This window comes from Acanthochromis polyacanthus, chromosome 18 (assembly GCF_021347895.1).
Source record: "Acanthochromis polyacanthus isolate Apoly-LR-REF ecotype Palm Island chromosome 18, KAUST_Apoly_ChrSc, whole genome shotgun sequence".
Lineage (NCBI taxonomy): Eukaryota > Metazoa > Chordata > Actinopteri > Pomacentridae > Acanthochromis > Acanthochromis polyacanthus.
This window is the reverse complement of record NC_067130.1, coordinates 3,822,542-3,966,720: the sequence shown is the minus strand read 5'-3', so window position 1 is coordinate 3,966,720 and position 144,179 is coordinate 3,822,542. Positions and strand designations below refer to the sequence as shown.

General features: G+C 39.6%; 1 protein-coding gene across 2 annotated transcripts; it reads left to right on the top strand.

Annotated features, from left to right (window-relative positions):
* Positions 1-76,331: 76,331 nt before the first annotated feature.
* On the top strand, positions 76,332-140,614 carry sfswap (splicing factor SWAP). Of its 2 annotated transcripts, none has more exons than XM_022208628.2 (19): positions 76,332-76,707; positions 78,351-78,514; positions 81,114-81,245; positions 83,627-83,703; positions 89,721-89,946; positions 90,170-90,270; positions 92,323-92,461; positions 97,495-97,744; positions 98,124-98,276; positions 98,456-98,549; positions 106,358-106,418; positions 107,210-107,313; positions 107,410-107,539; positions 113,236-113,432; positions 119,949-120,328; positions 121,333-121,476; positions 122,883-123,023; positions 127,157-127,229; positions 139,869-140,614. In XM_022208628.2, exons 1-19 carry the CDS (start codon positions 76,511-76,513, stop codon positions 139,932-139,934), a joined length of 2,829 nt encoding a protein of 942 aa, XP_022064320.2. In that variant the 5' UTR covers positions 76,332-76,510; the 3' UTR covers positions 139,935-140,614. The 2 variants fall into 2 exon arrangements, with proteins under 2 accessions (XP_022064320.2, XP_022064321.2); XM_022208629.2 differs by having other exon boundaries at positions 76,564-77,884.
* Positions 140,615-144,179: the final 3,565 nt, after the last annotated feature.

Genomic DNA, 144,179 nt, shown 5'->3' with positions numbered 1-144,179 from the left:
AGATTAATTGGTCATGTGGATATAAATGTGAGTGTGATTGTTTGTCTATATGTAGCCCTGTGAAGCCTGCTTTCTCTCAAAGTCAGCTGGGATAGACTCCAGTCCCCTTACGACCCTAATGAGGATTAAGTGGCGTATAGAGAATAGATGAAGCTTCATTTTAAGCTCAGATTTGGTTAAATTTCCTGATGAAACGGCAAAGTACTGATAAGTGGTTTGGAGATTGTCAAAACAAGTTGAAAATCGTGTGATTCTTTCCGTTTTCAAAGTGCTTGGCTGTGATAAACGGTGAAATTTTGGCGACTTTTTAAAGACAACATGCCTTTCAAACCAGCTGGTGGGTTTTGGGATTCAGACTTAACCTAATGTTCCACAGTGATTTAAGACTAGGATAGGCCAGTCTTGGCCGTTGCACTTTTTTGCTAAATTCGCTGAATATCTCTTCATGTTAGCCGTCTATTCTGGGTGTGTGCTTGCTGAACACACACAGTTCTGGCTCTGTAGATGGGAAAACGACGATCAGATTGAGCCACAGTGAGTCCTGTACATGTTTAACAAAAAACAAAAAAACGCGACTCTAATGAGGATTCAGCGGCCTATTGATAATGGATGGAGGGAATTATCAGTAAAATACAATCGCATGGCATTCAGTCACCGATTTAAGTCACAAATTTTAGAAATTTTAAATTAGATTTATTTTTAATTGTTGTTTTATTTACACATAATTCTTATTTCATTGTATTTTAACATATTCTCATTGGACCTCTGTCAAGTAGCGCTCTCTGCAGGTTCCAAATGGGCTTTCTTCAAATGCAGTGCAACCGTTAGACATGGTGGGGTGGAAATGTTCAATTATCATCATTCCAAACCCGTTACACATGTTTAGGCTCTTCCTCTGGTTGTGTAACAGCCAGGGTTAATTATTTGCTGGTAATAAGATTCTGCTGCATTACATTTTTCTGGGTTCTAAATCTAAGTGATGAGAGCACCAGCTTATTAATTATTAATGCAACAAACAGCAAATAATCAATGCAATAAAAGAAAACAGCAATGTTACTGTGAACAGCAACAGGCAACTTAGCGTTTGTGAGCTTCAGCTAAATAAAACTTTGCACCATTTACGTCTCTCTGGTACTGAATCATCGGAACAACAAAAAGAAAAGTAATTTCCACACCAAGATGGGACTTTAATACAATTTAGAGGATACAGGCCTACAGTTGAAGCAATTTCAGAAGTCTTTCCGTTGAAATTGCGTAGCTTGCGGGGAAACTTCAGTTTAAATGGGATGAATGGACCTTTTTCTCCTGCATTTCTGGGCTCTGTCCTTTTGCAGATTTCCTTTCAGGGTGAAGATTTTCAGAAACTCCATTTGCCTTTTCAGCCACATTCGTATGGAGATGATTTCTATTTTTAATAGTCTTGTCCAGCTTCTTGCTCAACCGTTCTCTGCTTTTTCCCCTCTTAGGCTCCTTCAATGTCCTCTTCAGGCTCTTTGAAATGACATCTGTAAGTTTCTTTCTAATGCTTTATGGTGAGCAACTGGCAATAAATAATGTCTGAATGGACAATATGTTGCTCTTATACCAAGCTAGCATGTTCTTAGAGGTAGCTGCAGTTTTCAGGTGTGTGTGATGAAGAGCTTTCTTCCAGGAGGTAGAAGGTGAAAAGGACGGGCAGCAGTCTCACTTTTTGAAGCTATTTTCTAGGAAAATCTTCCATAATGTTGCTTTCAATTTAAAACTATTAATCAGTTATGTCACCATCCAAACAGTGATTTTTCAGGGTGATGAAGTGGATCATTTGAAGCCAAATTTACATCTAGAATTCAGGTCTCTGTATGGACACTGCAGGCATAGCTCTGGTAGGAACGTCAAAGCGTTTCAGAAGCCTGCTGAACTGAATTTATCTATGTTACAACTTTGCAAGCTTGGCTGTATTCATACGACCCGACTCAGTCTTGGAGGCAGCGCTGACTGGATAATGAAGCTGCATTAAGGTGATCCGGATCACCTCAGTTTCCTGGTTTCCCTCTCGTAGGCTAAGAAGGCAGCAAAGCAGATCTCATGTCACTCTCAAAGACTGCATCGCCACACAGCTAACAAGCACCGGGCACCAGAGACCACTGGCTTGTCGGACATTTTTTCACCTCCAGGGTCGCGGACATATGAACTTTAAATAACCTTTAAACTATTGTTTGATTGGAGGTCATGGGCCTTTGGGCAGGTAGCCTCTAATTGGCTCATTTTCTCCCTTCCTCGTTGTGACATTTCGGGTCCTCACATGTCCGTCACCGGGCTTCCCTGCTGACTTTAGCCGTCTCTGCCGACTACAGAGGAACAGCACCCGCTGAGAGAAAGCATTTGGATCTTCTGAAAATAAATCACATCATTAAGTTTCGGATGTACTTCTTGCTGATTATTAAATTATTTACATTGCAGCGGATTTGTTTTCTTGCTTTTGCTGTGTGGAAAATGAGTTTATGGACAAGGACAATCTAACACGGAAAGGCCACAGACTGTTCTCATGCCTTATTTACAAAAAAAAAAAAAAAAGGGAGATATGAGGATGGTGGAAAAAAAGTTGCAAAGCTGAGAGAAAAGAATTCGTGACAAATGAGTCATAGCACCTAACAGTTAGAGAAGTGGAAACCCACACATCAAGTGAATGCAGGATTCATCCATGACTGTAATTAATGGGAGAATAAACAGTGTGTTTGACAGGATATCCACCCACATCTGGCTGATTAACGTGGGCTGGGAAGGGAAAATGTTCCCTGCTCATAATGCTTACAGGTTCTGTATATGTAGTCACATTTTTGCAAAACTCTTACCGACTAAAATACAGCCGAATTGTCGTCAGACTTCGTAATCCAGGGACTGAAAGCCACCCATCCTTCCTAGCATGTGTTCGAGACTACCATTTGTCAGTGGCCACGTGCCATATCTTGTTGTCCAATTGTGTACCTGGCAGGCGGCAACAGGGACTTGCTCTGCCAAGAGGCGGCATTTGGCCAGGCACATCCTTAACTGAGAGCAATAATACAGCCCATATGGTGGTGGAAAGCACGAGCGCCATTGATGGCTGAAGAAGCCATCTCACTTTGGTCTGGATATATCACTTGGCTCTGATCAAACCGGATCTCTGTGTGTACGGTTGTTTTTTTTTTTGTTTTTTTTAAAAACCCATCGGAGAAGGCAACAAAGCTCATTCATTGGCCCGAAGCAATCTAGCAAGAAGGACAGAGAGGACATGAAAGAAGCTTTTTGCTCTACACTCCACTTCTATTGTGGGATACTGTCAAACGGCACTCATATCTCATGCTGTCCTCTCTGTGAGTCATTTTTATTTATTTTTTGCCATTGCTTTAACTTCCTTTATTTTTATTTATTTCTTTTTGTAGGGAAAATAACAGCATTGGACACAGACTGTATAAACTTCTGACCAATTATCTGCCTGTACCAGCAGCGTTTATCGCCTGTCCAATTAGTGGCCAACAACAGAACAGAAATGCAGAAGGATTCAACCATGAGGAGTAATGAGAGAGAAAAATGGTCACGACAACAGAATAATTCAATTCTTACTGCTTACTTTCAGCTATTTAAGGTAGTCAGGACTGTTGTGATTGTCACAGTGAAAAGTCTTCTCAGTCTGATTTTGCATTTTTCTTTAAACCAGGAGAGTCAAAATCATTCTAGTTCAGGTTCCACATTCAGCCCAGTTTGATCTAAAGTGGACCGGACCAGTAAAATCACAGCATAATAACCTGTAAATAACCACAACTCCACATATTTCCTTTGCTTTAGTGCATTAAAGTACATTCTGAAAATGTTTTCATTTAAGGAGCTTTCTTTCCACAAAACATTATGAACAACCCGAAATTTATGAAGAAAAAGAAGTTCAATTTCAACAACATTCATCCTCAGTTTATCATTTCCACATTACAACTTCCGGATTATAGTGTGTCTACAAAGGCACGAAGCATTTAGTCACAGCTATCTGAAGCTGAATAACATAGCATTTTACTTTGTTTATTAAAACAACAAAGTATTACAAAAATGATACAGAAACAACAAAACAGAGGAACAAAAATGACAAAAAAAATGAGACAAAAATTACAAAATGACAAAAGAATGTACAAACAAGACAAAAAAAATGACAAAACCAGGAAATGACAAAAATGATACACAAAACAATGAATAAAGCAAAACACAAAATGACAGAAATGAGACAGAAGGACAAAAATGTGATGCAGACGATAAGTCAGACAAAAAAAAAGACTAAAAACAACAAATACAAGACAAAATATTACAAAAATGACACACAAACAACAAAAACGAGAAACAAAATGACATTAAACACGAAACAAAACAAAAAAGTGACAAAAAAATGAGACAAAAAAAGTTGCAAAAAATTTTCAAACAAGATTAAAAAAAAATGACAAAACCATGAAACAAATTGACAAAAACATGACAAGAAGCAAAAGCCTAACAAAAAATGACCCAAAACAAGACAAAATATTACAAACAAAAACACGACAAACGTCAGACAAAAAACAAAAACAAGACAAAATATTACAAAAATGAGAAAAAAATGACAAGAATAATGAGAAATCTAGTATTTTACTTTATGATCAAAACAGCTTGTCATGGTCTAGAAATTATTTCAAATTTATAGTTTTACAAATTCCCGTTAATGTCTTCTCCGTAACTTTTACTCTTTACAAAATCATCCGGCAGACCGGGTTAGACCCTCCGGCGGGCCCGTTTGTTTGACAACCCTGGTTTAAACCCCCAAATGAACCCTTACTGCTGCATGAAGTAAAGTATGTTGAGAACAGGAACGTCCACTTAGCTGCAGCACCACACACAGATTTTGAACCACAAATCCTTCATTGTATTAATGCTGCCGATTCGCCCAGAAGCTTTGTCCAAGTCTTAACAAAAGCACAGTCGGCAGCAACACAGCATAGAAATTAACTGAAGAGGTTGGCAGATCCTCCTACACATGCTCCGAATTATGTTAAGTTCTCAACAATTTCCCTCTCATTTCTGTGTCCCAGCCTCTTGTCCATTCTCTCTGATACTCTCTGACATGTTGCTCTATCAGCACTTTTTGATTACTTTTGATCTGAAAAAACTTCATTTTACCTTCGCGGCTGTGACAGGTGTTACTTTTCCCAGCTTCACACCACTGCCAGAACTCTCAGGGGAAATTCATCTGCAGTAAATTCCCAGATTTTGATACGGTTCAGTCTTGTTGCTGAACTCAGCAGGAACCTTGTCAGACTTAATGATATTTGTTAAAACTGATGGAACCGGTAACTCAGAACAGGACAAAACAAAGACCGAGAAACTCTGATCTGTATTGCAGCTTCCTGCACCCATGGCTCTAGTGCTTTTCACTCAAGGTCGTGTTCACTCACAACTACACTTGATCTCCACATTAAACTATATTCTAAATTACAGAGTCTTTACTCTGGTCTAAACATGCCAAATCATCAGTAATGCAGCAGAAAGGCTGCCCAGGATATGTGTATGTGCCTTTTAATGTTTGCATTAAACTAAATCAGAGATGCAATACAACATTTTTTGTTGTCAAAACTGAAACACGCATGGAAATAATACAACAGGATAAACTGTGATTTATGTGACTGATTTTATTTCTGTCTGCAACAAGTTCAGCTGCTGCTGGTTACTTTTGTTTGTGTGTTATTCAACATTACTGACGCTCAGGAAACCTGTAAACATTTTACTGATTTAATGTACTTGTGCCACACACTTTAAATCCGTTAACAATTGTATCAACACAAATTAAAATCTGGTTGCAATTATGCTTCCCTGTAAATGGGATTGCTGTTGCAATTTTGTTGTGCAATAATACGGTTTTGAGGAGCGGCTTGCAGATAAAAATTATGCTTCTCCAGATGCTTTATGAGCCATTTTATTTTCTTTTTTCCTGTGTAATAGAAGGCGGATTTTTGAAGTCCATGGGATACATGTTGCATACATTTTTATTAAAAGTAAAAAAAATAAAAAATAATGTCCATTATGATCATGTCTTTACAAATCCCATAATTATTTATTATGGAAACAATCACTTTTTTTTTTAAATGACTGGATATCACTAAAATGTCAACTAAATAACCGTCTTAACTTAATACCAACCACCTTCTAATGAGCTAAACAATAATAAAATGAGTATTCAGAAATGGTTTGGATTGTGTTCTTTTTGTTAAGTTGAGATAATCATGACATATTTCTTTTTCGGCCAGCATATCACATTTTATATGGAAAATAGCAAATTGTATGACTTTCAACTAATTATAAAAACTCCTCTCCAGTAAGTGTGTTAATTCCAGATCACATGACCTGCTCCACATGATGTCATTTCCTCCTGAAGAAAAGACTGGAAGACTCCAAGGCTTTGAGTTATTTAAGCCAAATACTTTAAAAACAAGCATCCGATTTTCAAGTTTTTTTTTGACAGTATCCAAAGTACTTATCTGTACTGAGCCATTTCAAACAATTTAACCAAATCTAAGCTTAAAATGAAGCTCCACACAGGGAGAACATGGAAACTCCATGGCTGTGTCCGAAATCGCATACTGACATACTACTAATGTGACGTCAAAATAAGTATGTAGTGCGTTCACATTAGATAGTACGAAAAGACTGAGTACGCGAGAAATACCCAGATGTATACTATATCCGGAAAATTTTTAAGTACGCGCGGTGACCACACTAGTCATACTCAACCGCCCCATAATGCTAATCCACCGAAATGCAAGCCTCCGCGGGATATGTGGCTGGACCGGGGCGATTTTTATTTTATGTTATGTGGTTAAGTAGTCATCCTAATCACCCCACAGATTTGAGAAATAGGCATTTTCTGACCAACGTTTTAAATTTGTCAGACGCCTCACAACGTGCTACTGAATGCTAGCAGCTAGTTGCAGCAGCTCGCTTTGCATACAGAACAAGTAGCAGCTACCTCCAGTAGCCTGCAGCTACAATTGAAACGATTCGCATAATCTGGCTAATAACTGCATGAGGAGTGCCAGCTTGAAACTGCCATATTAATTATGCGACTGTTTGTTAGCATAAAATCGACCTGAAGCCGGCATTCAGCCGAGATATTTGATAGCCGTACTTTCGGTTTTTGTCGTCGGAGGTTTGAAATGCATTATGGGAAACGTAGTAGTATACTACAGTGTGAACGGTCGGCATTCTAATCATACTTATAGTACGTAGTATACAGTATATACTCATTGAGTGTGTAGTACGTTAGTATGCCATTTCGGACACAGCCCATGAAAGATGCCGAGAAGGCCAGGACGCGAACCAGGGGATCTTCTAACTGCAAGCCGACCAATGCCAACCAAGTCACTGTGCAGTCCCTTAAAATGAAGGCATTTCATCTAACTCACTTTATTTTAAAAGTCTTGTTTTAAACTTTTACAAAACCTTTTGCTCTGACCAGTGACGCAGCTCCAAGCAAAGGTCTTGTTAAAACATTTCAGGGACTTTTTGAACTGTGCAGAGCAGAAAAGAGACAAAAATGAAACCAAATCAAAAATGTACCATTTTTCCCTGCGGACGCCTGGAAAAATCTTCAACATGCTCAATCCAGGCTTTTTAGAATTTTTGTTAAAAAGGAAATAAAAGAATATCAATTTTATTGGCACGATAAATGCACAAAAGACTTGTTGAGGTTTCTCTGCTTCTCATTGTGGTCATGATGTTTCCATAGAGAGCAGGACTTTATGCTGAGGTAAAAAGTGAGTAAAAATATCACCAAAAATGGAATCAGCCAGAAACCGCTTCCAGTTCAGGGTTGAGCGGTTCTTTTAAACTTTTACCGAATGCCAAAGCGAGATAGAAAATCACATATGCAGCATGTTAATCTTTTAAATGTAAGATACTTTTTAATACTTCAACAAAGTGATGTGTCCACAAGCACTTGAACCAAAATTTGAATTGTAGATTTTTTTTTTTCAAATTGTTACTTTTGTCAGTTTCTCTTCCCACGCTAATGATTACAAAATGCAATTTCCACCAACAACAGCTCTGAGACTGAAGACCTGCAGGCCAGTGCTACTTGGACCTCTCAAATGGTTCTTTTAAATATGCAATCAGGCAACTATCCAAGCCTGATTAATAACCAGCAATTACTGTATACAGAGCGGAGACTGTAGCTCATAATTTTAGACATAGAAAGCTGAGATAAATGCTAGAATAAGATGACCACGACACTGGAAGAAACAAAGGCCTGATTACCTTATTGAATCTAGAAACGCAATCAAGTAAAATTACATTTGCTTCATGAGTGAGTTAAAGAACATTGCATGCTCATATATAAATAAAAAAAGTCTTCCTGCTTTTGAGCAAAAAAATTAACACAAGAAAGTTGAGAAAATGTAAATGGGTCAATATATAATTGCAGAATTTCTGTATCATAGTTGACATTTTTGCTGTTTTCAGGCCTAAAACCAACATGGCCGCCTATAACCAAACACCACATGACATTTTATCGAAAGATTCTTCTAAATATTATATATACAACTGAGTACAATTGAAATAGAAAGTTATTTCTAAAGATATTGTTGTAAACCTGTTGACTACTTTATATTAAATAAGTCAGAAAGCCTTGGAGTCTTCCAGTCTTTTCTTCAAGAGGAAATGACATCATGTGGAGCAGGTCATGTGATCTGGAATTAGCACACTTCCTGGACAGGTGCTTTTATAATGGGGAACTTAGTGGAAAGGGATTTCTCGGAAGCAGATACAATTTGTTATTTTCCATATAAAATTTGATAAATTCCCAAAAAAATATCTGTCATGATTACCTCAACTTAACAAAAAGAACACAAAACCATGTTTGAATCAGCTCATTTTATTATCGTTTAGCTAATTAGAAGGTGGTTTTTATTAAATTCAGACGGTTATTTAGCTGACGTTTTAGTGATATTCAATCATAATTTTTTTAATAAATGATTGTTCCCATAATACATAATTATGGAATTTGCAAAGACATGATCAAAATGAACATAAAAAACTTTGTATTTTACTTTTAATAAAAATGTTTGAAAGATCTATCCCACGGACTTCAAAAGTCCCTCAATTATAGATTGACCCTTCACACTGCTGACATACAGACCTGTCACAGTGTGTTAATTTTGCCATGGGAAGATGGAAAAGAGCCATAATTTCATTTCCTACAGCACTCAAAGTGAAAAAATATAGAAAGAATTCACCGCTTGCTTCTGTCTTTCTTTCACATTTCATTAACAACTTCAGCTGCATAATGAGTTGTTGCTCCCATGAATGTCTTATAACTCACATAACTTCTATCTTTTCATCCTTGGCTGCTCTGAATACATTCCATTTTTAATGCTTTGGGAACGTATGGAAGTCGTGTGTCAACATGTCAACCGGATTAAATTGAAAGTCAGAGAGTGCAGCTGATAGAATAAGTAGCTGCTAAAGAGTTGCTCCAACGCAGTGTTTAAAATTCAGCGGCGCATACTGCAAATTAATTCAGCAATTTGAAGAACAGAACAAGGCCAAACATGATCCAAAAATTCCATTAACTTTTGGAGTGAGGCTTTAAACTGGATCTGTATAGAATCCAAAAGTCCCGAAGTAATGACAACACTTGAGAGGAGAATTGCTCAGATGGTGAAAGTAAAAGGTGAGTTATTACATTATTTCTGAGAAAGGGAAGCTGGCGATGAAGAGCACATGACATCCCCCTCAGACGGCACAGAAACCTTTAGGGAACCTTTTAGAAATCCATTTTTTAGGGCCTGTATTCACAATGATGCACTGATATTTAGAGCACCTTAAAGCGTCCTTCTGCGTGTGAGGGATGACGTGGCATTTACTACCAGAGCAGAAAGACAAACTTCAAATTAAAGCAGACGAATGGTTACTGTTTGGAGTAATTGTCACATTAGTCTTTTCCATTTACAGTGCATGAACCGATTAGAGGACTGTCTTGCTAAACAAACAGAGGAGAAATGATTATGCAGGCAGCTTGAAAAGGCAGGGAAGGGTCTCAAGTGCTTCACTCAGACGTGGAGAGAGAGAGAGCACTCGTCCGTTTCACTCGCGTATGAGCATTGATCTTTTCGTTAAATATTGATTCAGCTCAAAATGAGCAGTTATCTTCAGCTTTGCTCAGAAAGAAAAAGTCGGTAACATGAAGTGCTCAAACGCTCGCGCCGTCATGGGGGATGGTCGGTCACATGGGGGCTGCTGCAGGAATTTTTATCAGTAACCCAAAGGTGACAACAGTGAGGCAACCTGCCAGCTGCCTCTTTTCTATTTTCAACCACACTCTTGAAAACGTCCCGATAACAGGGCTGCTGGGAGTATATCAGCGGTGCGATCCGGTGAATTCACGAGGGAAAAAGGACATAAAATACAAATAAAAGCTCCAGAGTGAAGTGGAGATGACAGACAAGGGTGTATGAAAGGGAGGTGCACTGAGGTCCTTAACGTTGTTCCCACAGAAATATGACTGAGGCGGATTCTTTTAGTGCCAAATTTTAGTGCCACAGAGCTCTGATCCCACCGGGAATTATGTCAGGAGCTCTCACATGTCCTCTGCAGAAAGCGATACAAGAGTTTTCAGTTTTATGGGACTTGGACAGAAGAGAAAGCAGTTATTTGGGTCAAAATATTACTGAGGGACTTTTGATGTCCATGGGATATATCGTGCATACATTTTTATCAAAAGTACAAAAAAAAGTTTATGTTCATTATGATCGTGTCTTTACAAATTCCAGAATTATTTAATATGGAAACAATCACTTAATAAAAAATGACTGGATATCACTAAAATGTCAACTAAATAACCGTCCAAATTTAATAAAAACCACCTTCTAATTGGCTAAACAATAATAAAATGAGTAGATTCAAAAATTGTTTTGATTGTGTTCCCCATTACAAAAACACCAGGAAGTGTGTTAATTCCAGATCACATGACCTGCTCCACATGATGTCATTTCCTCCTGAAGAAAAGATTGGAAGACCCCAAGGCTTTCTGACTTATTTAATATAAAGCAGTCAACAGGTTTACTACAATATCTTTATAAATAACTTTCAATTTCAATCTTACTTAATTGTGTATATAATATTTCTGGAAAAATGCCATGTGGTGTTTGGTTAGAATAAAAGAAATGCTGGTTTTAGTCCTGAAAACAGCAAAAATGTCAACTACCATATGTTAAAAAAAAATCCCAAATTTATATAATGACCCTGAATATTAATTAAAGGGAAAAAAAAGAGCATTGTTTGTATCCTGCAGATTGATTTGTGAGGGCTTCTGCTGCATCTCTGACTATTTTAAGAAGGTATTGTGTTTCATTTCTTCAGTCTCTTCAGTAATATAGATCATGTGAATAATTTGGCTGTGTACTGCACATTATAAACCTTCATGCATCGTGTAATGGAGTCGCTTTCAAGTACTTTGGTCTTTTCACATTTCATTTATCGTGCACGTTTGGCAAAACTTCAGAAGGACTCAAAGCTCAGAGTTATTTATTTAGTTGCTAATGGAGAGTAGAGAAAGTGAAGGAGCTGCAGTAACTTTCTTGCCAGTTTTAACTGAATGTCTATTGTGCTTATTATTACCACCATTAAGAAATTCTTATAATGAAGTCACTTTTTTGTCATCTGGACATTTTCCCAAAGCCAAAACGCTATCGTAGGCGTTTTATTACCGAAACAGAACCGACCGAATCTTCACATCACAGTAAAGGCAGTGAGCTAAAGTGGACAAAAAGGCAAATTCAGGCAATCGGGTAAAATGTCAGTAAGTTTGTTGAATATTTATCATTCATGCTTGGCAACACCTCCATCAACAACATACTGTAAAACTGAATGGGTGGAAGAAGCAGGATGTATAAAGGATAATGTGCGTTTCAGGCCAAGAGGCAGCAGCCTGCCAAACTCCGATCACCGTCTCCTTTTCTCTTGAGGGTCAATTCAAAGCTTTCCCCTTTGGATGTGGACTTTTTTTTTTTTTCCATTTTTCAATTTATTTATTTTTGGTTCAGATTGGCTGCCCACCTGCCAGCCCTATGGAGACGTGCCCTGGAGCGAGCGCTGACACCGTTCCCAGGTGTCTTGGCTGAGCGGTGAGCTCACTGGAGAGTAGAGCACCATTTTCTTTCTCTGTGCCAGCTGGTTTGCTGCTCACAGGTTATGGAGAAAACCTCTTTTTTTCTAATCTGTCACAGTCCAAATCATGGCGGTTCAACATAGATTGGAATCATTTTTCTTTTATTTCGCATTCTCCAAACAATTTATGCAGAATATCCGTAACGGCGCCTCAGAAAATGTTTGCAAATTTAATGCAAATTCTTAAATATTGAATTTGATGTCTCAGAGAATCAAAACTAGTGATGGAATATTTATTTTGAGATATATTTTTCATGTGGCATTCTTTTCTTTTTCAGGTGAGCCTCCCCTCTGCTGATTTTTGACAGAGTACATTTGAGAATTAGTGTTTAAAAAGGAAAAATCAGTAATTTTTTAGTTGCTCGTTGCATCACAATGCTAGTCAGTCGCTTTGTTTTGGCAGAAATGTTCTACAGTTTGATCACTGAAAGAATAATTCAAGATCCTTGAATTTAATCAAACATACAGAATAGAAACAAGCAGACAGCGATGCCGTCGAATCCCCTGGAAATGAATCAGTCTGCATCTACTTTGGTTAATGTTTTCATCAAGCTTTGAAGAATAGGATTTGAATAAAATCAAACATTGTTAACCTAAACTTACTTGTTCTAGAATAAGTTCTCTTGACTTAGTTTATTCAGTTTCAGATGGACTGTATTGACTACACAGAAACTCTGAAGTTTTAAACAATCCAACCTAAAACTAACTTATTCACATACGGCTCATATATTAAATCAAATTCCCACAGTGGAGTATTATGGTTTTGAAACAGCTAATGAACTCCTTTGCTCCACTGGTGAGTCACTGAATCTTTCTAGTAGGAGTAATGTTTGCCATATTTAACGCAAAGATATAAGACTGATATTGATAACTGCATCTTTCTCATATGAAGACAGTGAATGAATCTATTTTCTACACGATTATGCTAGCATCTCTTGTAACGACAAAAGGGAAAACCTCAAATGAAATGTCATTAAATGCAATAAAATGGGGAAAAATAGGGGTTGATGCAGTACAAAATATCTAGGACAGGAGTGTCAAACCCATTTTAGGTTCCACATTCAGCCCAATTTCATCTCAAGTGACCAGTAAAATCACAGCATAATAATCTAAAAATAACAACTCAATTTTTCATTTGTTTTAGTGCAAAAAGTCCATTCTGAAAATAATCACATTTCAGGAATTCTTTTTACAAAACTTTATGAACAACAGGAATTTTCTGAAGAAAAATAAGTTTGATTTCAGCAACATTCAGCCTCAGTTTATCATTTCCACATTACAACTTCCAGATCACAGAGTGTCTACAAAGACACAAAACTTTTAGTCGCAGGTATCTGGAATTGAACAATATAGTGTTTTATTTTATGATCAAAGTGACAAAAGTCAGACAAAAACAACATCAAATGTTACAAAAATGAGATTCAAAATGACAAAAATAAGACACAACAAGAAACAATGCAAAAAAAAAAAAAGAGAAACATTTTGACCAAAAAAAGGAACATGACAAAAAAAATAGACAAAAAAAAAACACAAAACGACAAGTGAGGAACAAAACGGCAAAATAAGAGACAAGACAAAAGTCTGTCAAAAAGGACAAAAAACAAGACACAAATTGACAAAAGAACAAGGAGCAATCTAGTATTTTACTTTATGATCAAAGCCACTTGTCTTGGTGGGAACTATTTTAAATTAATAGTTTTACAAATTTAAAATTTGCAGTCTTCTCTGTAATTTTAACACTTTGCAAAGTCGTCCTGCCAGCCGGACTGGACCCTCTGGCAGGCCGATTTTGGCCCGTGGGCCTCATGTTTGACACCTGATCTAGGAGGTTACATGAGGAAAAGAAATGGCAAAGAGGTGTAGTGGAGAGCATGCTACGGTGCTTATTAAAATCCCTAATGTGCAATACAGATAAGTGACAAATTAAAGTGATCACTTTTATCCCATCCTGAAACAGTTCTGTCTTAATAGTCTATTCCAGGATGACAACACCTCCATCTATGGCACACGAGGGAAGACTAAATGCTTTAAAAGATCATCATATAATCATACGCTGTGGCTTTTGCAGTCACCAGATCTGATTTTGAACACCTATGGGAGATTCTGTTCAACGCTGCTCTCTGTCACCTTCAACAAAACACCAAATGAGGAAATATGTTTTGGTAGAATCCGTCCCTCCAGAAGATTTCCACAGACTTGGAGGATAATTTCCAAGGTACGGTGAACACAGCCAACACCTTCCGAAGATACTTTGTTGTTGTTGTTTTTTTCTCTTTAATGTGTCACCTGTCTGCATTTACAGATATTATAATTTGGCACATTTATGCAAATGTTGGTACCGGATTTCCTCACAAATCACCTGACTGATTGTCTGATGGTTGATTTCCTGCATAAGGCATGAACAGAGCTAGTTAACATGCTAAGTGCACTGTTAGTGATGAGTAAACTTGGTCATGCGTTTTGTTTTTCCTTCCTAATCATCCAGTAGACTGCACCTGCAGCTGTTGGAGTATGTCTTTAAACACAACACAGATGTCATAATCCTCCAGTGATCCTCCACCAATGAGGAACATATGGAGAAAGTAGCAGAATCATGAAATATTGAATAACTAAAAGCATTTTTCTTCAATTTTTCTTGTATGATTCCATCTAGTAGTGGTAATCCATGGTGTTACCGCATCTGGTTAGGTCAACTTAACTGTCTGGTGACAGCCATAGAAGTTGAAAACCACTGAAAGTCCAATTTATTCATGACATAATTGGTTCTCGATTATATAATACACTGATCATGTCAGAATTTTTCGCTTGGTTAGGTTGAGATTCAGAGTCTTAAAATCAATGCTAACTTTAAGAGTCAGAACGCTTCATTGCTCCTTTTGGCGAGATGTTATTTTGTATTAAAGTGCACCTTTGCTCAATTCAGTGCCTTTAGGCCAGAGGTTTTTCTATACGTGGAGAGGTAGAAGGGCGAATCTAACAAACCTGACAACGCTTGTGGAGTCTCACCCCAGGAATTATTTAAAACCTGGACTAGCACATTGTTCATACACAGGTACAAGTTTGTCAACCAAAACAAGACAGATGTGGTCCAAAAGAAAAGACAGTTAATTTATTGGATAATCAGCTGAATGCGGGAAAGCTTAAAGTGCTCACAGAGAGAGTACAGTTCAAAATGCACACGAGTTAGTTCAAGTCTATGAAAATGCACTAGAAGATTACAACAAATTCTGTTGAACACCGCAAGTCTTTTTTCAAGAACACTTCCCACACAATAAAAACATAGCAAAGGGCAGGGAGAAGAGGGCAGAAGTCAGAAGTAGGGAGGCAGCTAATCACTTAAGAGTGTTCCAAGAGTGCACCAACTTACTCAAGGCAATTAGCAACCGCTGCAAACAGGCGTACAATATTATACCCAAGTGCTCTCAGCACTACAACCTGTGAACAGAACCAAAATAGAGTAACCAATCTCCAACCAGCTCTACCAGAGGAGGTTAGCCAGAACTACTGCTCAGACACAAACATACTCAAAAAATACAGTTGGATCAATACACAAACACAAGACAAAGGCTGACGAATCAACACCAAGGCCCCACCAAGGCAAAACAGCAGTCAAACAAAAATAACAAAAAAAAAAACTCACATTGCACATTAATAACAAAGTTGAAACAAGTTTATAACATGCAATAACCATCTACCTCAGATATCACACCCTTCTTACTGCTTCCTAAAATAACTCACACCTTGATATAACGGTGTATCGGCCATGCAGGCTTGAGGAGGATCGGCAGCATCCACATTACCCAAAAGCAGACAAACTTTTGTGTTGCAATACAATGAGGCAGACATGAGATGACCAAACAAATGCACCTTAGTCACACAATGTTCAAAACAGCCAGCAACATTTAAGCAATCCTGACTAGATCACTTACCTCAGACCCACAGAGAGGAGTCCATGTGGCAACCAGGAAGCAGAGACAAAAAGTCAGCCATGTTGCCACAAGTGCTTTAAATAAATTTAATGGGAGGAGTCGACCCATTTCTGTGGGGTGAGTTCAACAGCCATCAGGAAAGATCGAACTCACCTGAGCACGTGTTCCTACTGCATGTAGTACAAGCCTTACATACCTCGAATCCTATTTCACTAATTGCAATTTTCCTCATTTCCTTCCCAACTGGTATTTACTGAAATGAGACATCCCAGCCTCAGAGAGTCACTTTAAAGCATCCTCCACTGTTTTATTGTAACCTACCACTGTGTTTTATGATCTCTGTCAGATGAGCAGAACACTGTTCATGATAGTTACTGGTGATATTTTAACCTATAATTCAAGAGCCATTGTTGTCATAGTCATGGCACACAAAATAATACGATATGAATGGTGAGTGATTTTATATTGAATGTCATACAGAAGTAGGAACATTTGTGTTCAGGTGAATATAGTATTTCCTGATGGCTGTTGAACACACCACCAGGTGGACTCCTCCCATGACCAAGCCCCTAGTTGAGGCTATTTAAAGCACCTGTGGCATTATGGCCGCCTTTTGTCTCTGCTTCCTGGCTGCCACATGGCCTCCATCTGTTACTCTGAGGTGGGTGATGGAGTCAGGGGTGTTGGAAGTTTGTTGACTGTTTTGGAGATTGCATTTACTCATATACACATAAGGATTAAGCTGCATTTGTTTGACAATCTCCTGTTTGCCTCATGATGATCTGTTTGGCTCAGCTTTGTGATGCTAAGGTGTTCTGCTTCTTTGTTATGTGGATGCTGCCGATCACCATCATGTTTGTTTAGCCACAACACCTTTAGGTTAAAATATGGTTTAAACAAGTGCTTAAAAAGGGGTAAGGCCAGTTGAGGTAAACTGTTATTGCATGACACAAACCTCTTATTGATGTGGAATGTGCTGTATTTGCATTTTAAGCTTTTATCGGCTGCTATTTAACCATGCCTGATGGGTACGTCGGCGGGGTTATTGCATTCGGTGCGGTATCTGGCTGGTTAAGTATGTATGTATGTACGTATGTATGTATGTGGCTATGTCCGGTCCGATATCTCTGCAACTGCTGAAGTCAGGATAATCAAACTTGGCACTGAAGATCAGTCTAAGGTCCCCTGCTCAGTTGTGGAATTACAGGTCAGCAGATCAAGTAGGAAGGGATATATGTAGGATGATCAAAATTGATACATATTGCAGCATTTGTATAGGGAGGACAGGGTTTTCGCCAGTAGAGGGCGTGGTTCTGCCCTCTACTGAGGGCTCGTCTGGTTTGCCTTGGTTTTGTCCAAGTCTTGCCTTATCTTTGCTGTGTTTGCACTCGTTCTGTATTTCAGATTGAGCCAACTATTTCCTTGGCAATTATTCCTATATTTGTGTGCATTTATTCCTATATTCGGAGCAGAACTGTAATTTTCCCTGGCTGGTGGTGGAGGTTAGACCTTCTAGATTGATTTTTACTTCACAGGCTGTCGTGGTATCTCATCTTCCACCAGTTTGTAGTGGTTGGTAACTTGTGGCACTCCTGGACACTGTTAAGTATTTGGCTACCTCCCAACTGCTGTTTTCTGTCTATTTTCCCCTTCCTTTGTTAATTTTATTGTCCTGGAATTGAATTGTGAAACAGAATTTTTATAGAATGAATTTATTCTTTCTCTTTGTTTTCAGCTATTCTATTTGCCGGCACTTTCAGGCATGCAGCATTCAATTAATTATTCAGTGAATGCACTTTCTTTAGATTTTCTCTGCCTTATTTCTGTTAATGGACTTGTATGACCAAGGTTGTAGTCCAGATTTAATATAATACTTCCTGGGGTGAGAATCCTCAGGTGGTGTTGTTGGGTTTGCTAGATCCTGGAACAGTTCGACCCAGCTATATATACACAATATACACAGTTGTCAGTCCTGCTGGAGACATGGTTTGTATATGCCAGCTTTGTGTTGCAGCTGCAGAAAAGTCTTCATCAACAACACAGTGACGGTACAGCTGTATATCCATGCTCATAGCTCCTCCAGCAAAACTTCTGAAGTCTCCTGCATTTTAGAAAATGAGACGTTCTTTGTTATGATGTACCCAGATCGATTTCTAAGTCACGAGCCAGTGGGTACAGGAGGCTGAACTTAATGAAATAGGATGAGCCTTCGGTCTGGTGTGACCAGCTGCTTTCGGTGACGAATGTTCGATCTATTCAAGTGTTTAGTTTTTGGACAGACATATAGCTCTCCTGTAACCAACATTACTCAGTCAGTTTACTGTTTGCATGCCTCATATTTACTTGTACTGCCACCAGTTTAGCATTTACTCTAGCATTATCCCAGCACCATGGTTCTGGGTTGGAAGCTGCTGGTTGTTTGGTGCCTTTCTATGAAATTTGCGTCATTTCCTTGGTTTTCTCCAGAGGCTGCTTCCCACAGTCTAAAACATGAATGGTAGGTTAATTAGTGGTTCTAAAATGGCCATAATGTGAGCAGAATGCTTGCCTGTCTCTTTGTTATGGTCCTGTTATGTCCTGGGAGTTGCCCGCCTCTCGGTTTGGATAATGAATGGATGCAATGATGTTTTGGCTTGATTTATACCTGGACGGAGCCTGAGTCTGCTGACTGTCGATGTTATAAAAGAAAATGAGTTTTACAACATGCTGCTGCTACATAATTGCCACACTACACTGTGCTATAACAGATTTTTACTTTTTAATATTCTAATTCTTCCTGTCCTTTAAATAGTAAACAGATAATGGATGTTACAAGGGGGAGCTGGAGAACGCAGGCACAGAGAGAGACAGGCAAACTGGTGAAATCAGGAAAGGGGTTTTATTTAAGCAGAAAACTAAACAATACATAAAGGGAGAACTGAACTGGGGGAAATCTACTAAACCAAGCTACTACTGACAAACACTATGGACTCAAACGGAAGATCACAGAACTAAACTGAATGGCAGAACAAAGCTAAGGACGGAAAAGTCCTGCTCAAATAGTGAGCAGAGTTTCTGAAGGAGAGCAAATTGATGATCTGGCGGAGACTGAGTGACTGAGCAGGGTTTAAATATTGAGGAGAGCTTGTGGGCAGGTGAGCTGAGTTCAGTGACTACTGCAGCTGACAGTCTTTGGGGTAATCAGCAGGCAGAGTGCAGGTAGAGAGAGAGAGGTGACAGACAGGGAAGCAAAAAGGCAGGACAAAACCGAAACAGATCAGGAAACAAGAAAGGAAGGGCAGGGGGCAGAGCAAGATCCTAACAATGGATCACTGTGTAGTAGTTATTTTCTAAAATATATTCACAGAAGTTACATTTGTTGAAAATGCTGACACACTAAATATCTCATGTGCTTAAAACTTTAATAAGAAGTGTTCTACATAAATCATGGTATATTTAAAAAATTCTTCCAGCTGCTGGAGTGTGGGCAATAAGGCTAAGCGCTGCATACATCTCTTCTTAAATGATCTATTAAAGCTCTTTCGATTATATTCACAAGGTAGCACTACTCATTTTAATACAACTTACTGGTCTTGGTGGAAATAAAACCATGTCTCTCAAGGAACTCGTTTCTGCCCTCTGCCTGTGCATCCTGCAATATATAGGCGTCACATCTGACAGATCATTGGGAAATTAATTCACGCTAAAAATAAAGTTCAAAGATGCCCGACTACCAACCTCCTCGCTGCTTCCCTGCTGCTCGCTTTACGCTCATTTTTATGGGTACTGGAAGTCTCATGTGGATTGACATTTTTAAATATCGACAGCGAGGATAAGAAACTTAAGCTATCTTCCTTGGGAATCTGTAAATACACTTTCTTTTTTTCTTTACTTCAGTCACGTCAGATACAATTATTATGGTTTAGCTGTGCTGAGAAACTATGCCAAAATTCCAGCTGAGGATTTGTAATTTTCATGAGGCTTCAGTCGCTGACATTTTCTATGACTATCATGGGGTTGTCTTGCAGGTCTTTCAGTCTTATTGCACATCTGAAAAATGTTTATTTGCTGCAGCAGACCTTGTTCTTTGTACTCGTAAAAATCGACACCTCCTTCCTTTTTCCTCTTTTATCTCCATCGCGTTCCTCCTCCCTCTTTCTCTCGAGGCATCCTTGATGATTTCCACAGCTCCTCCTCTCCAGCGACTACTGAAGTCTTTGCTGCTAAGTAAATTATGGGGAGTCTGCTTAGCATGGGAGTCAGGATTTTTGGCTCGCTTTAAGACCCGGTGCACATAATTCATCAAAATTAACATCAGTTACAAGTCTGCAGCAGCATAAGCACTCTTTAATTGTTTGCTCTTCTCCACTGTCATACTCGCATGCAATCACAGTTTGTCCTTATTTCACCAATTCTGGAACAAAGATGACAAGACACGGAGGACTTTGCTCAAGTAACACAAGATTATAGGATTTCTCTCATAAAATGTCAGATCAGGACAGATGTCGGGCAACTTCTGTGTTTACTCTCCAACTAAAACCTGCAGATTCCTTCATACTGAGTATCTGCTCAGCTTGCTTTGAGCTGTGAAGAAGAGACTTTACTCTGCATTAGGAGTATTATGCGTCTGTATGCTGCAGACGGATGCAGTTTATTTTTACCTGATCATAACTTTCCCGTCTGTTGGGTAGATCTGTAATGTTGATGTAACTTTTAGGTCTGTCAGTCTTCCTCCCTCCTCACACCATTAACATTTTCATTAGGCGCGTGGATACAGTAGGCTCACAGTGCATCTGTCACGCTGATGCAACCTCTTCTGAGTCGATTTCTCCACACGCGCATCCATTTTAAGCAACAGCCAAGAAAACTCCCAATTTCACGACGGCTTAAATATTCATGCATCAGGCAGCTTCTCGCTTTAATCATCGCAGGTAATGGAATATTCCAAAAATGATTTGACATTATGTTGTTTTCAATTTATACTGCCAGCCAAATGTATGGCGTAAGGTATGATGCAAGAAATGAAAATGAGAAACATGCGAAACGTGCTCCTGCAGGGCAAAGGCTTTGAAAAGGACTGCATTCAAAAACTTTCATTAGCTCCAGCAGTAAATATTGTTTCAGTGTATTATGGAGATTGTTTTTTTGTTTTAGAGGTGCTTGTATGCATGTATTTTATGATTTATTTTTCATAAAAATGATGTCCATACTCCATGATTTCTTGTATGTTGGAATTATTTGTAGAATTACATTTGATGTCAGAAATAACACCTATAAAATCGGAGGTGGAATCAGAAACTATTTTCTCTCTTTTTTTTGTCATGTTGAGAATTTGTGAGTGCACCAATCTGGTCCAGATTAAAACATCTCTTAATACTACTGGATTGATTGCTAAGGTGTTTCACACACATTCGCGCTGTCCTCAGGATTGAGTGTAATAACTCTGAACCCATAACTCTTCTAGTGTCATAAATGTCTACAAAACCTGCAGCTTTCACATCCACAACCACATTTGTCTTCATGCTAATTGGCAAAACAAAGCTAGCATCTTAAAATAAGATTATAAGGATGGCAAAGAGAGTACATTAAGACAAAGGAACTATCCATGTATCTATTTCATGAGGCAAATGGAGAGGACGAGTGCATCCAAAATTTTCAAAGTCGCACACATCGTCTAACTTTAACAACATTTTGCTGCTAGATCTACATCAGACTTGTTGCTTGAGCCAGTATCTGTGTGACTGATTGGACCCTGACATGTTTGCAATGTTATTGTGCAAGTGCTGGTTTGATCAAAGCATTTTAGAATCCAACTAATATGAACTTTTTAGGGCTGATACTGTTAATTGGTAATTAAGGAGACTGATAAAACAAATAGAACCAATATGAGTATATTTGCAGTAAAAAGGAAAATCTAATATACTAACTTCAACTATAAGACAAAACTTTATTGAAACAGCATTTTTATGTTTATATAGGTTTAATTAAAGAGAGCTTTTCAACATTGATCTGTTAGTGTTAAGGTGTTACCAGTCAGGTAGCACTGTGCATTTGGCTTAGTTTGCCAACATAAAATGACAACAGATGGGGAAAGGCGGCTCCATCAGTGCCAGAACAGAGCTTTTTTTTAAAAGCAGTGTCAGGGATTGGTTCTATATGATCAATAATCAACAACATTCAGTTAACTCACAGCCTCACAGAGCCACTACTGTGACTTTTTGACTCCTTTATCTCATAACTTTACCATGTAACATGTTGCATCATTCCGTCACCTTGAGGTAAGTCTGGAGGGTTCACGTCATCTGTTGAAAACAGCAAAAACTATTCTAAATACAAACCACAATGAGAATTATTAGAGCACTCACTGCAGCACATTCTGTCCTCAGCCTTGTTGACTGCGGGTGGAGTCGTTTTAGCCCACATGTGATTCAAAGATCAAACACAAAGGAAGGACTCTTATTTGTGCCACTGAAAGGGACATGAGAAAGGCAATGAAAAGGGAAGTGTTGTTGTTCACCTTCCAAGGTGAAGAATCAATACTCGCCTCCGTGCAATGAGCAAAATGAGAGGCCATAAAATGAAAGAAAATATTTGGTCAACAAAGAAATAAACGTGTCCAATAGATTATGCAGTAACAGAGATGGTGATGAAGCGCCCATTCATTACTGACTCATCAGGAACGTTGGTCACTTGCCCTTGTCGAGTATAATAGTTGTCTTTCTCTGTGATAAATTGCCTCTTTCTGAATCAGCTGCAAAACCAATGAAAAATAGGATTTTCAAAGTGACTCAGAGTAGAAGTCAAGCAAAGGTAAAGTGGGTTTTTTTTCTTCAGTTTTCCTCCCCAACCGGTTGCCCTGTATGGCCAATAGTCTAAATCAGAAACCATGTAAACATGTAGTCCCTGGTTGTTCGACCACATGTCATCCTCCCTCCCTGTCTGTCCTCATGTTTTCTGTCACTCTCCACTGCACAGAGGCGCTTTGAGCTGAATGCTAAAATCAGCACGCAAACATGTTCACACAATGCCAGTAGGCTGATGAAAGAGCATCTTTATCATCAAAGCTTTGCATAGTGGGGTGACAAAACACAAGGAGGATTAAGTTAGAAACCAAACCAAAACATGAGAAGTTAAGAAATCTCAAAAATAAATACAGTTCATCTTTAACGCAACATGAATGTCTGTACCACGAAGCATGACAATCCACCCATCAGAGTTTTTGAAACATCAGAAAAAAAAAGTCAACTCTTGGATGAGTACGAGAATTGACTTCAGGAAAAGTAAATAAAGAAGTCAGAAGATCATGAACATAATTGTCCATTGAGTAGTTGACGTTTCAAAAAGTAAGAGAAAACTCTGGCTTGCTGATTCTGCAGGAGGAATAGTCGTGGAAGCACCAAAATCATTGGGATTCATCCTCTGGGGATCAAAAATATCCACACTCAATGTGATGACAACAAAGTATAGACAGTAGAAAGTTGATTCGACACTGCAAAATGTTACGAAAAAAGCAGCATTTCTCTTTTATTTCCAAATGTACTTGCTTATCTATATTTTGCGGTCTTGGAGAAAACAGGAAATGGAGCATATCAAAGATGGCATGACGCATGTAAATGTTATGAAAATGTGATGTGCTTCTTAGATCTTAGGCCACCCAGACAAACTGGTGATGAGGAAATTACGCTAACTACATTAGGAGAATGGAACCACATTAAGTCAGCAATACGGTACTTGGAAACATTGAACACAGTTTGAGTGTGAAATGTTTATGTACTTAAAACTTGTGTTCTCATCTCAGCATCCACTGGATTTATACTGGACCAGCAGGCGGCCTCAATGTGGTCTCTCATCCTGTCTCATTTCACAGCTTTCTAATTCCACATACAGTTAAGATGCTCTGGTAAAGTGCTGCTGTTATAAACCTCCTTTATTATGTAGCCCTGGAAGCAAACGTGGATCCTCTGTAGACTGCACAGAAGGGAATCTTCTGAAGGCTAGAAGCAGGATTTCCTGTCATGATCTCTGTGAACTACTTTCATTTAATGACATTTTACCACTTATAGAGAAGTTCACTTTCCTAAAAGACATCAGCCCAATAGTGGCTGAAAGTGAGTGGCCATCAGATGTTTTCTAGTGTGACATGATGGCCGCCAACTGTTACACACTGAGGTAAAGACAAGGGCAGCAGACATGCTTTATCTCTTTGATTGCACCAGTAGTCACTAAAAAAAGTCTCTGTTCTCTCTTGTCTTGCAATCACAAGAGCTAAAAATGTGACTCGTCTCATCTGGTCCATCAGGGGCCTTAAAAGGGACAGATGCAGTTCTTCATAAGTTTTTATAACCAGACAGCTGGTCACTCATAAGAGCCATGACGAGTTGAGTACTGTTGCTCCAGCCGGCTTTGTCAGCAATTCGAATTAATTAAATGTACATAAACACAGCAGCAAGCTGCTCAAAGACATTTACTGTGCAAGCAAAATTACAACTTCATTTAGCAAAAACATACCATGAAAAACGGAGCTTTATATGCAGTGTTATTTGGCCCAACAAACTGACTTTCATAGCTATTGATCAGAGATCTATGAGGACTATAATGTTCTTGCACTTGTTACAGTATCCAGGCTGTAAAGTGAGAAGGGAAGATATCCAATAATTATCTCTTTTTAGCAAGTTGCCCATTTTCTTTGAATTATTTTACTTGTTCCAAGAATTTGGCTTGAGGTAAATGAGAGACTACATTGGGGGGGGGGGGGGGGAACACACAGTCCTAAATGATTTCCATCCAGAAAGACTGCCTTTCATTTGTCCTTCCTACCTCCTCAGGTCGGGAGAAATATGCACAACGCTGCATCCATGATGGATACAGGCAATTTACCCCAATCCTGACCTCAATTGGCATGCCTAAGTTGTTTCATAATGCACACAGGCTGAATGTGCCTTTTCCCTTTATGTGAAAAAATGATTGGAAGGACAAATAATGTAATCTTTCTCCTTATGGCTAAGGTGGATGAATAACAGGCTAAGTTAATATGAACAGAGGGCTTTTAGTGTGAAGTCTGACTAGAGGCAGTAAGAACATGCAATCACCTGATGCAAACAGCCGTAAAGGTCAATGAAGGCCATTGACATTCATATCAGATTTCATAACATTCTGACAAGTAGCCCCAAGAACTTTAATAGAAGGAAACGGGGCTTTTCTTTTAGATCTTTCAAGATGTGTCATCTCTTGTAATTTTTTTCAGTTAGAGCTTTTTCAACTCTAAAATGGCTAACAGCACATTAAAAACCAATGACTCACACACCTCGAGTTATGAATGGTTGAGGAACTGCCAGGTAAGGAATGACTCAAGATTTGATGGGAAACTTGAGACTGCATTATGAGTACCTGATAACTGGTGGCTCCTCCCTTTAGACATGACTTAAGACATGGTCCCAAGTGAATAACGTTGATCATCTTGTTACAATACAGTGCTCGGCTCAGAAACTCTACATGTTCCACCTCCCTACAAGGGTACTCCAAAAGTTCTTGGCCTTACCTGGAAATGAGAAGCGTAACTCTTATACTATAACTGTAGACTATAAAGCCTGATAGAACTCTCCACAATAACTCAGTTGTTTGTCATCAGGTCTTTCCAGGTGATGCTGCTTGCGAATCACTAGGTGAGAGGGAAACCAAAAAAATTCACAAGAAAGAAGTCAGACCTGGACACTGATGTCAATGGTTTCCGATCAGTGTTGGACAGTCACACGTCGATCATTCGTGGTGAATGGAGTCTACTTGACTGTCTGTGGTTTCTTATTTTGGGCATCCCTAACATGTCATGTTAAGCTCAGTTCTTTTATCTTTTATTTCTTGTTTTATTTTGACATTGCCCTCCTTTTCAGGTGTCTTTATACTTCCAGGTCTTGATCAGCTTTCCCACCATGTGTGACCTACCCCGCCCTAATGTGCTTCACGTTTGTGTGATTTACTTCCTTGCCCCAGTGTTTAAATGCTCACCTTTTCCCTCATGTTCTTTTCCATTTCGTCTTAAGCACGTTATCTTCTTGATAATCTATCTTTTTTTTTAAATTTACTTTTGTTTTGTCTGAATTGTGAGCTGCAGTTTAGGGAATTAGCCTGGTTTAAACTTCACTTTTTTGGTAATTTTGTTTCCGTTGTCGGTGTCATTTTGGGTCCTTTACTCATCGTTACACCCTGACAGATCTTCAATGCTCTCCCAGCCCTACTTCATGTCAGAAACCCATTTCTTTACTGTTGTATAGCAAGTGAAGTCCTCACCAAGTATGCTGACCATGTCCTTATGGATTTCCTTGATGATCATTCCCTTTCTATGCAGATCACAGCTCTGGCTTCTTGTCAGTTTTTGTGGTTTTTCACTAATCTACTGATTTTCAAAGGACGTCACCTGCAAAGAAATGACAACAACCATTTAAGCTTGTGTGGACGATGATTTAAGGCTTTATAGCATACAGTTGTGCCCCAAAATTGGAGTTATGCCCCTTGATTCAGGTAAAGTCAAGCCCCTATTGAGGTATCCTTCAAGTATCAGATCACTCACACCCCTTCATTGCAACAGCCCGACCCCAGCTGGATATCACACACTGTTTAAACTTGAGGAACAACTTGAGGAACACACCCAAGATCCGGAGACATTCTGTGTCAATGCCCCGATGGGTCACAGTTGATTTGGCAGCTAAGCGGTGACCTATGCAATATTAGCAAAGTGTTTTTAATGTTGTGGTGGTTCCATGTGTAGTTGAATTAGTGTGGTATCCAACATCAACATCCTGACCCTCTGATTCAAATAATGACACAGCATTTATAGTATGTGACTGGGCTCTACAACATGGAAAAACTTGACTCAAACAGACATGTGACCAGAATTTATTTCCTAATGTATAGCTCACAGAGATGGCCAGATAATATATACATTATATATGCCTTATACAAGTAAAATATATTATCTGACAATGTCTTTACATACAGACTCTTAACCATCATCCAGAAGTGGTGGCTGGCTCCTCTGGTGGTTGGGTAAGGCTTAGTTAACCACGCCCGATAGGTACGTTGGCGGGGTTATTGCATTCAGTGCGGTATCTGGCTGGGTATGTATGTATGTACACACGTGGACAAAATTGTTGGTACCCCTCAGTTAAAGAAGGAAAAACCCACAATTCTCACTGAAATCACTTGAAACTCACAAAAGTAACAATAAATAAAAATTTATTGAAAATTAAATAATCAAAATCAGCCATCACTTTTGAATTGTTGATTAACATAATTATTTAAAAAAACAAACTAATGAAATAGGGCTGGACAAAAATGATGGTACCCATAACTTAATATTTTGTTGCACAACCTTTTGAGGCAATCACTGCAATTAAACCATTTCTGTATTTGTCAATGAGCGTTCTGCAGCTGTCAACAGGTATTTTGGCCCACTCCTCATGAGTAAACAGCTCCAGTTGTCTCAGGTTTGATGGGTGTCTTCTCCAAATGGCATGTTTCAGCTCCTTCCACATATGTTCAATGGGATTCAGATCTGGGCTCATAGAAGGCCACTTTAGAATAGTCCAACGCTTTTCTCTCAGCCATTCTTGGGTGTTTTTGGCTGTGTGTTTTGGATCGTTGTCCTGTTGGAAGACCCATGACCTGCGACTGAGACCAAGCTTTCTGACACTAGGCAGCACATTTCTCTCCAGAATGCCTTGATAGTCTTCAGATTTCATCGTACCTTGCACACTTTCAAGACACCCTGTGCCAGATGCAGCAAAGCAGCCCCAAAACATTACTGAGCCTCCTCCATGTTTCACCGTAGGGACAGTGTTCTTTTCTTCGTATGCTTGGTTTTTGAGTCTATGAACATAGAGTTGATGTGCCTTACCAAAAAGCTCCAGTTTGGTCTCATCTGTCCAAAGGACATTCTCCCAGAAGCTTTGTGGCTTGTCAACATGCATTTTTGCAAATTCCAGTCTGGCTTTTTTATGAGTTTTTTTCAGCAGTGGTGTCCTCCTTGGTCGTCTCCCATGAAGTCCACTTTGGCTCAAACAACGACGAATGGTGCGATCTGACACTGATGTACCTTGGCCTTGGAGTTCACCTTTAATTTCTTTGGAGGTTGCTCTGGGCTCTTTGGATACAGTTCCAACGATCCGTCTCTTCAATTTGTCATCAATTTTCCTCTTGCGGCCACGTCCAGGGAGGTTGGCTACTGTCCCGTGGGTCTTGAACTTCTGAATAATATGAGCCACTGTTGTCACAGGAACTTCAAGCTGTTTAGAGATGGTCTTATAGCCTTTACCTTTAAGATGTTTGTCTATCATTTTTTTTCGGATGTCCTGGGACAATTCTCTCCTTCGCTTTCTGTTGTCCATGTTCAGTGTGGTACACACCTTTTCACCAAACAGCAGGGTGACTACTTGTCTCCCTTTAAATAGGCAGACTGACTGATTATGAGTTTGGAAACACCTGTGATGTCAATTAAATGACACACCTGAGTTAATCATGTCACTCTGGTCAAATAGTTTTCAATCTTTTATAGAGGTACCATCATTTTTGTCCAGGCCTGTTTCATTAGTTTGTTTTTTTAAATAATTATGTTAATCAACAATTCAAAAGCAATGGCTGTTTTTGATTATTTAATTTTCAATAAATTTTTATTTATTGTTACTTTTGTGAGTTTCAAGTGATTTCAGTGAGAATTGTGGGTTTTTCCTTCTTTAACTGAGGGGTACCAACAATTTTGTCCACGTGTGTATGTGATATGTCCGGTCCGATATCTCTGCAACCGCTGAAGTCAGGATAATCAAACTTGGCACTGAAGATCAGTCTAAGGTCCCCTGCTCAGTTGTGGAGTTACAGGTCAGCAGATCAAGTAGGGAGGGAGATACGTAGGATGATCAAAATTGATACATATTGCATCAGTTGTATAGGGAGGACAGGGTTTTCTCCAGCAGAGGGTGTGGTTCTGCCCTCTACTGAGGGCTCATCTAGTTTACATTTGGATCACGGTTTATACCTTCAACACACACATCATACAAACATGACATTTTCCTTTGTGATCTTCCTTTTTTGAAAGGTGAAACGATCCCATGAATCATATCGTATTCCCCTGGAGCCTTTTTTGCCACCTTTGATTTCCCTCAGGGATCTTTACCTCTTTCTGCCAGTCAATCAGTCGGCCTCCCCCGTCTGTCTGGTTTGTATTCTCTTGCAGCCTCAGTGAATATCCCACAGGCAGACTGCTGGAGTTTAGGAGTTCTTGTGCAGTAATAGCCTATTACAAGTCATTTCTCTCACACGGTGTCACTAGTTCCCAACTTGGCCTGCCACTCAGTCACTCCGTGAATGAACCTGCATAATCAACAGAAGTTTGCCAATTCTACAGTGAGACGCTGAGTCCCAGACAAGTACAGCACGCAAACAAAAACCACACACACCACCTGTTCTGGCGAATTTATGACTTCCGTTTTTATGATCTGTCTCGGGGCCTCTTCAGCCTTGTCAGGAAAACCAAAAGAAATCATTATTCTTAGCCAAACAACTCATACATTCTAACATTTTCTAATAGTCCCTATGAAATTACTACTTTTGACGTGAGCTCTGCAATAATGCCAGGTACCTTTACAGCATTGCTTCGGGCGTAATAGTAAAAGATGAGAAGGAATATGAATGAAAAGCTCTTTTACATTTAGGTTATTATTAATTATTCAGCTGTTTTCCACTATGCGAATAGAAAAAGCAATATAATCAAGGCCCACACAGATGGTTTTACGGAAACCCCATCTCAGCCAGATTTTTTATTTACTCCTGTGCTCTCTGTCTTCCCACCCACTCGTTCTCCCTTTTATTTACTTCTTTATATTTATTCCCTTTGTTTCCTGTCTCACTGTGTGTCCCCGCCCACCCTCCGCCCCCACAATGCACTTTCCATGTAATTGAACTCTCATCAGAAGTGAGTTTAGTTCATTGTTAATAAGTAATTCACGCGCTTAAAATGGGTGACATCTTCCTCTGGTTTCAGTTATATATGCACTGCTGCTCTCCTTTGGGGATTAAAGGCAAACCGAAAAAAAGCAACTATTTAAAAAGTTGTTTACAATCCGACAAATCAAGCAAAACCCTTTAAAATACATTCAGCAGAGCCTTCAGGCTACCATAGGTAACACGCTTCCTTAGCTCATTAAAGATTTACCGGTTGCTGCGTGGTCAAATAACAAATAGTTCCGATAGAGAATAAAAGCATCGCAGATCAATGGAACAGAAAATGTCAGCACCCTTTTTCGAATTGGCATCAGAGCAAAAAAACCAAAAACACTATCACATCACATAAATGAGCAGCACAAAACCCATTATGAAAACAAACAGAAAATCAGAGTTACAGAATAAAATTTGACTCGGCAGAAGTCATTGCATCTGGATTTAATTTCCTTCTCAGTCCTCCCATTATCCCTCTCCCTCTCATGATGCCTGTTATTAAATAGACCAGCCTGCCATTATGCAATCATATCAGTGAAGGTACATTTCAAGGCTTTATTAAACTTCTCTCCATACTCATTGCTCCAGTGCATTTTCTACACAAATTGAAATCTGCTGTAGTGCAATATGATTAAATTAGGAGGAATAATTCCCAGCATTTTTTAATGACAGTTAAACTGCATGGACAGTGATGATTATTCTAAGGATATTTGTTGACACATTTCACACTGCTTCTACTTCCAGTAATTCCATTGATGAATTTACAACCTTTTTGTCTCGTGTTGTGACATATAATGAAAACCCAAGCACGCCTTTCCAATAATGACAACAACACTTGGACTGACATAGATGAAGGGGTAAACTGTAAACTTTATTGCCTACAACTTTGTGGCATCATTAATTTTAATCATTACAGCCAACAACAGAATGTATGTCAGTGCAACAATATTTTTATTGTATTAACAAAGTAATAATTTTATTTTAATAGTCACTCAGTAGACATTTTGACTTGACATAGATAGAATGGATTAACAATTTCTCATTTACATTAAATTACTCACAAAGCCATGGCAGTGAACCATTATGCACAGTAATGTAAGATGCCTATAAAATGTATTCACTCCTTTGGAAGTTTTCTCATTGTAGTACCTTTTAGCATTGAACTGTAGTCATTATAATTGGCATTTTTCACAAGGATTTACAAAAAAAAAAGATCAAGTCTTTCATGTCAAAGTGAAAACATATTCCTACAAAGCATCTCCATATCATGATACTGCCACCGCCATGCTTCACTGTGAAGCGTGTTTATGTGATAATGTGCAGCATTTGGTGTTCAACACACATAGCATCTAGTCTGATGGCCGGAAAGCTCAATTTTGGTCTCCTCAGACCAAAGAACTTCCCTCCAGTTGTCTTTGAAATCTCCCACATGCCTCCTGGCAAACTGTAGTTAGGATTTTTTTTGCCATCTCAGCTGCTGAGTCTCCTTCAGAGGAGTCATGGGTGACTTGGTGGCCTCCCTCACGAGTTTCTTTCTTGCACATCACTCAGTTTTAGAGGAACGTATGCCATATTCCTTCCATTTTTTTTTAATGTAATTCAATCAGTATGCAGTGACTTGAAAGTGTTCATGTATCCATCCCTTGATCTATGCTTTTTTACAGGCATACAGGTCACACTTAAACCGTCCTCATGTCACTAATTGTATGATTTCTAGCACCTGTACAGTATTGAATAATTTCAGTCACTTTAATAAAGGTGAATATTTACCCAAGTGTTATTCTAATTTTGCATGTTACATTTTTAATTATTTGGCATTACCTTGTAGAAATCAGTTTTCACTTTGGCATGAAAGAGTCTTTTATTTGGTAATTCTTCTCCACAAAGGTGAATTAAACTGACCATTTATTGAACATTGATTTATTGTTGAAAAGCAAACTTCCAAAGGTACTGTAGAAGTTTCTTTAAGTGGAAAGAAGCCATCCTTAACAAACCTGAGCTTTCCCTGCATTGGCATGTCAAAATCTACGACACAAAAGGTCTGACACCAGAGGCAGCAAAGCATTATTTGCACATTAACCGCAAAACTAAACCTAATTTACTCATAGGCATTTGACTACATGAGTATTTTTGCATTCTGTGTCATCCCACGCATTTGTATCAGCTGTATGAATATTTCCATCAGCTATGTGTGTTTCATAAGACAGAGTCACATAATTTAGGAAAAAAGGAAGTTTTTCTCTGAAGTTAAGTAATTTTCAACTTGGACCAGCCTATGCCTGAATTTGCATTTATTAGCACCCACTCACATCATTCCACTTCCTTCTGTAGACTGTTTTGCCCTGCGCCTAATATTTGCTCAGTGTTTAGGCTGCCTCAAGTGTCTCTTCTGAAACCGCCACTGAGGGCTCCAAAGCTGGAAAGTTTCAAATTGCACACAGTGGCTTTACAATATTAGTAACATTTTATTAAGGGCAAGCACAGAGCCAAGCACAAATCAGTCCTTTTGTCACTTTTGCTGCTGTGAGTTAGTCTTCACTAGCTTTGTTGTTCAGAACAGCACAGCAGATCATTTTTGACCATTAGTGAGCTTTACAGTGGCATTCATAATCCTGTTCTTCTGTGGTCCACATTTTCTACCATATACAGTGTCTGTTTTGCTTTAATGCTATACCAGCTTGACATTTTTGCCAGTGTTTGAATAAAATCCAGCATGACAAAAGGGCACAGGTCAAACTTAATGATACAATGCTGACAATGAAATAGCAATTAAGAGCCTAGTTTTTGCGGTCTTAAATAGAAATCTAAGGCAGACTCCTGCTTGTCCCTTTTATTGCAAAAGAAAAATTACCCTGAATGCTAAATGCAAACAGTCACAGTGTTAAAGGTCAAGTGAATTATGTTAACATTATGCACAATTGTATCCAAAGTATCGTAATGCGCTATTGTAAGAATGTCTTTTGCTTTCATTTAGTGTGAGCTAAAATTGTCTGTGCTTGTAGAACTTCCAATAAAACGTATTTTAACTGTAATTTCCATAGTGGAATAGTAGGTAAATGTTCCTCTTCTAGTATAACTACTGCATATCTCCAGCGAGCTCTGCAGCTCTGATCACACTGCTGATAAACTACAGTCTACTGTTCAAAACAAATCAATAACCCATCTTCAATTCTTTACAATTAAGAAGGGTATTTTGGAGATGAAGGGATGAAGATGGAAGGATGACAAAGTGGCTACAAAGTTTGGTCGATACATCTAACTGGCATACCATTACACTAATGTTGTTTATCAAGGAAAGAAAAATATTAATGATCCACTTGAGGGACCACAGCTGGGTACTCAAAAAGCTGAGCAATGCTTTTTAATCTACATGTCAGCCTGATAAAGACTGGACCTGAAAAACATCGTTGGTTGGGACCAAAAATGGGCACCAAGAGCAACAACTGATCATTTTATCTTCTGCAGTGTCTCATTGGAGCCTAGTCTCACTTCAAACTTGTCATATACTGAAGCTTTGCCAGCATCCATTGGTTTAACATTTAAGAGCACTGTGTAGCCTTTAGCATCATTTTTCAGTTTGTAGAGTAGTCTGATAGACCGATGGAGATCTGTAAACTTTACTAATAGATGCCATCAAACTGTAATCAAATATTCTCTGCCGGTTTTGTCACTGTCATACCTTTTCACGTAATGAGAAGTTCTCCATGTATCAGACTGTTAATGTTGTGAAAGAGTGTATTTTAACCCAACCCATGATCTTCCAAGACACCTGACCAAGTAGTTTTGGTGCCGAACTTAAACAGTGAGTGAAAATGAATCTCAAGTCTCAAGATAAAATTAGTCTTCTGGGTGGAAGTCCTTCAGACCATCTAACCACCTCATGAGGCCATTTTAAAATAGGAAAAACTCATATACATGTTTTGACATTATATACTGATGTTGATGGGATCTACGTCAACGGACAAATTGTGCATTTTTTTTGAATGCCAGCAGTTTTGGACACTTTCTGTCATCCAAACAAAAAGACTGGCCTGTCAGACTTTGTCTTCATCCTATGTTCCAGAGTGTGAGCATGACATTAACCAATATCAGCCAAGAGCGCTCTTCTGTAAACAACTTTTTACATAACAAGAAAGGCTAAAACAGGGGTACCCAAAATAATGGTGGCTAAGACTCGTGACTGTCTTTGTATCCAGAAGTGGTAAAGCCCAACACAGACATAAGGATAACACAAAAAACACAAAACACTAACAACCATAACATCATTCTATGGTAATTTAAGAAATGACAGCAGTAGAATACATCCGTCAAAGTAATCCCCATGTATGCACTGCAGCACTGAATGAATAGACTTACAGCTATGGCTAAAATAACCTACATCTAATTGTTTCTGACCACATCATCACAAGTGTCCCAAACATTACTTTGCTAACCACTGTGTTAAACTATAGGAAAACAAACCTGTCTTCTTTCTGCAACCCACAAATGGTTCCTTGTCTATTTTTTAGGCTTTTCCAGATGTAGTCGGCATTAAACATCCCACAATGGACAATATAACTTGCTTACGCTCTTGTTTCAGTCTCTGTCACCCTCTTATCAACGGCAATAAGGCAGGCTGTGAAAGACGACAAGCCATGATTGGTCGGATGTAATCTGTTTTGTCTCTCAGCACAAACAGAATTAATGGTTCACCCAGTCTGACACAGCAGCCATTTTATTAGATAACAGTATTGTACAGTCTGCACCTGGTTCAAAACAACCTGACTGAGGTTGACTGATCCATCATCAGTGGGATAGACAATAGCATCGGGCTTTCACTCATATATTCTCATTTACACTTCTCAGTCTCCGTCCGTTTGCTCTTTATCTCTCTCTCTATTCAGAGATCTCCACAATGCTGTGAGTGCAGCCTCTAATCTTTTCATCTCCTCTTCTTCACTGGTGGAACAATGTGTCCTGACAGCCGACAAGACTCCGTCCTCCCAGGGGCATAAACATCTGCGACTGGTAACCTGATTAAGAGGTTCAAGATAGCATCTCATGTGAGGATTGAAAGAGAGGGCGAGGGAAAGAGATGGCAGTGATAAAAAGAAAAGATAACCAGAATGATAAATGACCCACAGCATTTGTGTGGTTCATAAGTCCTTGAGAACACCAGTTTGACATTTTGTTCTTGGGACACTTGCATAAACGTACACGTGTTTGCCTTGACAAACACGCCGAAGGCTGTTAGACATGTGCAGAACACAGCACATTTGCTGTCAAAGTTTGTTTCCAAGAACTTTAACTCAAATGAATGCACATATTTAAAACTTTACTTCAACTTTTTTTTTCTTTGCACTTTCTAAGCTGACACAATATTACTCTCAAGGTCTCGGAGCTGCATCAAAAATGCTTGCACAGTGAATTTTTTCTTTGCAAGATGAGATGGCATGAAATTGGTATCAGACAAGGTTTCTTAGCTACTACATAACTTTTAGGTCTGAGCACCTCATCTTCATCCATTGTCTGTCTTCCCTACATGCTCCTGTATTGATTAAGCACAATCCCTGCCACCCTGCTCTTCACCCCTTTGCTGTTACAGGCTTTTTTGTGTGTGGGTTTTCTGTTTATTAGTAAAAGCTTCAGGCAATAGCGACCTTCATATAACATGGAGGCTGTTTTCCCAGTTAGAATGAAAGATAAATCCTCTTCATTTCAGAGTTATGAAGTCTGGTTGGTGTGATATTTTCCTTTCTTAAAAGACAACTCTAAGCTCTGATACATATCTGTTAATATACATAACAGATGCTTTCAGTCTTCTTTCTATCCCGTAAACACATTTTTGCATTCATTACATGTCCTCAGTGTCATTTGATTATAATACTAAAGCTGTTCTTGTCATTAGATCCATGTATCCTCAGTAAGAATCTCTCCCAGCTCAAGGGGCTTGATGACTGATCCACTGCTCCTTCAACTGGAGTCATCTGATTTGTAATTGAAACAAGACTATGTAAAAGTCTAGAAGTGACAAATTTAGAATTAATTTTTAATTGGTCTGTAGCCCCTGCTGTGGCTCAGAGCTTTTAGCTTCAAAGAAATACCCCCATTCTGACACCCAACCCATATAAAGTGAAAAAGACAAGAAAGCTACACCCCACGAAAAAGTGAAATAAGACGGGAATGCTATCAATGGTTGGAGGGGAAATAAAGGATTTTAAATGAGATTTCTTTAAAGCAATTCTCTAAGCTGACAGACTTCATGAAGAAATCATTACACGAAGAGCAGAAAGCTTCTCTTAGATGCCTTTGTTTCTCGACCTCACATCATATCGAGCTCCTTCGTGTATCAGTTGCACTCATACATACGTGCCTATTATATTGACCTGTCAGCGGTGTGAAAAGGGCTCATGCTGTCAAAAGGTCTCACAGCAACAGCTCAAACAGCTGCCTGAGCAAGCACTGTAACTGCTGACACTGATGCCGTAGGGTCCATCAGCAATCATAACTATGATAGTACCCTGGGACAGTCTCATAAATCTATATTAGCGTTCTAGCAACAGGATGTTATTTGTTAGTTTTCAGATACAATAGAAGCTGGTGTCTCGTAATAAGCATTTCTAAATTGCAATAACCCCTGATATCCTCTTTCTTTGCTGCATGGATTTACACTTACAAATGATAGCATCCCTTCCACACTTATACCGATGACACCCAGCTTTACCTGTAAGTACTATTACTTCTAATGCATTAGTCATGCATAAGAACTTTGAAGCACACACTTGAATTGTGAATATCCCAAACCTAATGCAGCTTAATGATGTCGAAACGCAGCACATTTTGCAGTCACCACATAGAGGCTTCCGAAAGCTGCAGAAGATGTTACTGATTTCCTTGGTAGCCTCGTCAATGAATTAAATCCCTTTACTAAAGCCTGCTCATATTTCTTTTACGGTATGCAAGAAAAGCCTATTAGCCAGGACTGTGAAGGAGTTATTCATGCCTTCATTCTCTTTGGACAACACGTCCCCAGATCTCTGCGTTGGTCTCTTGGCAACAAGGCCAACAACTACTTCAAAGTACAACAGACGGACTTCAGTATAAAACAAGGAAAACGGATCATATCGATCCTGTTTTTGACTCAATGGTTTAGATTTTTCAGGTGTTTTAGAACTTTTTATAGCCCTATACCCTGCTCAGGAGTGCTCACAATGCTAAGGCTGCGATGGGACTTTATGGAACAGTCTTCTGGAAAAGGGCTACATCTGAAGCAATATCTAAATAAAGTTTTAGCCTAAATCTCACTTTCATTCCAAAGCTTTGATCATATTTAAAGCTCTGTAAACTTTACAATATCAAAATCATTTGAACTTTTCAAAAAGTTCTATATTATTCTTCTGGCTATAATTTATCATCTGTTTTTGTTCCAGCTCCTTTATTTTTCCCCCTGTAACAGTTCTAATCTAATCCTACTTATGAAAGCAGCAGAACCAAAGTTACCATGATTAGAGGCAACCTGTTTGTTAATGGCATCAAGTGTAATTCCTTGGTTATCACAATTAAGGCATACCTTGGGAATTAACTGTTGCTTCATGTCCTTCTATTGAAAAATAAGCAGGAAGGCTGTGCCAGACTTTTGCTGGCACAGAATACCACCATGAGTTACACATTCCAAGATCGGTCCTCTGAAGCGGTGCATCATGATTTTACACTTCAGTGGTGGAAGGGATTTTAACAAACTACCGTTTGCTTGATGGTAGGCCCGATAGTTATGTGCCAGCCAAAGGTAATTTACAAATTAGCCTAAGCTAATTATCTCCTTGTGTGTGCAGGTGATCTCCACAGCTTTTTCTTGGGCCAAACCTATGATTTTTCGCCATTGTTTTTGCTTCAGCTTTTTGTTCTGTTTTGCAGTTAAGCGGTGCCTTGTCCATGTCCAAGTCTTCTTGTAAGCAACCAGATCCCATGATGGGAATAATGAGGCTTCTTGAAGTGAGTCTGCAGACAGTAAAAACCTACTGGGAGGGTTCAGGGTACAAGGGTTCTGTTTCCCTGCATGCCATCATGTTAGCTCCTCATTAGCTGTTGTTGGGCACAGTGTGGTGGTTTGACCATACTGTAGCAAAGAATCAGCAGTAGAGTATTACCATGCTAGCTCAAGTGCTTCAATGCACCCTTTGCTAAAACCATGTAAGATGTATTTCACAGATGGTCACTTTGGTCTTTATATGTGCCACTACTTATTAAACAAAAACATGTGACCATCTTCTTTGGTGTAACGTTACAAGAATCCATGCAAAAAGATCCTAAAAGCTACAGACAACGATTAGACATATGCATTGGACACTGATCCATAAATCCAGTTGCAGGATTGTTTTGCCAAGGCAACAAACAATAAACAAGTTTTAATGAAACTTCTTACAAGATGGTCTAAAACACTGTGGTTTTAGAGTCATCCATTAATAACCAATGACTTGTTGTAGTCACCAGTTTGAAAAGGATTCTGGTCACCTTCCACCTTGGCAACTTCTTTCATCTTCATCTTCTGCCCTTCGTCCAATTTATGTTTTGCGTGTTCATTCTCAGTGTTCAATATTACTACTTCAGGCAACATCTTGTGTCACACTTTTCCAGTAAAATCTTCATTTTAAGCTTTGAGAATTAGCATTCACTATCATACTGAAGTTAGAGATTTCAAAACAAAAAGTTCCTGCTAGATGATCCACCATAGACAGCAATGCCCTGGTTTGACTGTCCAAATGCTGCATTTGTGAACCTTCCATGAAAAAACATAGCGCTCATACTCAATTAAGTGAAGCCACAATGTGGGGTGCCATTGCAGGAGGCTACAGCAAAGCAGCAAAATGTTTGAAACAAGCACATCTCTGGTGGATTATTTCATGTGGATGCAGCATTTCTCGTAGTTACCTCACAATCAAGATGAAAGACAAAATAGCTGCCAATGTGATAATAGTTGTATAGTGTTTTGGCATTTAATGAGCCTCCAGCAGCATTGTTATCTGAATCCCTTCTAATGACACAATCTTGTAGGCTAAAGTGCACTTTAAACCTCATACTGTCACCTACATTTCCCAACAGCCACTTACAGAGGCACTGTGACCAACCCCAAGGAGTTACAACACAGCGACAAGGACATGATCCTTTCCCTGCCTCCCTTCCTGTCATCACTGCCAAAAATGTTTGATGCAGCTGCCACACGCCTTCACTTTATGCTCCATTTGCTAGCTGTCCATAAGTAAAACTGTCGGTGTGGAGCGATGTGCATTCATTGCAGGTGTGAATGCATGCCAGTGTAAACAATATGCAGATATGTTTATCGTAACATGCAGTTAGCTGAACAAAATACTGCAGACAGTTGACAGATAGGAGGCTTGAAATGTCACTTTACCAGACACACACACAGGCTACATCATGATATCAGTGTGGATTCTTGTGCACTGTTCCTTCCATCCATTTAAAGTGATTGCATGAATGCACATTATTTTAGGTTTGGTGTATAATTGCAGCAATGATGCTTTTTGAGATTATATTTTTTTTAGAGATCCTTTCACTCATTGCTGTTTTATTCCTCCATGTTGCCAATCCTCTTGGTTGTAAATATGTTTTTGGGTTGTCCATTTGTTGGAGTGTGTATCCATTTATCTTGAACATGATATTATTTGAGCTCCTTGAGGCAATTTCTTCAAAATTGGCAAAAACATTCACTTCAAGGTTGAACTGATTAGATGCTAGTGGCCAAAAGTCAAAATTCACGGTCGTCTTGACCTCACAAAACATTGCAAATACTGGAAACAAAACTTCATGTCAAACTGTGAGGCAGTAATTCTTTTCCTTTATTTCTTTCTATGTGAGAACCCAAAGCGTATACAATGTGAGGAGTCTGTTTTTTCAAAGATTGCACCTTGGCAACTCTTTTTCTGAACACCTTTGTTGTGTTTTTCAGTTCTTTGAAATTTGCCGTGCTGTGTTTTAAATGATGAATGTTTTGAAACCTCATTTTATTCTGAACGTGTGACAGTTACCTGGAATCTGGATGCATGGAAATTGGGAGCTCCAGCAGCACGTTGATGATGGAATCTATGATGCATCCCTGTCTTACTTTGTGTTTTGCAAACATCCAATCAAACACAGAAAACCACCAAAGCAAGAGTTTGAAAACCATGAAAGCATTGAAACAGCACACATAGAAACAAGACATCATCGATAATATGAATGTATTCTGGGTTAATTTATGAAAAGATATTATAATCTATGCTTATTGGACTGGGTAAGGATGACCACACAATATTTGATATAATTTTCCTCCTTCATCTTGTATTCCAATACAATAAAGCCACTTGTCAGTATTAAATTCAAAACCAGGAAGCAAACCAAGCAAGTCAATTCTTCATATTCTTCGTATCAATTCTAAGCAGGTCTTGCGTCAAACAAACTAAATCCAATATATTCAGAATGTGCATGCTAAATAAATTTGATTTATTGTTGCTCATTTACACTATTGCCTTGCACTGCAATGCACAAAGAAAACAATGGAGTTGCTCAAATCATGCTCGACCGTGTGTTCAGTTGTATTGTTTTTGTCGTCTTTTTCTTCCTTTTGTCATTTATTACCTAACTGAATTACTGAATTTTAGCTATAAAATCACAAAAGGAGCAGGAAAAATGAGTCCGTTGCCTGCTTGTGCTGTAGAAGGGCTTTGACAATTCTAAATGAATGAAAAAAAATCACATAAGCGCCATCTATGTCAACATTTCTTGGTGTCTGGAGGCCCATTATTTTGTTGTGTTTCTGGACACGTCCATTGCAATCGCTTTCATTTTCCATGTGTTTTGTACTTTATTTCTGGCAGTATGACAGGCTACTTTCAGAGAGATTACAGGGTTCGTCAAACAGCAGCGACTTGGACAACACTGGAGATAAACTAGCATGAGCAAACATGCCACTTTAAGTTGCACGCAGGTTTCTTCATGGTGTTTTAAGTCTCACTGTTAAACTAGAAACTGTGATTAAGCAGCACATTCTAACCTTATAATCCAGCATTTCTTACTGGCAGCAGCTAAAAACAAGGAAAATCACTGTAATTTGCTAAGACTGAGGAAAAAAAACTAGTTACACCAGTTTTATTCTGATTTTGTTTTGACTAGTTTAGTTTATTTTTTTCTGAAAATGCTTTGATTTTTTTTTAGTTTAGTTTTCATAACTTTCTGCCTGACTTTTAGCCTTTTTTTTTTTTTTTTGCAATATCTGTCAGGAGCAAGAGTCAAAAAGGTCAAAAGAATTCTTGTGGAATAAAACCTCATTCAAAATAGATTCTCCTCAAGCAGATGAACAAAAACACAACTGCAAAACATGCATATTAGTGAGAGTTTGTTTAATTAAACACAAAAGTACAGCTTGGCACGACGACAATAAAAGTAGTTCAAAGTAGATTTGTGCACAAATATCTGAACAGTCGACACAAAACGCAGCTTTTAGTACAAACTGTATTTAAATCTGTCCCCAGTGCTTGTGCTGTTTTTGATATTTACTCTTGAACAGCTCTCAGGTCACCACTACGACTGTTTTCTGTGTGAATACATTGTCTCGGGCTGCATCCTGATGCCTGGGCTGCAGTTGGCTTCCCTTTCAGAATAAGAGTCCTGAGTATTCTCCTTTACCTTGTCAAGGTTAGCTTGCTTGTCAAATGGACTTTTGGGTTCGTGGGATTTCCCCCCTTGAGAAACATTCCACACATTTTATCACCTTCCACTACAAGGCTCTTGCTCTTATCTCAGACACGGTCGCATTTAAAGTAATCCCAAATGGGACGCTGCTCGCTTTTTTTTCCCCAACTCCCGCCGCCATGCGTGGACAGTTTGGCGACTCGTAACGCGTTTGCCATCTGCTGACAAAAAATTGGCAAAGTTAAAAATAATAAAAAAAATTGGAAGACAGATTTTATATCCACCCAAAATGCTAAGCTTATGCATGCAATAAAGTGAGATACATGAAAACTAGAGACATTTTCTTTCATTTTAGTTTATTCTAGTCAGTTTTGGAATTGCTGGAATAAGCAGTATTTTCATCTGGCATCATTGGAGGAATAATTCATAATAAACTTCAGGATATATGTCACTTAGAGAGACTGGAAACCAGACTTGGGTGCTTCCTCTTGGCTCATTTGTGAGACTTTAGAAAATCTAGCCTGTGAAAAGAGGTTTAACCAATCAAAAGGCTTTTCATCAGAGCAAGAAAGAAGTATAAAGAGTCCACAAGGAGAGTAGGATGTCACTTATTTCCATGTTTTGCTTTTCCTTCTACCAGATTTCTTCATACCATAACTCTACACGGTCAAGAAACACTTGAACCAAAAGATATCTTTACACTGAGAAGCTGCATGATTCCTTTGTATTTCTTTGCAGTAAAAAAAGACAGAAATGCAGAATAAGAAAGCAGAGGAATGACGTGCAGTAGAGGTCCAGGCAGGCCAGACATCGAACCAAAGACTCACTGCTTGAAGGCATTTGTCCCCATGTGGTATGGACTATATAGCAACACTCATGCTTTCAATGCTTTAAGAAGCCACTGGAGTCTCTTTTAATGTTGAAAGTAAACCGTGTTTAGATGTTGCTTTTGCAGTTTCCAAGCTAATACCCTCATATCCTCAACACCATAATTGGACGGCTGGTATTAAGAGTGTTTGATATAAGCCCTTTTTTCTCAGTTTCTGTAGGTTTTGTCTGAAAAAAACCTAAGGATGAAAGATTACAAAGAATATAGCCATATGTCCTGGGACCAAGAAATAGGCTGTACTGTTTGCCATCCTCAGTGCAATTCTCTCTCTCTTTCAGCAGAGCAAACTGAGAAAACATGGTGGCGTTAGAAGTTACATCACCATGCCCATCCCTGAAGCATATCAGAGCAGTTCCTCCTTCATTTGGAATCCCATATAATCCTACAGACATAGCATTTACAAAGATACTCTGTTTTTCTGAACCATTTAACAAGCACACGATGAATCCGTCTTTGCTGTTGTTCAGTCAGACACACTCAAATCAAGGAATTTCCAGTTAAATAGTTAGATTTAAAGAAAAATGCTTTGGTCTTTCCCTCTCAAGCATGAAATACACCGAATTACTGTATAGTCGCATTTTCAAACTTTGAATTGAGCGAGAGAGAGAACGGGTGAAGGAACGGTCGCATGCTGGCGGCGTGATAGGTAGGCGATCTTATGTAAGGAACACTAATGCTGCAGAATCTGTCTGAATCCAGCTGACATTAACTCATTCGCTGCCACTGACGTCTATAGGCGTCAATTAAAATCCGAACGTTCGCTGCCAATGACGTCTATAGACGTACCCTTTCTTTCGATAGTTTCAGTGTTTATGTGGTGTTAGAACTTGATATTCTGTAGATCTTGAAAAATCTGTCAAAATTCTTAAAAACTCTGGCAGTATGGGGCTCTTTGGTCTGAAAACAGCTGGCAGCCAATGAGTTAAAACCGCAACTCAGACAGCAATGCAATGCACTCAGAATGACACGTTTGTTGTTTTTTCGATTGATTTAAATACCCAAACTCCTACACATACAGCAAAACTTTTCATTGCATCTTAAGTGACTCATTCCCCACTAAACATGTGATGTGCTCCGTCTGTTCTGAGCCACACCGCCGTGCCTCCACATTACATTCCAGGCAAAGACGGATTAACACTTCACCACCTCCAACTCCGCACTGTATTTTCTTTTTAATTTAATTTTATAAAGCCGACTGTAATTGCTGTTCTCTGGGGGAAAACTTCTGATTGTCGGAAGCATCTCACTCGAGGCTGCCCCCGCCCCTTAGAACAGAAGAGGGGGATTTGCTTTAATGCACTGTACTATTAAATAAAATGTTTATTTTGTCGTCTGGCTTCCCAGGGAGGTGAGCCCAGCGGGTGCCACTCTCCAGCTGCGTCTCTGTTATGCTCTTCTTTTGCCTTGCTTCTCCAAAATTGATGTGGGAGGTGGCTGTTTACATTTTAGCATCAAGTATAGATTGGCAAAGGGTTATGGGATTTAAACGTAGCGCAGAGGGGGTTAAGGGGTTTAGAGTGAGAAGCTAGCAGCGCCGGTTCATATGAGGCTGCGAGTGACATGAATATTTAGAAATTGTGTCGGTGAGCATCCATTTGAAAAAGGCACGGGTGGGTGCATCTGTATCCTAATGAAGAAGGGGGTTTTTCTGGTGAAACAGAGCAAGACTGCGGCTCCTGAGAAATTCTATGGAAATCAAGGACCCGGCTGCTTGGATGAGCTGCTGGTTGGCCTGCCAGATATCTCCGTCTGTTTGTCTGTCAGCAAAGCCACCAGGCTGAAGAGTTGGAGCAGAGGCGAAGAAAGAAGACGTACATTTTGTTGCACATCTGGATCACTTTATTTCAAATTCCAAAATGGGGTGTTGGCATTGGCAGCAGAATGCACGCTTCAATTGCACTTCTAATAACTTAATTTCTTATATCACCTTAATGCCAGAATAAGCCACACGTTCAATGGGTGTCTTAAGAAAACCGTCGGTAGGGCCCTGCTGCAGGAGCTCAGGCGGTGATGGGTCTCACAGGGAGTTAGCAAATCACAGATAAAGTCAGGAGCCAGACCATGTGAGGCTTTTAAAACAAGCCGCAAGATCCTTAAATCAATTGCAAAAGTCCCAGGTAACCAGTGAAGAAGAGCAGCATGGATTTGCGTAATGTGGTTGCTTCTCTTGTATGCTGAAACCCTGGCAGCAGCATTTTTTAATTAAAACCTGTCTCTGGATGTTGTGCTTGATGATAGCAGGATAAAGAGCATTCCAATAATCAAGTCCAGACAAGATGAAGGCTCAGATGACCTTTTTGAAGTCTGCACTGGAGAGGAATTATCTGGTCTTGGTTTGTTGTCTGTTGACTGTAGCACTTTGCTGATCTGAGTATCAAAAGACGACTCATCACTCGATAAAGACCAGGACTGGAGGAGAGGTTGTTATTGCTGCTGGAGCTGGGGCCAGGCCATGATTTAAGGGCAGTAATTTAGTTTTAATGGCTGCTACCTTGAAAGATTGAAACGGCCTCATATGGTTTTTAAGTGGACACTGAAATGGATTCTTCCACTGGGTACATCTCTTGTGTTGAACTTCTTGCATGTCCAGCCTACCTACTCTCTGAAAACCTGAAAATTCCTGGATGTATTTTTACATTTGCAGTCGTGAACAAACGTTTACCTACACCTTTAAAGACCGTGTACATCATGGCCATCTTGAGTTTCCAATGACTTCTATCCCTCTTACTTTTCTATGATCGAATCACTGAAAACCCATCTTTGAAGTCAGATGACACAAAAAGGGGCTGTTTGGCCACAATGATTACAATATGTTTAGTGAAGAGAAGGTGAGGCCTGAACCCAAAGAACAGAAAATTGGCTGTCAAGCATGGTGGTGGCAGTATTATGCTCTGACTGTTTTTGGTCTTTAAGTATAAAATGAAAACTTCTGTTCATAACTAATTAAGAGAGTTAATGCATAAACCTGCATTATAGAATACAACTTGCTTTCTGTCTTAACTTCACTAAACTGTGAGGTAAGCTAATACTTTGTAAATAAAGTTATCCATTTATTAGGTATGATTTAGCACGTTATTGCAACAACTCTGCAATATAACCCAGTTGCCGATTCAACAATGCTATTAGAACTGGAAGATGCTGATTGCATTTTATGGGAGCAAAGTTTAACAGATACCGATATTTAATTCAAAGTGACATCTATCAGCCAATGGAAACTAAGTGAGACTTTCAGCCAATCACAGTGGCGACATGATAACTGAGGTTAATTTCTTTTTTTGCACCAGAACCAATCTGACCCAGTTTTTCTTTGGCTTGTTTGTTTTGATCTGATTTTATAAATGCCTGATGGTGCCAGCAGATAATGTACTGTTTGATATGTTAAAGACAATTTGGCACTGTTTAACAAAACGGCCTGTCAAGAGACAAACAGCAGCTGGAAACTATAAAACAACACATCACCACAGCCAACAGAGTATTTATGCTCCATGCATCACTCTTCTTTTACACTACAGGTGCTTGAATACAGAAACAAAAACTGCTCAAGCTGGATTATTGCACACTTCAGTGAAGTCATCTTTTTGTTTTGTATTCATGTGATGGTGAGATGTCCCTATGCCTCAAAAGCAGGTGACACCACACTGCATATTATACTCCCAATCAGGTTTTACATTTACCCGAAGCTTGTAATGCAAAGGTCTGGATGTGTTGATGCTCTGCAGCCTGCAACTGTGTCTGTTATAGAAGCTCATTACACAGTAGGTCTGGAAGAGGCTGTTTGACAGGCAGGTGGTTTTGACAGTTTTCACACAGCTTGTATTTGATGTCCTGTTGATCCATCACAGTTGCCATAGCGCTGCTCCATCAGCAGGATGCCAGGAAAGTCAAGAGTGTTTGTGTGCGTGTGGAAGCTGCTATATGTAGAGCTCTGTACTGTGGCATGTAGTCAGAGCATTTCACGGGCAGAAAACCAACACATTTCTGCTACCTTGAGCCTACTTTTTGCTCATTTGTCGCTACTACAGAGTTGGTACAAAGCGGCCAAGCAAAGTGACCCAGGGATAACAACCACTGGTAGCGGCTGCTTCTTCAGTCCTCCACTCTCATGGATCCGCAGCAGCAGCAGCAGAGAAATCAGGAGTAAGGTCCCTACTGGTTATATTTCCAAGCATAAGGTTTCATGCTTCGAGCTTTCCAGACCCGACCAGTAAAAGTTTTCATCTTGTTAACATGCCATGTTGAAGCTTCAGTGTAGTGATGGTCATCTCCAAAACATGGATTCAGATTTCAAAACAACACTGACTAATTATATGGAAAACCCATCTAACAAACTGACAGGAGTGGTTAATTTCAACAGCTGTGGTACTGAGTGTTTATTTCATGTATTTTCACAGAAGGGATTGTTAAAATTAATTAACTCCTTTGAACTTTGCTCTGAGCGGATGCGAAAGTGTGGCCGTCTTGCTCAATTTAGTGATCTTTTATAGTCATTAGAAACTGTAGGTTAAACATGACAAATTAGCAAATTAGCACAGACGAACCTCACAGGAAGCTCCTTCAGTATGACACCGTTACATTACAGAGTCACTGTTACTGTCTGACAGCACAGCATGTTGAAAATGAGTAGCATGTGCGATGCCGAGTAAATGAAAGCACATCCACATGTCTTCGCTAAATGTCAGAGACGTCAGCACCGCCGTTGCCTTGGAAACAGAACAACACTCTGCATACAAACATATGCCGACAGCGTGCTCATGAACACACATACCTCTGCGCACACAGTATCGCATGTAAATTTGCATTTTAGGAACGGCGCTGTGATTTTAAGTGAGTCACGATGAATGACAGCGTTTAATCACAGCCGCCATGACTGACAAGATGGCAAAGTGTTGAGCGTATTTTGAGATGGAAGACAGACAACTTCTCTCACTGAAAGTTGTTTGTTCCGCAATGCCGAGTAGCTTGAACTCAAAGACCAGCACTCCTCAGAGGACTGTAGGTTTTTATTTTCACGTATTTTTTTTAAAATCGGATTTTCAGCATTTTTAAACACTCTCTTCAAGGGACATACAACCCAATTATGTTTTGTTTTTTTCCCCCAACACAGAAACATCTCGAACTATATACACCCCCGCACATGTATATAAATGAAGAAAATTATAGATGACAAAAAACACCAGCTTTGACAATAGAAGCAAAACATAACAAAATATATCAGACAAATGAGTAAACAAAAGCACAGAAAAAACACTGAAAATACAATAAATTATAATAAATAAATTGAATCTAGGTATCAAAAAGGATTACAGTGTGTTCCAAGTTGGTCTGTATAGAATATTAACATCCTGCTCTATGAAACTGTCACATATATGTTAGTCTGTCAAAGATGACATAAAATTGACTAAGGACAGAAAAGGGCCCCAAGCCTTATGAAAATCATCTGAACTGCCTCTAATACTGAACTTAATTTTCTCTAAATGAATGAAGGACATTAGATCTTTCAGCCAAGATTTAGAAAATGGAGGTTTTTGATCCTTCCAGTGAAGTAAGATTCGTCTGCGGAAGAGTTAAGAAAGTGTTACTCTGTAGGCATCTTCCTAGCAATACGGAGTCTTTTTATGGAATGTGCTACAATCTCATTGGTCAAGAACTGCTGGAGAGAAGCTGCCCTCTCTTGGTTGGTGCACAGATGTGTCCTTAGCCTCCCAGATACTGTAAATGAGACCCTCCCCATTATGATTCATGTCTTCCTTTACTGTTCCCTTCTCCGTTAACTGCTGACTTCTGTCTCAGTTGTATGATGTTATCACAGCTCCTAGTTGATGCACCAACTCCAGTCATCAGTATTTTACCAGTTCTTGAACACAGCATTCTTCATGACATGGAACGGTCTTCAGTACTGAGTGAGTGTGTGAGAACGTGCAGTGTGTGTGTGCATGTATGTTTATGTGTCAGCCTGGTTAGTTTATCCCTGTTCACACAGAGTGGGATGTTTATGACCTTCTAGTCTTCACAGGTCAACACAGCTCTTTTATTTAGCACATATTGCAATGTGTAAATCAATATTAAGCCAGCAGTTTGTTTAATAGGCGTTATTAATTGTATTATTTCTAACAAAAGTTTAGAAGGAAGCCCAAGTTAAATGTTTAAATTCACATGCACGCCTTCCATTTGATTCGTTTGACTGAACATGTATTTAACACAGGTTTAATATTTGTAGTTTGTTGCATATTTAATGTGGTTGTTTACATTTAACGCCATGGTCAGTTAAGCTTCAGTGTACCGCCGGCGGTACACCTACTAATTTGCATAGGAATTTCAGGAATGTCCGACGGGTGCAAACGCGATTATACAAACACTATACACCGATGGAAAGCTTAGATTCTCATGAATCCGCCGGTATAAACCACTTTCAGATGCGATTACCACAGCGGGTGAGAAAAACACATTTGTCCGACAAAAACAAATATTCATCCATCCGTTCTCTATACACGGCTTCAAAGCACACAGCGCGACTCACATTTCCGGGTTTATTATTACACACAAAAAAAAAGATTCCACAAAAAACGGCCATAATCCAACCTTTTACATCAGATGACACAAGCCAGTAAACTATTTTGTCCAAAACATGTCCTGAAGTCGGTATAAAATCCCCGAATCGGTCGTTTTCAAGGAAATGCACCTCCCGATGCGCGTCCAATATTCCCCGTATTTTTCGTAATTTTTTTTATTTAAAAATAGAATATTAGCGATTTTTTTGTACTGAAAACGGCTGGAATTGACTGAAGCTTGAAGGGTTAAGCCAGCAGTTTGTTTAATAGGCGTTATTAATTGTATTATTTCTAACAAAAGTTTAGAAGGAAGCCCAAGTTAAATGTTTAAATTCACACGCACACCTTCCATTTGATTCGTTTGACTGAACATGTATTTAACACAGGTTTAATATTTGTAGTTTGTTGCATATTTAATGTGGTTGTTTACATTTAACGCCATGGTCAGTTTAAAATAAACCACAGAGAATAAAAGGGCCCAGGCCAAGCACTGTGGCACATGTTAACTGTAGGCAAAAGGAAAGTATTTTCTACTTTATGGGAAGTTACACTGAAAGTTACTTGTGGCCATTTCCAAAAGGCTTTCACTACCAGGTGTAGGAGGAAACCTCTCACCACGGACTAAACCCAGCAGTGCAGAGGTCAGAGGACACGGCAGTAGAAGGTGATGTGCCAAATGAGTGAGGAGGTAGAATCTTTTTGGGCTTTGGAACCAGCTTCCACCAACAAATTCTGTTCTTTTTTTTTTCCTTACCCAGAGAAGTACTTCAGCTCATGAGTTGCCGCGAGCAACAAAATCACCGGTTTCCGAGTTAATGAGGTGGCTTAAGACCAACAGGTAAACCCTGGCAATTTTCTTAGAGATGTACATCAGAAAAGATGTCTCGCTCACCGTTCTTTCACCTTCTTTTACGAGCAGAGAAAAAGGAAAAAGCAAAGATAGAAGCCGCAGAAAGAAATTTAAAAAAAAAGATCATTTTAAATCCTTTAACATACATTAAAGATGATTAATTTTATTTTATACTTTCAGCGTCATTGCAGGCTGCTTTCAATGTGTAGACAAGTTTTAAATAAATTCAAACAAAGACGCTCCGGATGCATATAGATTTCTCGCTAATGTCTGGAGTGTAAATCAGCGACAGTTTTCATCTTAGAATAATGAGAGGTTTGTTTGTTTGTGTGGGCATATACAATAAGTATTTCATAAATGTTTCACGACGGCAACAAAGCGGTGAGACAGAAAGTAGTGAATGCTCCTTCTCTCATTTAGAAGTAAAACAGCACATCATTAAACTTTGTTGTATCTTACGACTTTGTTTTCGCTCCAAACAAATGGGAAACAGGTAGCACTAAATCACATTTCCATAATACGCGGGAAGATTGAGGCAATTATAAGACTTAATTACACCTTCAGAACAAATTAAAATTCAGCTCTCCATCGCCGGTAATGAGAGGTGTGCCTTTCAAGAATGCACATTGACAACAGAAGGAGCAAATTGACTTATAAATCAGCTTCCGTGGGGGGACTGCTGCCATGTCTAGCCTCAGGGCGAATAATCAAAATTCAGCAAAAAATAATAATAATAACAGGACAGCAGGAACCGCAAACACAACACTAGTATCCCGTGTTTTTATATCTGTTTCCATACAGTGAATGCTGCCGTCGCCAATCAGACGAGCAGCGGGAAGAATTGGAGGAAGATGAGAAAAGCAGACCTGTTATCATGCAATCTCAACATTCATGTCGTTCTAGCAGGTCCAACACATTTTAAGGTTTCTGAGTGTCTGCAGTTTGAGAATGGATACCACTTAACTTAAACACACCACTCTGTTTTCTGATTACCAGAACAAACCGACACGAGCTGCAGAAAAACACTCTTAGCGGGCCGAGAAACGTGGCCTCATTTTCCCCTTCAGCCCACTTTCTGGACCATCTATCAGATCTCAGACTTTAGGTGTCAAACACAATGTGCTTAATCATCACTGCTAGTCTAGTTTCTTCTGTCATTTTGACAAATTGAATAGAAAATGCAGAATTTACTTCATTCCAGGTGATTAATTCTACTATTGCTGCCTATGCTGGGCTCTGGATCTGCTGACTGATTGACTCCCTGTAGGCAATAGTAATTAGATTACTTCCACTGTTTGCTCACTCATTACATGTGCATACTGCAACGCTTTATTACACCGAAACTAAAACAAAGTTGTAAATTAATGGAGCGCTTATGGGGACTAAGAGGAATAAAATATCAGGCCTAAATGCCAGTTCATTGCTAAATGGTGATCTGCTTCGTAGAGCATCCAGAAATCTAATGATGCACTGCAGGAAATAGATTCTGCAGGAACATCTAGCTGATGCCTCCATCTCCTGTAGCCCAGAGCAGATGCTGCCTCCGTTGCCTGTGGGTCCAGACAGAGTCTAGGGACTCCGGATGCCTCAAACACCGCTCTTGTTTTCTCCTCTTCTTGCTTCTCCGATCCTTCTTCTCTATTCTTCTGCACTCCTTCCTCCCACCCTTTCCAGCCCAGGTGGACTGTGGAATCATATCCTCATTACTAGGCTGTCTACATGGTGCCTCGCAGCATCCTGCACCAATCCACACAAGTGATCATTTCTTGAAAACTGCCAGAGAAGGAGAAAAAAAAGAGAATGAAGATGATTGGAGCTGGAGGTTTAATCCTTTTCATCTAACATCTGTGCCTATCAGAGTTGCTGCAAGAGAGGCGAAGAAAGTATCGCTAGCTGCTTTCACCAAATGGCAACGCAGACAAACAGTCAAATGTAAATCCAAGAAAAGCTTTGCAGCTGCTTATCAACCTGTCATGTTTAAGTAGTTGTTCATTTTTCCTTTGAAGCACATTTAGGTGTGACGTAACCAACATGTTGGATGCATTTCCTGCCTGATGAAACGGGAGCAAAGCTTTCTTTATTTCAGTTTAACAAGATACATGTTAACATGCTGACCTGCAAACTGTTGATGGTAAAATCTGACTTGCAAAAGACCGATAAGATAAAAACACTCAAAACAGCATCCAAAAAATCTTAAGTAACACTGAAAATAATCATAAGTCAAGTCAGCTTACTGTTTATTATTTAGTACAATTAAAACTGCAGTATTTGAGCCAAAGTTCTTAACAGCTGAATAATAAGACTGGCCTTACAAAGTTTACAAATTGAGGTTAACTCTACAGTGTTATCTCTAACGGTAATTTACTTGACTCATTCAGTATTCTAGTTGAAACCTTCCAAAATTATATAAAATACAGATTTAACCTGTGCAGCTAAGCAAGGCTAAAACCTCGGGACAATATTAATCACGGAGATTAATCTGACAAAATTAGAACTAAAGCTAAGATCTTACAGAAATATAGGCAGAAAATCCAATGAATCCAGGTATTTACATGGACTCTGTCCCAGCAAGCATGTTTTTGACAGTAGAATAAAGACTTAACAAATGTAGACTTCTAGCAGAGCCAGGCTCAGGGAGGGCAGCCATCTACCCGGACTGGTTTGGGTTAGGGATAAAAAGAAAGAGAAAATGATAGCAGAGACAAACAGAAAGCATGCCATAACTTTTACTCGTTAGCAATCCCCAGGTTCTGCAACTGATAGTAAAATTACACCAACAGTGTGCCAGTAATGATCACTGCCAACCATTTTCTACTAACATGAAATAGGCTCTATCTCAGCATGCACAACTTTTGAAATGTTTGCAGCATTTTTGCTCAAAAATAAATTACTTTGGAACCAAGATGTTGGTTCCAAGCTGGAATTAATCCGTCACAATCTTTCCCTGACCGGAAGTGTGAACCGTGACGGCATCACTGGGTCACTGAGCTGCATGCTAACCATTGTACACTGAGCAATGTCCTTCCTTTAGGACACATCTGTGATTACAAAGACTCCACTTAGAACTGGTTGAAATGCAGGCTGGTTCATTAGATAGATCCAAGGTTCTGAGAATCCTGGATAGAATAACAATAAGTGGGGACCAGTTGTATGATGTTGAAAAGGCCAGATAAACCACTTAGAATAATCAAACTCCACCCATGTGGTATCAGTTAACTGCATGTGAATGATGGCCAAGCAAGTAGTAGAATGAATTCGGATCAATCCTCGGCCCTCCACAAGTTCTGTCTTGGGGATTAATTGAAGACATGGGTATTTATAGTAACATATCTTCGGTAAACAGACTGGAGGTCAAAGAGACGGATTGTGTTACACATTTTTCAGATTGAATTTGCTCCATAGGAAGAAACCACACACAAAAAATGCAGAGGCAAACATAGATGTACTGCACACAGAGCGGCTGACCTCCAGTTGATTGGCTCTGAACAGGGACCTCATTACATCTCACATATGATCAATCTCAAAAAATGTATTGGAGCCATTTAGTAGTTGCTTTTTAAGAATCCTTCACAGTCGGGTGCAAAACAAGCTCTCAGGCCTGTCACAGAGAGTTGAACCGAAGTGGTAAATTAATTCTTCAACTAAATATTCCCCACAGCAGCAGCTGTGCAGAGACACCATATGCTGACTGCTTTATACAAACAATGTAATAGAGTGTGGGTGCAAGACAATAAATCATTTTTTCATGACACTTGCAACAGGTAGCTATCTTGAGTTGTTTGTGGAGGAGGCGGTTTCTTCTAAGTCTTTGTGTCTTTAGAGTAAGCATAGCGCTGCTTTAATTCAGTCCAATTACCTTATGTGGCTTTACACTGCCTCAGTCCATTAACAGGGCTTAGTTAATGGAGATCTGAAGGAAAAAGAAAACATTTACGGGTGTTTTCTGTTCCTCGTGGTGGGTGTAACTTTGCATTGATTGTGCTTCTTACAAAATAGTTGTTTGTGAAGAAACACTGAGCTCTGGTTCTTCAAGACATTCACTTTAAACCTAAAAACCAAGTTTCTAGAATTCAAATCACTGCCTGTCTACATGTGAGATTTGGAGAGAAATACAAACAGTTTTCTCTTTTGTTGAGTCCATTGACGGGCGTTACTCTGAATTGAAACAAGTCAGCCTCTCAGGGTTTGGCAGACAGGGTTTAAAATGGAAACATCATCTTCTTTCATAGCTCGCTATTCGACTACATGAACAATGGTGACAGAAATCTGGTGAAAGAGGTGGATGGCATGGACACAGCTGTTGGTCCAGAAACATAAATTACAACTTTAAAATCAACAGATTTACTGAAAATGACATTGAATACATCACTTTCTACTGCAGCAACAGAGTCCTCCTCTCAGAGAGAATCAGCCGGCATGACAAGTGACACTAAATAACTTTTTAAAAAAAACAAAAAAACAACTGAGTCACATTTAAAACTTTGCCGTTCTGCATCAGCACCGTGTGGGAGTGCTTTGATCAGATTTTAGTGACAGAAAAATTTCCCTGGAACCACAACAGCTGTTCCAAAGTGCAGGGTTAGACAACTAGAAATACCTGCCTTTATCTTTTTCCTACAAAGGCCTTACCCATTTTAATCCAGTTACAGTACCACAACCACAAAGGCGAGTACAGAAATATCTCTTGTGAAATATGCACAGTCATTCCTCCTGTCATACAAATCTGACTACAGTGTCTATCAATGGTCTCATTAATAATGCAATGTTAATAATTTGGTCTTTTTTGACAGGATTTTGCACCAAAAAGACTCTTTCATGTCAAAGTGAAAACAGATTTCTCAGTTGATTAAAAATCTACAAGACAAAATAAGGGGCTTCATAAGTATTCATCCTTTTTAAGTCGGTCTTTAGTAGATGCACCTGTGACTGCAGTTACAGTGTTGAGTCTCATTTAGCTATGCACATCTGGAAAATGCCATTTCCCTCATTCTTCTTTATGAAACTGCTCAAGCAAGCTTACATGGAGGCTGTGAGTTAAAGGTATTAGAGGAGATTTAATTTCCTACGACTTTGAACATAGCATGCGCACATACAACCTCTCCCTCACCCCCCTCTAACATCCCCCCTCTTAACATTTACGAAGAAACGGCCCCCTCCAGAAACTTGCGTAGGACTTATGAAGTTGTCTTTTACGGCTGGGTCCCCCTGGATCTTTATCTGTCATTATGTAAAAAAAGATGAGCAAAACAAATCGCCAGCTAACTACGAAGCTATACCAAAGCAACACATACAGAAAACACGTAAGTCCAAGGTGTACGTAATCTACGTAACTAGGCCTGAGCCGGAAGATTTTTGATTGACAGGAAAGGGAGCAAACCAAACGCCTCGGTCCGAGCGCATTGATTGGCTGATGTTTTTCAGATCCTGCCATGTCCACAGTTTTTTTTTTTTTTTTATTCTTTTAGAGACCATACATACAAGTCCACTAAAGGTCAGTATATTCATTTTATGTGAATCAGACAAATTAAACAAAAAAACCCCAAAACATCCTCCATAATGCCTTTAAGTCCAACCAGAAGTTCTCAGCTGGACTGACGTCTGGGCTCTGATACTGCACAGCATTTACCTTGCCATTTTCAAATCATTGCTTGTGTAGCTTTTGCCAAGTGTTACTGAAAAACATATCTTCTTTCAAGCCTCAGTTCTCTTGCAGACTGCATCAGATTATTCTTCAAGCCTCTACTTTTCTGCATTAATTTCATCGTCTACCTTTATGAGCCTTTCAAGGCCTGCTGCTGAGAAGCATCCCTACATTTTGATACTGCCGCCACCGTGCTCACGATGTGGATGGTGTGTTTGTGACGATGTGCAGCGTCTTTTAATTGACCTCAGAGTCTCCCATATGCCTTCTGATGAACATAGTCAAGATGTACAGGGGGTCCTCAGTTTACTACGTCCTTGACCTTCCTCAGAAGTGGTAATGAGCCGGTTTTCAGTTTAATGTTTGACCTAACATCGAAACTGGTTTTGTGAACCTAGTTGACAAGCAGAGCCGTCGAATACATCATCATGTGGCCCCATCAAACAGCTTTGTTTACATTCTCCGGTTGTATGCCGCCTTGGATTGTGCTACATTCGCTGACTTTTTGCCCTTCATTATGGCTCCCAAGCATAAGCCAGACTCTTCTGATGGCAGTGCTTCAAAGAAAAGGAAAGCAATCTCCATGGAAGTGAAGTTAGATATAATTAAACACTCGGAAGATGGTCTGTTCTTGGCGGATTTGAATGTGTGCCATATTCCTTTCATTTCCTAATGATGGGTTTATCTGCACTCGGAGGGATAGTCATTGACTTGGAAATTTTCTCTAACCATCCTCTGACTTAGGCTTTCAAATGATCTTTTCACAGTGAAGTTTGTCTTCATGATGCAATTATAATCAGGAGTACTGATCCACCAGTGACTGAACCTTCCAGATACAGGTGTCTTTATCTCCTACAACCACTAGAGAAACATCAGAACATCTTCATTTTACTAACTGTCTAACTTCTAGCACCTATTGGCTGCATTTGTGTTAAACGTGGTGAGTCACTTTAAAGGAGGTTCATGCATATGCAATCATTTATTTTATATTTTTAATTAACTGACATGACTTAGTAGAAATCTGTTTTCATTTCTTTCATCTGTCTCTTTTTCTTTCTTTTTCTTTTCTTGTAAGTTCTTGTCAAAAAAGCCAAATTATTTGACCAGGATTCAATGTTGACAAGCTATAAAAGAGGATAACATTCAAGGTGGGTCAATACGTTTAATAGCTGCTGTGTATAAAGGGATTTATTTTGCATTTTCAGGTGCTTTAAACACTTCCTTGCACAATCAGCAGTAATGCTGGCACGGATTTTCAGCCCCTACAGCGGGGAACAGCCTAACAAGTGGACAGGCCACAATGTCAAGCCACTTACATATGGTAATTAAGACGTAAAGTGAATGAAAATAAATTATGTTCAGTGATGTCCAGTATTTGAAATATGCCACCGCTCTGCCCTCCAGTGCTCTCTCTGTCAAAGACTGTCAGGCTGCCATTCCATTAGACTCCAACCGAGCCAAGATGAAGAATGAGCTCTTTGCTGTGCGCTGACCACAGCCATAGTCAGTCCCACTGAAGCGTCCTATTTATCATTTGCTTCTTGGAAAGGCTCACAGTTTTCAAAGATTTCCCACCAGTGATACTCAGTCACATCTCAAAAGCCACTTTCACCAGCATCTGTCCGCTGGCCTTTCTGCGTCTCTGCTTATTACTTGGTTTGTGCATGGTGATCACCGTCTGACCTCTCCCTGCCTCTCTCTGACTGCCTGTTATGCTCTCCTTCTTTTTCAGTTTTGGTCGTTTATTAAATTGTTCTGCTTTTGGAAATGCAGCACAAGTAGTGAGTGTTTTACTTCCATTCTGTACCATTGTGTCCAGTAAAAAATATGTCACTGCATGAGAGAGGCTAATTATGGCTCATGATTTATTATACTCTAAGGGGCCGTTTACACGAGGACCATCTTAACAGAAAACGCAAAAGTGGCGTCTTGTCATTTCACGTTTAGACGAGCGGTTTTGAAGGAAATCTGCGTATATACGGTGACTCTATAGTGTGTGGAATTCGATTGGATATGCATGCCAGGCAGCTAGGTGGCGCTGTGATAAAACTCCGCCATGTCTACCCGCATGCGTACTATCTCCCTTTACGGATCTCCGCCGCGGTAAATGTTCATGAATGGAATCTGTACAGATTCTGTACGTTTGTTAGTACGACTCCTGTAGTGTACATAGAGCTGCCAGAGTTGCTTGAAGGTACGAAGGATGGAAATAATCACACATCTTTGTTTACTTCCTTGTACCGGCCGGCAAACCAAAGCACCGGCGCACGTATGTGACGTAATCACATACGCGACGTGGTCAGATCTCTGCAAAGTTTTGCGTTTTGCTGTTTAGACGTAAACGTAACGGCGGAGCGTTTTCTGCTTTTCCACTCTGGAGGCCGGTTTCAAATTTTTGCGTTTTTAAACCCCCAAAACGCCGTCCTCGTATAAACGATGGGGCGTTTTGTTGAAATATTTTGATGTTTTTACCTGCAAGCGTCCTCGTGTAAACGGCCCCTAAGGCTGGTTATTCACATTTAATCTCACAACTATTGATAAAACTCATTAAAGATGTTGACCGAATTTGGCACCAATGATGGACCTGAAACAGAAGTTCTTCAAGACCAGACTAGCAAAATGAACCCAAGCTCAGTGCTAACTTGTTGGTGTTTGCAGGTATACTGTGTACCATGTCCATGATGCTAGTTTAGCATAGGAAAGACGGAAATTTTGACCTAATGAAAGCACTAAAGTAAACTCAAAGTTTCAAAGTAATCAGGTTTCTTTTGAAACCATGAATGTTTGCAAGAAAATTGTACCAATCCATCTTTAGATATTCCACAGATTAAGCAGGAACTTTGACCTGCTGTAGGTGCACTGTCTTTCACTGGAATTCCTTTCGCTTTGTTGCAGCAATCGATTGGAATTCCCTCCAAAAATCTCTGAAACCGTCTTCTCTTCCATCACTTTACATGTTTAAGCAGAAGCTGCAGCAGACCCTAGCTGATTGCTGCACGTGCTGACTGTTTTCACTGAAATGCTATTAATTTAGGCTGTTTTTAATCTCTGTTTAAGCAATTGTGTGTCCTTTTTTGTATATGTATTGTTTATTTCTTATCTTTCTTCCTGCTGGAGCGTCTTTCCAGGTCATCACTGTAAATGAGAATTTGTTGTCAACTGATCTTACCTGGTAAAATAAAGCATTCAGAAAGGCGCGACTGGAAAAGTCAATGGCTCAGCAAAGTCATTTGAAATCCTGCTCCAGCCACCACCATCATCTGATCGTATCCAGATATGATCACAATCTATCAAATATCAGGACATTTTACCAAGAGCTAAAATTATTAGTCTTTTGGTGGTGCTAGAGGTAACATCAGGGTGTCACCAAAGTCTCCAGACTCCATTATCTGAGGACCCTGGATGGCACAATTTTTTACGGCAACTCATCCAAAACCAGCCAACCAGCTGACAGACCAACATCTCTAGAGCCGTACTGCTGGCCTGGCAAAAAATCATCCGACTTAAATTCAAACACAGCAGAATGAGGTGACCGAGGCGTTCTGGTCTCCTGTGTGGTCGCAGGTACTTCCTGTGATTAAATATCTCGGACCTGCAGCCCGGGGAGCGAAATGCCAGATCCAGGCTTCATGAAAGCATCTATATATTCAGGGCTGCGGTCGGGATAAAATGCATTTTACTCCACACTAATTTAATCCTGCCGAGAGCTGCTGTCACACAGCATTTCTGTCACTCATGGGAAAAGGCCACAGGAGAAGGTCAATTTACTGAGAGAGCTTCCTCTGATTATTAAAATGTTAAGTTAAAATGGCAGTATGTTTCAGACGGTCCCTAAGTAAAAGTTTAGAGCTCATGTTTACGACATGCTTTCTTGTGTGAAATGGGGCAGAGGCCGACCTATACGTGTGGATTGTGTCGTACACTGTAAAAAATGTTTGTACATTTTACAGTAAAAACCATGGCGGTAAAAATCTGTAAACTCTGAAACAGTTTGATGCAGTTCATGTAACACGGAATCACTGTAAACAGGTTAATCAGGAGAAAAGTGTAAATGCAGTAATATGTAGAACAATACTGTAATCTTTAGATTTAATTCTTGGAAAGAATACAGTTATTCCCAGTTAAATGTACATATATTGCTCTGGTAATGGAAACATGCTGCAATATTTACAGCAAGTAACATGGTAATTTCTGCATTTATTACATATAAAAAAATGCAGTTTGTACCCATTCAAACTGATGGACTTGTGTTAATAACAGACATATGCTTTAATATTTATGATATCTTTAACTGTAATTATTGCTAAAAATACATATATTTAATGTTAATATACTAACTGTTGTGCTGATAATGGAAAAAAGCTGTAATATTTATAATAAGTTATACAAACTTTATACAGTGTTTTCATGTAAATTTTTTTTTTTTTACAGTAAAATATGGAATGAAGCACTTTTTTTTAAACTCTAAAATCAACAATATCAATACATTTCTTTACCTTAAATGTAGAAAATGTTTTACTGTAATTGTCCCGTAGCGTTCTGGTGACCACAGATGCAGGAATTTTCACGTATAAACGACTTCTTTTTTTTACAGTGTAGTCAGAGACCACGAGTCCTAAAAGAAATAACTTGTTTGAGTGTCATTTCACTCTCTCGAGAAAATTTGTGAGATAAAAATCATCATCATTACTTAAGAGTACTTGCTCAAAACACTGCCTACTACTTTCCACAAGATAACTGAAATGCAAGTATTGGTTTGTGTAATAAAAAATCCACGAGATGACGCCGTTATCTCTGCAGATTCTGGGCCATAGACACTGAAAACACCGTTAAAATATAGAAATATTCTGGTTAGGAGACTATAAAGAGCAAATGAGAGACTACAGAATATAAGGCATGCACTAAAAGAAGCATCAATTTACCATTTTCATCATATGCAGTCCACACAGCTGAGGTGCCAGCCATTGATTCATCCCTCCTGCGATCTTATCATCTTTTCTATGTTTTTCATCATCTCATTAAGTGGGAATTTATGTCTGCACGCTCGCTGCAGTCTCCGGGTGTTTGTGTACATCCTGAACCATCTGAAGACAAATCAGAAGCACCTTGATGCCAGACCTCGGTGGCTAATAAAAGCTAAAATTCTGTCTGAGGAGAGACTTAATCAGGGCATTAATCACTCAGATATGGTGAACAAAGCAGGTAAACAGCCCTAAAGGTGCCAAACCCAAAATATCTCATCTACATCACACACACACACACACACACACACACAAATTAAAAAAAAAAAAATCCTGATTAGCCGGGCCTCATTTGAGAGGGCTATAAATATTCATAAATTAATTTCATACTTTGTTTAACCCCACCTGGAAGGGCTGGCTCTGTGTGAAATAATGATAAGAGCCCATGGGGCCCATTAAGCTCCTGACTAATCCCAGTAAATCCACTTGCCTCTGCAGCGCCATTGGTCTTGACTTGTGTTGCTCCTAAATAATAATGACAGCTGCAGGGGCGAGACATTTGTCCTTGATGGCTGGCGTCCTGTCCAAGCCGTCGCTCATGAAGGTGATCACCTGGATTGATTGCACGAGGCTCGACGTGAGCGGCGTCTGAGACACGCCTCGGCTGCTCCGGGTGTAAGGAGAGTCAAGGAGTCATGTTCGAAACGTGTTAGGATTCATTATTTTTGCCATTTCTATTGAACATGCTGCTGGCATAAAAGAGTTGTGTTGATCTGTGGATGAATGGGAGGGAATCGAACATTATCTCACACTGTGTGAATTGGGATAAAACAAAAGTTGAATAGCACCAGGTCAGAGGGGAAAGCGCATCCGCATCAGAACATGCACTGCAGATGCACGTACTCTCATGCACGCTCACACACACACTTACTCAAAGTCACTCTAAGTCATAACAGCATCATGAGAAGAACCTAAAACTGATCAAATACATGAGAACAGAGATACAAAGTCACCCAGATTCAAATAATGCTACCACATGACTGCAGAAGTAAACTATAGCTAATGCATATGACCGTGTTAATTGACCCTCCTGTTGTCCTCATTTACAGGCACCAAAAAATATTGTTTCCTTGTCTGAAAAAAATCTAAAAATTCTGCCAATAAATTCCCCAAATTTCTGAAACTTTGCAAAACTTTCACAATTCCTTAAAAGTTTCCCTTAAAAGTTGTATTTTTAAAAAAAAAAATCCTCCAAATTTAGCAAGAAATTTCTTGTAAATATTTTCAAAAAATGAATAAAAATCTTCCAAAAAAATCCTAAAAATATCTAGAATGACTACATATATGTCAGCAAAGCTTCTAATATTTTCTTTAAGAACATTCACAAAAAAAACAACCAAAATCCAGCGAAATTCGCTGGATTTTGGTTGGTTTTTTTGTGAATGTTCTTAAGAAACATTTTTAACTATTCTTTTTTTCCATCAAAAAATGTTCAAAGTTTTCATCAGAAGGTTCGCTGTGAAAATGTTTTTTTCCTCCACATTTTATTATTTTATTATGACCGCAGGACGACACGAGGGTTAAAGTAGTGATACCACATGACTGCAGAAGCAGACTATAGCCAATACGTATGACATTAGTTGGGTTTCCATTACAGTTTTTCCCAAAATAAAAGCGATACTTCTAAAATTTCAACAAAGTATATTTGCGCTTTGAACGTGTTTCCATTGAAGGTTGTTCTGGGCAGAAGCATCGTAACTCTCGTAAAATATCATCCTGTGAGATTATACCACTCTGCATTCCTCTGCTGTTTGCTGTCTAGTATGGCAGTGATGTTTGTCTCAAGAATAATGGCAAGAAAAGTCTCGGTCTCCTCTTCTGTCCACACGTACCGCGCCATGTTTACTCCGAGAGAACTGGTCATGTGACCAGGTACGTCATGTCCGATGACGTATAATTGCGGAAAAAGTGTTTCCATTGCGCTTTTGCGATATTTTTCAATATTGAAACACCTGAAAAACCACCTCATGAGAGCGTAAAAACTTTTTAGCGATATTTTAGTCCTTTTTCGAAATTCAGGTGTTTCCATTACCAGTTTTTTATTGCGCTATTCACATTTTGCGCATATCTAAGGGTAATGGAAGCGCAGCTTGTGATAATAGACTGTGGCCAATAATGAAGCCCTAAAGAGACAAACATACCCAAAATTCATAATAGGAGGGTTCCTCTTTCTGTACCTGGAACAGACGTGTTGGACAATCATGTGGTGAGAGACAATGGGCAAACCTATCCACCAACAAGAAGGAGCCAAATCTAAACCACAGCCCTTCTCCATGAGTTTTTGACCAATGAGATTGTTGCACATTTTCACAAATACACTCTGTACACTGTGAATTTCATCCATTACTGGGAAGACGCCTACAGATTAACACCTTTGTTAACTACAGTCCTCTGAACAGTAACGGTCCTTGATATCAAGCTACTTGGCATTACAGAATAAACAGCTTTAACTGAGAGAAGCTGCCTGTCTGCCATCTCAAAAAACGAACACGCTCAACAGCAGCGGTGTTTGGTGTCTGACTGTTAACGGCACAAACGAGCTGACTGTGCTCTCGGCAGTTGGCTGCGGTCGCCGTGGCAGTAAAACAATCCATGCTTAGTCACAAGATTTCTCTTTTCCAGCACAGGGCTGGCTGCATTTCGCTGCAACAATAAATCCAACGCGACCTTTTTATGCGAGGCTGTTGATTTTTCTTTCCCGTCACCCCAGTGCCTTTTGACATGTTGTGCCGAGCATAACAAGTAAAAGCAGAGTGTCTAAATGTGGAGAGATTTGCATTTTTCATTCATGCCGCCGTACGGTCGCTTGATGCAGGAGGTTATGGATCTCCCTGTGGGGAGCTGGAAGATTTATGTTACCCTGCGTAGAGGCAAATTTATCTGATATGACAGTTTAATCCTCTCAGAAAACTATTCAGCAAGATCAAAGAATAGACTTAGAGCAGGGATGTCAAACTCATCTGGGCCGGACCAGTAAAATCACAGCATAATAACCTAGAAATAACCACAGCTCCTGATTTTTCTTTTGTTTTAGTGCAAAAAAAAAAGCACATTCTGAAGCTATCTCTTCACAAAACAGTATGAAAAATGGAAATTTGAAACGAAAGAAAATAAATTCAACTTCAGCAACATTCATCCTCAGTTTATCATTTCCACATTACAACTTCCAGATCACAGAGTGTCTACAAAGGAACACAATATTTAGTCACAGATATCTGGAACTGAACAATGTAGTAAAAAAATGATAAAAACAAGACAAAAATATTACAAAAATGAGACAGAAAACAACAAAAACGAGAGAAAAAATGACAAAAACATGAAACGAACTACAAAGTCAGACAAAAAAAAAAAAAACAGGACAAAATGTTACAAAAATGGGACACAAAATGACAAAAGAACAATGAGAAATCTAATATTTTACTTTAGGATCAAAACGACTTGTTTTACAAATTTACAATCTGCAGTTAATGTCTTCTCTGTAATGTTTAAATTTTACAAAGTCGTCCGCATGTTTGACACCCCTGATTCAGAGAAACGTTTCTTGAAATTGTTGCGGTGTCCTCATGCACACATTCTGACAGCTGGTTATGGAACCATCTGCCCTGTTAGCTTGCAAAAGGTTCATCTTATTTCTCAACACCTTTTCCTTTAAATCCTCAGATCAGGCACAGAGTTGTGTTTGATGCCTTTGTTCCCATGAATTCTATAGATTTAACGGTCAGCGCTGCAGATATGTGTCTGACCCCATTATTCTCTGCAGGAGGAAATATTCTGCACAGATGTCAGGGAAAAAAAGGCCGATGCTGTGATCTTTTGATGGCATTGTTAGAGAAATAAAAAGTCCTCGAAAGAGAATTTTAAAAGGCTTTTCTATTCCCAGTTCTCAGCATGAATTTGCAGCAAAGCCTTGTTATTAGGGCTCCGTAAGAAGCTGGAAATCTTTCTATTATGCCTCATTTTGAATAGTTCCAAAGGGTTTAACAACAGAGTGAATGACTTGGCTCCTCCCTAGTAATTTTACTTACCGCTACTCAAGAGCTGATGCTTTGACCTTAAATTATACACAAGAAAAATGATGCACGAACACACAAAGAGAAACTTCTAAAACTTGTCAAGATGTGCGACATAGTCTAAATGTTAAAGTGCTGAGTGTGAGATCAGATGCACAAAACTTATGCAAGAATTTGTTTAGAAAACTGTTATCCATCAGGAAAGCATCTGCTAGGTGGCAGATTCATTCTGCTGCGTGACGGCAACCCCAAACATACGGAGTCATAAATAAAGCCCAGCGACAGGAAGAACAAGACGTCCTGCTACAGATGGAGTGACCCCGACAGAGCCCCGAACATCACGGCGTCAGAATGTCTGTGGTTACAGGAGGAGACGGAACACAATAAATGACTTAAAGCTGTTTTGATGTAAGATGATTTTCTGTTTAGTGCACTTTAGATGAAGTTCAGTGCTAAATAACAATCATTTGTGCCGTTATTTCTTCAGTTTTAGTGCCTTAGGTTTTGCACAATATCTTGGTTTCTATTCTTCCTACTAAATTTCATGCACTACTAGGAAAAGCTGCATTAATACCAGCATGTAAGGTAAAGATACAGTAGATTAGAATGTATGCACTGTAACAAATGTTCCTGTAAAATACTGGGAGCTGTGTTCATCAGTATTTTTTACAGTATTTTTACTGGTAGAACTTAAGCATTCAATAAAAGGTAAACACTTCGCACATCTATCAAAAAACAGGTGCGAAGAGGGAAAAACAGACCATGAGGATTGCAAAAAGAGGCCCCCGCACACTGTCCAACTTGCAATATATCCTTTATTGTAGTAGTGACGTTTCGGTACTAGACCTTCATCAGACAAACATTTTTAGTCCATGAGAAGCCATCTTAAATAGGGAGTGGTTGTTCCTCCACAGCCAATCCCATTCACACATGCACATGAAAGTCATTAGCTCTAATTTAATACAAAACACAGAACAATTAATAACAAACAAGCATAGTGACTGGCTAAGCCCAACTCCCAAAGGAACATGAAATACTGTTAAAAGAATTTTATAATATCCATCAGAGGCTCAGAAATGTATATATATACAAAGATGAACACAATCAACAGGTCATATGATTAGATAAAGCTCATGATATATGTGCATATTTCATATGTATCCAGAAGTAGTTAAAACTAGACAGGATCTTCCACTCAAATAGGACATTAAAATTCATGCTTCAGCACAAGGTCACAGAAACATATTTAACAGCAGTTCATCATTTAAGCCCTTTGGGGTCAATGTTTGGAGTGTATAGATCCAGTAAGCCTCACGCTGTTTTAGTAGCTTGTCGTGGTCACCTCCCCTAAGTGGCGGGTTTACCTGTTCAATGCCACAGAAACGTAAAGAGGAAATGTCATGATGAGCATCATTAAAATGTACGGCCACGGGATAATCCCGATCGTTCCTACGTACAGAACTTTAATGTTCACTTATCCTATGTTTACGTTTTCTTGTGGTTTTTCCCACATAGGCCAGACCGCAAGGACAGCGTATCAGGTAAATCACATGTGTAGATGCACAGGTGATAACACTGTTGATGGAATATAATTTACCTGTGTGAGGATGCGAAAAATAACTAGTTTTGACAAACATTGACCCCAAAAGGCTTAAATGATGATACTGGAAATAGACTTATAATATAATGTATTAGACTAATGTGATTAACTTGAACTGTGACTGTAGTTTTGTGTCTCCTTTTGTGATGTTTTATGTCTTTTGTGTCTGGATGGTGTAATTTGTTTCTTGTTTGTTTTGTTTTGTGCTTCGTTTACACTATTTGTGCCTCATTTTTGTCATCTTGTTTCTTTTTTCTGTCTCATTTTGAGTTGCGTTTTGTGTCAGGTTGGTGTCATTCATGTCTTGCTTGCATTGTTTTGTGCTGTTTTTGTGTTTTGTGCCTCATTTTTAGGGTCCGAGCACCGAGGGTGCGAAGGACAGGCGGTGCCAGGGCACCGACTGTCCAAGGCACCAGCGGTGCCAAGGACCCTATTGAAACCCTAGGGTTTATTATTATTATTATTATTATTATTATTATTATTATTATTTTTTTTTTTTTCTCCCGTAAAGTAAATTGGCTTTTTGGCGGCCTTATCATACTCCAAAACGCGTGAAATTTGGCATGCACATCAGGACTGGCGAAAAATTTGATATTTTATGGGAGTTGCGCATGTGCGTGGCAAAATGGCTCTATAGCGCCACCTGCAAAGTTGAAAAAGTAGTCATTAGGCCAACTGCCACAATGTTTCATGTACAGCTACAATATTTGGTGGGCATATGCAGAACATCTGGACACACCAAAAAGTCAATTACAGCCACGCCCTAAACCCAACAGGAAGTCGGCCATCTTCAATTTGCTGTAAATTTTTCAAACTTAATCGCTCCTCGGGAAATGACTTGCCTTTTTGGCGGCCTTATCATGAACCAAAACGCGTGAAATTTGGCGTGCACATCAGGACTGGCGAAAAATTTGATATTTTATGGGAGTTGCGCATATGTGTGGAAAAATGGCTCTATAGCGCCACCTGCAAAATTGAAAAAGTGGTCATTAGGCCAACTTCCACAATGTTTTATTTACAGCTACAATATTTGGTGGGCATATGCACCACATCAGGACACACCAAAAAGTCAATCACAGCCACACCCTAAACCCAACAGGAAGTCGGCCATCTTGAATTTGCTGTACATTTGTCAAAATTTATAGCTCCTAGTGGATAAGTCTGAGAGAACTGAAATTTGGCCAGTACATGCACCAGACCTTTCTGATGAAAAGTTATCAAAAACTCAACCAGAAGCCAAAAGGTGTGGCCATGGCGGAGCCTCAAACAACTGATCCTTCGCCATGAAACAGGAATTGGTGTCTAATTCTTCTCAACATGCTCCAATCTGCCTGAAACTTTACATGTATGATGACAGTCCTGCCCTGATGTCATCCACATAGGGATATTCATTGACAGTCATAGCGCCACCTTGTGGTTTCAGGAAATAGACATCTTTTACACTTTCATGCCGTATTGTTACCCGGTTGATCATATTCACTTCAAATGCAGTGACAACAGCCTAAACACATTGATGATGCATCCCAGTGAAAATGGTGACTTGTCATCAAAGGGCGTGTCTGTGGCGGCCAAACCAATTTCGATGTTTCGCCATGAAAATTTAACGATTCATATCTCAGCTGAACAACATCCTATCTGCCTCAGACTTCACATGCTGGATACCAGGTCCAGTCTGAACACATCCACACTCATAAATTTTGGAAAAGTCATAGCGCCACCTGTTGGTAATAGTAAGTTTAAGGCCTTATATTTTCAGGTACAATGGCCCCAAACTTGGTGATATCATGCTGGAAATTGGTCAGTCGAGTCTTCACCTCTTGACAATCACACACTGTGAAGGGTGTGACATTTCATGCAACGCTGTTGCCGTAGCAACCAAATATCGCCATGAAAAACAAAGCCCTTTCTGACAGGTTAGGAATACTCCAATGCTCACAAAAATTACCACACACATCACCATTGACCCAAGGAACAACACTGTATGCATCTCGGCACTGCACATGCTATAGCGCCCCCTACAGTATTTTTAACAAACAGCCCCCCAGCACGTTTCACCTACATCCATGAAATTTGGGAGGCTTATAGAGCACATCAGGACGCACAAAAAAGCCTCTTGGAGCCATGTCCTAAACCCAACAGGAAGTCGGCCATCTTGGATTAATTGTGAGATTTTTGATGATTTTTCTCATTTTTGAGAGTTAATACCTCCTCGGGGATAATTCCAGGAGACCTGAAATTTTGTCAGTCCACACAGCAGGACTTGGTGATGAAAAGTTATCAAAAGTTCAACCAGAAGCCAAATGGCGTGGCCATGGCGACCATTAGAGTTTTGATGCTTCGCCATGAAACAACAACTGCTGTATAACTCTCCTCTGCATGCTCCAATCTGCCTCAAACTTTCCATGTGTGATCAAAATCCAATCCTGATCACATCTACAGGCCAACAGACACTCTCAGTCGCAGCGCCACCTGTTGGAGGGACAGTAAATGCTGTATAACTGGCCTCTACATGATCAAATCAGCCTGAAACTTTTCATGAGTGATCAGAGTCCAACCCTCATCACATCCACTGTGTGAAATACACTCTGAGTTACAGCGCCACCTGGTGGATAGACAGGAAATGCTCTATAACTGCTCTGAACATGCGACAGTCTGGCTGAAATTTTACATGTATGATTGGACTCTGGTCCAGATGCGATTCAGAGGCCGACATACACTCTCAGTCGCAGCGCCACCTGGTGGTCGTGCGTGGATTCACCGACCAGCGTGGATGCGAGGACCCGTCCATCGCTGCTTGCAGCTTTAATGTAGTTTTGTTTCTTATTTGTGTCATTTTGTGTCTCCCTTTCTGTTTTTTTGTGTCTGGTTTTCACCATGCTGTGTGTTTTGTGTCTTGTATTTGTCATTTTATGTCTCATTTGTGTTGTTTTGAGTCTCCTTTTTTGTTGTTCTTGTTGTTTTGTGCTTTGTTTGCGCTATTTGTGCCTCATTTTTGTCATTTTGTTTCTTATTTGTGTCATTTTGTGTCTCCCTTTCTGTTTTTTTGTGTCTGGTTTTCACCATGCTGTGTGTTTTGTGTCTTGTATTTGTCATTTTATGTCTCATTTGTGTTGTTTTGAGTCTCCTTTTTTGTTGTTCTTGTTGTTTTGTGCTTTGTTTGCGCTATTTGTGCCTCATTTTTGTCATTTTGTTTCTTATTTGTGTAATTTTGTGTCTCCTTTTCTGTTTTTTGTGTCTGGTTTTCACCATGCTGTGTGTTTTGTGTCTTGTATTTGTCATTTTATGTCTCATTTGTGTTGTTGTGAGTCTCCTTTTCTTTTGTTTTTGTTTTTTGTGTATGGTTGGTGTTATTTGTGTCTTGCTTGTGCTGTTTTGTGTTGATTTGTGCCTCATTTCTGTTTCCTTCATGTGTAATTTTGTTTCTCATTTGTGTTGTTTTATATCTGGTTTTCATCATACTGTGTGTTGTTTTGTGTCTTGCATTTGTTGTTTTGTCATTTTATGTCTCATTTGCATTATTTTGAGTCTCTTTTTGTGTTGTTTTATATCTTGTTTTTGTTGTTTTTGAGTTGTTTTGTGTCAGGTTTATGCCATTTGTGCTTATTTTTTGTCATTTTGTGTCTTATTTGTGTCATTTTTTTCTCTAGTTTGTGTTGTTTCATGTCCTTTCTGGACAGGTTTGTTTCCTTTCAGCTAGACCTGTGCCTCATGTTTTCATATTACCTCCAATTTTTACTTTTTGTCTCGTTTGTGTCACATTTTTTGTTCAGTTCACACCTTGTGTTTACAGTCGTCTGCTAATTAAAGTCATTCTCAGCTTTACCTCCATCATGAGAACAGACACATTACTGTTTGAATTTGGCTGTATTTCTACTTTCTTTTTTAACAGTGTGGCAGAAGCTCTACAAAAGGGATCTCTATTTCATATTCCATACATATTACAGAAAGCTGACGCATAATTTATTGAGAGTTGACTGGAATCGTTAATTAGCTGTTAGCAGCAGAGATCAGTCACTGCGTACTGTTGTCAGACTGTTGTGGATCTGGCCTGCTTTCTGCTGTCACCTGTCATGGAGTCGCCCATCTGTCCGGTCTGATGTGCCTGGGAGTGATGTCCTTCATTGTAGCTTGCTGCGGGAACACTCCCTCAGTGCTGCCTTTCATGGTCACTGGGCCTCCCTTCTGCGGCATCGGTACAGCTCCAGGAAGTTTGGATTGTGTTTTTTTTTTTCTCTCTACGTCTGAATTTACCAGGGATTTTTTTTTGGAGTTTGCACACTGCATGTTGTGCACCTTTGCCAGAGACTGCAGGCATGACATGGCATGTGTTTTCAAATCAGGAGGTGTTTCAGTCACTATGACAAGTATATATCAGGTACATACAGTCAGTTTAATAGTTAATAAGGAACATGTATGTATGCTAATCACATCACAACAGGAGCAGGAGCTGCAGCAGTAAGTGTCAAAGTCCAAATGCAGCAGGAATCAGGACTGAAATTCACGATATAACAGCCGCTCTGGTCTGTTCTGTATTCTACAGCAGAGGAGCTGCTTTTAAATTGATGGACTGGGTTTGCAGATGGAGGAAATATTCATGTTTCCTTCCAGATTCCTACCTGCGAGTGTTTTATCCAGTGTTTTGCCTCAGCTTAGAGTTTTAGTGTTTAAGGTTAAATAGTTTTGCAATACGTTAAACTGTATGTGCACTGTTTGTGACTGTGAAATATAAGTTGTAGTTTGTTTCTTCAATCTGTTCGACCGGGGAGGTGGTCACTGTGCGAGTATGAGTCTCTTTTCACTGCATTTGCTGAGTATAAAGTAGCTACCTTTTACTCTTTTTCCATAACGTGCCACCCCATTCACTAACCTCAGCCAGCTGAGCTTCATTGACTTTATTTATTTATTCTATTACAAGTAATAAGAACATACCTGTAGAGGATTTTTAGCTCAGCTTTTGTATTTGTATTTGCATTTCCAATATCAACCACTCTGCCCCCTTTTAGCATTGAGACCAGTTTTTATTTCCAATTAGAAGATCTTTTTGAACTCTCTGTCCCTTCGTTTATGTATCTTGCTCCTATTGAAATGTGAACATACTTTCATTGCTACTTGGTGTTTCTTAATTCCTGGTAATTTTCCCAGGGTGCATTTCCCCAGGTGGTGAAGTCGTTCTATTAATTCAACCACTAAAGTTGCCTACTTTTGCCACATGTGGTTCGCATTTCATTTTATGCCTATTTTTTAATTTGTGCCTCTAATGCAGCACAATGCAGCCTTTGTGTAGATTTCCATTAACATTTATTCCCCCCTTGTTGTATGTGTTGTGCGTGTTAAAAGAATATTATAAATCCTTGAAAACTTTCAAATCACAGCAGCAGTCAAAGAATCAGGCCAAAAAAAGGATGGATAAAAGGATGAAAAAAATACAATTCTCCTTCTGCCCAGTTACTAAAAATGCTATTCAAGCCTGGATCTTTGAGAAGTTTATGTCTGGCCCTCCTTAGAAGCTAAAGCACAAACGGCGAGGCAGAGGGAGGAAGCCACGCTGTAAATTATCCACAATAAATCCATAAGGCTGCGGAGATTCTGCTGCCGAGCTGAACGGCTCCGTGGCCGTTTATGAACACAACTCTCCGAGGTATTTAATCACCGCCTAGTAATTAGGAATGGGTTATTATAAAACCAGAAGAAAGCTCAACACGACCTACATACCAGCACTCATGAACAACACTTGAAAGACGTATATATCAGTAATGGTAATTAGGGCACATTTACTGCTTAGTTTCAAACCTGACATATGTAAGTGCACTTTAACGAGTAGATCAAAGTATGACTGAAGGCAGGTGAACGTGTAAATCTATAAATCTAAATGTACTGAAGCACGTAAGTAGTGGGGAAAAAAACACTGAAATATACATCAAAGTATGACTGAATGCAGGTAAAGGTATAAATTTATAATTATTAATGTACTGAAGCACATAAATAATACTAAAAAAACCCACTGAAATGTACATCAAAGTATGACTGAATGCAGGTAAAGGTATAAGTTTATAATTATTAATGTACTGAAGCGCATAAATAATACTAAAAAAAACACTGAAATGCACCGGCATAAATGTAGAAATATCTTTTAAACACATCTCATGTTCTCAAATAAACAGTTTGAATGAACTAAATTAGTTTTTTTTAAATGGAAAAGCTTTACAATGGAAACTCAGACACAAATTTGCACACATTAATTAATCTTTAGTGGCCACACGTGTTATGCATGTATTGAAATGACCGAACACACTGTTAAAATACAGAAATATTCTGATTAGGAGAATATAAAAAGCAAATGACAGACTAGAGAGTATAAAGCATGCACTAAAAGAAGCATGCATCAATATCAAATATACAAGGTTAACCCATAAGCATCTGAATGAAATGCAGTCCACAAGGCTAAGGGGCCAGCTATTGATTCATCTTCCCTGCAATAATTAAATTTACAGTGTAACGGAAGCAGTACAAAATAAAAGAAATATCCAGAATAAACCAAGATATACACAAGTACTAAATAGAAGTAGCATTCTTGCACATGGCAGTGGTATTGCACAGATTTATGCATAAATGGAAGTATTAATATTGCACAAGTTATCTATATTGCACAGATTTTTATGTGAAACAGAAAAATACCCATGTGACACATGTTCTAGATATGCACAAAAAAAATAATATTGCTTGCACGGGATATTTTAAAGAGAATATTCATTATTCACAGAATGTGTCTGTGTTGTACTGAGAGAAATATGACAGTTTGTCAGTGAGCAGAGCTTGTAAATACTGCACAACCGCAACCATGCACAGACCCAAAATTCTAACTGAGCCAATATTCATAAAGCTGTGTATTGTTATGTATCATACGTTTACTGGTGAGAATATTCTCTGGGTCAGTATATAATTGTGGGACCTTTTGTAACATAGCTGACAGGCATCATAGTTGACATTTTTGTTGTTTTCAGGCCTAAAATCAACATGGCCGCCTACAACCATCATTTTATTATTGTTTAGCTAATTAGAAGGTGGTTGTTGTTAAATCTGGACAGTTATTTAGTTGATATTTTAGTGATATCCAGTCACTTTTTATTAATAAGTCATTGTTTTCATAATAAATAATTATGGAATTTGTAAAGACATGATCATAATGAACATAAAAATGCATTTTTTTACATTTAATAAAAATGTATGCAAGATATATCCCATGAACTTCAAAAGTCCCTCAGTTATATATTGACTGCACTAACAAGCAGAAACTTCACTGAAATCACTCTGCATTTCTTAAAAACATGACTGTAGCCGCTGCCATAGCACAAAGCTTTGTCTGAGTACTTTAATGCACTTTGCCCTTCTTGCTCTCCGCCCTGCTTATTTCAGACTCCACTTTCATGAGAGCCTATGGGCAACTTTTAACAAACAAAGCCAGAGGTTGTAAATAATAGAATGGGGAGATAAAATCTTTGCGGCCAGGGCTAAAGTCAATGTGCTCCACTTTCTTTGTGTGACCGGATCAGCTGTGTGCTTCATTAGGCTCAATAAACTACGTTTTCTATGATAAATAGTTTGGAATCAAATAGAACTGTTTGCTTGCATTCATTAAAATCATCCTTAGATCATCATAAAATATACTTCCTCATTATTATTGGTACAATATATGTAAGTGCCACATTTAATTAGCAATCAAGTAAAAATCTAATAGTTCAGAAAGCTGAGATCTTACAGGTACACCAGATTTTAAGAAACTGTGACCACCATCATCTTTTCTGTGTCTTTAAAGCTTCTCGAGGAATCATTTCTTCTGCTTTAAAGCTACAAGCTAAGCTATTGATCCGTGTTCACCTGGTGTATAAGTGGAGTGGAAAGAGACAAAATTGAGTAATTTAAAAAGTGCACATTTTTTTCCACTAGAAAAAAAATCATTACTAATAAATAAGGGTTTAGAATAAATCTCAGGACTTCTCAGTATCATGTAATTCCTCATCCTTTGTTTTCAATGGCAGCTTTAAAGCTGTTGAGAGTTTTGCAGATGTAACTTATTTCTATTAAGTGTGATTGTTTTTCTTTTCTTCCTCACTTGCGCCTCTCCTTTGGGTGTTTGATTCCTCAGAGGAAAGCTCTTGGAACCTGGAAATTATTTCACGAACAAAAACAAAAAAAAAAGTCAAAAACGAGGTATGCCTTGAATTGGAACAGAAAAATGTGAGTCCATCAAAATCAACCCTTCTCTGGTGTGATTCCTTCACAAATATTTTTTGGCTGCATTCATGAGAGGAAACAATGGCTAATTCTTCAAGTCCTGCCAGGCTTCTGTAAGAGATTACTGCTACAGGCACGCTTGAAAAGATTCACAACTTGGAAGGCTTAGAAACGCTTTGCACATTGATCTTAGTTTACCTGTCTAAAAATATAACTAGAAGTGACACTCGGCTGTTTACTCCAAATTAGAGACTTGTCTAATTTACAGTACAGAAAAACTGTAGACCCAAACCCACAATATTCACATCTGCTATTAAATTATCCTTCATATAAGAAAAAACATCAAATCTAGTCATTTGCTTTTTTTTTGTCACTCAGCTCCTCTCTTTAAAAGTTATATTTGCACAATACTGCTGCTCTTCAGGTGTCTGAAAAAGCATCACATTTCCTCTTATTGCACCCAAGATGCCCACAAAAACACATAAACTCACCAATATTCATTGCACAATGTTATCACCAGTGTTTTTCCTCTGTCATCGTTCTTCGTGCCTGCTGCCTTTTTCCTGAAATATTGTCTTCCTAAAGAAAAGAATTACATAGCTTTATGATGTTTATGTTTTATTGTACAAGATAAGAGTGAAACAGTGTGCCGTGCATATGATTGACATGGATTCAGAACATGATAAGGCCGTGGTGTGAGTCTGGTGGAAAAGATTATAAATGTAATCTTTTTTCAGAGTGCAGAGGGAGTTGGTAAGAAAAAGGATTTATGGAGGTTTGCTCTGTTTTTTAAAGGTCCCATATTGTGCCCCTAACATAACAGTAAACACTGAAAAGCAGATTTTTTAAAGAGAATAAAAGAGGAGTTTGCATGTTCTCCCTGTGCATGCGTGGGTTTTCTCTGGGTACTCCGGCTTCCTCCCACAGTCCAAAAATATGCTGAGGTTAATTGGTTACTCTAAATTGTCCGTAGGTGTGAATGTGAGTGTGATTGTGTGTCTGTATATGTAGCCCTGTGACAGACTGGTGATCTGTCCAGGGTGTCCCCTGCCTTCGCCCGAGTCAGCTGGGATAGACTCCAGCACCCCCCATGACCCAAGTGAGGATAAAGCGGTGTATAGAGGATGGATGGATGGAGAATAAAAGACTGAAAAAAAGAGCAAGTGTGCCAGTCAATAGACAGTTTCACACAGAAAGGAAGGAGTGTTAGTAATCAGATAAACACCAAGTGTAGTAAAGACAAGGAATTATGAAAGTAGTAGAAACACTTACATTTCGCAGGAATTTGTAAGTCATTTTTTTGAATGAAGATAACATTAAATGAACAATAAATCCAGTGTGGACATTGTTAATGTGGTAAATGACTATTGTAGCTGGAAACGGATGATTTTTAAAATCTATGCTATTTAAAAAGTAATATACATATCCATTAGACTACTGTAAATTGTACACGTGTGAAGGAATGGCTCATTATTTGTCCATCGTCGTTATGTCTTGACATTGACCCATTATTCACTGTAATGCGCCTGTTACCAGTCTATGGCTGTTACACATAACAGCCACACTAATTGGTTTACTTGATCACAGCTGTAGCAGTCAGATTGATTCATCGCGGCACATTCGACACAGACGAAAAATAATTATAATGGCGAGAATACATATCATATAAATAATTTATACATTCGAAAAAATATATGGTAGAAAATATAACGTGTATCTGTAAATTTTAATATTTCGTGTAACGGAAAGCTTTAATCGTGCAAAAGAAAATGCCGAAAGTGCTGATCCGATACAAAAGCCACATTTACTTTCTTCCCAACATGGCGCCTCTTGGCATGTAGAATATTGTTTTGGGAGAAACCTTCAAGGATTATTGTGATATTTGGACCACTTGCCAGCTATTTGGTGGTCAGAATACCTTCGCAGTACCGTCTTTACTGCTAATCTAAAGCTAATCCGGTTCATCGATCGTCAGGTGATGATGTTTCGTCGCGGAGCGGCAAAGAAAGACAACAAGCCGGTGAAGAAGGATGTCAGTGACAGCGATAAATACGCCGACCTCTTGGTGTTCGGTTATGCCTGCAAACTGTTCCGAGACGACGAACGGGCTCTTTACCACGATCATGGAAAACACCTTATCCCATGGATGGGGGACAAGAGCATCATGATTGATAGGTCGGTTGAACAAACGTAGACCGAAACATTATGCTAACCATCTATCCTGTCCCGTTAGCCTGTTTCAAAAAGAGACCACTTGGAGTTTGTCTTGCAGAAGCTTGGGATATATACCCGTAACTGACGACGAATGTTTTTTTTAATTTATTGCCTGCTAACATGTCTTTGGACGTCCTGAACTGACAGCAAATGGTATCTGAAGTTTCTGAAATAACATGCTAACATGCAAAAGCCTTCCAATCTTTGCTAACATTTAGGCCAAAACAGGCCAAACATCTGCCAGTTTATTATACACTAGCTGAAAGTACTGCAGGCTAATGCAACGACACTGATACAAATGCTGTAGCAATGTATTTAAAACTATTAATAACCTTAAGATATACATATCTACATAGTATAGCCACACCGAATATAGGATTTAGTATCTGTGTCAGAGCTGTTGCATTTGGGAAACATTAGTTTGAGCTAACTGTTTCTCCTAAACTGGCAATTGAGACATACACAAATTATTTCAGGACTGTTCAGGTTAGCTTTGAAATAGGCTTTGCATCTTGGCATGTTAGGAGAATTTGCTCCGGAAACTTTAACTCCAGACATATCTGAATAATATGGCTTTACAGTGATGTGTGACACAAAAGGTGTTTCATTCTTTCTGTCCTTTTTCAAACTGAAATTTGCATTAAATGTCAAGTGAACAAGTCACCAAGTGGCGTAGCATTTTATTACGCTTTGCTGATGTCCTCAAGGCCAGAGCAAATTCGAACCCAGACTAAAGTTACTGTAGTTAAGGTGATTCAAAAGATCACAACGCGCAAATCAGGTCGACGACCAAAGGTTAGGATGTGCTTTCTGCAAAATGGAGTAATATTTTCACCTCCTCACAGAAGCAAACGGACATATATACGTGCTAAATTACTCCGACCAATGCGTAGGAATCTGTCTGTTGAATCACCTTGATCTGCAGTGATCCAACTTATGTTTCATTTGTACACCTTTGTATGTGTGTCTTTATCACATAACCCAGTTTTTCCCCAGCAAGGTAGGCTAAGGGGTCCTTCCAAACCCCGAATGTCAACCACAGCACCCCATTTCTTTGTCTCCATGAAGAAACCAACAGAGAGATGGCGTAGAGGGACGAACCCTGGAAAATGTCGTCCATTTGGGTTCTTACGGATAGGTATTTATGTGCTCGGGTTTGTGTGAATGTAACTTTCTTTGCAGATGTAGAAGTAATGATGAGTGTTACAGGGGGGAATTGAACCCTGTAAGGTAAGAGGCGAGTTGCTTCGTTTGTCTTTCTTTCCTTTTTTTCGTTTTTTTTTTGGATGTAGGGTTGTTGGCTTGTAAGACTTGTCCAGGAAGCCAGTAGAAGCAGCAACCTTGCTAGGTATATTAGGAACACTTTCAAAAATTCAGCCCAAGGTCTTAATTATATCTTTATTGTGTTGTCAGTACTTTGAGAAGATTTCAGATTCTTTAATGTTTTGCAGTTAGACTCGCTCATCGCAGACTGACAGAGGTAGACCAGTTTTCATGTAGTGATTTGTGGGTTTTAGGCCCCACTGCCTTGGTAAGTAGGCCCATGTTTTGTCTAAAAAGCTTCGTCGACTTCCTTCCCTCTAATCCTTTTCTTCATTCAACAGATACGATGGGCGTGGTCACTTACATGACCTCTCAGAGTATGACAGCGGGTCATGGAATACATCCTACCAGCTGTCAGAGGAAGAGGCCAGGATTGAGGCGCTGTGCGATGAGGAGAGATACCTGGCTCTGCACACTGACCTGCTGGAAGAAGAGGCCAGACAAGGTTGGCATGATGCTAGCTTCGAATTCAGCAAAAATGGAAAACATTTTAAATGTAAAAAATAAATAAAAATACACTTGACACCCAAAATGTAAAGCAGGGTGATACTGAGGTAGTTCAGCCAAAAAGTCCCTCTTTTTTTGTCACATTACTGTTGGTTTCCCTTGTTTCTGAGCTAAAGAGCTGCCATTTCTATGAAAATCATTTTCAACTCGTGGAGGAAGCTTGCATCCAAGTCATCTTTCCAAAGGCCCCAAGCTGTTCTAAATACTGGGGAAAAAAAAGTGGTAACTCCGCATACTACAGATAGTTTACAACGTATATTTTTAAGCTGTCTGCTCTGTGTTCAACCAAAAAGTCACTCATTTTTGTCACAATACTGTGGTTTCATAATTGTGCTGAGGAGCTCGGAATTGTTAGTTTTTTCCAGGAAAATACAGTGAAGTCGATTAAATATTATGTTTTTCAGCTTAGATTTGATGAAGTTTTCCAACAAAATGACGTGCTATAAATGAGGAGTTCAAATACCCAGGCTGATTAAATGCCATTTTTTTGTCTGTTTTTAATAAGTTCCCATGCGTTTCTGGCCTGCTGGTAGATTCTGGGGTTCGAGGGTTAATGTCTGTGTGGCAAACCATAACAAAACACGGTCAGCATGGCAGAACAGAAGAAGTTACTGCTGATACTTGAGCTCCTTTCAAACATGGGACACATAATTTAGTGGCTTAACCAGTCTGTTAAAATGACAATATTCTGCCTTATTCACTCATGGTTTTCTTCAGACATACTGTACATGCAAAGAGAGACATTGTGTGATATTTGCCCTATGCATGAGGTTGGACAGTGCATCAAGGAGGAAACAAAAGACTAAACCTAAACTAATAAGAAGTTTATCAAACAGTCTAAATGCCTTGTCTTGACTTTTATAAAAGTCACCAGCGTTTTTATTCAGACTTGAAGTCCAAATGTTCAGATGCCTTCAGATGAATGGAAAGGAGTTTATGTCTGGATGGAGCTTTAGAGGCTTTCATTCATGTCTCATTAGACTAATTGGGTTTATCTAGCCCCTGTTTGACCTCATCAAGGATGTCTTTCTGTTTCACTGTTTAAATCTTCACCATCTTCATATTCAGTTGGTGTTTATATCCAGATAATTTGTAATCTTCTGCTTTAACACGTTTCTGAAGACTTCCACTGAGGATTAAACAATAAGCCTTTCTGTGCAGATTAAAAAGCAGGAACTTTAACACATGCTACATACTTTAATCTAGACTTCTTAACAAAATCGGATCAAGCTCAAGTCTTCAGAGGAGACAAACACACAATCTAAGGCATTCTCAGCTTTCTCTTTCTGAAAAGGACCTCCTTTGTTTCTGGCTAAAGAGCTGCCATTTCTATGAAATCACATTCAACTCATGGAGGAAGCTTGCATCTAAGTCATCTTACATTATAGTGAAACTAGCTGTTTTGATGACAAAGCGCCTTTCTGAAAGACAGATTTAATGACTGTAATTGAATTAATAAGCTACAGTTTTAAATGAAATATGGTGTCTTATCCCCAAACTGACAGAAGAGAATGAGTCAGCTAATAGTTTGTGTGACACACACTCACACACTCGCTACAGAAGGTTCGTCCCCCCAGGCTGGTTTGCCCTTGAATTTGGAGGCCTGACCCCATTCACTGAAGCTATTACCCATCTGTCCACTGCAGGGAATGTAGGAAAGCATGAGAAATATTGATAGTTTCAGTTGGAAGTTTGCCGTGGCTTTTTTTTCCCCCCTTAATAGTATGTCGTAGTGTTCTATGAATTTCAAAAGAAACGATTTGGTTGCTTCGACCAAGCATGTACATTTATTCAGAAATGTACATATAGACTGTCCAGCTCACCAAACGTGCTAGTACTACATGCTAATGCTAGCCGTTAATTGCTAAAATGCTTCACTACTTCAGCCAAGCTCACCACAGACCCAAAAATGTGGTTTTAGTCCAGTCACAAACAATTTTTGGATGTGTTAGTTTGCTTCTGTAAAAGCAATTTCAAGTTGTACTCTGCAAGCTTGACATAAACAGCTTCTGTAGCCACGTGCAATTTTCAAACTTGGATGAGAAATTAACAATTGGTAGCAGTTTTCTGGAATGAAAGAAGATTTGACCCAGGCTACCAATGCACAACATTGCTGTTTTGATATTTAAGAAGATGGGACCTTTTTCCTGCCTTTTCTTTGTTGCTTCTACCACAGACACATCAATGAATGGATTAGACAATCTCCTCCTGTAGCTTTTAGCCTTGCATTTTGGTTCACTGAGAAATTTTCTTTGTGAAAAGGAGCCAAACCAGACAAAAATGCAACAAGTTTAGCAACCACATTCACAGATTTGGACCAGAGCAATCAAACGTTTGGTTTGAATATGCCCTAAAAGTGTCAAAAAACCACTTGCTACCAGCTTGTGATGCTAACTGAGCATGCAATTGATACAGAATAGTGCACGTTTTCCAAGACGATGTCGAAATAGAAAATCTTGACCAAGTTGTGCTCTTGGAATACAAAATGATTCACATTTCACTCACCTTTTCTCTGTGTGTTTTCTCATCTTCTACAGAGGAGGAGTACAAACGTCTGAGTGAGGCTCTGGCTGATGAAGGCTCCTACAACGCAGTGGCCTTCAAGTACAGCGCTGACTACTACGACCCCTCCCAGCCCACTGAGGAGGAGGAAGCAAACAAGGAGCCTGGTGAGAAATCGTCGGATAATTAGTCACGTAGTTGATTGGTACACGGTGTTGGAAGAATGGGGCAAAGCCAGGAAATAAAAAAAACACAGCTTTATTATTAGCTGACACTGCAAAGCACAGGAATTTGCAGAATGGTGTTTTCTGAAGTCATCAAAGTCTCTCTTTTTTCCTGTTCCCCCACTATGGCTCTAATGTGCTTCCAGTGGGTGACCAAACACCCCTGTAGTCTTTCAGTTATTCAAAAATAATCACACCGCAGTGTGCATACAAATTTTCTGCATAAAAATCTGGGATCTTTGATATAGCCTTTGTGTCCAAAACATGTTGTTTGTGGTGGGCTCTGTGCCAGATCTATGGTTCTAGCAGCTAGATTTAACGTTTGTATTTCTAGCTGCCGCAGCCTGCAGTGAAGAAGACTGTAGCTCTTTCTTTTTAAAATGATTCTAATCCATCCAAACAACCATCTGCAGATGCACATCTTTGAGGGGGGCGGCTGAAGTTGAATTTGTGCCTGCGAAGCACACGTCAAAATATTGTACAACATTATCCCCTCGATTAGCAGCCTGTCACTGCATTTGTCAGTGTGTTTCTCCATCTATAGCTCGTTGATTCAGTGCGTTTTCTGCTTCTTTATCCAAACTTTCATATAAAATTAATTCCAACATGAACCCTAAAATACAATCTTAACCTGTGGACGTGACTGTCCACAAAAGTCCTCACTCTCATGGTGTAAAAGTCAATAGTTTGCACACTGCAAATTTAAATATTTGATGTAGAAATTGCTGGAAGCACATCCTGACACTTCAGCTGACTTGATGCCTCTCAGTCTCTCTGAGAAGTTTGCAAAGCTGACACCAGGGTATTAATATGTCTGCTAAAGCTCCCTGTAATAGTGGAATTTGCCTTTTAGGAACAAATCGATAACATTCATAAGTCCTGTTTGTCAGTTTTGATCTGCTTTCTTAAACATGACAAATATGTCTTTCTGTTCGCCTCCCTCTAAAACCTCACATCAGCTGTTACGCAGTCATTTCATAGTAATGCATTTCATATTCTGTCAAAATAAAGAACCTAATTTGAATATTCTGTCAGCTGAATTTATGTCGATCAGTTTACTTTGCCTTCACCAACTTTCTATACTGTAAGAAGATTGGTTCCTTTCTGAGATGCTGAATCAATGTGTGGCCGTACTGTAGTTTGGAATAAAGGTGGGTTTTGTTGAAATGTATAATTAACAATGGGGTATATTTAAAGTGCCGCTTAGAAATTAGCTGCATTATCCACATTCAAGTTAGTCAGCCATGATAATAATCCTGTCATACAACTTAACCAATGGTTCAGAGGCTGTCTTCAGTGTTTTGTTCTCAGAGTTGTGGCAGTGTTTGGAGGGTTTTTATTATGTATCTTCACTAAATTGGAGCCTAAAAGGCAGTGAAACACACTATATGGTTTTTATTTCTTGCCAAAAGTTGATTTTTAAATTGCATTCGTGGCACACTTTCCACTTCAAGCCAAGTGAAATCCATCTGCCTGACAGATTGAGTGTTTTTTTTTTTTTCCCGTCCATGGATGTTTTGTATTAAATTGAAGGGTTCCTTTTATCACTCTGCAAACTCCCCAGAGGACCACATAAAAAATTTAAGATCATTTCCACCTGACCTGTATGTTGTTCTCAGGATGAAGGTAAAGGCTGGAAAGGTATTTTACTTTGATATATTTGTGTAGTGGGGAAAATAGTGGAAGGCATGTGCTTCACCCTTTTTATTATCCCCCGCCGGCTGTAGCCACGGAGGGGGGTATTGGTGTGGGCACGTCCGTATGTCCGTCCGTCCATCCGTATGTACGTGCGTCTGCATTTCGTTTCCGGAGCATATCTCTGAAACTACTTGAGGGATTTCATTCATATTGCACCCAGGCCATCTCTATATAGTATAGATGTGCCTTTTGGGGTGTATGACCTTGACCTGATTTTCAAGGTCATAGTGAGGCACTCCAAATATTTTTGGGTTTCCGGATCATATCTTACAAACTACTTGAGGGATTTCATTCATATTGCGCACACTAAGCCTGTTGGTAGTGTAGATGTGCTTTTTTTGGTGCATGACCTTGACCTGACTGTTTTTTTTAAATTTTTATTGTAGTGAAGATGTATCATTTTGTAGGTGTATCGTCCAGTATATATTATTATTTCTTGCACTTAGAGGTACTATATATAAGGCGGGGGATGTTTTAAGCAGAGCGTGTTTATTTTCAAATGTTTCAAGATTCTGAATTAATCTTAGTTTCGCCGCTCAACTGGGTAGATATCCAGTCGGGCTTATTATTTTTCTGTTACAAAAATTAACAAGACTTGATATTATTCTTTTTGTTCACACGCACAGAAGAGGCCGAGCCTGAAGAGAGCGAAGAACCGTTTGTTGCTCCCGCTGGGCTTACTATCCCTCCTGATGTGGAACTGGTGAGTGTTAGATATGCTGCTGCCTTACGACGGTCGCTACCCTACTGCGCTCACATATACAGCATGTGTTTAGATGTTATGCAGTAAGCCACATCAGAAGGAAGCGGATTCTGAAGTCTGTATGCAGTAGTGCACAAATCCATGGTTTGGAATGAACCTCTGTTTTGGAGTCTGATACATTTTCAGTACAACAGACAGATAGAAATGCATAAATCTGCATTTAGCTGCAAAGCAAAACCCTAAAAGTGTCGAATGAAGCACTCAAATGCTGACACATTAGCAGTCGGAAAAGACATCTGTACAGTGTCAAGTATAAAAAAGGAAAAAATGTAATTTCAGAAAACATATTCATAATTCATTTAAATTAGGCATTATTAAAACCAACTGAGCAGCTTCAGACAACCGTTGCTTCACTGTCAAAACTTTCTGGGTTTAACCTGTGCTCTGTAATTTTCATTCAAACTGTGATTGTTTTATGAACAGATTTCTAACAGTAATTGTTTGGATCAACAAACAACCAAACCAATGTTGTGTCAAATTGTGCAAAATGCGGCTTTAGCTCAAAAATGCCAGAAACTAGTGAAAAATTACAGTTGTCCAAAGCCTAAATGTTTATTTTACAATCGTAAAAGAACAGATAAACCTGGACGCAGACACATTTTTAGTGCTGTCTTATGCACAGAAACTTTATCACTCATTGAAATCGTTGCTGACAGATTTTCTTTTGGTTTGCTAAATGATTACTTCGCTCAGTGATTAATGAATAAGTATGTGTCTTTTATTGAAAACACATAACTGTAAAGTAATAGACTGCTCAGGGTTACTCTGTGAATTTATGTCCAGCAAAGGAGGTAAGATCAGGACATTTAATTATTTGATAACTACTCAATAGTAATAGAAGCATTTGCAGTTTGAAATCAGACATTTGCTTCTTTTAAGTGGACGGTTTATTTCATAAAGGTTTGTACATTTTCTGATTGTATAACTAACCTCTGCTGCAAAATGACATTTCTTGTATGTGAAAATATACCTATGTTCCTATGGATATTGGTGCCTGCAGCTGAAACACTCATGACTTCCAATAGCTGCCACTTTGTGTGCATGAAAAGAAAGATAAGCCTTGAAGCTGCCGTTAAATGTTACCATAGACTATATACAGAACTTAATTAATATGGATTTTTTTTCCTAGTTACTGCTTTTCAACATTGACTCATAGTCAATATTATCTGACTAACTGATAATAAAAACATCCATCCGTCCATCCTCTATACACCGCTTTATCCTCACTAGGGTCATGGGGGGTGCTGGAGTCTATCCCAGCTGACTCGGGTGAAGGCAGGGGACACCCTGGACAGGTCACCAGTCTGTCACAGGGCTACATATACAGACACACAATCACACTCACATTCACACCTAGGGGCAATTTAGAGTAACCAATTAACCTCAGCATGTTTTTGGACTGTGGGAGGAAGCCGGAGTACCCGGAGAAAACCCATGCATGCACAGGGAGAACATGCAAACTCCATGCAGAAAGATCCCAGGCTCCCAGGATCCCTAATAATAACATGCGTATTGTTAATTAGTTAAAAACTAAATCGTAAAATTAGTGGTTGCCTACCTATTTACCCCCTTCAAGTCAGTATTTTGTAGACAAACTTTGGTCACAGTTGCAGCATTGAGTCTGTGAATAAGTCTCAGTCAGCCGTGCACATCTGGACACTGCAGTTACACCCCATTCTTTTTTGCAAAACTGCTGAAGCTTTGTCAGGTTGCTCAGGGATTCTGAGTCCTTTGCAAGTCTATCCACAAATTTTCAGTCTGATCGAGGTCTGGGTTGTAACTCCAGAGCATTCCCCTTGTTCTCTTTCATTTATTTCTGTGTAACTTTTCTTGTATGCTTCGGGTCATTTTCTTGCAGGAAAACTAATCATCGTTCAAGTCCCAGTTCTCTTACAGACTGCTTCAGTTTGTCCTCTGGAATTTCCTGATACTTTGCTGCATTCATTTTACCCTCTACCTTTACAAGCCTTCCGATAAGCATCACCACACCATGATGCTGCCACCACCATGCTTAATGGTGGGGGTTGTGTGTTTGGGATGAGATGCAGCGTACTGTGTCATCAAACACCTTCTCATCTGAGGGTCAAAAACTTTCGTCTCATCAGACCAGAGAGTCTCCTGCATTTCTTCCGGTGAACTCTAGACTCTAGTTGAGATTTAAGATGAGCATTTTTCTAACAGGTGGCTTTTTCTTTGCTACTCTCCCATAAAGCTTTGACTGGTGAAGAACCCAGACAGCAGTTTCTGTATGCGCAGTCTCTCCCATCTCACCCACTGAAGCTCCTTCAGACATGGGTGTCTTTGTGGCCTCCTTCACAAGTTCTTTCTTGTACAATTGCGCAATTTTTGATGACGGCCTGCTCTTGGCAGATTTACCCATGTGCCATATTCCTTCCACTCCAGGGAATATTGTAGTGGTGCAACGGATCATCGTTGATCCGTGATCCGTTGCACCACTAGAATACTGAGTGACTTTGAAATTTACTTGTATTCATTCCCTGATTTGAAATTTTTAATTTCCTTTTCAAGGGGTTGCATGTTGTGTTCTTTTGTATTTGTGGTGTCGTTAAAGCCCAGGCGTAAACTAACCGTGACGTCACCCGTTGGTTTCAACGCCGAGAAAATGAAGCCCGGATTTTGCTACTTCCTGGTTGCAGTTTTGGGTTTTTTGGAGCCAGTGACGTAAAAAGCGTCATCAAACAGACTGGACCGGAGAGCAACTAGGGGCAGGATTGGCTGAGGACTCTCTTATCCCGCCCACATTTTACCGCAGAGGCTTCTGTTGCTGTCTATCAAGTATAGCCACGCCCCCTGGCTCCACCAACTTTAACGATTTATTTAAAATTCAGCATTGATTTATTTTAAGATCAGCCACCTGATCTCTCATTTTGACCATGAAAACTAACGGGGAAAAAATCCTGAGCTGTAGAAAATCAGTCTATCAAATTTTATTTTCTCCAAAAATGAATTGGGGTCTATGGAGAAAAAGCTTTTTGGAGCCAACCCTAGCGGACGGCGTGATATTGCAAGTTTTTGACACTTCCGGGTTGGCTTCAATTCTGGAGCCAGATGCTACGTCCACTATATATACAGTCTACGTTAAAGCCAGGAGTGCTGATTCACTAATGATGGGACCTTCCAGATACAGGTGTCTTTATGCTACAATGACTTGACACATTCACTGCACTCAGGTGATCATCATTTCACTAATAGTGTGAATTCCAGCACCGACTGGCTGCACCTGTGTTGAATTAAGTGTGTAGTTACTTATTTTACATTTAGTTTTTTCACTTAATTGAAATTACGGTTTAGAAATCTGGTTTCAATTCAACGTGAGAGAACATTCTTGTCAAAGAAGCCATATTATATTGATCAAGGTTCAGTGTTGGAAAGCAGTAAAAGGGAAAAACTTTCAAGTTGTGTATAGAACAGCCAACACACCCTTGTGTGCGTACATACAGTTCAACACACAGCTGCAGTACATAATCTGCATATATTATAGTCTCTGTTTCCTCAATTTTCTCTGAAGTGTATTTCTTATTAGGGATAATACTGTCTAGTTTTGTTGTGGCCAGTCCCAGTCCCAGTCTTTAATACAGGCTGTCTCAGACGCTGTGTCCGACATAATACCTAAATGTTGAATAAATATGTGTCTGACAATAACAGCTGTAGCCTAAATTTGAAAGTCATTATTTTTCATAAGCTTCTTATTGAAAATATTCAAGACCTTGGTTCAAAATTATGAGGCTGGTAAGTCTGAATTATTGATATGATATGAAAGAACGGCTTCATTAAAGCCAATACTAATCCATTAATGTGCGTATGCCCGGACCGGTCCTGATACCTATCTGTAGAACAGACTCAGGCCATCTTCATTTGTCATTATTAATTTTTAAAGCTTATTGGATTTTCCTGCATCAGGAGAGAGCAGGGAAATACTTCTGTCTGAGGTCCTTGCAAGATTCTAACTATTGTAGACCATCAAATTACTAAGAAGCAAATATTTACGAGTGAAATGTGGTCTCTAGTGCTGTAGCAGCTTAATAGCAATAATATTTTTATTCAAGTAAGACTGTGGAAATGGAATTTTAATATGCCGTAGGTAGTCTGTGGTGATGTGCAACAGAGATCTCAAATCAGATTGGAACTTATGAGATGATTCAGGTGATTTTTCTGTACATAAATATAATGTAAATTGTACCTCATACTTTCAATGTGCTGATATTTTTATGGGTATTCTTCCAGCAGCACTGAGTCATGCATTTAGGAGAGGATTTCAGTTTTTCTTTTTTAATAAATTTGCAAAAATTTCTACATTTCTGTTTTTTTCTGTCAAGATGGAGTGCTGAGTGTACATTAATGAGAAATAAAATGAACTTTTTTGATTTTGGCAAATGGCTGCAATGACACAGAGAGTGAAAAATTTCAAGGGGTCTGAATACTTTCCATACTGACTGTATGGGTATTCTTCCAGCAGCACTGAGTTATGCATTTAGGAGAGGATGCTTTGCTTGCATACATCACAAACATAAAATAAGTATTTCACTCTTTCCTCCCCTAATTTTAAAGTTCCTAAATGGAAGTAAGAAGGGCTCTTGTATATCAGAAAGTCTTTGGCAGCTTAAAACGTGATAATGGTCAGTTGTTGCTGGTCACTGGCATCTTTTTTTTTTTAGCCAAGCTAGTATTTATTATGACTTTCATGGTGATGAGATGTGTGTGTTCTGCTGAAGACTGCTGCACTTCTCTGCACTCTCTAGGTAATGATAATGATTAATCATTGAAAGCACACAAGTCGAACAATAATGAATGAATAATGGACCGTTCCGTGTTCCACTGATTTCCACCCCATTCAGAATTAATGCCATCACGATGAGAATAAGAGTGCTCGGCATGAAACCCCTTTCGAGACAAAATGGCTTGTGTCCTTGGCATGAATAAGCCGTTCATACTGTGCATTGCATCTTAATGTTGGCTCTGTCTCATCTGTGGAACCGATGCTCATGCTTCACCTGTTTTAGCTTGAGCTTCAAAAGCATTTCAACAGGAAACATTTTCTGTTTTGCAAATGTAAAAACAAGTGTATTTTCATAGACCGAGGCTGTCAAACTCACTGTAGTTCAGGGGCCAAATTAAGCTTCAGTGGGCCAGACCAGTGAACTCAACAGTGTCCAAAATTTTCCTTTGTTTTAGTACAAAAAAGTATGTTCTCAAAATGTTCACATTTAAGGAATTATCGTTTTAGAAAACATTATGAACAACCTGAAATTTCTTAAGATAATTAAGTACAGTTTTACTAATATTAAAAAATGACAGAAAAAGGAACAAAATGACAAATAGAAAAAAACACAAGCAAGACAAAATGGAAACACGACAAAAACATGAGACAAATGTCAAAAGTCAGACAAAAAATTACAAAAATGATACACAACTAACAAAAGTAGGGCAAATGGTACGAAAGTAAAAGTTAGACAAAACAGTGAAAGTGACAAAATAATGAGACTAATGACACAAGTGAGACAAAAAAAAACACAACAACAAAAACAGTGCACAAAACAATGAATACAGCAAACAGGAATTCACAAAAATAAGACAAAACACACAAGTGAGACAAAAAGGAAACGCACAACGACAAAAAGATGAGACAAACGACAGGAGTCGGACAAAAACAAGACACAACATAAATAATCTAGTATTTTACTTTATGATCAAAACAACTTGTCATGTTCTAGAAATTACTTTAAATTTATAGTTTTGCAATCTGTAGTTATTGTCATCTCTGTAATTTTTACACTTTGAGGGCCGAAACAGACCTTCTGGAGGGCCGATTTTGGCCCATGGGCTGCATGTTGGACACCCCAGTAATAGACTAAGAAAACAATTGTACAGTCAGTGTCTGCTTTAAATATGAACAATTTAATATATCTGTGTCCATTTCTCGTCTTTGCTTTTTGTAGCCGGCGACCATCAAGACCCACAACATCATCGAGAGGACGGCCAACTTCGTGTGTCAGCAGGGGGCTCAGTTTGAGATCGTGCTGAAAGCTAAGCAGGCCGGCAACTCCCAGTTTGACTTTCTCCGTTTCGACCATTACCTGAACCCTTATTACAAACACATCCTGCGGGCCATGAAGGAAGGTCGATACAAGCTCGCCTCCACCAGCAAGCAGGAGCAGTCTCAGGGTGAGTTAGAGCGAGCGTTCAATGATTCCACAGCTGCTCTGCATTAATGTAGACATAAAATCTGCAGAATCAAGATGTGCCATGTACTGTGTCGGATGCTTCTGTATTTCACGGACAAACAGCACAGGATAACATTGTAACAAATTAACTGCTGGCATCAGTTGTAATGGCAACACTTTTGTACATACAAATGTGGCATTTTCTTTTTGATCTTTTGTCGTAGAATCTCAGTCTGATGATTCCGACGACGATGGAGACGGCAGCTACCTCCATCCCAGCCTTTTTGCCCCTAAAAAGAGCTCTCGCCTGGAGGAGCTGGTGAAGGTAGTATTAACAGATTGTATTACAGTCCTGTTTACATGCATGTTTCTGCTGGTCCAAAGGAACACAAACGGCTTCTGTAACTTGAGAAGAACCCGATCTAATCCTTAAAGATATATGTGATATTTCTGCATTTAAATGTCTAAAAACAACAAGACCAAGTGGTATCACAGTGTTTTTACCTCTTGTAGTGGGAGAAAACACCAGAAAGCTAGCTACATTTCTTACTCCGTTGTTTTCATTGCTCACATGATGGATGATGGTTGTTTTAGTACGATTGTTGTGACCACCAACAACAGCGCTGGATATCCAGCGATTAAAATCCACAGTAATTTTGATTATAATAGCTAACAGGGATGGGTGTTATTAGGATGTTAACAGTACTACTACTCATACAGATACTGCTCTTTCATCTGGTATTTAACGGAAACAGAATTAACATTACTTCATTCTGTCTTTTTGTTTTTGAAGTGTCCTTTCTTTCACTTGTCGCTTGTAAATAATTCTAGACAGGACTTTCTCTTTGAGAATATTTTTACTGCACTGTATTCATAGTGTTGCTTCAGAAATGTGGCTATTCTTAAACCGGATATATGGTTCGAGAAAGGACGAAAGTTCCGCAAGACATGTTTGCCTGGAGCCCCCAAATCAACAAATCTCCCCTGGCTCTGAGCAAAGTTTCTCTAACCATTACAGATTTAACAGATGAGCACGCTCATCGCTAAACAATCAGCTGGCTAATGGTTACTTGTAATCATTAACCCGTGTTGGTATAATTTATTCAATAGATTGTGTGGGCTCCAGGCTGTTTGCATACAGAACATTCCCAGATTAACAAGAGATGAACTATGAGCTGTCTAATTGTCCATTTCTCTGCCTGTTTTTTGCCGGATGTTTCGACAGACTGATTGTGTTGCTGGTCTTACATGCAGAAGACCTGTAGGTCACGTGGCAAAGAGCATTGTCCAAACAGACTGCAGTAAAACGTATATACACATTGTCATAGTCGCCAAGAGCAGCATCTGTCCGTCTTTCTTTCTTTCTGTCTAGCCCCGCCCCTCACACATCTGGATTCGGAATGGCGAAAATGTATTTTAGACGAAATGAAAACTCAGTCGATGAGATAAAATTTGCACGATGATGTTTCTGTAGCAGCAATAAATAGGAAATCTATTTTCTTAATTTCTCCAGTACCGACAGCAGAACTGGTCTTTATGGAGCTTATTGATCCTCCAGTATTCAATAATTTAATCCAGGAGCCTGTTTAGTTCTGAGATTCAGTACCCATCCCAAGTAGCTGTGGAGGTAGTCAGCTCATGTTGGTAAATTACCAATTACTGTTTAATAAGCTCATGTTATTTGCAGCAGTGGCATGATGTGAATGACCAGTCATGATGTAAATACTGCTTCACATTACCTATTTCTGCCTGAGTCATGTCGGACTGATTTTGAAACTGGTTTAATATATCCTTTTAATTCTAATACTGTGTAGATATGCTGTAATTTGAGCCTGTAGATGCCCACTGTCTGCCATCTGAAATTATTTTTACATCTCTTTAGTGCAGTCTTGTGATACACAACGGTTCTGTTCTGTTCCCCTGGCTTTATGTTGCAGCTTTTCGTTCCTGCTTTCGTGCGGCCTGTCAGGACAGTCATTAGCCTCTGAGCCGCCACAATGGAAGCATGTCTCTAAAGAAAAATAACGACCTCCTTCTAGTGAGAGGCGTTTTTGTCTGCCATCAAGAGAAATTTCCTCTCCTGTCGTGTTTTATGGGGTTAACTCTTCAGTTCTGCAGCACTGAGGATTGTACACATTTCCTGCAGAGCAATGCTTCAGTATTACACAGTTTTCAAATGAAAACTAATACTGATTTCATGCTTTCTGACTTTAGAGCGCTTTGAATATTCGGTATATGCACTTACTATTACACTAAAATGCCTTGTCTCTTCTAATTCACCAACAGTGTGATCTCAGTTGCTTAAGCGTCGCTTTACAAATACTCCCCTAATTGTGTGATGTATTATTTTCACCAAACTGGCCTTGTTCTTTTGCAGCCGCTTAAGGTAATGGACCCAGATCATCCTCTGGCAGCTCTTGTACGAAAAGCCCAACAGGAAAGAAATGGCACCGCAACGGTAGCAGCCAAGCCAGAGGAAGCTCCGGCCAGTGCACCAGCGCAATACTCTGCCGACCGTGAGTGTAGATTTTATTTTATTTTTGGAGGGAGAAAAACACAACGCACCTGACACATGTTGGGCCAGTTTCTGTGCTTCCATCTGTACTTTTCATTTTGAGTTTAACTTTTGCTATGCTTGCTTTACTCCAGAGTTTTAGAACCCCTAAAACTGAAACCTTTGGACACACTGCAGACTTGTTTTCTCTTTAAAACTTAGACTTTTGGAAACTAACACACAGATGGCCATGTTCACTTTCTGGTTTGGCCTTCCTGATTCATTACACTGTTACTACATGACCCTTCTCAGGAAGAAAACTAAGACACAAGCCTTGACTGGTGGTTAATTTACTGTAATACTGATAATAGATTAGGCTGCAGGAGTTGTTTATCGTGTTGTCTGTGCTAGTAGCTGCTATGCAGTTCAAGAAATCTCTCATCTTACTTAATGCTTTTCTTCTTCTGGAGTATTTTCTGCAACTAGGTAACCAATTTAGAGTGGATTTAACCATAAACAGGCTGTTATTTGAGCACAAAAATGCTTTGATTTGTTAAAGATATTCAAAGCCTGCCTCTTTTGTCGTACAGGTATTAAACTATTTATTGCTCAGAGCGTTCTACTACTTATAACTGTCAACACAATTCCTCACTGCGGATGCTGACCACAGTCCATAATTAATGTGAAGGGACTTTCAGTGCCTTAGCAGATGAGTAATATTGAGTTTAGAGATTCTCCAGGGCAGCCCACAAGTCCTGAAAAACAGAAGGCCTGACCTCAACCAGCGCAAAGATCGATCCACACACATCCTGGGTACCGAGTCAGGTCAGAAATTTCATTCAGGCCTGGCAGAGCCGAACACAGGTTTGGTAACTTGAGCTACAAATACTGCAGTGCTGGTATGGGGATCAGAGCAAAACACATTACAGAGTAGATTCATTATGCTAGAAATGTAACATTAAAGTGACAGCTTAGAGTTCTTCTCGGTTTTGTGTGTCTGAAATGGTAACTCATCAGTAGTGATTCTAATTCATGGGGATTAGACCAGGGTCCTTTAAAACACTGAAGTGTACCCAATGTAGTCCCTCTCGAGAGTCACACTCTTACAAGTTCTGACAAATGCCCACATTAAATGAAATGAATGTATCAGAATATACATGAGGCTTGACTCATACAAGGCCCTGAAATAGTAATAAATGCTTTCAACATAAAAAGTTGAAAGTGTAGCATAAAATGTTAAAATCTCCAAGTCGCTTTTTTGCGGAACATTGGATAAAGAGGGAAATCAAACCATAGAGTTTTCTTGTGTTATTGGTGAAGTACAACAAAATGAAACCACACATGTGCTCGTCTTCTTCTGTTGTTTATTAATCAAAGCTGCGATCTTTGGCCTCCAGCCGCCCCGTGTCCCAAGCAGAATTTATCCATCCCACTTGTAAAGGCTGTCCTTTGACCTGATGTTTGCTACTGAAATAAGGCTGTTGATGTTTTTTAATTGGTTGTGGATGGCCTAGTTGCTCAGTGCTGTTCGGAACGGGGGCCTATTAATTTGCCCACCCATGTAGCTCGGCTTTTCTTGGTCCTGGAGGAAAGGCTTGTCTTTGTCTTTGGGATATTTTTGTTTGGTCACCTATGACACTCAATGCAGGGCTTTGGAGCTAAGTTGCTCCACTGGCTCTTTTGTGCTGCATAGCCAGCCTTAATTAGTTTATATAATCATTTCTTTTGACCCTAATAGGCGTAAAGACTTAACGGTAAGACCAGATGAAGCAAAAACAAAAAACCCCAGCTAGCTTCAAAATGAAAGTCAGTTAAATACAATACAGTAAGTCTTTTTAATCCCACAGTGGGGAATTAATAAAGTGGCTGAATCACATTTGCATGTAACTTTGCAAATGTTGCACTAGTGTGTACAGAAGAAGCAAAAACATACCATATCTATATATCTGTTTGCACTAAATCTACTTTTTGGCCTTCCACTTACACATCTTAAAGCTTTATCTTGTATCACATGACAGGTTTGTAAATGTACGCCTCTGCTTTGGCTTTCCATTTTCCTGACTGGGGAAAAATTGGATGTGTCATTTAAGTCAACCAGTTCAGTGACTAATGCGTTAATATCACACTGTCTCCACTTTTGACACTCACCATTTATTTTGGCCCCCATATTGTCCCCCTCCTCTTTCCATTCTCCACTTTTAATAAATGGTCTTTGTAATATAAACCCAATGATAAGAAAGATAACCTTTCTTCGACAAAGGTCACATGTTGATTTATATTTTTGTCCTCCTGCTGATTAAATTTATTGGTGAAATAGACATAAAAACGAGGCTCGACGAAGAACAGGACAGCAGAATACATTGAACAATCACTGCGCTAAGAAAGCTTTAGCACCTAAAGGATGATCACTGCCATATAGTGAACACTGCTGCACCATTTAACTCCTAGGTCTGACCCCTTTAACCACAATGACATGCCGCTCGAGCAGAGCCGCTTTTCTTTTGCCTCCATCCTTAGACACAGTGTAAACTGGTCTTCATAATAGGAAATCTAATAGCAAGGCCTTGCAATTGCTGATTTTTTTTTTACATGTAAATAAGCACATTTTATACTAGTATGTTGTCAGCAGGCGTAAACTAACCGTGACGTCAACCGTTGGTTTCAACGCCGAGAAAATGAAGCCCGGATTTTGCTACTTCCTGGTCGCCTTTTTGGATTTTTTGGAGCCAGTGACGTAAAAAGCGTCATCAAACAGACTGCACCAGAGAGCAACTAGGGGCAGGATTGGCTGAGGACTCTCTTATCCCGCCCACATTTTACCGCAGAGGCTTCTGTTGCTGTCTATCAAGTATAGCCACGCCCCCTGGCTCCACCAACTTTAACGATTTATTTAAAATTCAGCATTGATTTATTTTAAGATCGGCCACCTGATCTCTCATTTTGACCATGAAAACTAACGGGAAAAAAATCCTGAGCTGTAGAAAATCAGTCTATCAAATTTTATTTTCTCCAAAAATGAATTGGGGTCTATGGAGAAAAAGCTTTTTGGAACCAACCCTAGTGGACGGCGTGATATTGCAAGTTTTTGACACTTCCGGGTTGGCTTCAATTCTGGAGCCAGATGCTACGTCCATTATATATACAGTCTATGGTTGTCAGGGCCATACCAGCAAGGCAACGAACATAAATTTAGGCCTATAAAAGAGGTCAACAGAACTAGAACCTAACTCAAAACAGCAACAAACTAAATGTTAACCAAACAAAACAGACCTCACACAATGAGACACAAGGGGACATATATAGTGGCTTGGCCAAACCAAATAATACAAAAGGGGAAAAACACAATAGACATTAACTAGAACTAATACAAAAGAAACTTATCGAATCTAAATCCCCCCTCCAAAATGGCTGGTCTTGGTATGGCCCAGTGAGCAGACACCAGGTCATGAGCATAGACTGTATATATAATGGACGTAGCATCTGGCTCCAGAATTGAAGCCAACCCGGAAGTGTCAAAAACTTGCAATATCACGCCGTCCACTAGGGTTGGCTCCAAAAAGCTTTTTCTCCATCGACCCCAATTCAGTTTTGGAAAAAATAAAATTTGATAGACTGATGTTCTACAGCTCAGGATTTTTTCCCCGTTAGTTTTCATGGTCAAAATGAGAGATCAGGTGGCTGATCTTAAAATAAATCAATGCTGAATTTTAAATAAATCTTTAAAGTTGGCGGTGCCAGGGGGCGTGGCTATACTTGATAGACAGCAACAGAAGCCTCTGCGGTAAAATGTGGGCGGGATAAGAGAGTCCTCAGCCAATCCTGCCCCTAGTTGCTCTCTGGTCCAGCCTGTTTGATGACGCTTTTTACGTCACTGGCTCCAAAAAATCCAAAAAGGCGACCAGGAAGTAGCAAAATCCGGGCTTCATTTTCTCGGCGTTGAAACCAACGGGGGACGTCACGGTTAGTTTACGCCTGGTCATAAATGTCCTCCACCCTCGGCCTCGCCTTTCTTCTCAGCCCCAGGGAACTCCCACCAGCACGGTCACTCAAAAGAAGAAACGGTGATTAATACAAATTAAAACACAGTTTTGACCAGCCCCACACTGCATAAATGTGTGCACTTCATACATACAGTGTGGGGCCAGAAATAAATGACAAATTAACCAATAAATGTGTGCTGTGTACTTAAGTGAAATGAGTTGTCTGGGGTGTGGCTGACTGCAAATGAAAATAACCTGTGTAAATGAAATTAACTAAATGGTGAGGTGAGAGCGGGCACTTTTTACCTATAGATGAAGCTGTGTGGGCTTAGCCATCACATATGTACAGAAAAAAAAAAAATCTGCTATTTATATCACAAGAGACAGAACATGGGGTCAGCTCATTACCTCCACATGTTCTTGGAAAGTGACTGTGGTCTTAAAGGTTTGCATCATTGTCCAGCTTTCCCATTTTTTCCAACTCTATAGATGTAATTTGAAGACAGTGGCTGAGCACAAATGTGGCATTTCTGTTATTTATAGGCTCACTAAACAGGCCCGCTTTGACAGTTTCCATTTCCAGTGGCAGACGACTTCTCCCTGACCTGTTTATGTTCCTTACCGAGGTTCAAATAGAATGACTGAATGATGCAGGAGTCTATGAATTAGTAAATAATCTTTTAACCCACCGAACCAAAACCTTAAAATTTGAACAATTAATTCGTTTGGATGAAAACAAGAGTAACACCAACACTTTAAGGCACAGAGTTCAATGACTGTGGCCGTCTTACCTGAAGCTTGGGATGCTTTTTAAAGCTATTATTTATTGCAGCCTTTTGACAGTGTGTTACACCATATTGTGCAGTTTGTGTCCATATTCAAAAGCAGACCTATTCATCCATTTATTTATGTACAGAGCAGAACAGTTTCATCCAAGGATCCCAACTACTAACAGAAAGCTGTATATTTATTCATATGTCCCACTGGAATTAGCAGCACTGCTCGCCTTTTATCGGGAACAATTTAATCATTTCTTTGAGGTGTTTAACATGAGGATTTTCTTTGCATTCCACAGCGATGTACTACGGGTACTACATGCTTCCAGATGGATCTTTCTGCTTAGCCCCACCTCCCCCTGGTATCGATGCCACTTCATACTACAACAATATGCCCTCCGCTGTCATGGCGCCTCCTGCTTCGTCTGAGGCTTTGCCCCAAGTGGCGACTGCAGCTACACCTGCCGACAACGTCACAATGGCATCACCAGCTCCAGCTCCAGCTCAGATCACCAGCCCTGCTGCTCCAGCGGCTCCACCAGACACCAGGTACGGTGTAATGGACATCCCTGTACAATGCTGGGTGATAGCTTTCATGCAGGCTAAAACATAATTGAATTTTGCTTTATCAGAAATTAATTAGCATGAATATGATTTAATGGGTTCTTAATTGCAATATCCTCAAGAACCTTGATCAAGCATAATGATAGGGAGCCTGGATCAAGCTTTTTACTGTTAAACTAAGAAGCTTAATTAGTGGTGTTTTCTTTGCTTTGACCGTGTGTTCTCACAGCACGGGGTAGGGGGAATTATTTTTAATTCAATTATTCCATAGTGTAATTAGACACAAGAATGAACAAAGGACACAGTTTTAAAAGGTGAGACTGTATTTAATTCTCTCCACATCTTAACTTTCTCCTCCAAACAGCTCAAAAGCCGAAGCTCAAGTTTCCACAACAGCAGCACCAGCCATCATTCCTCCACCGCCTGACATCCAGCCGGTCATAGACAAGCTGGCTGAGTATGTAGCGAGGAACGGCCTGAAGTTCGAGGCCAGCGTCCGCGCCAAGAATGATCCTCGGTAAGCGTTCGAACCAGAAATATATCCGCCATTCCAATCAGGTCTGGGGTTTTAGAGACTCTTATCGGTAACTTTGCCTTCAGATACCGCTGAGCCTCTTCATCATCCTCTGCCTCGTCTTTTATGAGCGCTCGCCTCTCGTCTTATACAGTGTGTGTTCTTCATTCTGTCCACTCTAGGTTTGACTTTCTGCAGTCTTGGCATCAGTACAACACCTATTACGAGTTTAAGAAGAATTACTTCATGCAGAAGGAAGGAAAAGGCTTGCTCGAGGTATTACACGCTTCACACAGTGCATGTGTCTGTGTGCTTTTCTCAATCTGTTCTCAATCCACTTTACGTTCCTGTCCCCATTGTGTCGCCTTCAATCAAACTCGTATTTTGGATGATGGAATGTGTCGGATAGTCTACACTAAACACATAGCAATGAAAATTAGGTGTAGTAAACAAGGATCCTCGGTAAAGCCAGAGTTTTATCATTTCCATAGAAGCTGCTACAGATTCATAAATAATTCAAACACCCACATAACTCACCAGTGTCTCATGGAGCTCATGTGCAGCGTTGCTCCCATGGACACTGGATAGGAGCAGTTTTGCAAGAAAAAATTCACACAAAAAGGTCAATATAATTAGATTTACCTTCATTTTTCTCATTTAGACCCAAACACTGATAATTGCATGCAGAGCTGATGACATTAACGGGTAGCAAACGGTGCTTTTCATGCATAATAGCTGTTGGAAAAGCAACAAGTGTGTATTTCTTGTGCTGGCAGATATTATACATGTACTCTGTAGGATTTGAAATCAAATATTTAATATTGAGCTCACCCTAGCTCTCCTGCAGAAATACTTTCAGCTTCTTTATAGTCAACTGAGGTTTTCTGTTCTTGATTCAGGAATTTTCACTGTTCTTTGCAGATCAGTTCAAGCTTTATGCTGTTATTTAGGCTGTCTCGCACGCACGGCATGTTTAAAATCTGCCTGCAGATCTTCAGTGATGTTGAAGTTATGGGAATGTGAGAAAAGCTTAAAGCTCCTGCTCAGTTCATGGTGGATTATGAAGTCTGCTCTGGACAACGGCTTCATTTCAGGTTCACTTTCTTGACACCCTGCATGCAATTTGCATCCAGCTTCTTTTTTTTTTTTTAATTTCGTTATATCCGTTCTTCCCTTCATCTATTCTGCTTTACAGTATTTGCAGCCAGAAAAAGTTAGAATATGAAAAGGTTGTGTAATCATCCCCCACACTTACAGTCAACCTTGAAATGAGCTGCTTTGTGTTGGTGGGACGTTTGGACCTGCCGTGCTAAAATGTAATTTATCCTGGCCTAAAATACTGAGTTGAAGGGTGAGAATAACATGTCAGTAGTTATATTAAATGGTACATCCACCCATCTTCATAGAAAACAGAAATACTCTGACTCAGGGCTGTCAAACTCATCTTAGTTCAGGTTCCACATTCAACCCAGTTTGATCTCAAGCGGGACGGTAAATAATAAGATAAAAACCTCGACAACTACAAATATTTCTTTGTTTTCGTGGAAAAAAAGTATATTCTGAAAATGTTCACATTGAAGGAATTATCTTTCTACAGAACATCATAAACAACCTGAAATTTCTGAAGAAAAATGAGTTAAATTTGAACAACATTGTGCGTTGGTTTATCATTTACACATTACAACTTTCCAGATCACGGTTTATCGACAAAGGAACAAAACATTTAGCCACAGGTCTCTGGAACTGAACAATCTAATATTTTAATTTAAACAAGACAAAAAATAACAAAAAAAGACAAAATATTAGAAAAATGACACTCAAACAGCAAAAATGAGAAACAGAATGACAAAAAGTGAGACAAACAGGAAACAAAATTAAAAAATGACAAAAAATTAGACAAAAAAGTTACAAAGCGACAAAAATGTGGACAGACGAGACAAAACCGTGAAACAAAACGACAAAAATGATACATAAAATAATGAATAAAGCAAAAGATAAAATGACAAAAAGGAAACACAAATGACAAACTAGAAATAAAGCAACAAAAACATGACAGACAATAAAAGTCAGATAAAAACAAACAAAAAAACTAGACAGAATATTCCAAAAATGACACAAACAAAAAAATGTGAAACAGAATGACAAAAAGTGAGACAAACAACAGGAAACAAAAAAAATGACTAAAAAGTTACAAAGCAACAAAAATGTGGACAGACGAGACAAAACCGTGAAACAAAACGACAAAAATGATACATAAAATAATGAACAAAGCAAAAGATAAAATGACAAAAAGGAGACAAAAAACACAAATGAAACAAAAAGGAAACACAAATGACAAAAACCAGAAACAAAGCAATAAAAACATGACAGACAATAAAAGTCAGATAAAAACAGACAAAAAAAAGAGACAAAATATTCCAAAAATGACAAAAGAACAATGAACAATCTAATATTTTACTTTCTGATCAAAACAGCTTTCCATGGACCAGAAGTTATTTTAAATGTATAGTTTTGCAAATGTACAATTTGCAGTTAATGTCTCCTCTAATTTTTACACTGTGAGGGTCGGACTGAACCCTAGAGGGCCGGTTTTGTCGCTAAATTAGTTTCACCTGTTCCCTGTAATGTCCCCCATGTTTCAAGAATTACTTTAACCCTTTAAGCTTCAGTGTACCGCCGGCGGTACACCTACTAATTTGCATAGGAATTTCAAGAATGTCCGACGGCCGCAAACGCGCTTATACAAACACTATACACCGATGGAAAGCTTAGATTCTCATGAATCCGCCGGTATAAACCACTTTCAGATGCGATTACCACAGCGGGTGAGAAAAACACATTTGTCCGACAAAAACAAATATTCATCCATCCGTTCTCTATACACGGCTTCAACGCACACAGCACGACTCACATTTCCGGGTTCATTATTATACACAAAAAAAAAGATTCCACAAAAAACGGCCATAATCCAACCTTTTACATCAGATGACACAAGCCAGTAAACTATTTTGTCCAAAACATGTCCTGAAGTCGGTATAAAATCCCCGAATCGGTCGTTTTCAAGGAAAAGCACCTCGCGATGCCCGTCCAATATTCCCCGTATTTTTCGTAATTTTTTTTATTTAAAAATAGAATATTAGCGATTTTTTGTACTGAAAACGGCTGGAATTGACTGAAGCTTAAAGGGTTAAAGTCACAGCATTTTGAAATGATGCAGTTGTCATCATTGAAATGTTCTTGAAACCAAGTGGCTGGTTTAGTAATAACGGTCTTGACTGTGTGCCTGAGCTCGAGGGTTTTTCAGGTCTCTGCTGCGCGCTCATCTGTTCGTGAGTCAGATCCCTGCCAAGCTATTATTCCTCTCAGACAAGCGAGCTTTATGTAATTTGAGCAGTGAAACGGCTTGATGGAAGGATAGATAGGCATACACATGTATATATTATTTATGTTGCATATATTCGAGATTTTTGAGTGTGCTTTGCATTAGAGCGAGAAAAGGAAAAATCAAGAAGTGAGCAGGTTTTCTGAGGAGTGATTTGTCTTCAGATGAATCAAATCCATTAGCTTGTCAGAGTGCAGAGAAGTGTGGCCCATTATGACGCAGCTCCGGCTGCTCCGACAAGCAGCAGCTTGGTTTTTCAATCAAGAAATCTGTCTTGTGTTAGTGATTTGTGCTGTGGCTAATGGGATGCAGATATTGCTGCTCGACGTCTGTGCTATTATTTATAGTTTAATAGTTGATGAAAAAGGGAGAAAATCTGCTATAGTAAGCCGCTTTTTATTGTTTTTGTGAAACAAAATGTTAAAAAATCTTCAGAGTGCTCCACTTTCAAGAAGACAGATGACATAGAGTCATTTGTAAATAGTCCAAAACAGTTCTTCTCATCAGGTGAATGAGAACTCACAGATTTATGCAGAAATGCTGGATCTGATTCAGGGGAGTCAAACTCATCTTAGTTCAGGTTCCACATTCAGCTAAAGTTCATCTCCAGTGGGCTAGACCAGTAAAATCACAACATAATAACCAATAAATAATCACAACTCCACATTTTTCCTTTGTTTTACTGCAAAAATGTTCATATTTAAGGAGTTATCTTTTTACAAAATATTGTGAACAACCTGAAATTTCTGAAGAAAAATAAATTCCATTTCAACAACATTAATCCTCAGTTTATCATTTCCACATTACAACTTCCAGATCACAGAGTGTCTACAAAGAAACACAACATTTAGTCATCTGGGACTGAATGATATAGTGTAGTTTACTTTATGATTAAAACGACACAAGTCAGACAAAAACAACAAAATATTCCAAAAATGAGACACAAAAGGACAAAAAGGAGAAACAAAATGACAAAAAATAGACAAACAACACAAGCAAGACCGGAAAAAACAGAAAATGACAAAAACGATGCTCTAAATAACAAATAAAGTGAAGCACAAAATGACAACAATAAGACAAAAAACACAAAGGAGACAAAAATCCTCAAAATATAAAACCGCAAACATGAGACAAACGATGTAAGTCAGACAAAAAAAGCCAGAAACGAGACGAAATATTACAAAAATGAGACAAAAATACAACAAAAACGAGACAAAATATTACAAAAATGAGTCAAAAAATGCCAAAGAACAATGAACAATCTAGTATTTTCCTCTATGATCAAAACAACTTGTCATGGTCTAGAAATTATTTTAAATTTGTTGTTTTAACAAATTTCCAATCTGCAGTTCATGTCTTCTGTCTCTTCCTTCTCTGTCTTCTACTTTCCAAAATCGGCCTGCCAGAGGGTCCAATCTGGCCCGTGGGACGCATGTTTGACACCCCTGATCTAATGTGATCGAACTTTTAACTAAAATTGCACTTTTGAAATTTTGCTCCACTTCTGGAATCGTTCAGAAAAGAATGAAATAATGTTTACTGGTGGCACTTAGAAGCTTCTGTGTTTCTTTGATTGTATGTTTCTAGCTAAGATGTGAATAGAAAGATTGTCTTTCATCCATTCAAAGATAAATGATTCTCTATTACGAAGTCAAATTTGCGAGAGTAATGTATCAGAGAGACAAGCTGACATGTCCACAGTTCTTTTCTATCTTTCTTTTATTTATTTGATCCATGGGACATTGCACAAATAGACATTAACCCTGAAGGGAGAGCTGCATTATGCCAGGTTATAGCATGAATGCTGATTTCCACCTGTTGGGTTGAATCTGGGCACAGCAGCTTTCATCCCCCAAGTGTTTGTATCTGTTTACAAAATGTGGCACTTTTTATGAACAAAATATAACAATTACATTGTGTGCTGTTGGGTTTCTATTTGAATTCAGCTAAAAATGTATCATTTCTTCGGTTTAAAGTTGTTGTTTTTTTATAATCTGGGAAGCAAAACAAAAAAAATTCTTGGCACAGCAGTGTAATTCAGTTGGGCGGAGGTCAGATACAGGCTACGTGAAACTATTGAGATTTGGAGCTTTACAAACATGTTTCACTTGTAGCAAACATTTTTTTAATCCTTGTGAAATCTATCCACTTTCCTTGAGTGCATAAGTCTGCAAAGCTTCTGATTTCCTACCAGCGAAGCTTCTCACCCTCTAATCTGTCCTGTGTTGAGACGGCGTATTTGAGTCGATGTGTCGAAGGATTGTAAAGGCTAAAGGAAAGGCCTAAGTGTGAGAACAATCAGATTTTTCCAAATGAAGCCTTCCTAGAATGGTTCAGAATGTGTTTGGTCCTGCCTCTTCTCCTGTGAGCTTTGATTTTTGAGGTTTTTTTAGGAGTTCTATTCTCAGGGGTGTTGGTAAAGCGCTTTGACTGTTGAAAGCACTGTTCAATTACAGCTGAATACTAGGAAGCTGCCTTTGAAGCGTTCTTCAAACATACTGTCTCATGAGGTTAGTGTTTTTTCCCTCCTGTGGCACCAGCTTCATCACCGCTTTTCCATCTCATTCCTCAGTAGTTTATATTTGGGATGGCGGCTAAGAGCACTTCTGCCACAGGTAATACCACAGAGGGTTCGCCGGTTATCTGGCCTGTGCACACAAGCCCGTTTAAAGGCCTTTGTGGCAATATTTTGTTGATGTGAAGAGTAACAGAACATACAGTGGGATATTAGAAAGCTATGCAAGTGACTAATTATACTTTCAGACGAGTAAACGGGAATGAAAAGAGAAGCGAGCAAAAAAAATAAAAGTGAAGTGAATCGATCAAATACAGATATATGCTTGACAATTTAGGGAAAAAAGAATCATTTTGATAATGATATAAAATGATAATTCACTACATGTTTTTATGTATTTAGGCGTCTTTCTTCTACTGCAGGGGTGTCAAACATGCGGCCCGCGGGCCAAAACCGGCCCTCCAGAGGGTCCAATCCGGCCCATGGGACGACTTTATAAAGTGTAAAAATTCCAGAGAAGACATTAGCATTAGCATTAACAAGCTGTAAATTTGTAAAACTATACATTTAAAAAAGAATCCTGACCATGACAAGTTATTTGATCATAAAATACTGTATTGCTCATCGTGCTTTTGTTTTTTGTGTCTTGTTTTTGTAATTTTTTTGTTTTTGTTGTTTTTTGTCTTTTCTGGCATTTGTCTCGTGTTTGTCATTTTGTTTCCTTCGCTCGTGTTTTTTGTCCTATTTCTGCCATTTTATGTTTTGCTTTATTTGTCGTTCTGTGTTTTTTGTTTCGTATGTGTCGTCTAGTTTTTTGTTGTTTTGTTATTCACTTTTGTCTTTTTTTTTTTTTTGTCTTGTGTCATTGGTGTAATTTTTTTGTCTCATTTGTGTCGTTTTGTCCATGTTTTGTTGCTTTGTAAAGCCACAAAAACCAGAGTTCATTTGGGTTTTAAACATTTGTAACAGACAAACATTCAGTTTTTAAAAGGAGCAGATAAATGTTTATTTAAAAGTCCACAAACCTGCTGCTTTCTGCTGAATAAAGACCGTGTTCATCGCAGTTTACAATACAGAAGGTCATGTTGTGATGAGTGCAGTCAAAAAATTAATGGAAAAATGAGGTGAAAAAAAAAACACAAATTAGCTGCTGATTATACACCGGAGTAGAAAAAAAATAGTGCATTGTCAAATTAGAGGGTTTGTACTGCTGATTATTTAATTTATTTCCATAATTTTTCAAACAAACATGAGTTGTGTGGATAGCACCCTCACCCTTGGATCCACTGTTCCTTCCCTCTCATTCTGGAGTCAGTCATAGTCCAGTGAGCGCTCAGCAGGAGATTTTCATGTGTGAAGGAAAAAATGTGTTGTGGACACAAGAAGATCACTTCCACGGTGTGACTGATATTTTCCACTTCTGTGCTGTTTTTTTAAAGAAAGAATACAAAAAAGTTCAGCTCATCAGACCAAGGCTTTTGTTAATGGTTTCCTGCTTCCTCTATAGAAATCTAAAGAGGAGAACATTAGACCAGAAGCGTAATGTTCTCCACAGCTGCTATTGCTTCTTCTACAGAAACACTCGCTTTAGCACGGCACAGCAGGGACACATTTAACTTTAACTGTAGATGGATCCCTGCAGATGAATAATTGCATTAATTAAATGCGAGGGTTATAGATTTCATTTGAAACAAATGCAAAAGAGTGACTCATTCAAACATTTCACATCCATTCATCACCAATATTTTAAAGCGACGACCCGCTGACACCATACAAAAACTAAAAGGTGTTCTTTCAACAGCCCAGTTAAATTAGGGTGGCTTTTCGACAGGAAATAGACAGCCGGCTCTTCTCGGTGCCTCTAGAAAACTTTCTTTCCACCAACTTTTCCACATACCCCCCACTATACGTCCAACTCACCGTAAAAGTACATCATGTAAAAGTGAAGGCATGCAGATTTCCGTGAAATCTCATTTTCAGCACCATCTGTCTCTCGTCAGACTTCTACAGTTTTACCCATAATATAGATTCACTGTAAAAAAAATAAAATAAAAATCAAGTTTAGATGGTATATAGAAATCCTGAGGCTTTTACAACATATCATTAGTTCACCTTTTAGCATTTTAGCCACACATAAAAGCTAACCTCTCCCTCTTCTCTCTTCCTATTCTGCTTTTCTTAATGCAGAGTGTAGATGACTGCGATAAGCTCGACTCAGACAAGTCCAAGGACTCCAGGCTGACAAAAGGTAGGGGACAGAAAACAAACGCACAGAACACGTGGCTACTTGCACTTTCTTTTCTGAAGTTCATTCTTCCGTCAAATGAGATGCAAAGCCTTTGGGTGAAGCGCGTGTGAGTATGCATGAGCGTATTTACTCAATATGAGTATGTCTCATATGTCGGTGTTTATGCACAGCCGCCTACGAGTCTGTTGGTATTTATGCTGGCAATTTCATTTGGCGATATCAGGCCAGAAATGTCTCTGCAAAGATGAAAGAGTCTGCTTACCACTACGCTGGCGGGAGCCATAAACATGCACATATATGCAAATGAAGCCGTGCATTCACACAGACTGTTGGGATGCGACAGATCTCGGAGCAGGCCGGGGGAAGCTAATAACTAGTCGCAGTAGTACACAAGTAAACTCTTCAGCCTTCCACAATAAGGATCAAGGTCTTATATTAAGGTTATTTCTTCAGGGAGTGGGGCACGCTGTCTCTTCCGTCTGGAGCAGAGATATTTCATCATGGAAAAAGAAACGACTCGTATTCGTCTTATTGTCGAGCCTGAATGTCTCTTCATTCCTTGTCTTATAAACTTTTTCTTCAGTTTCTTTTTGTCGCTGTTTCTCTGTCCTGTTCTTCCATCTGTTATCTGTCCATCCCCATCCTGATCTTTCCCTCTGGCCTCTACTTTCTACCTTGTCTTGAACTTTTCCACATACCTCTCCTGCAGTTTTCGTTTGCCTCTGAGCCTGTCAGGCATAGGAAGGCTGTCTACCTGTTCTGAATGTCCTTCTGTCTCTGTGCCATTACAGCCTCTTTTGCCCCCATCTGTTTTGCCATCAAGGCAAAAGAAAATGACATGCTGCCACTGGAAAAGAACAGAGTGCGACTGGATGATGACTCGGACGAGGACAAGGTTCCGTACGGCTTTGTTTATTTGTTGCACATGCTTTATGTCTGGGGATAGAAAACTTGCATCTAACAATAAATCATGGTATTTTTCTGCTTGAAGTTGTTGGATGAGGAGGGCCTGGAGGCTGTGATTGGTGGAGCTGAGCTGGTTGATAAGGAGCCTCCTCCAGTCAGCGCACCAGAAGAGAAAAGACCGTCCCTCAGTCTGGAGGAGTTGGAGGCAAAACAAGGTAACATAGTTAACCTTTAAGAAGACAGTAAAACAGATGCATCCTGTGCTGCTTTCGGTGCTGTTGCTCCTTGCATGTAGCTGTTACTAGTGATGGAGTGGAGTCCAAGTTCCAAAACAACTGCCAGAGTCTAAGACTTGACAGTGTTCGGATGTTAAGGATCTTGAAAAAAATCACAGAGAGAAGTCAACATTCAAGGGCAGCAGGATTTGTTGTCCACAAAAAACCCAGTAGTAGTTTTTAATGGTGATTAACACCAAGAAAAGCTAAAGATAATGAGCTGTGCACTGTCTCTTATGCTGTGAGCGTTGGTCATTTTTCGGCGCCTATAGGACATGTGATGAGAGTGACAGTTTTGACAGACACCGTTTTGCTTTTCTGAATCTATTGGTTGGATCAGGTTATCATATTTTCACCCCTAGATAGGGCTGGGCGATAAATCGAATTAATTCGATTAATTCGCATTTTTAAAACCTGGAGATTTGAAAATTTGCCAAATCGTAAAATCGAGGCGAGCTTAAATATATAGCAATACAGATTCTTCTTCTGCCTTTCACGACTTGTGCACTGGAGTTTGCTTCCGCCTCTCATCTCCTTCCACCAAAACACTCACACCCCCGTCATGGCGGACAGAACAGCAGACGAAGAGTTGGTCGCGAGAAAAGGGCCTCATGTTACATCGATTATATGGAAGTGTTTCGGCTTTGACAAGACTGACACAGAGCAAACTACAGTCATGTGCAAGGTTTGCAAAAGTACTGTGAAAACGAAGAGTAGCAGCACAACTAACATCTTTCAGCACCTCCAGCAGAGGCATCCTAAAGAATGGGAAGAGTGCTGCAGCTACGGGAGAGCGGCATGGCTAGCACTAGCCATAGCAAACAGACCGCAAAGAAACAACAAAAATCAGTTAAAATCGGAATCGTCCAAGATGATTAAAAAAATCGAGATTTTATTTTTTGCCCAGCCCTACCCCTAGATCACTTTCCAGAAGACATGCACAGTAAGTTTACATTAGGTCATCTTTTACAGAGAACATGCCCAGACATGTTCAGATTTTTACTTCCCATTTTACCCTCATTGTTTTGTGACAGGTTTCATGCATAATGTGCTTATATGTATTGGTATGAATCCAATATATATTAAAAGTTATAATACCTTAAGTATACTCCATTATGTATTGAGCAATCCATATCTCATCCCCTAGAAAGCATCAAAGCTGTGTTCTCTCATTAGCCCTGTAGCCATCATCTCACAGTTTGTATGCCTTCTTTCCCCTCACACACACATTCAATGCAATCAAAGCATCGGTGGTTATTAGAATATTCAGCATTAAGTACTTCACACACGTGTGCCACTCATCAATTCAAATAGCATTTGCTGGGATTACATGATCATTCACTTTCAGCAAATCGTACTCAAAGAATATTACACCAAACAGCACAGAAAACAAACACCTTTTCATTCTGAGCATCATCACTTAATTAATTATGTTAAAGAGGTCTGCTGCATTCAGCCGGCGCCGTTGAGAGGATGTTTGGAAAAGCACTTCAGCTCCGTGGTGATTTAATACCAATCTGCCAAAACTGAATTTTCAGTTGCAGTGTAAGTAAATAAGTGCAGGTGCTTATAAGACGTCTCTGTCACGCCTCCTGGCAGCCGGCCGCTTTCTGGGAGGCGTGGTGGAAAAAGAAATGGCAAAGAGAGGAGATGAATAAATCTGCTAAGTCTGAATTATAAATTCCCTCAACAGTGTAGCCTGCAGTAGGGGACAAGCAATGTGGTACAGTAAACAACATCATATATCTCCCCCAACAGTGTAATGGAGATGTATTCTCCCTATTTTTGTCTCGCTGGCTTTTGTTTGGTCGTGGAAATGGAATGCTACGCCCCGGCTCTCCTCAGTCTCCCTAAACCAAAGCAATGCCTCAGTAGCTTTACATTAAGAAAAATAAGTACGACTATACAGGGATATTTATCTGCTTCAGACATACAAAAAACACATTTTATAACAATGAATAGTACATTTTGCAGAAACCTCCTGTGTAAAGAAATGAGGGAAGCAAATAGATTTTTGTGAAATGCATGTTCTGCATTTTATTTTCTAAGATAGAGCCACTACTCCAGAAATGTTCGCACATTTTTATGTCACCGGATATTGATTTCAAAGCAATTTTTAACTGGAAGCTGATGCTTTTAAAGTAGTTTTATTGGAACCTTTTATATTTTTACATCCTGCAAAATCTCCAGCTGGTATCCCTTAGACTTAAAATTGGGCAGCTTTAAGCCGTTCGGATGATCACAAAGCAGCAGCAAAAATGTACAGTGATATTCCAAAAAATATATTTCCACTTCTCTGTCAAACAAAAAGGGACAACCAGCGGTTGCCAAAGTAATTGGATCCATCAATAATCTGTTTGATCTGCCTCATTAACCAGACACATGGGGCTTCTGTATTGGAGTTGTAAAAAGTCAAATTTTTTTGTATTGTCATCTCATGGAAGAGGCACCGTATGTCTGATGAATGCTGCTGATTATGATCACTTATAGAGGCGTCTGCCTTTCAAAGCCACCTGTATGAAAGATAAAATGACATAATTCTCAAGCCTTAAAGCAGCAAATGACCAAGAACAATATATCTTCTTAATATATCGCTGTTCTGTCAAGTCTGTATCACAAACATCTACTTCAGTGACCCCCTTTGTCATGCGGATGCTTTATTTTAATAAAATGTTTGAGGTACGGAGTGTGTTATGTACTGTAAACTAAGTAGATGTTTGGCTGGCAGTTGTTTCCAGTCCTTTCAAGCTTGGAAATAACTTATTCCAAGAGCAAGAAATATAACCGAGCAGTATCGGGGGGAGTGTGCTCTTATTTCTAGCAATTTAAAGTTCTTTTCTGTGCGATGGATTGGAGAGGGGTTTCTCCAATGACTTCTGATGAGCAGAGCCTGTACGCCGAAATGTCTGCCTCCATGCTCGTCAGACTTACATGATTGAGGTGCCAGTCCTCTTGTCAGTTGTGCAGCCAAATGTCCTGGAGACAGCGTAGGCCTTTAAAGGCTCGGATATCAGCATTTCATGAGACTGCAGAAGGTTAAAGCAAAAGTGTAATAATCTTCCGTAGACCAGAAAGACAGCTGTGAAATAGAGCCTGAAAAGATAGACAGACAGACAGTCAAAGACAAATGCGCCACTTTTCAGCATCAAAGGGGGTGTGACAGGTCCTGTTTAGGTTCAGTGGAACAGTCTTGGAGTGTAATGGCCTCTCTCCGAGCTGACAGGCGGCCAGAGAAAGAGGCTGGAAGGGCCTAATAAAAAGCTGACTGAATTGGCTTTGCTGTGAGGCAAAGTGGCTGTCAGTCAGCGGGCCTAACTTGATCAGATAGCAGGGGAATCCGTGGCAGACGGCGGAACACTAATCTGTATTGATGGGCTGGAAAATAGCCACAAACACTAAATGCGGTTTCCAGTGATAAGTACATGAATTGTTTCCAAGTGGATGTGCATGTGTTTGTGGCAGTGGCAAGGCTTAAAATACCATATAGGATCTAAAATAGCATCTCTCTTCGATGGGGAGATTCTCTTCAGAGATGGTTTTAAATGCTCTGTTCATGTAATAATTGTGAGGCTTACTGGCTTTTATTTTGCTTGCCTTTTAAGCAATTATAGTTGAGAGCGTTTCTTTTTAAACACGATTAAATTGCAATTAAAAAAGAGAGTTGAAATAGGAATAATTCCCGCAGAATCTGATGAAAATTTCTGGAGCTTCATGGAATTTTGCAAAAAACCTTCAGGCTCATTGTTTTGGTTTTATGCGGTTTATTGTCATTATTCCCTCAAGGGCGTTTTCCAACTAAGCAGAACCCGGTCAGTTTTGCTTTACGAATATTTCAACCTTTTGTTCAACACAACACAGGAGGTTTGGTATTCAATAAAATCGGTTATACAAAATCATTTGGCACAAACTGTGATGCCATTATCACTAAGCGAATTTTCAAAAGGAAAAAAAACAACAGGCAAAAACATTTTACATGCTATTTCACTCACTGTCTGTATCTGTACCAAACCCATTATTTGTTGTTTTTTTTCCTCACCTACATTTACTCTGAAATGGCAGCATGGTGACACTCCTGGCTCCGTCTTTCCAACATGTAACCATTTCTAAAACCAGGTGGAAATGCATTAAAAGTCACTTTGGGCCGCAGGGGGGGGATCTGCTTTCAGTGTGTAACGCTCTAACACCCTGCTGTGCGTCGCCCACTTAGCCACAAATGACAGACACACAGACCATAGTGAGTGAAAGAGCCAGATGTTTCCGTCAGGAGCCGGCTGAAACCAAAAATGGAGCTAAAAGCAGAGTTAATGTTGAACTTGCATCTGCCAGGTGGCCAGAAACGTCGACGACGACAAGCAGCTGTTTGAGTTCAGCTTCTCTGTGCTGCCCCTAATTGTAATCAAATCTAATTCTTTTTATTATCCGTCTGTCATTTTAATAATTCATCTGCCATATACGTTTTTGATTAGCTGCCTAATTGCTCAGGCTGTAGTCATTAAATTCAGTTATGAGACATAGAAAAGCAGTTGAACTTGGAGATTGTTTGGTGTTTTCTCTTGATAAACGACTGAAAAAAACGACTCTGTTATCAAAATTGTTGTAAATAATTGTTTTATGCCTAATCAGTTAATTGAGTGTTTGTTTTTTTCAGAACTTTTTGTATTAAATTCAAGATTCTATATATTTTATACTGCTTACTATATAGACATACTGGACAGTAAAGTAAAGCAGGATTGTACTGCGTGATCACCTGAATAAAATCAGTCTATAAATACAGCCGTCTGGACGAGCCTGTGAGCTGTATCACCGTCTGGGGTTCATGACAGATTGTGCTCCACTCGGATGTTGTTCACTGTACTCCAGTATGATTTGCCTTGGCAGCCAGCCTATTTTAGACCCTGAAGAAGTAACAGTAACCCCAGCGGTTGCATAAAACAGCTTGTTTTCCGCCAGCATTTGCTTTAAACCTCACCGTCTTGTCTTGCTCATATTGTTGCTCTCAGCGCATCGCCTCATTCTCTGTGCTCTCCTCACCTATCCATCCTCTGCCCGTCACTTCATCTCCTTTCCTCATCTCTCAAACCTTCCTTTTGTTAAAAAATAAATAAAAATTTCCACTCCTATTGTCAGTCAGATGTCGGTCTTCTCTTCTTCACCCACATGTTCCCTTCTACTTCGCTCTTTTCTGAGTAAAGCTTGAATTGCATGAAATCATGAATCACCGGAGACTTAGTCTGGTCTTTTCTGTTAGAGCAGGAACTTTTCTCATCCGCAGCAATTGGAAACTCGGGTAAAAAAGCAGACATCACCTTAGTTAGATGTGACAGTAAGAGTGGAAAATGACTGGTATCATCTCATCCTACTTGCTTGTGATTTCACTTTTCATTTTGTGTGATTTATTTCACACCCTCCTGTTTCTGTTTGCACTTCTCCATCTCTATCTTTCCACCTCCTCTTGTCTCCTTTTCTTTTCAATAAACTTGTGGCCTCTTTTTCTGTGTTTTCACTCAGAGGAAGCCACTCCTGTCTTAGCCCTGTTTAGTAGAGGTATATCGGGCTGTGGTGAATACAATGAAAGGGACAACGACTACAATCCAGCCGTCCTTCCTGTGTTTACCCTCTCATCTCTCTGCCCTCAGCCAAGCAGAAACTGGAGGACCGTCTAGCTGCTGCAGCCAGGGAGAAGCTGGCCCAGGCATCTAAGGAGTCCAAGGAGAAACAGCTTCAGGCGGAGAGGAAGAGGAAGGCAGCGCTCTTCCTGCAGACCCTCCGAGGACCGTCCTCTGGAGAGCCCGAGGCCAAGAGAGCCGAGCTCGACTCGTGTGCACAGCTGGAGGTAGGTGAATGGCTGATGAGGGCGTTTGTGTCTATATATGTTTAACTAGAATCCCAAGTGGCACATCTTAAATCACATGCAAATCTTAGTTCAGCTGAAGTGTCACTGCAGGTCAGACGATAGACCTGCCAAGTTACACAAACTGCATTATCTGAGGAGCTGAAACAGTGTAAATAGATTTAGACTCTAATGAGAATGTATGCAATTATTGGCATTTAAATTAGGTTCTTGTTAATCTCTGTTTGTGATGGTGAGACAGTTAAAAGCTGCAGTTTGGAACATCACCTCATGGGTTTAAATCGCGTTGACCTTTTCGTATTTTAATTGTTCTGTTAAGGGATATTAAGTCTTTCTGATGTGATCTACAATCAGAGGCCAAACAGATGCTTTGGGCCGCTTTTTATTTAGAAAAAGTCAGATTAGACATTGATATTGGGGGGGAAAATATCGTGTCCATGTTTTAGTTGTGAGACAAAAATGTGAAAATGCGTTACCTCAGAGCTGAAAATATGGTTGTGAACATCTAAGGTTAATTTCTTCAGATAAACCCGTGCAGACATGCCTTCCACTGATTGCATAGGAAGCAGAATCAGTTGTTTATCTCCTCATTAAAATGTGACTTGCTGTCCAGCCTGCATGTCTAATTCCATGTTTTATCAACAATATGCAAAGCGATAAAATCTGAATATTTTATTCGGTAGCAGAACAGTGTAAACACGTCTTGCTGACGTACAGACAGACTTCCCTCATGTAATTCATGTCACCAACCAGTCTTAAACCGGGCACTTTAATTTCCTCTCAAACTTTGGGAAATGAGATTTTTTCCTCTAAAGCTACTTCCACCACATTTTGTCCTGGATATAAACAGTGTGACTGATTGGGGTGACATTGCCATTGAGGGTTTTTGTAATATTCAGTCAGTTTAAAAAAAAAATACACCCTCTAAAGGCTCGGTCGCAGTGAAAGAATAGTGACAGATTTTATCATAACAAGTAGAATCTCAGCCTCGATGCGTCAGGTTGTTAAATGAGCACGGTCTTGTCACTCTTTGCTGGTTCTCTTTAGTCTCTATTTTTAACTGCAGTGAAGTCTTTGGTCATTGGAGAGGTTTGGTAAACAGATTAATAACATTATTAAAGTCACAGAAACCCTAATAAGATGGATAGAGTTAATTAGACTCAATCTTTTTGTCTGAATCAGCTCTCAAACATTGTAGCAGAAGATGGAAGATCAGACTTTCTTGTTTTGTTTTTTTTATTCTGTGATGATTCTTTACTGATTATGTATAAATGAAATCACAGATTCAACATGCTGCATAAGAGATAAGTATCTGGATGCTGCCACTTAAAAGTAAATATTCAGGGTCTTTTTTTACGAGTACCACTCATTTTCTTGAGCTGAGCTGAACTAAGTCTGTGCTTGGGTTAGTAGCAGGTCCAGCTTACACTGCTTTTCATGTAGGCAGCTTTATTCCTGCAGTGACTTTAAAAAAAAAAGAGGTTGCATTTGTATGCTGAATAGGTTTATCACCATGGAGCTGTTGGCACTGATAATGAAGCCGAGCATCTTTTCCTTGAACCATGGATCACTGTTTTAAACAAAAAAGAATGATCCACTGGTAGAAGATTGAGTCATTCCCAACATTTTTGCTTATGAAAGGCTGATTTTAATTACCCTTCATGGGAATCACGTTCTTTTATACTTTTGCACGTATGAAAAGAAACTTTAGAGTGCTTTCTTTAGCTTTATTATTACATAGTATGAAAAATAAATCAATTCAAACCACTGCATTTATCGATATAACTGAGCGCTTTGGTGTCAGGAGTGGAGAAAACTTTTTTTTGCCGGTACTTGAACAACTTTATCAAATGCAATCACACTGTAAAACGCTCAGAGCACACATTGTGGAGATGGAAAGCCAACTGGCGAAGTGTGGCTCCTCATAAAGAAAGCTAAAAACTAATTTATAGAGAGCCTCTTTTCTCCTGCCTCCTGACTTCTCTACTCTGTGTTGTGGTGCCCTGAGATAATGCAGGGTATCTCTGCTTTAAAATTCTCCTTTGTGAAGTTTCATGAGGATGTAGCAATAATGCAAATTTCAAAAGCCTTTTGCCTGTCATATTATACAGGAGCAAAAGCAGGCAGGGATACTTTATAGTGTAAATAAGAGCTGCTGGTCATTTGATGTGTAGATTGCCGGTCGGTGTGATGGATGTTGCATGTCAGCTCCTCATGTTAGCCCGACTGATGCGTGCTGAACTGGCCGGTTGCCGGTTTAGAGCAGGTGGCAGTGGGCGGGCTTCTGTCACAGCGGCTCCAGCTCTGTCATTCTTCTCCAGATGTTCTGCGATTTCTGCACCGGCCATCCGGGCGAACGTCCTGAAGGTCCGCTCCTCTCCTCGGCCTTTAGTGGATACTTTAGTTCAGGTTCCACATTCAGCCCAGTTTGATCTCAAGTGGACCGGACCAGTAAAATCATAGCAAAATAACCTAGAAATGACCACAATTTCAGTGTTTTTTCCCTTTGTTTTAGTGCAAAAAAAGTACATTCTGAAAATGTTCATATTTATTGAATTGTCTTTTTACTAAACATCATGAACAATCTGAAATTTCTCAAGAAAAATAAGTTCAATTTCATCAACATTCATCCTCAGTTTATCATTTCCACATTACAACTTCCAGATCACAGAGTGTCTACAAAGGAACACAACATTTAGTCATCTGAGACTGAATGAAATATTATTTTACTTTATGATCAAAATGACAAAAATCAGACAAAAAAGAACAAAAACCAAAAAAAAAGCAAGGACAAATGACAAAAATGAGACACAAAACACCAGAAATGAGACAAATGACACGAAGACAAAGAAAATATATGGCACAAACGAGACCAAAATGACAAAAGCGAGACACAAAACGACAAAAGGAGTAGACAAACAACACATATGAGACACAAAAACACACAAAACGATACACAAAACTACATATAAAGCAAAACATAAAATGATAAAAAGACAAAACACACAAGCGAGACAAAAAAGAAACGCAAAATGACAAAAACAAGAAACAAAATGACTAAAACATGAGACAAAAGTCAGACAAAAAGTCAAACAAAAAACAAGTCAAAATATAACAAAAATGAGACACGAAACGACAAAAGAACAAAGAGCAATCTAGTATTTTACTTCAGGATCAAAACAACTTGTCATGGTCAGGAAATGATTTTAAATTTATAGTTTTACTAATTTACAATCTGCAGTTAATGTCTTCTCTGGAATTTGACCCTCTGGAGGACCACTTTTGGACCACGGGCCTCATGTTGGACACCCCTGGTTTAGTTGGAGTCAGAATTTGCGTTCTTCGCTCTTTAAGTTACTTTGTATCTCAGAGGTGAAAAAGTAAAAGTATTTCAGTTAGGTCAACGCTGGAGTCCATGCTGGTCATAGAACTGTTTGAGTGGATAGCTTTTTGAGTTTGCATTCAAGTTTGCCAAAGAATTTGCTCTGTAATTGCAAGGTCTGGCCAGAATCAAAGTTGAAGTCAGATAAATAGAACAGTCCAAGGCTGTGCATTGATTTATTCATTAGATGAAACAAATGTTACCTGAATTTGGAGCCAGTGAAGGAAGAGCAGAATAGATTTTAAACCTTCTGGCTGTGGTGAATGTTCTTGCTGCAGCGTTTTGTAAGATGATGCTGACGTTTGGAAGACCAGGAAGCGGGACTGTAAAATATCACAGTATGTTGGGAGTCTCGGTAAAGACGGATGTGAATGCTGATGGCGTGTCTTTGTAGAGTTGGCAGAATGAGCTGACTTTGATCCGTGGATGTACAGTAAGTTCTGCACGTCTCCCATAGTGCTCATCCTGTTGATTAAGCAGAAGCACTGTAGTAGCTCGTGTAAACTGTCATGAGTAAACGGAAACCTGCTGGCTAAGTCTCACAGGCCCAGTCGACCTTTGATTTTCTGACTCCTATCTCGTTTCGATTGTGTCACTTTGTTGGGACTTTTTGCATCTTGGCTCATAGATTCAGGGAAGGAAGTCTAGTTGCTGTGCTGGTGTTTGTGTTACCAGCAGATCAGTATGCTGTCAGTTTTGGCAAACATTGACATTTTTGAAATCTTTTCCAAACATGGACAAGATCTTTGGGACACGTTTGATGTAAATGTTTCTTCCAGGTTCGTTCAAACATGACGGAGCAGTCACAGAAAGATCCACGATGCTCAGGAGGCGAGTGGTGGCTCTGCTGACAACAGAAATGAATTAGAGATTAATGATATGAAGGCGTTGCAGTGTTCTCGCTTCCCTCTCAGGCTGCCGTCATCTGTGGATTTTAAAACTTGTTCTTCAGTCGAGGCCTTAATTAATGACCATTGTGTGCATGAGAAACACTCAACTGTTTCTCACAGTGAGTCTCCTAATAAATGCTCTCATTAATTAGATAGAGATGTCTGCTGCCTAGTTGCCTATATGATTAGTTTATATGAGCTGCTTTTTAGTGTCACGAAAAATTCTCAAGACCAAGAGAGTTTAATCTTCTCTCCTCCCCTTTCCTTTCCTCTCCGCTCATCTCCTCTCCTCCTCTCTTTTCTCATCTTCTCTTCTCCTCTCCTCTTATCTCATCTCTTCTCCTCTCTTCTCTGTTCTTTTCTTCACTTCTGTTCTCCCTTCTCCTCGTCTCTCCTCTCCTTCCTCTACTTTCCTCTTCTCCTTTCGCCTCTCCTCTCATCTCATCTCCTCTTCTCTCCTCTCCATTCACTTCTCCTCTCTTCTCCCTCCTCTCTTTTCTCATCTTCTCTTTTCTTCTCTGCTCTTCTCCCTTCTCCTCTCCTCTCCTCCTCTCCCTTCTCCTCTCCTCCTCTCTCTCTCTCTCTCTCTCTCTCTCTCTCTCTCGCTCCTCTCCTTTACTTTTTTTTATTAGTACATCTCTCCCTGTCTGAACTTCCATATCTTGCCAGAGCAGGAGTAAGAGGGCAGACATTTTCTGTGCCCGGTGTTGGGATAAGCCTCCCATATGTCACTCCTAATTTTAAAACCCAGACTTTGCTTCCTATCGTTCCGTTATCTTTCCCCTTAACCCAGACACCAGATAGCGTGCAAACAGAACAGTATAATAAATATTGCTCCTTTCTTTACTTTCCCCGTCTGTTTTTTGGATGCTTTATTTGTCCTCCATCGTTTCTGCCTCGGCTTCCTCGCCACATTCACTGCTTCCTTTCATCATCTTTCATCATCATCCTCTCTCCTGCTGCTTCCCCATGTCCCTCCCTCTCTCTTTTTTCATGCTCCACCCATTTCTTACAAATTTTATCAGATGGGGGAAAGCACAAGTGGCTGGATTCTGCTTTTATTAAGCTAAGCTACAACAATGGAATGCGTTTGGGCTAGTTTATTGCACAGACACAACCTCATATGCCCTTCCTTTCTGGCTCAGTGTTCGTTGTGTGTGTTTCTATGTTAATATGAGCATATACATCACTCCATTTGATGCCTCTTCTTTATCCAGTCCCAGGAATGCATCCATATGTAACCCTGCTGGCCTCAGGAGCAATCTAGGAGCTCACTCCGCTAGATAAAATCTGTCCTTGGAAGATTTAGCGCCGTGTTTAATCCGCTGATGGACTGAAGCCATTTTTCAGTGCGAGTCCAGCAGCAGGCCAATCTGAAATGAGCAGACAGACCCACATTGTGGTAATTAGAGACACTTTGCAGCTGACAGTTGTAGCTCAGTGTGGAGCCAGAAGGCTGCACTGTGTTGTGTAACCTGCGCCATCCTTTAATCAGCTGAGTAAGGGTTTCTGTCTTCCTTTTTTTAATAAACAGAATATGAGTAATAATTCCCCAAGAGAGTAAGAGACAGCGACGATCCCGTTGCCCCTTTTAGTGCATGTGTGACTATTTATAGTTCCTTTTTAAAAATGAGTCTCCTGATGTGCACTTATCACTTTCACCTTCTGTCACCGTAGAAACCCAGCGGAGGTGATAATTATTTTGTACGTTTCATCCATAAATGTCAGGTTAAATGTTTCTAACTGAAGTATGTAAATATTTGACAGCATTTTATCTCTTTAAATACGGGAATTTGAAAGAGATTTTAAGTGGATAAAAATCACCTACTAAGAAAAAAAGAATCCTTCTGTTCTCTGAGTACACTGCCTCGTCCATATGTGCATAGATGTATGTTTTGTTTTCTAATTCGTCCATTCCCACGCGGGTTGCATTAGGATGTAACATTGACGAGAGTAGACATGGGGGCATTGCATAAATAAATCTCTAATCTCAACACACAGCTAACCTTGTGCATCACCTGCATCTCTTTAAGCGCACAGGCTTCTGTATTGATTGTTCAAAGATGTGCAGAGATATCAAGCATCTGAGAATACATTCAGTGTCCCTGATGTACAAAAGAACATGGGATGTTTATTCAAATCAATGCTTTGTTTTCTGTTTCTGTATAATTAAGAGGAGAAGTGTCCGGTAAAAATACAACTCTCTCTGTCTGCTTGTGTCTCCAGCTGCAGGAAGCCTTTTCTGTTCTATCCGATCCTACTCAAGCGTCCCAAACACAGCTCGTGTATCCGCAGGATCAAAGAGTGTCCGCGCAGAACCATAGCTCCTATCGCAGCAGGGAAGCCCCGTCCTCATCGTCCTCTTCCTCTCACGCTACATCCAGGGGTTCGGACAGAGAGCGGGATCGAGACAGAGATCGAGACAGAGACAGGGACGGAGAAAGACACAGAGAAAGAGACCGAGACAGAGATAGGGAAAGGAACAAAGGCAGAGACAAGGACAAAAAGAAGAAAAAACACAAGAGGAGGTCAAGATCAAGGTCAAGCTCAAGATCAAAGACCAGACACTCTCTTCCCAGTGCCTACAGGAGATCCCGCAGGACCCGGTAAAACTCTGCAGACCCTCCCATGCACTTCAAAACACCACATATCATCACAGAAGTTTTCATTTTCACATTTTCTCCCACTGTTTGACTGCTTTCACCGTCATGCAGTTCTTTACATCCATCATGAGAAGCTGATGACAAATGTTGAAAATGCTGTATTTTGTGGGTTTTTCCTGTGATCACCTGAGCTGCAGCTTTCACCTCTTTATTGACCTCTGTTTTTTGTCCCCACATTCAGCCTCGCAGGAATAGCTTTAACGCCTCCTTTTATTCCATTTTGTCATTGTGTTTTTATTGTTTTTATGCTGCCTCGCTGTAGAACTGATTTCCTTTTGTGCAAAAGTAAACATCTGAAGTGAACAAGATCGAGTATTATATTGTTTTCCAACGGGGAGCCGATGCACACACGCAGCTCATGTTCTTAGTATTCTCCTGGTTTGTGCAGTGCCGTGATCTGGCCGTTTCTTTCTGGCTTTGTTTTTAGGAAAAAGGTGTAATTTCCTCTTCTAACCTTGTCTTTTTTATTTTTACAAACGGCACACATGCTCTGCATACTGCTCAGTGGGCAAAATGAATACAGCTCTCTTATACCATCATAAATATTTAATACTGTTTTCTTTTCAGGCTAGTTTAGAAAAAGCAGCATTTCCATTTTGAGAGTCCGTGTGATATAACTTTTATTAAAGTAATGAACTGTATTCTGGCCTGTTTTTTGCACACTGTTTAGACTGTTTTAGCTGCCTTAACGCAAACTACTGCATTCAGAGCTTCAGAAAGTTTATTAGAATAACAGAATGAAAGCCATCAGCTTTTCTCAGTTTTCAGTTACGTGAAAGTCATCACGATTACTTTCTCTAATTTGTTTTTTCCTCTCTCTTTAACTGTCATTGTCTTATCGCTCACTTTTCCTCCCTCTTCCATTCTTGATCTTCATTTCAAATGCATCAGCTCCTCCTGTTAGTTAATGGCTTCCTCCCGTCTTACCTTTGTCTTTGTCTGGCCAGATCACGCTCTCACTCCCCGGGGAGACGGGACAGGAGGGGCCCCTCATCAGAACGGAGACGTGAGGAGAGGGACCGGGAACGCCATCATCGCAGCAGCGGCGGCGGCGGCAGCTCCGGTTTGCCCAGGAGGCGTTCGAGATCCAGGTGAATCTAACAGCAGGTGTCATCGGTCTGTGGAGAGAGGAAGAGTCACGGATCTTCACGTACAGCTGTGTTTATTTTAACACTGAAAACATTGATTGCTACAGCTGCCAAGGCAGAGAGCGGCTCTGATGCTGCCACGCTTGCTTGCTGAGTGTGAAATGTTTGATATTTCTCAGTTTTGGTTGTTGTCGTAAAAGCATTGGGGGGGATCTTTTTTTTTTTTAGTAAGCCTATAATGTTGTTTGTAAATCTGCCACTATACCTTTAAAGGTAGCCATATGTGCTCGTAAGAAAGACATTAACCCTCACAGAAACTGGAATAGGAAGCTTCTATTTGCATTAGCTTTCAGCAGAGTTTGCTAATTAAAGAGTTAAAGAGTTGTGCTTTTTGTATATTTTAGTACATTTGAGCAACAAGCACATGATCCTGTTCAAAGCAGCACCTACAGATAAATAAATGCTCCATAAAACTGATGTTCCTTCATCATTTTCATGATTGGAATAAAATAAAAAGACAGACCTTTATCATCCATTGCGCCTTTATATCCATAAGATTAGAGTCAAGCGTTCAAGGTGCCGATGAGTTAAAACTCTTTATGGAGTGACAGGTGGAGCTTGTCTTATTTAAATCTCTGACATCTACGATCTGATGTTCTCTTTGCTGTTGAAATGCGCGGTGTCGTCGCGCCAAGATCTAAAGAGCTCTCTGAGGCCTTCATCAAAAAGGTTGTTGACGCCTACAAGTATGGCAAGGGGTTTTAAAAGATCTATTTTTGATAAAAGATCATTCCACTGTAAGGAAAATCAGTTCTGGCTGCCCTGTCAAATTGTAGCCTAAGAGCAAACCGTTTGACGCCAAAAGAAGTGTCAAAGTGCCCCAAAATGTAATCGCATGATCTGCAGTGCTAATTATACTATTGGGGTGCGTTGAAACAGCTGGTGGATGCAAAAAAAACCTCAAGCATCTTGCATTTGAAAGACTTTTGCCTTAACAAGTGGTCAGAAATTCAGCCAGCAGATGTCAGATACTGGTGGACAACAAAAGAAAAGAAAACACCCACTGGAAGTTATCTTCACCACAGGGGTCAGTATAAACTTCTGAGGTCACGGGTGAAGTTACTTTTTCCACAGAAGAATGTTAAATACATTGATATTTTTGTTGAAAACATAATCGAAACCTGTGGTGTTTATCAAGTATCTGCATCTGTAGGCACTGCAGCAAACAGGATCAAATGTTTGCTCGTCCAAATGTGTAAAAAAAAAAATCCAGCAATTTCTTATGGGATGTGCTTTTCTTATTTCAGAAAATCTTCCTCCCCTTTGATCTCTTGTGTGTTATGTGGTGCCACTACCTGAATCCAAATATTTTTAGCTGCTGCTGTTCTCGTCTTGCTTTTGTCTCTCAGGTCCCCTGCTGAGCAGAGGAGGAGCTCCTTGTCATCCTCAGGACAGACGCAAACTGCAGGTTTCTCTGTCTCTCCATACTCGTCGCCCAGCAGAGTTTTGTCTCCATCAGCGAGCCCTGCCTCCAGCCTGGCCCACTCAAGGTAGCCGTCGACAGGCCTGTCAATAATCCAGCTCAGCATTTAGATTTATTTCCCAGATGTAACCGAAACTGTCTGCGCTGGAGAAAGAGATGTTTGTTTAGAAGACATGGGCTTAAAGCTGACAAATGAGAAGACACATGCTGTTTGTACTACTTGCTTATAAATCTCTCTTCCTGCTGTAGATTTCTTCCAAAGCTGCCGACTCACTGATACACAGAAACGTATAATAATCTGTATGAATTGCGCTAATAATGCACAGTATTTCAGATTAACTCAAATTTCTGATCAACAAATGGACGATTTGGCAACATGACAAACTCATGGCATCATCTAAACCCACATAAAGAGTTATGAGATTAAGTTTAAAGGTAAATTAGAAAGCAGCAGTTGGTTATGAAACATGTTAAAATACACAATCCAGACACAAATATCATCACATCTCCACTTTCATTTCAAACAAAAACATCCCCCCTAGCCTGTTAAATGTGTAAAATCAAATTAAATTAAAGTGAACAATAACATGAGCCCATATATTCATTAAGGAACCTAATTTCAGGCGGGGTTTTTCTGTTATTTTTTTTCATTAAATCGACTTTCTTCAATCTGTCTCTCCATTGGTGGAGGGTGGGAGGTAGTGGGCGGAGCCAAGACACGGTTATCATTTTATTTACCACCAGTAGTAGGATATGGAATAAATATGCCTTTTTTATCCATTGCTTCCTCTGGAATGGAGCCGAGTATATCGAACAAAGGCTCAAGTGACAAATCAACACTTAAGATGGGTCTTATTTCCACCTGAATCCCAAAATAGTTTCAGTTTTAGACTGTCCCAAAATATGTGAATGTGGTCTCCAAATTTGCCAGAGTTTCTGCAACATAGATTGTTGTTTCTTTCCTCAAAGGTTGGGATCATGGAGGGTGTTTTAAAACATCTCATCTTTCCTTTCCTGTTAAATTCTTCCCAGATTAATTCTTAACACTTTGCTTTAACATGTTTCTGCTGTAGAATTTGGAAAATTGACTGTTGGCGGTCAGAACGCCCGTATAAAACCATGTTTGTTTCAGACAGTGATATCAGCCTCCATCTTTCATTCAAGGTCTTGAGGCAAAAGTGCATTCCTGACATTGGCAACGGAGACAGTTTCTTTTTGGTATTTTGGAGTTGTTGGTCCACTGTTTATTAATTTATCAAGAGCTAAAGCTGCATACATTGACCTTTGAATGCTAGAGGACAAAGCATATTGGCTCGACACAGAAATATAAACTTCACTTTCTTAAAGTTGTGCAGTGCAGTAGCCCAGCAGTACCATATTTTGGGGGAAAAAATCTGGTATGTTTCAGACTAGAACTTAGTTTTACAGCCAACACTCCCTTGAGTTATAATCTTTCATTCACTAAGTCAGTTGCTGAGGTTATGTTGTAAGAAAAATAACTCATGAACCGAGAAACACAACCAGAGAGAAGGCGCAAGGGCACTTTTTACATGTTGATAAATAAAAGATGAAGATTACAGTTTAACAATATGCTAAATCTGTTTGTTCGTAACTCTGCCAGAGTTTCCAAATACAGACAGTAAAATTTTAAAAAGCATTCGCTTTCATTGGTAAATTAATACCAGTGCTTTTTTACACGTCCATTTGTGTGTTTTGCAATTGGTAAGCAAAGCTTTATTGCAGATTTTCCACTTGTGGAGCCCATTGCAACCTTTAAAGTCTGTGATTTGCTCCAGAAACAGTTTTTAATGATAGGAAGCCATGTAAATATGTTTGCTTGTTTGAGAAAGAAACATAAAGGATCCTTTTTGTGCCCAGACAGACCGTTTCCTTAAGTATTGCGTGCAGTTGTGTGTATTTAAAAGCCTCACTCTTTCTCCAACTTAACCAGTATATCAGCCAAGTTACAGCTAAGAATGCTTTTATTTCCAACAAAGAAGGGTTTCTCTTTGCTTTTGTTGTTTGTGTACGGCAGTCGATCGGTCTTTTCAGAGAGGCACAATTATTTGTCCAGCCACATAAGCAGAGTCATTCCAAGAGGAGATTGGCTTCTTTTTACTTTAGCTTTTTATTATTAAAACTTCTCTTTAGACTTTGTAAGAAACTCAACAATAAACTGTGTGTAGAGGTGTAGAAGCAGTTTGGCTTTGACTTTGCACACTAGAAGAAAACCTCAGTAATGATGCTTTTCCACTAGCACCAATTCGGCTTGTCTTTACTCTGTTTGTGAGGTTTTCCTTTAGGACTAGTACCTGGTACCAGCTACTATTTTAGTACCTAATCGGCCGGGGTTCTAAGCGAGCCGATAATGTGACGTCTACAGAGTGCAGGCCACTGATTGGACGAGGAGTGATGACACACGAGAACGACTCCTTCATGAAAACCAAATCTGCCATTTCTTTAAAAACTGGCGACAGCGACGGTTTCTCTGACTCTCTTCTTAGGCCGAGCAGCAGGTATACCACCGCCTCAGTGTCCTCCACTGTTGTGTTGTGGTTTGTGTCGCACACAAATGACGATAAGGGACTTCTGGGCCGCCGTGCTATGACGACTCCACACACAATAAGGTGGTCCTCAACTGTAATGGAAAACCACCTAAACCGAATCAAGTCAAGTCAAGCCGAGTGGGTGCTCAGGAGAAAATGTCTTAAGAGGTAAAGAGATGTGAAGACCGAAATTTTAACTTGGAATTACTTTTAAACAGGGGTGTCAAACTCATTTTAGTTCAGCCCAATTTGATCTCAAATAGGCTGGACCAGTAAAATCACAGCATAATAGAGACTCAAAATGACAAAAAAAACGAGACAAATGACATAAAACAAAAAGCAAAAAAAGTCCAAAAAGAAAAAAAATCACATAAATGACACAAACAAGACAAAAAGAAACAAAATGACTAAAACATGAGACAAACGACTAAAAAAAAGAGAAAAACAAGGCAAAATATTACAAAAATAAGACACAAAACGGCAAAATCGAGAAATAAAATGACAAAAAAAATTAGCCAAATGACACAAAACAATACAAAAGAGACAAAAAATTTAATTGAAAACTTAAAAAGTAACAAAAAAGTGAACAAAACAAGACAGAAAGTTACACTAATGACACAAACAAGACAAAAAAATGCCAAAAAAAAGAAACGATACCACAATATGTGGTCAAACTACACAAGCAAGACAATAAAACGACAGAAACGACACACAAAATAGCAAGTAAAGCAAAACACAAAATGACAAAACCACCAAAAAACACCAAGACAAAACGGAAACAAAACAATCAAACATTAGACAAACGACACAAGTCAGACTAAGAAAAGCAACAAAAGCAAAACCAAATATTACAAAAAATGAGACAAAAATTACAATGAGCAATCAAGTATTTTACTTCATGATCAAAATAGCCTGTCATGGTGTAAAAATTATTTTAAATTTATAGTTTTACTAATTTGCAGTCAATGTCTTCTATCTAATTTTTACACTTGACAAAATGGTCCTGGGCAGCATGTTTGACACGCCTGCTTTTATATCTAAATAAAAGCTAATAAATTACTTTTTCCTCAGTGATGCATCTTATACATCATCTTAGCATCTTTTGGGAAACACCTGTGTCATTTCCAAAAAAAAAACAAAAAACTCACCCGTTGAATAAAAGTAACTTTAAGCCAAAATTTGCAGCCTCATCTGAGTGACGCATACGTTCCAGAATGTCCCACTTCCCCAGTGAACTGAAACCTAAAAACCCCAGAACATCAGTAGCTGCACTTTCTTGTTACCTGTTGTGTTCAATTAGCTTGATGCACATGAACTTTTCTATTTTAAAAAACGCTTCATAAATTATGAAACGTCAGAGCGTGGTGAGATTAAAAGCTTTGGACGGAGCCATTAGGTTGAATTCAAGGCCTCCGGTTTTGACGCTGTTTGCCTCATTATTCTATACTCAGCAGCATGTGGTGGTTTGGGCTCCGGATGGATATTTGACAGCTCACTTGCCCTTCCTCTTTTTCCACTTCTTTCCCTCTCTTTCTTCTCTGGATGCCTGGCCAACTTTGAACATTTCAGAAAATATCATGAATATTGCATGTCGTCTCCTGTTAACATGATTGATTTTCTACTCTCCGTCTTTCTCCCTCTCGTTTCTCTTCAGGGGTGGGTCTCAGGAGAAAGACAAGGCGGTGTCCTCATCCATAGTATCCTCTGTGCAGTCCAAAATAACTCAGGTATTGTTCTTTGCTTTTATCCCAGATATGTCCTCTGCTCAACTTTTACAGCCTGCCCAATAAAAGTACTGAGTGCTTCTTTGTTTCCATCATGCAAAGAGGAAGGACGGAAAGTGCTGCTCGCTTTCACACACCAAAATAAAGCTCGTTTTTATAGCTTTCGCCTGGAACACTCTAGGGAAGTGTTACTTGAATTCATTTTTTATGATATCGACGTATCCTCCTGCATATACGGAGCGTTTGGACCGCACGTCGATGCATCAGATTATATTAAGCTTTGTTTATTTGAACCACGGAGATGCGCTTGTCTTATCTTTACATCTGGTGTAAATGTGATTCTTTGACCTGAATGAATTGCTTCAGCTGCATATAAATATATATATTCTTGTCTGCGTCTTGTGGTTTAGCTCATCTGTGACCTGAAGTCGTTTTCGTCCACATGCAGCCGCCACTGAAGGATGCGTGTGGGTGTATCTGTCAAAAAACATTTTCTGTGAATCCCTCCCACAAAGTGTTTGGATGTGTGCTCACGCATTAGGGTGTGCGTCTTTGTATAACGGCGAGTTTGTGCTTTCGTGCGGAACTTTTTATTGGCATTGCAACTACTTGTGTTGCTTTATGGAGTTACATTCTGTATGTGATGGCAGCATAACAGCATTTATTGCATTACACCTGCAGAAACGGTGTGAATATGAGCTTGACAGTGTGTAATAATCTTGGAAACTGCGGTCATTAAAACATTCCACTTATTCACATGTTCTGGAGCTTTCAACCGCATCAAATGATCGTCTCCAGCAGATTGAGTTTGTTCCACTGTGATTACATGGCAGGTTTTCTTTTCAACTTCTGCTTAGCTCTGGCACTTATCGTCCATTTTTACTCACTTTAATGACTTTATAGCCGCATCTCCAGATGAGGTTATTTTGTCAAGTGTCTGTGAAGCTTCCAGTGAACTGAGGGGTCAGTATATAATTGAGGGACTTTTGAAGTCCATGGGATATATCTTGCATACGTTTTTATTAAAAGTAAAAAAAGAAAAACCTGATGTGAGAAATCGCTTTCAACTAAGTTATCCATTACAAAAACACTTCTCAAGGAAGCTTGTTAGTTCCAGATCACATGACCTGCTCATTTTGTTTCTCTTTAAGTCATTTTGTTTCTCTTTTTTTGGTCATTTCCAGTCCATTTTGTGGCCATTGTAGGTGTTTTTGTGGTCATTTTGTGGCTGTTTTCAATGCGTTTCTAAAACTCTAAGTGTCTTTGTGGTCATTTTGCAATTTTTTGTAATTATTTTGTGTGTCTCCTCATTTTATGTCTTCATTTGATAATTATCTGTCTCTTTGAGTCATTTCATGTTTTCATTGGTCATTTTTTGTCATTTTGTGCATTTTTGTGGTCGTGTTATGTCTGTCATTGTTTTGTGTGTCTTTGTACTCATCTTGTTTCTTTTTTGGTCGTTTTCAGACTGTTTTTTGTGGACGTTTTTGGTATTTTTGTGGTCATTTTGCACCCTTTTGTGGCCGTTTTCAGTCGGTCTGTGGTAGTTTTGGGTGTTTTGTGGTCATTTCGTGTGTCTCTGTGGTCATTTTTGCTATTTTATAACACAAAATAACAAATTGTATCTGTGTCTAAGAAATCTCTTTCAACTAAATTAGCCATTACAAAAACACCTCAATTCCAGATCACATGACCTGCTCCACATGATGAGCTCTCAACCACATTAAATGGTCATCTTCAGCAGACTGAGTTTATTCTGTTGTCATTAAACAGCGGGTTTTCAAACTTCTGCTTAGCTCTGGTAGCCTAGCCACGCTAGACCCATGTTCTGAAGGCACAAGGGTCTAGGAACGCTCGACGGGGAGGGAGGCGGGCTAAAAGGTTGTCTTTCAAATCCCTCTGCAGCAATTGGGTAGGTATACAACCAATCAGTGCAATGAATAGGCTGACGGAGTTCCTAGAGCGCCGGCGGATTGTGGCTAAGTCCCATTAGCTTCCCAACCAGCGGAGCCAACTGGTATATTAAGGATTTGCCATATCCCGTCGGCATAAGTCCAAATACGTCTTTCTTCTCAATGAAACACTTCAGTGCCGTCCTTTGTTTATCTTTCAAGTTGAATTTTTAGCTTCAAATCTTTAAGGGCTGTGGCCAAAGCCGAGTCGAAAGATAACTGTTTACTGTGCGCCGGTTGTTTCTGTCAGAATCGTCGCGCCTCTGTCGTCACTTCGTTACGCCCGCCTTCTGACTCTGCACTTCATGGTGATTGGTCCGGCCAGTTTTAGGAGAATCCAACCTCGAGCCTTATGGAGGGTAACTAGACCCACCCTGGCAGAGAATTAAATTCGTTGCCGTGGGTTGTCTAGCGCGGCTAGGCTATAGCTCTGGGCTTTATCATCCATTTTTACTCACTTTAATGACTTTATAACCGCATCTACAGATAAGGTTATTTTGTCTGTGAAGCTTCCAGTGAACTGATGGTAATTTCTGAGGTTGCATTTGAGAACGTTACCGAATGATGTTTGCTGGGATTTTGCCTACCTCTACGGGGGTAAATGTGGTGTCAAGGGCATCACCATCTCAAGGCCATATGCTGCTGTTTTAACACGCAACCAAAGTTCTCCTGCTAGCAGCCGTAGAAACTCATCCTGGCTGAAATTACACTTCCGGCCTCTGCACTCATTCTGGGAGCTTAGCCAGGAATTTAGGAGGAGAGAGGCTAAACACTGGTCGATGCCAGTTGAGCGGCAGGCAAAAGCAGAGGCCTTAGTGAACTTGCCCCTGGCTGCGAAAATCTTTGGAGACACGAGATCGCACCTCTCTGCGGAGGAAGCAGGCAGAACGAATACACAGTCCTGAAATTGTCTATCTTCCAGTACTTAGAAATTCAGACGAGAGGGAGATTTGCCGCATTTCACTAAGTTGATGATTTGTGGTAACAAAGAGCAACAGTTTAAGTATTTTCTAGTGCGTTTTTTTTCCCCTCCAATTTCATCTTAAAGCTACAATATGCAATAGTTTGGTCTAGAAATGTAGCATTAATATAGAAGCAGAAAAATGTAGTGAAATGTAGAAGTAAAGTTTGTGTTGCTGCCCCAAAAACAAGCAGTTGTTTGGTTTTAGCTCAGTGTGTGAGTCTTCTCCTGCTTCTCCTTTAAACAAACTCCAGCACAGTGAAGGTGAAAAAGGTAAAGTGAGGATATTGTTACTCAAGTTGACAGCCATGCAGTTTATTTAGCAGTGCTAGCGTGGACTGATGATTTTGACTTGATTATTTTTTTCTTTGCTGGCTAAAAACGCCAATTCTTTGTGAATCGTACTTACTCTTCACAGCAGAGTCTTGCTTTAGCAGTTTGACTGTTGCAGCTGAATTTGCCAGTAATTCAACATTTTACCTGAAATTATTTCTGACACAGTCAGACTGCTGAGGTGACACAGGCTGGAAACAGGGCAGCTATCCTGTAATTTTCTACACAGGACAGTGCCACTTATAATTTGTCCAACTGTTAGCCAGCCCGGTCATTTTCTGAGTGGTTTATAACGTACAAGTTGAAATGTATGTGGACACGGCACTCCTTCTCTTTGTGACAGTTAAATACTTTATTCTAAGAGTGTCAGCTGTTATGTGTTTCCATAGCAGCCTCCACTCAGGGTCAGGGCAGGCCAGTGAAAGTCTTTCAAACGTCCATTCTCTCTATACACCGCTTTATCCTCACTAGGGTCATGGGGGGTGCTGGAGTCTATCCCAGCTGACTCGGGTGAAGGCAGGGGACACCCTGGACAGGTCACCAGTCTGTCACAGGGCTACATATACAAACACACAATCACACTCACATTCACACCTACGGACAATTTAGAGTAACCAATTAACCTCAGCATGATTTTGGACTGTGGGAGGAAGCCGGAGTACCCGGAGAAAACCCACGCATGCACAGGGAGAACATGCAAACTCCATGCAGAAAGATCCCGGGCCCAGGCCGGGACTCGAACCAGGGATCTTTTTGCTGCAAGACTAAACAGCTAACCACTACCCCACTGTGCAGCCCTCTTTCAAATGTACATTATTTATATGTAGATGTTGTTTTGTGCACCGGGGCATTGTCTTGTTATAAAAAGTAAATGCCTTTGTAGCCGCAAAGGTGGAAGCACACCACAGTCTAAATGCCAGTGTGTGTTGGAGTGTTAGGATTTGCCTTAATTTGAGAAAAGCCATCAAGCTCAAACAGAAACAGACAAAAATAAAACCAAAGTGTTTAGAAGTGCAGTATCTTATGTGCAATATCACTTAAATGTCAAATAATTCAGAATTCTACCACCTCCCTTTAACTGTATTACCTTTAGATTGAACAGATCAGTTTGTTCAATATAAGCTATCGATTTAGGTTTACATGATCGAAAGATATTCTCCACATTTGGCACGCTATGCCACAAAAATCAGTCGTGTTTCTTTAATGGTATTCTAGTCATTTATGTTTTCAATGTGTTTGCTATATCTGGAGAGATGCTCTGCTGTAGTTCAGAGACTTTTGTTCAGCTGTTCATTGCGAGAATGATTGTGTGGATGTGTGGAGCCATGATGCAGGCACGAAGACGAAGACATGGGTTAAAAACTGAGGAAAGTTCTGGTATAGACGGGTCATTTAATCACCACGTTCAGGCAGCCATACTGATTGGACGTGATAGGTTTTGTTTTAGTGATGTCTGTTAGAGATCAGAGACGTGTTCACTTTCGTTGCTCTGAATGTTTTCTTGTTCTTAGTTTCTTACTTAATGGCCTAAATTTTCCATTTGGTCTCTGTCGTGTTTTTGTTTTGGAATTTTCATTAGACCAAATACTCTACTTTTGACCTTAGTTTCTGAGAGGTGATGTTAAAGCTGAAATCATTTGACATTTGAGTGGTTCGGGACCCACTTCTGTTATTTACTGTGGTTGCTGTCGCTGTTTTGCATCATTTGAGTGCTCAGAATGAGGACAACTGTGTCTGAATAAATGGAACACACTCATTACTCACCTTGCGACCTCACACACACATAGACACACACCTCGTCAATAAATCCTGACCCTGGTACGCATTCTCTCTGCTCTCGCCTGTTTAAAATTCCAATGTCCAATTTATGTCTGCTATTAGGCTGCTTTCAGAAATGCACGACAGTCAAATGCATGTATATCAATTCTGCTAGAAAAATATGCTGTGTGACTGTAGAGAAGCCGTAAACTGCAAAGATTTCAGTGGATTTGTTAGAATAAGAATTATTCTTCATTAAGGAATAATTGTGTTGCTGCTCTTGTTAGATGAGCAGAAAGCCTCAAAAAGGTGAAGCCAGCGAGCCAATGTTCATCCAATCAGTTATCAAGATCACTGTTTTTAGGCCTTTTCTCCAGCACTTGCATGCAACACTGTGACATGCTCTTTCATTTCAGCTGTTGTGAAAACATGGGGGGGGGTGTCAGAATCTGTCAGACCAGTCACCTGATTAAAAACAACACATCATCTCACATCAGATGACGCTCTGAGGAAGACCACAGACGCAGTTGAAACATGTCAGCATGGTAAAAGCCATCTTTTCCTTACTCAGTTGCCTGTTCAAATGTAACGCTATTCTTACATCTTCTTGTACTGATTCTGCTACGACTAATCGTCCAACTAAACACATTAAACTACAAGCGTAGTGCCAAGTGTGTAGATAGACACAGTAAATGTTTAGTAACTAAATGATTAAGCACCGTAGTTGTACGTAAAGCGTGTAATGTGGGAGTAGTTGTGCCTACAAGGAAATGAGTGTCGCTGTGATTGTGGAGAGGCTGCACTGGAGGCCAGAATTCAAGAGTCTGCGAGACTCAACGTAATCGAGGTCAATAGAGTGTGAATGGAAAGGCAGGGCGAGCTATTCTGTGAATACTGGTACAACTTTCACTAAATTGAAACCTATTCTCTCTGCTGGCCATGGACCTCTGTCTCGGTGTGTGTTTTATGCGTGTGTGGGAGACACTGACTATGAGTGAGTGTGTCTCAGAACCAGCTTACTGTGTTTACTGACCGTAGACACTAAAAACAAAAAATCACACATCTCCCATCTTTTGATGCTTCTCTCATCAACAAACATCTTATTTCCTTTTTCTTTCTCATTATCTCTCACAGTCTCTTCTCCGCCTTCATCTTCCACACAGTAACATTAGCGAGCTCGTGAAAACATGCTGTTGCAACATGCACAGATTCAAAACCACTAACTACTTATACCCCATCTGTGATGTTTTACAAACACATCTTGAATAATTCAGGATGCCCTCATCTGCCTAATGGGCTCCACTTCCCCGAGGGTGCCGGGTTGCTATTTGCCTCGTCCCAACTCTCATTTTCCTCCTGTTTATCTTTGCTCCTCTGTCTTCTGTCCCTTTTCTCTCTGGTGTACGTTTGACAGATACCCTTAGAATAGCTTGTAGGCCTCCGCTGTGTCTTTTTTTAGCGTTGCAGTGTTGAAAATTTTGATGCGGGGGATCTTAAACACTTTTTTTTGTGAGTTTTTGTTTTGGAACAGTGTTGTTTTTGTAACTGAGCTTTGGCTGTGATGACACTAAAAAGAAAATGGACAAGCTAGCTCACATTTAAAAATGAGAAATACGGAGTTTTACCAGTGAGGAGTTTGAAAATGTGTTGGTTGTAGCCAAGACCAGGAACAGACGAGGATTAGAACAAATAATGGACATCATTGAGAAAATGGAAGTTTGCTATCACCTATCAGGATGTAAACTGAGCTCCAATAGTTTTGTCCATTTCCTGCTGCCTGGAATGTTGATATTTGCCCAACTGATGGGTGAGGATGAGCTTTAGTAGTTTCAAACCGTGTTTTATGGTGTCATATTGGAGAGAAAAAAGGTAGGATAGAGCTGACTAATGTGGAGGCTTAAAGACAAAGGAACGCTTACTGTCCTCATTGTTCTCGAGCTACATCTTTGACCGATCTGGAACCATTTCTCACATCAGTGCTGGTAAAACAATCCACTGCTGACAGAGCCAAGAAATGTCCTGCTGTAGAAATCCCATCCAGAGCTCCATCTCTCAGCCTCAGGAAACATAATTCTCTTGTTTAAAAAGCACACGAGTGCAATTTTTTGTCACAGATGCAGCAGTGTTGATGTCTTCTGCACAAAAACACAGCCAGCAGCCCTGTTCTTAGGAGAAGTGTGGACTTGATGCCCTGACAGGCTGGAATTTGTGCACAAACACGACAATTCACCGTAATGAAAAACTGGAAAATGCTAGGGAATTTGCAGAAAAGACCAACTTTCTAAAACACAACCACTCACACCGAGAGAGAGAGCACAAAAGACCTGCTTTTTGTCTGAACTTCTGTCTCTTAGAACATAGAAGATCATGCATTAACCTGTTCTTTAAGGAGAGTTTATCCCAGGCTGTTGTATCGATGTGTGAGCGGCTTTCTATTACAGTGGTATGGTTTCATGGATGTTTGCAGTCAGAAACCAGGCTGTGTGTGATGCAATTTGCTTTCAGACTGGTTAGGATTTTGAAATTCCTTTAGTTTGAGCCTGGATTGTGGCTGTTTCAGTCCTCTGTAAGGGTTAGTCTGCACAAATTGCTCATGAGGTTAGTCATGTTTCTGTTTTCAGGCCATCATTGGTGCCTGGGTCCCCATGATAAGACGTCCTTTTTTTACTGAAGCCAAAGTTTTCCCACACCAGTGAGTAAAATGTTTTTTAGGCCAATGTGTTTGCGAAGATGCTTCAGCTCAAACTTCCAACTTGTGAAGGCTCAGAAATAGGAGACAGGCTACAGGGAGGAGCGCTTTATCACAAAAATAAACTCCAAACAAGAAAAGCCAGTTTGAGAAGTTAAACAGCAGCTGCAGAGTGTCGTGTCCTCACAATATCTTCAGATTGTTAAAGTTCTGATCCTTGAGATTTTACTGCTGCTTCATTTGGTGCTTTGGTGTTGCAAGGGGGGCAGAGCGAGTCCCGACAGATCCCCGAGTCCTAACTCGCACTGAGCAGCTCCTTTGTCAGGAATGCAACAGAAAACAGCACATATATCTGTTTACTGTGGAGCCAGACAAACACGCATTGATTTAACAAGACGCCAGTCATTAATAATTGCAACCACAATCTGATTTCGTGCTGCGCTCAGTGCAAGTAGGTTTAAACTCAGAAGCAAACGGCAGAACACAGTGAAAGCGGGCTGAGGGTTTGGAGATGTTCAGCCTTTAGCTCGTGCACCGAACAACAAACTGCAGTGTTTGAATTTGTTAAAAATGCAAAAGATGATCAAGTGTTGTGAAAATAGTACCAGGTGGAATTAGTTCTTCTGTCACAGCGTCACAAGAAAAGCTGCTATCAAACCGACTGTTTCCTGATAATCCTCTTCATGTGGATGTAAAAAAAAATGTAACTAAATTTTTATTTAATCTACATGTTTCTATTAGGGCTGGACCCAAATATCCAGATATCTGAATATTCGGTCATGACAATGGTATCCGAATATTAATTTTGAGATCCGAATATTCAAATATTGTATTTTTTTTATTGTTTAAAAGAACAAGTAACAAAACTAAGTTCTACCAAAATAACTCAATACTGAAAATTTCTTATTTTTATGGAACCTTATCAATTTTCCATTTTTAGTGGACTTTTTAGGTTGTTTTTTTTTAGTTTATGGCTATGATTGTACTAAAATAAACTGCACTTGAAGACCTAAGAGTGATTCTTAGTAGAATATAAATTCAAATGTATGGGGTGTCCGAACACTTTTTCCCACCACTGTATTTTATCGATAGTTGACCAAAAGAAATGTTGGGGAAAATAAAACACCAGCCCGGAAAATCAGCTGGGCAGATAATCGGAAGGATCAGCCCAAGATGTTCTCTCTGCTCGGGGTTGCTTCTCTGATCTCCATCATGATGATCCCACCAGTCACATCTGTTCATCATCATCCTCTCCTTCCTTTTTCTCCATGATGGCAGCATGTTCAGCTAATAATGTCAAGCTAACAGTTGTACACATCACAGGCTCCTGTGCAGACAGCACACAGTAATCAATAACCAGAGTGCGAGTGTTCATCTTGTATACAGAGCTATTTATAATTGGATTTCTCTGCGCAGCACATCCACATGATCAAAAGCACGATAAGCCTCATAACTGGGGTTCTGGAGTGCAGTAAGCACAGCTGTGAACACCAGAAGAATCTTCGGCTAAGAATTTAAAATCCAAAATTTGCCAAAAGCTCGAGAGCAGAATCACTGAGACTGTTAGCTCAGGCTAACATCTAGGACCGAGTCAGGAAGGTTTCACTTCAAAAGTCGGGTTTCCCCTTGAATTAGTGTCACAAATAGAAAATGTTTCAATTACAGAAGCTCTGCTGCTAAAACGTGAGATTTAAATAGAACTGCTAGCTTACTGTGTTGTGATAAATGATCAGATTCCTCGTTAAGATGAGCAATCTGGTGGACTATTGGTTACGATTTTTTGTTTATTATTGCTTTTCTTTGGTGTGAATTACACACCTTTGCCTTATAATGTAGTCGTCGTCGTCGTCGTCGTCGTCTGACAGCTTTACTGTAACTTGGAGATCGATTAGTTCAGTCTGATTTTTGCAGCACTTGCAGCTGACAGGAATTCTCTTGTAGTTTCAGCAGCTCCCTTAGTAATAATTTGGAACATTGTTTGTCGTGAGCGTGTGCGAATACACCGGGGGTTTTGAGAGAAACAGCCGTTAGAGTGATGTGAAATGACAGCTCCTTCCTCTGTGATTACAGCTGTTAATTTTGTCTCATCTGTCAGGAGAGCTCAGGGGTGGATATTTGTCCATGCGTGTCTGAATCACTCGTGGGAAGCGATGCAAATTAACACTTGCTTTTCTGCAATGCCAGCGTTTGCCCCCTGGTCAGTAGAATTTCCATTTCTACCTGAAGAGTGTGGGGGAAGAAAAATGAAAAAGTAAGAACTGCACTTTGGCAGCCCTCCTACGCTGCATTCCCGACTATTCCTCTGCTTATCTTTCTACACCCACTTTTTTTTTTTTTGCAATTGCGGCTTTCTACGAATTATGTTTCTTTGCCATTATCGAGCTGTTTACAGCGCAGCAGGAATTAAGGATTAGGTGCCTGCAGGGATGTATGCTTTTGTAATATGTGTGTTTTTGAGCACTTAGAGCAGAGGTGTTAAATATGCGGCCCGCTGTCCAAAACCGGCCCTGCAGAGGGTCCAATCCGGTCCTCAAAGTGTAAAAATTACAGAGAAGACATTAACTGCAAATTATAACTTTGTAAAACCATGAATTTGAAATAATTCCTAGATCATGACAAGTTGTTTTGGTCAAAGTAAAATAGTAAAATGTTCTCATTTTGTGTCTGGTTTTTGTAAGATTGTCTCTTGTGTTTGTTGGGTTTTTTTTTTGCTGATTTTTGTCGTTTGTTTCGGGGTTTTGTCATTTTGTTTCTCATTTGTGTCATTTTGTTTCCTTTTTGTCTTTTGTCTCATTTTTCTCATTTTGTGTTTTGCTTTATCTGTTGTTTTGTGTGTTATTTTTGTCGTACTGTGTTTTTTGTCTCGTTTGTGTTGTCCGTCTTTTTTCTTTTTTGTCATTTCCAGCTTGTTTATGTCATTTGTGTAATTTTTTGCCTCATTTTCGTTCATTTTTGTCACTTTTTTGATACATTTTTTTGTCTCTTCTGCTTTGTTTCATGTTGTCTGTTTTTTGTCATTTTGTGTCTCATTTTTGTAATATTTTGTCTTGTTTTTGTTGTTTGTTTATTCTTGTCTGACTTTCGTCATTTGTTTCTCGTTTTTGTCATTTTGTGTTTCGCTTATTCTGTGTTTTGTGTATTGTTTTGTCGTTTTGGGGGAGTTTGTCTCAGTTTTGTCAATTTTTCTGTCCTTTTGTGTGTCCTTTTTGTCTCGTTTGTCTTGTGTTATTTTTTGTCCCATTTTTGGTCTTTTTTTGTTGCTTCGTAAGTTTTTTGTTTCTTCTGTTGTGTTTCATGTCATTTGTCGTTTTTTGTCATTTTGTTTCTTGCTTCAGCTGTTTTGTGTCTAATTGGGCTGAATGTGGAGCCTGAGCTAAGAGGACTTTAACACTCCTGACTTTAGATGGTATTCTGTACTTCAAACACACCATATGTTGAGAGACGCGCTGCACCAAAAGCCTGGCTCAGCTTCTTGGGGACCTGTGTTTATTTATTTACTATTTTTTGCCAGAACCCCCCTTAATTGGCAGCTCTTCACTGATGGACTTGCGCCATTCAAATAAATTAGAGGCTGGGATTCATTCACGCACGCCGTGAGCTAAACCGAGCTAAAACAAATCGCTGAGCTTAAGGCGCCTGGAGGCTGCATAGTTGATTCCCAACGGGAGCAGCATTACTAGCAACTCCTTCACGCCTCAGGGAGTAGTTTGCTGATTAATTATAGCTGGAATTATTCTTCATAAGGGAGCTGTAATGCACTGTGAAGAGAACATAAACGTGTTACCAGATCAACCTAATTCCTTTTGTCTTTTATTTCATAGTAAAATAATTTGTTCACGTCTTTCAAGTGCAGTCGCTTGGTCGGGAATAATTTAAACTTGGAGAGCAACCAGTGGATCTTCTTAAGTCAAACTCACACAGGGCTAAGTAAAACAGTTGGCGCAAAATGTGGCATTGCAATTGCGACTTTCAAATACACACAAATTATGTCCGTTTTGATTTTTTTGTATCGGGAAAAATTTCTTGGCTCATTTGAGGTGGTTTTTGACACTTTAGGAAAAGCTAACACACATAATAGATGATGGAAACATCTTTCCCAAATAAATTCTGGCAGAGTAAACATGTAACACATGACTGATCAGCTGTTTCCCCGCTGTCAGTCAGAAATACATACAATACCAGCCGACATGAATGAATATTGACGACTTTGACGTTTAAAAACAGTCCTGAAGACTAGTTTGAATTTTCTCTTCTTTCAAGGTTTTTTTTTTTTGTTTCCTGCTTCTTCTACTCTCCTAGCCTTTACTGCCACTTTCTGGTCACACTACGTCTAGTTTAATGGAACCAGTTAGCATTTTCATCTTATTATTTTCTTTACTTCTTTTACACCTCAATCAGTGATATTATTTTCACCACAAATGTATCACAAATCTATCATCTCGTCAGTTGCAACACCCACATTTTGGACACCAAAATATCTTGCTAGTGAAGTCCGTCCATCCGTCCATCCATCCGTCCATCCATCCATGTTCTTCCTCTTATCCATGGTCGGGTCATGGAGGAAGCAGATGAAGCAGGTCATTCCAGACCTTCCTCCCCCTGACACCACTTTCCAGCTCTTCCTGGGGGATCCTGAGGCGTTCCCAGACCACATGAGATACATAATCCCTCCAGCAGGTTCTGGGTCTACCCCGGGGTCTCCTCCCTGGAGACTAGGAATGATACAACATTACTAGTTATCTTGTAATGTGTACAAGAGTGAAGATTTGTTGTACATTAAAGGGAAAGTGAACAAAGTGGTTCAGACCAAGGCATTCTATTTTAACACCACTGTCCAGTGGGAAAGGGAAGGAAAATGCTCATTCTATCTAAATATGCTAACTAGCTCTTTCAGACCATGCTTTTAAAACCCCTCTCACTTTTTCTCTTTCTGTCTCCTCTATTTTTAGGACCTGATGGCCAAAGTGCGAGCCATGCTTGCCACCTCCAAGACCTTTCAGCCTCCCAACTCCTAAAGAGGGCACGCTTTCCCTCCAGCCACGCCAGCCTCTGCCAGTCAGCGAGCGGTACTCTCCGATTTCCTGGAGATTTATCCGGCCCGCATCCGTTTCTGCTCGCTGTATTTACCCACACATGGTTATTTCATCTGATTTTAGCATCAGCAGATTCAGTTTGGCTGCATTATGTCTTCTGCACCGTCGTCAGAGTGAAGTAAGCTAACGTTGAAGTGAAGCCGAAGTTTCAGACCCGACCTGAGAAAACAGGGAGTCTGTTAGGAGATTAAGTCTTTGTTTTGCAGGGAGAATCACACATGGACATAATCCATATGCTATTTTGCATCCTGTTTTAAAATGATTTTCTCCCACGTGTTGACAGTCATTCTTTGCAGCGTTACCTGAAGCTACTGGAAGTCTGTATTCTCTCCTTCTATGAAGGCTTGTGTTTTGATAAGTTCATTTTCTCCTCCCTCATCTCTTCTATTCTCCACTGTTGTTTTCCCTCTTAATTCCTCCCCCAACTTTCCTTTGTCTCCAGCATCTCACCCGTCTCCTTGAGAAGCAGTTTTATTTTTTTTACTCTGTCCCTCAGCTGTGGTATGTGGCCTTCTATTTCTGTTCCTGGTTTGTACCATAAAGAATTTAATGCAGAACAACTTTTTAATTCGAACTGTCAATAAAGTTCCGGTTATGATTTACCTGTGACCCTGAATCCCCTCCTTTAAAACAGAACTGTAGTTACTAAGCAAATGTAGGATAAGTTTAAAACAATGTTGCAACCATTCAGCAAAAGAAAACACAATTCGACAGGTTTCCGTTTACTAATGTAAATGTGAATATTAGGATTTGGACACATTAAGAAAAACAGTTGGTTGTAGAAATCCATTTGGCCCCTGGAGGAAAAGGGTGTAAAAGATTTTCAGTCAAAGCTTGAACACTGAATAAGGAAAATCAAAAGAGTTGACTTTGATTTCTAGCCAGCCTCATCCGTTCATGCTCCTCACCAACAACAGAAGAAAAACTTGGTTTGTTTTGTGTACCATTTGTTCTGAACTCTACTGTGGTCAAACATAGGAAATTTCTTGACATACCTCAGCTTTTTTTCCTTTTTTTTCATTTCCACATTTTTTTCATATCAAGTTGAAATGTGCATAAAGGTAGCTAGAAGTAAACACATCTACAGAGACTAATGTCACACAAATTACCAAATTACAGTCTTTTACAGATGGTTTTCTTGATTACCGTGGCAAAAAAATCCTTAAAACCGTTGGAATTATGCACATTTCACTATAATTTAGTCTTAAAATATGTCCTGAGCTTCATCTATGTTACAATTCTAAACAACTATCATCAGTCAGAGTATTGTTCTTGCCAACACGATAGTCAAATATTCTCAGTGAAGGTTGGGAAACTTGAGGATAATGACATCAATGGAAGTAGTTCGGAGTCCAATCAGTGAAACAAGATTGGATGTGTGTCTTCGAGCTACTTTAACTTATTTAAAACACTGAAACATTTTCAGTTTGCTCTTCACAAGAAGCCTCTGCTCTGCCTTGAAAAAATGAGTTCTGAGAAGACTTTTGTGTTTTGCTGGAAACGGTCATAAGCTGATCTTAGATATTCTTATATCTAAATTTCGATACACGGGACGGTCCCAGTGAGAGTCAGGATTCTGAGTGACGCTGTCGATCAATGTCAGCAGCCGTGTGACAGACAAGATTGTGACCACTTGCAGGTGTACATTTGCAATTTCACCGTGGACCTGCAGAAAAAGCTCTGAGTCAAAGTCTGTAAGGATCAGCAGCAGCAGACCCAAAGTGATCCAACCTTCATGTGGAGGATCGTCACTGATGGTGAGTTCAGAGACCAAACAACAATCTCCAATGGAAGAATCAGACCATGAACATGTTCATCATATTCGTCAACATCCACTGGGTTGTGCAACATAAATTCATCAACTGTCAGTTCTGTCTGCAGCGTCCTGAGGATTCTAAGAAACAACCTGAACTGTGGACAATTAAGTGCTCCACCATGACAATGCACCTTAACGAAACACCTTGAAAAAAAGTGGCAACACAATCATCATTCCCTACCTGCCCTACGTTCCAGATTTATCTTCCTGCGACTTCTTCCACTTCCTCAAACAGACATTCAAGTTGACGAGTTGAAATTGTGACATGGTGGAGGATGTCCAGGAGTCATCAAAGAGCAGAAGAAGAAATTCCAGTTCAAAATTCATGAACTGGACTTCAATGTAGCATTCTAAGCATGGCAGGAGAGCTGGGAGCAGTGCACTTCTCGATAATACGACTGCTTTTGCAGGGGACTGTGAATATGATTTGAATTTTGGAAAACAGAAGGACAAAGCAACAGCTAATGGCCTAGAGGAATCATCAGAGCTGGTTACCATGTTTGGTTCTCTGTATCCCTGACGTCCATGGCACGATCTGTCAGAAGAAACCCTTTAAAAAAGGCTCAACGTGCTGCAAACCCAAAGGTTTTCAAAGAGCGCCATGGCAGTGTTCTGTGAACTGAAGGTGGCGTTACCTTGGAGAGAACATGCAGCAGCAACATATGGGGTCAAAAAAAAAAGACAAATGGAAACCTTAATTCAAAAATAAAGTATGGTGGCGGAATCATCATGCCGCTTTATTGCCTCTCAGCCTGGTTAGCTCACCATCATAGTGAAGATTACAGCGGAAATTAAACACTTCTTTAAAGAGGAAGGGCCCAAAATTGTTGAATGTTGTGCAGGTCTGATTTGCAGCTACCTAAAACGTTTGAGGTTACCGATATTAAAGGATGTTCAGCCAGTTATTATCCCAAATGTTAAATCATTTTTTAATTTTTTGCCACCAGCACTGGGATAAAGACATGAAACATTCGATTGTGTGTTATTAGCTTAAGAACATTGTGTTTCAAAGAGGATTAGCTCACATTTTATAGCTAAATAATGCAGGAAACTACAGGGTTTCTTTCCTCTCTATTCATTATCACACACAGGTGTTGCAACATTCAGCTCCCCTCACAGTCCTCGTCTCTGTCCTTCATTTGGGGCACGCTGATGAGAAGGCACAAATGCTGTTAACTGCCCCCAAGCCTTCACCTTCGTTGACTCTATGAAGTTTACTGTCGCAGCATCATTGATGACAAACCTTGGAACTGAACAGTTGATTGGCTGATATCCTCGGGGCGCCTCCTGCTGCTGAGACGGCACTTGTGACCCAGTGCTGAGTTAAATCAGGGTACAGAAAATCTTCGTAAATTCCAGCTGGATAACTTCAGGCAGAGCAACGGCTCACGAGGGATTAAATGTTCAGGACAATAACCCTTTTAAGGACTTGGCTAGTCTTGAAAGTAATCAATAAAATGTCAAAATCCTTTCTAAAGGAAACAAAGAACTAATGAAGAAACAGTAAAACGGGGCAGGTATGGTTCCTTCTGCTCTATTCACATTTAACATTTACTGCATTCTGAATATACTTTCACTGTTTTTGGTTTTGGAAAGATGAAATCAATCTCTGCCGTTGACTGCAAACTGCAGCTGTGCAACATCGGCACAGCAATGATTTAAAATGAGGCTAACCAGAGGGGGGATATTTAGAGCCAAAATAATTAGTCTGAACACTGAGACATGAGGCAGGGACTGTGAGATGGTTCTCAGTGAGGTAAATTATTCCGACAATCCTCAGTTTTCTGCCAATATGATCTTAGTTATACAAAGAACTCTGTCACTCAAAGTCGGTGTGCTCCTGTCCTCCACACCTTATGTTCAGCATCAAAAACATCCCAACTGAAGTTTTGAGCCTTTCTGTTGCTACAGCAGTCATCAGTTCAGCCCTTCAACACCAGGACAACTATACAAGAACATTTTGAGAATGTGCAGAGGTGCTTCAAGCTTCAGGCGAGTGGCAGCAATCACAGCTTTCAAACTGGGCTAATGCAGAAGTACCTTTAAAGTGCATTACCACTGAACTCCAGAAACTCTATGAGTGCACCCGATTTAAAAAGCATCAAGAGCCATCCATTCATCTGTTTTCTTTCACTTATAAGGGGTCAGGTCATAGAGGCAGTAGTTCCTTCTGGGGTGTCCGAGGGTGATCTTAGGCCAGATGAGACGTGATCCTTCCAGGGGGTTCTGGGTTTACCTCAGGGTCTTATCCCAGTTGGATTTACCTGAAAGCCTCCAAAGGAAGTTGCCCAGGAGCCATTTTAAACAGATGCTCAAATCACCTCAACTGGCCCATTTTGACTTGAAAGAAC

Bases quoted from the DNA above. Each gene is read 5' to 3' on its own strand.
- sfswap (XM_022208628.2), top strand. From the start codon at position 76,511: ATGATGTTTCGTCGCGGAGCGGCAAAGAAAGACAACAAGCCGGTGAAG. The intron at 106,419-107,209 runs GTAGGGGACAGA...GTGCCATTACAG, and splicing joins GGACTCCAGGCTGACAAAAG to CCTCTTTTGCCCCCATCTGT. The intron at 113,433-119,948 runs GTAGGTGAATGG...TTGTGTCTCCAG, and splicing joins ACTCGTGTGCACAGCTGGAG to CTGCAGGAAGCCTTTTCTGT.